At 45.8% G+C, this 144,179-nt stretch overlaps 1 long non-coding RNA gene across 1 annotated transcript; it reads left to right on the top strand.

Moving 5' to 3' along the window:
* Positions 1-75,080: 75,080 nt before the first annotated feature.
* Positions 75,081-76,307, top strand: LOC123150704 (uncharacterized). Its single transcript, XR_006475309.1, has 2 exons — positions 75,081-75,507; positions 75,841-76,307. It is a non-coding gene; the product is annotated as an uncharacterized lncRNA (long non-coding RNA).
* The last annotated feature ends 67,872 nt before the right edge of the window (positions 76,308-144,179 follow it).

Genomic DNA, 144,179 nt, shown 5'->3' with positions numbered 1-144,179 from the left:
AGCAAATCATCTTCACCACTACTGAAATCAACATACTCAGGATGTGATACCTTTGGGCCTTTAGCCATGAAGCATCTTCCAATTCCTTCATTTGGTGAGTCAAATATGTCATAGGAGTTGGTTGTCAGAAGTGCTAGACCGGAAACACCTTCATCTTGAGTATATTCGGAGTCGGAGTGATAACTACTCTCGGAGTGGTGGTCGGAGTCGAAGTCGAATACCCATTCACCAACATGAGCTTGATGTCTTCGTTTGTGTAGCTCCTTGATGACTTGTACTTCCTTTCCGTATCCTTGCTTCTGCGAGAGGTTTGTCGGTGTTCTGGGAATGGGGGTCCCCGGACTTGCCTGCCTGCGGCCCGAAGTGTGGCTCCACCAGCGGACCTGTACGGCCCATCTTCACCAGCAACCACTCAAGACCCTCACGAGGTGCCAAGCCTCGCAAGGAGGACGACGCAAGACCTCCTCAGGGGCGGCCTCACCAGGCTGGCTCACGAGGGGCGAAGAGATCAAGGAAAGAACACCTCGCGAGGTTTCTATGACGCAAGCCATGAAGACTGGAGCCAGGCGGGCGCCAGCGCGTGCAGTGTCCTCGTTTCCTCTTTAGTGCTAAAGGGGCAAGCGCAGTCGAGGAGTCCCGAGGCATCAGGCAAAGGTTTCCATATCAGTGCAACAAGACCAAGACCAGCAGAATGGCAGGACAGAGGTCACCGTGGAGCCCAAGACGGCGTCACCACCAGAGCCTTTGGCAGGCGAATACTACTTTTGTCAGGATAGCTTGTACTAGTTGTCTCCCTTCGAATTTGGCCATTGTGGGATCCTTTCCTGCTGAGTATTTGGGAAGAGGACCAGGGCCTCTATAAATAGGACTAGCCACCACCATTGAAAGGGGGGCGAATCAGAGAGAGAGAGAGAGAGAGGGAGATAGATAGATAGAGAGAGAGAGAACATCAACTCACCAAGCACAAGAACACCTCACCTCGCGAGGATGTTCTTCCCTTGTAATTGTTCATCCTCAGCCCAAGAGGCAATCCACCACACCACACTAGAGTAGGGTATTACACCACAATGGTAGTCCGAACCAGTATAAATCTTGTGTCTCATGTTCATTGGGTTCGTCGAGCTAGGCCGTGAGAGCATAGAGTGTGTGAGCTAGACAGGGGGAGAGATCTTTGTGCGCACCCCAATGTTCGAACCTCAAGGGTTTTGCCAAAACCCGAAATCCGACATTTGGCGCGTCAGGTAGGGGTGTGCTTAAGCTTTCCTCTTTGTCGATCCGCGCTTTGCTACTCCACCAAGTTCATGGCCGACGCTTGGAAGGACCGTGCTGAGCGTCGGGCCGCTCTCGCCACCCGTGTCGCTCAGACAGCCCCTATCTGCGGACCTCCCCATCGTTCTCCGTCACCCGCCGCCAACGCCGCCACGGGCCCGGCGGCAAATGAGTAGAAAGCCTCTTCACTGCACCCCTCTATGCGGCGAGACGGCCGCACCGCCACCCCGTCGCTGACTCCGGACGTCTCATTGTCTCACGCTCGCCGCGCCCCCATAGACGCGCACGCCGCGCTGCTCATGGCATGCGAGCTCCAGCGCTACGCCCGGTCGACGACCTCTACGAGGACTGGTCGGACCACATCGCCTAGCTCGTCAGCACCGCGGGGGCTCTCCTGCACCATCCCTCTCGCTGCTGCTACCTGTTGAGCACTGCGTTGGTTTTCCCATGACGAGGAAAGGGTGGTGCAGTAAAGCAGCATAAGTATTTCCCTCAGTTTTTGAGAACCAAGATATCAATCCAGAAGGAGACCACGCGCGAGTCACCTCGTACCTACACACACACAAATAAGAACCTCACAACCAATGTGATAAAGGGGTTGTCAATCCCTTCACGACCACTTGCAAGAGTGAGATCTGATAGAGATGATAATGATAAGATAAATATTTTTGGCCTTTTATGATATAGATTGAAAGTAAAGATTGCAAAATAAAATAGATTGGGAACTTATATGATGGAGAATAGACCCGGGGCCATAGGTTTCACTAGTGGCTTCTCTCAAGAAACCATAAGTATTATGGTGTGAACAAATTACTGTCGAGCAATTGATAGAAAAGCGAATAATTATGAGAATATGTAGGTATGATCATGTAAATAGGCATCACGCCCGCAACAAGTAGACCGACTCCTGCCTGCATCTACTACTATTACTCCACACATCGACCGCTATCCATCGTGCATCTAGAGTATTAAGTTCATAAGAACAGAGTAACGCCTTAAGCAAGATGACATGATGTAGAGGGATAAACTCATGCAATATGATGTAAACCCCATCTTTTTATCCTCGATGGAAACAATACAATACATGTTGTTTCCCTTTCTGTCACTGGGATCGAGCACCGCAAGATTGAACCCAAAGCTAAGCACTTCTCCCATTGCAAGAAAGATCAATCTAGTAGGCCAAACCAAACTGATAATTCGAAGAGACTTGCAAAGATAAACCAATCATACATAAAAGAATTCAGATTAGATTCAAATATTGTTCATAGATAAACTTGATCATAAACCCACAATTCATCGGATCTCGACAAACACACTGCAAAAAGAAGAGTTACATCGAATAGATATCCAAGAGAATCAAGGAGAACTTTGTATTGAGATCCAAAGAGAAAGAAGAAGACATCTAGCTAGTAGCTATGGACCCGAAGGTCTGAAGTAAACTACTCACACATCATCGGAGAGGCCATGGAGTTGATGTAGAGGCCCTCCGTGATCAATGCCCCCTCCGGCGGAGCTCCGAAAAAGGCCCCAAGATGGGATCTCTTGGGTACAGAAGGTTGCAGCAGTGGAAATAGGGTTTCATGGTGCTCGTGGATGTTTGCGGGGTATATGGATATATATAGGAGGAAGAAGTAGGTCGGTGGAGCAACGAGGGGCCCACGAGGGTGGAGGGCGCGCCCCCCTATCTCGTGGCCTCCTCGATTGTTTCTTGACGTCCAATCCAAGTCTCCTGGATCACGTTTGTTCCGAAAATAACGCTCCCGAAGGTTTCATTCCGTTTGGACTCCGTTTGATATTCCTTTTTGGCGAAACTATAAAATAGGCCAAAAAACAGCAATTTGGGCTGGGCCTGCGGTTAATAGGTTAGTCCCCAAAATAATATAAAAGTGTGAAAATAAGCCCATTAACATCCAAAATAGATAATATAATAGCATGGAGCAATCAAAAATTATAGATACGTTGGAGACGTATCACTGCCTCGCCCGCCCCCGGCTGCGGGCGATGTGGCTCACGGAGCGCCTCCACCACCTCAGCACCAAGATGGCGCCCTCGCGCCGAGGCGCACGGCTCATGGAGCGCCTCAGCCTCCCCCGTGTCAAGACGGCGTCCTCGCTCCAAGACGCGCGATCCAGCGGCGTGATCCACCGCACCATGTGCCCGCGCACGAAGAAAGAAGTTGCCAGGAGGTTCGCCGTCCGCAAGAAAACGCTCGACCGCTTCCAGCACCACCATGTCAGGATCGCTTGCTGCAGCAGGGCCATGTGCCACTTACTGTGGCGGCACAAGGACGCCAAGGTCAAGCTCCGCCTCCACGACCGGCCCCGGTGGCCATGGCAGGCTGCCACGCCATCACTCCTAAGCTGCGTAGCGTCGTCTGGCCGGGCAAGTTCAATCCGGATCTGCCTCCTCGCTATGACGGTGCCCTCGACCCTGCAGAGTTCTTGCAGCTCTACGAGCTGAGCATCGAGGCGGCCAACGGCGACGAAAAGGTCATGGCAAGCTGGTTTCCCATGGCTCTCAAGGACGGCCCCGCTCATGGCTCCTGAATGAGCCCCCAGGCTCGATTTCCTCCTGGGATGAGATGCGCAACAACTTCATCGCCAACTTCCAGGGCACGGACGACCGCGCCCCGGTCGCGGGTGACCTGCACCGCATCAAGCAACAACCGGGAGAAACCCTGCAGAAATACATCGAGCACTTCAACAGCGCACGTATCAAGATCCCCAAGGTGATGGACGAGGCCATCATCTCAGTGTTATCCAACGGCGTACGTGACATCAAGATGAAGGAGGAGCTCACCATCCAAGAGGAGTTGTGCACGACTTTGGAGCTGTTCAACATAGCAACCAAGTGTGCAAGAGCTGAGGAGGGGCATCTCTCCCTCCTCGAGCTCCCTGCTGCGGATCCACAGGAGAAGAAGGCCAAGGTCAAGGACGTGAAGCGCAAAGGAGTGGTCGTACTCACAGCAGAACCGGACACCAAGCGTGGCCGAGATCTTCCCGAGTCTTCCAAGGGCAGTCGAACATTCTGCGCCTTCCACAACGTGCGCACGCACAACACCAACGATTGTCAAGAGCTCATGTCCATTCAAGACGGACGCTTCGCTCGACGCCCCGAGCGCAACGACCAGGGCTACGGCCGAGGAGGTGGACGAGGTGGAGGATGTTGGGACGACCGCGGCCCTCGCCAGGAGTGGCGCGACCAGCCTCGCAAGGATCATTGGTAGGACCAGCCTCGTGAGGGAGCCTGGAGGGACCAGCCTCGTGAGGACCGTCCTTAGGGCAACCCTGGTGTCCCTCCATTGTCGCCGCCAAGGAGGAATGACGACCATCAACAGGATGAAGGGCCTGGGGGCTTCCAGGAGCCGCACGCCATCGTTTGCATCTTGGGTGGCGCTCAGGCCCCATCATCCCAGTGCATCTTCAAGTAGTTCTCTCGCGAAGTGAATGCAGCCCTCCCCAAGCTCGAGGCTACGCGCCTGCTCAGGTGGTCCAAGTACGACATCACCTTTATCTCGGCAGACCATCTCAAATGTGCGGCAACCGTTGGCGTCCTCCCAATGCTCTTTTCACCCGTCATCAGCAATGTCCAAGTCACCAAGACCCTCATCGACGGCGGCACAGGGCTCAGTGTCCTATCCGTCGAGACGTTCAACAGCCTTCAAGTGCCATACGATCAGCTCTAGCCCACCAAGCCTTTCTCAGGAGTGACAAACGGCCCCACCACCCCGATAAGGCAAGTTCGCCTCCCTGTCACCTTCGGTCAGCGCGACAACTACCACACCGAGCTCGTCGACTTCGATGTCGCCCACATCCGCCTGCTGTACAATGCCATCCTCGGGTACCCAGCACTGGCCAAATTCGTGGCACTCACCCACCATGGATACAACATCCTCAAGATGTCGGGAAGCGTCAGAATCATCACAGTACCTTGTGAAGAAAGAGACGTGATGTGCTCCCTCAAGCGCGCCTTTCAAGCTGCATCAATCGAAGACCCTGACAGGGCGGGTGCGCAGTACCCTCCTGAGGCCAACCCCAAGAAGAAGAAGCAGCTACTCAGCACTAGGCCTCAAGGGAGCACCACCTCCAATGGTGCCACTTCAGGATATGCACCAGCACCTGGTACGCCTCCCTCCCTTGCATTGGGAGGCGCGCCCGGCGCCCTCCTCGGGCAGGGCTTGGGGTCTCTCTTCTGGAGGGCCTCAGACCTGGCCAACATCACGAGGGAGGCGCTTAGTCAACATGTGGAGGCGTGCTTCACGGCACGTTTCCCTCAGGAGGACACCAGGCAAGGAGCGCCCAGCGCTCAGGAGTTCATCACCAAGGCACTTTAGGAGCTTCAGGAAGCAAGAGCAATATGCGGCAACCGTCGCTCACCTGGCGCTGCTCTCCACCCAGGCGAGGGTGGTGAGCTGCGCGTCTGCATTGACATCCCAGGGCTCAACAGGGCCACATCTCAGGAGCACTTCTGGCCTTCGCGTGCTGGACGGTGTGAGGATCCACCTCACAGCTACGTTCGCATGCCGTTCGGCCTGCCGAGTGTAGTAGCCCCCTTCCAGCGCAACCTGTGGAGCACCCTTGCGAGTCAGGAGGCCAGGCATCACATAGTCCTGGCGAAGATGGAGACGGTCCTCAGGAGGCCACCCGAGCCTCCAGAGCCTCCCGAGGCTCAGGGTCTCGATGGCTCATGAGGAGCGGCTTCTTCAGCGCGTGTCTTCCACTACCCCAACACTCCTTCGGCAACCAAACCAGGTGACATTTTTTCAAGTTCATTCAGCTGGGAGCGCCCCCTAGGTTGCATCATCCCTAGGCCGCGTGGGTCCGTCCCTACGGCATGTATCTGCTTGCATCTTTAGTTCACCCTGCTGGGGGCGCCCCTCGGGCTGCATTATCCCCAGGCCGCTCGGGTCCTACCGAGTGGCATGTATCATTCTTGCATTTACCTAAGCTAGTTGCTTTTTATGCGTAATCTATCTATGGATATCACTTGCTTGATCACCACCCACCATGGGAGCCGCACGCCGATTGTCTTTCTTCAGGATCCTTCGCATAAGAAGGCTAGGAACGACGTCTGTGCTTGGGCTCGTCCCTGCAGCGTCGATAAATCCAACCGCGGAGCTCTGTCTGGCGGTCCGGCCCCGTTCACGTCACCTCCTGGGATCGTTGGTGCTTGGCCTTCTCGTGCGATAGCCTCAGGAAATTCATTCGGCGCTCGCAGGAATGCCACAGCCATCAGGAACCAAGACCAGGCGCAACCCGCCTTGAGGTAGGGCCTCGTGAGACCCGCGCTGGTTCATGAGTGCCCAAACACACCTCGTCTAGCCCTGCCGTGCAAGCCACGTGTCAGGGCGGGGCTGTACACACCCCGGGGGCTCTCCGCAGTTGGGAGTTCCCTCCCATGTGCCAGTGACGGACTAGCAATCACCATGGCGATTTGTGCCCTTCCTCGCGCTAACCTGCATGAACTTCTTGGGGACTACAGCGGGTGGTACTGTGGACTCTCTCTCTTCTCCCATGCAATTCGCTTGCGCGTTAAAAGGGGTTCTCCTGAGCATTGCGACTCAGGAGCTCTTACTGGCTCTCCAGCCCTCACCCCCTAGCCTTGACCACGGCATCGCGACCTAGCATACCAGCTGTGGCTGAGTTCGCTCGAGGGCCGAGACCTGAGGACGCAGACTACACAGGAGAGCACGGAGAAGAGGAAGAGGCTCGCATGGGCCCAACCTAGCTACCCAATAGTGGACGACGCCAAAATTTGGCGCAACACGAGGAACCAGCTCCGGAACACCAAGATATGTCTTGCGCCTGGATCAACCCAGCACTACGGCATAACACCCTTGCCTCTCGCTGCCCTGCTGTGGCAATGTTGCCACCCTCACTCATCCTCAGGAAGACGCTTGCACGCTAAAGGGGGCCTCTTGAGCATCACGCCTTAGGAGCTCTTACTGGACCTCGGGCCGCTCACCTCCTAGCCTTGACCACGGCATCGCGACCTAGCATACCAGCGATGGCTGCAACATTCCTGGGACCGGGACCTGTCAGCATAGAGCACCAAGCTGTCGCGGGATTGGAAAGGGGGAAATCGAGCCTCAGCAGGACATGCGCTTGAAAATTATCATGAAAAGGATAATATCAACAAAAGACATTACAGATCCTTTACACACCCCACGAGGTCCATTCTAATTCCTTGCAGGAAAGAAAAGAAATGAGTTCCTAGGAGCTCTATCTACGCGCGCCGAACAGCACCGACACCATCATCAACAGTGGGCCTCTGGAGGCCGGCGCCAACCCCATCCAGATCATCGACGGCGGCGGCCGGACGCTGTGGCCTTTTCTCCGAGCGCAGCGAGAGCTCGGGGGCACGTAGCTGTCGTCACTTGTCTCCGGAGACTCGACGAGCTCGGGAGAGTCGCTGGACCACCAGGAGTCACCACTGTCACTGGAGGAGCTGCGGGCGAGACCAGCGGTAGGCTCGGCGCCCGCCGCTGCGCCGTCCTGGCGACCCCCTTCAGGGCAGCACTCCAAGCGGCGGCCTTCCTCGTCGAAGACCTTGAAGAATAGCGTGGAGGAGCCGTCGTACTTGAAGTGGATGGCGAGGGCACCTTCCGCGTGGCAGACTCGGGCGACCTCGCCCCAGCCGTGAGTCATGAAGTTCTTTCTAAAAGAGACGGCTTCAACCTCTGCTCCAGTTGCAAGGGCATCACAGTCGGCGTGCTACAGCCAAAGCTCAAGGGGACCTCTCGGCAGCATCTCGGCGGCGAAGAATTGCGGGAAGCGAATCCAAGTGCTTGGAGGCATCGCCACCACATCACGAACTCTCGCGAGGAGTCCGCGGCATGGACCCCTGGGGCCACGGCGAGCATCGCCGTGTCGCAGCGACCATGGCCCTAGCGCGGGCGGCGACGCTTGTCGCTCCTGCCTCCGGAGCCCTCAGCTTGAGCATACAAGGACAACAGGTACCCAGGAGGTGGCCGCTCGTACCACGGCCATGACGGTACCGGCCTCATGACCATCTCGCGATGATGGGACCGCCTCTTCTTCGGTGGGAGTAGCTCGGGCTTGTTGAGGGGAGTCTTGCCCTTCTCCGTGGCCGAGAACCTCCGTATCGGTGCCATGACCGTGCCAGCAAGCAGTGGAATGAGGAAGAAGAAGGAGCGGGAGGAGCAAAGGAAGAGATGGATTATGGGGCCTCCGCCCCCACTTCCCATTTATAGCCAAGGGGAGGCCAACCGTCGGCCTCCATGATCTAAGGTAATAATGATCTTTTTCTACATGCAGCTAGGACTTGTCAGACGGGCAGTTGTTGAGGCAGTGTGGGGAAGCAGAGACGCCCACGTCCTATCAGTCACCATGCGCCAACCATGGTTGCAGGCTGATGGGGCCCACGGCACTCCGCGGTTGCCCTTTGGCTTCGCCTCGAAGCCAAGCCCAAGTGTGCCTTGGGCCCGGGGGCTACTATCGGTGTTCTAGGAACGGGGGTCCCCAGACTTGCCTACCTGCGGCTCACAACATGTCTCCACCAGCGGCCCTGTACGGCCCATCTTCACCAGCAAACACTCAAGACCTTCGCGAGGGGCCAAGCTTCGCGAGGCGGATGACGCAAGACCTCCTCAGGGGCGGCCTCACCAGGCTGGCTCGCAAGGGGTGAAGAGATCAAGGCAAGGGACACCTTGCGAGGTTTTTGTGATGCAAGCCATAACGATTGGAGCTAGGCGGGCGCGAGCGCGCAGTGTACTCGTTTCCTCTTTGGTGCTAAAGGGGCAAGCGTAGGCGAGGAGTCCCGAGGCATCAGGCAAAGGTTTCCATATCGATGCAACAAGACCACGACCATCTGGACGGTAGGACGGAGGTCACCATGGAGCACAAGACGGCGTCACCACCAGAGCCTTTGGCAGGCGAAGACTACTTTTGTCAGGATAGCTTGTACTAGTTGTCTCTGAGGGAGTCCTGGATTAAGGGGTCCTCATGCATCCGGCCCAATAGCTATAGGCCGGACTGATGGGCTGTGAAGATACGAAGACCGAAGACTGCACCCGTATCCGGATGGGACTCTCCTTGGTGTGGAAGGCAAGCTTAGCAACCGGATATGTAGATTCCCTTCTTTGTAACCGACCTTGTGTAACCCTAGATCCTCCCGATGTGTATACAAACTGGAGGACTTAGTCCGGATAGGAGACCCATTAGCATAGCCATACAAGCTAGACCTCTTGGGTTTAGCCATTATGATCTCGAGGTTGATCAACTCTTGTAATACTCATATTCATCAATATCAATTATGCAAGACGTAGGGTATTACCTCCATAGAGAGGGCCCGAACCTGGGTAAACATCGTGCCCCTTGTCTCCTGTTAGCACCGACCTTAGACGCACAGTTCCAGACCCCCTACCCGAGATCCGCCGGTTTTGACCCCGACATTGGTGCTTTCATTGAGAGTTCCATTGTGCCGTCGATAACAAGATCGATGTCTCGCCTTGTTCTCAAGGATAATATCACCACCGGAGGAACACTAGCTCTAGGCCAAACCCTCTGGCTCGGCGGCTTTACCATGACCGCCCGTTCAGCCATTAAGCCGACGATGGCCTCTCGGGTCATCGAAAACCCCCTTCACATCGACTCCGAATAATCCAAGCAGATGGATCCAGCAGAGCTTTCATCTTTAAATGAGGTCCTAGATCGCATCGCCGCCCTGGGGGTCGCTACAGACTATGATCTGATTGGGCTTAAACCCGATCAAAGAGAAATCAAATCTCCGTCGATCACCCACCAGATAGCGGTAGTCGAGGAGTGGGTCGATAACTCTTCCCCCATATTGAGGATGGACTATGTCCGGATCTCAGGTCTCGAAGAGCCGGACACCTACCCGCGAGGTGAAGCATCCTACCCTCCGAACATAGAATCGGATGACGAGCCCGATCTGTTAAATTCGGAAGACTTTCAAACTCAGGATCCAAAACTAGGGAAGGGTTCAGATTTAAATCCACCCACCGACCTGAATACAAGCGCTCTCACGAGCATGAAACAACAGTCTCAGGAAACGGTCCACCACTTTTGGGCCAGATTCCTTCTTGTTAAAAACAACATTAAAGATTGTCGCGATGAGGAAGCGATCTCAATGTTCCGCGACAATTGCAGGGACGAAGGAATCCTCAACACCATCAATCGCCGTTGCATCCTACACTTCGCTGACTTGGCAACTATCGTACAGAAGTACAGTGGAATGGAAATCGCCTAGAAAACTCAAGCAACTCGTTCGGAATCATCGGCCCCCACTTAACCCTTCATTCAGGCGAAAAGGGTGCACCCTTGCAACACGCACGGTCAAATAGTCAAATTCCAAGTCCATCCAACGGAACCCAAAAAGAAGCATCCATCAGAGCACAATTAGATCCAATGGTTGACGCCTCGCTACAAGAGTTCCTGCGTGAAAATTGGGATATATTTGCCTGGCACCCTTCTGACATGCGAGGAATCCCACGCGAGCTGGACGAACACATCCTCAATATATTAAAAGGATATAAACCGGTCAAGAAAACACTGCCGTGCTTTTCCGAACCCAAACATCAAGCTATGGGGGGAGGAGCTAGCCAAGTTAATTGAGGCCGGATTCATCAGAGAAATAAAACTTCCGGACTGGCTGGCATACCTGGTGATGGTACCAAAGAAGGACAAATCCTGGCGGTTGTGTGTCGATTTTAAAGACCTCAATGAAGCCTGCCCTAAGTATCCCTTCCCCCTCCCCCAGATTGATCAAATCATTGATGCTACCGCAGGCCATGACTCACTGTGTTTCATGGATGCATATTCCGGATACCATCAAATCAAAATGAAGGAGTCCGATCAAGCTGCAACAGCATTCATTACCCCATATTGGCCATTCTACTTCAAACCATGCCCTTCGGGCTCAAGAACGTCGGCGCCACATATCAACGCATGATTCAAACATGCCTGGAGAAGAAGATCGGCAAGACAGTTGAAGCTTACGTGGACGACATCGTCATCAAAACCAGGCGCGTCGAAACATTAATAGACGATTTATGTCTCACATTTGATAACCTCCGCGCATATGACATCACGCTCAATCCTGAAAAATGTGTTTTCGGTGTCCCTGCCGGAAAACTGCTGGGCTTCATCGTTTCCAACAGAGGAATTAAAGCAAATCCATCCAAAATCCGAGCTCTGTCACAATTGACTACGCCGACAGACCTTAAACAAGTCCAAAAGCTCGCGGGTTGCGTGGCAGCTTTGAGTCGCTTTATCTCCAGATTGGGAGAAAAGGCATTGCCACTCTATCGTCTTCTACGGCGAACCGATCACTTCGAGTGGACGGACGCGGCAACAGCCGGACTAGAGGAAATAAAAACCCTCCTTGCGAGCAACCCAATCCTGGCCGCGCCAAATGTCGGTGAACCGATGTTGTTATACATATCGACAACGCATCAGGTGGTGAGCGCCGTGCTCGTCGTCGAACAAGAACAGGACGGACACAAATTCCCGCTTCAAAAGCCAGTATACTACATATCCACTCTCCTTACACCATGCAAATCCCGGTACCCCATTATCAAAAGATAGCATACGCGGTCTTCATGGCATCCTGAAAACTCCGTCGCTACTTCCAGGAGTGTTTGATCACAGTGGCTTCCGAAGTACCACTCGATGACATTATAAACAACCGCGATGCCACGGGCCGGATTACATAAAAACCACGTCTAGCTATTAAATCCCACGTACTGGCTGACTTCGTCGCCGAATGGACAGAGGCCGAACTCCCCAAAGAGTACGGCACATATTCCAATTGGGTTATGTATTTGGATGGCTCCAAAATGCTGGCAGGGCTAGGAGTGGGCGTCATTTTAATGTCCCCTACTGGAGACGCCGTTCAATACATACTCAAAATACTATACACAGACTCCAATAACGCAACCATATACGAGGCCTTATTGCATGGTCTCCGGATGGCTGTCTCTATGGGCATACAACGCCTAGAAGTGTGCGGGGACTCAAACCTCGCAATATCTCAAATAAATGGAGACTTCGACACCAAAGATCCGAAGATGGCTGCTTATCGTAACGTAGTCATAAAAATGTCGGCCCGGTTCGAGGGGCTCGAGTTCCATCATGTGGCTCGAGAAAGTAATCAAGCGGCGGACCTTCTTGCTCGTATCGGTGCTAAGAGCGACCCCGTCCCACCTAATATCTTTCTAGAAAGGATTTTTAAGCCATCCGTGGTGTGGCAGGGGGAAAACGGCAACACTAGCCCGGATCCGAACATAGCCCCAGATTTCGAAAACACCGACATCATCGTAAGGTCAGCCACCGAAATAACACCTTCGGCGCACCTCATCATGGCAGTCATTGCCCCATGGACCGAACCCTTCCTGGCCTACCTTAACATGAAGGAGCTTCCCGAGAGCCAGAATGAGGCCTACTGCATTGTCCAGCGTTTGAAGGCTTACAAGGTTCATGACGGAGAGCTCTATAAGAAGAGCACTACCGGAGTTCTTCAAAGATGTATCTCCGAGGAAGAGGGGCGGAAGCTCTTGGTCGAGATTCACGCCGGGCTCGACGGTCACCACGCCGCAGCTCGGGCCCTTGTTAGCAAGGCCTTCTATACAGGGTTTTATTGGCCGACGGTCCGAGAAGATGCACAGGACCATGTTCAATGTTGCGTCAGATGCCAACTCTTCGCCAACCAAAGCCATATGGCCCCCACTGCCTTACAAACAATCCTCATCACTTGGCCTTTTGTGGTTTGGGGACGTGATATGGTTGGAACCCTTAAAGGAGGAAGCCATAAGAGAAAGTACATGCTGGTCATGGTGGATAAATTCACTAAGTGGATAGAGGCCAAACCAGTCAAAACGGCCGAAGTGGGGCCGGTAATAGATTTCATATACGGCGTGGTACACCGTTATGGTGTCCCACACAACATAATAACTGATAATGACACTAATTTCACAGTCGATGAAGTGAAAACTTGGTGTGCTAATCTAGGTATTAAACTCAATTACGGCTCGGTCTATTGCCCGTAGACAAAACGGTCAGGTCGAACGGGCTAATGGTCTTATTATGAGTGGCATCAAACCTAGACTAGTGCGGTCTTTGAAAGAATCAGACAAGCACTGGGTGGAGGAACTTGACTCCGTACTCTGGGGGCTGCGGACCACGCCCAACCGCACTACCGGATATACACCTTTCTTCATGGTGTAGGGTGCAGAAGTAGTGTTACCCTGTGATGTCATTCATGACTCACCTCCAGTGCACATGTACGAAGAGAGAGAAGCCGAGCTTGATCGACAGGACAGCCTAGATGCCTTGGAGGAGGAGCGTGACGTCGCAAAAGCCCGTTCTGCATTTTATCAACAGCAGGCTCGCAGGTATCAAAGCAGAGAAGTGTGGGCCAAGACTTATAACGTTGGTGAACTCATTCTACGCCTACCGGAGAAGAAAAGGAAAAACTCAAGCCCAAGTGGGAGGGTCCCTTCATCATTGACGAAGTTCTCACCGGTGGAGCGTACCGCCTGCGTGATGCGTCAGACAATCACCTGGAGCCGAACCCCTGGAGTGTGGCCCGACTACGACGATTTTATGCCTAGCGCCGAAGTACTGTGTTCGTCTCCTCCCTCCTGTTATTAAGGTTATTTTTTATCTCTTTTTTTTATCCTTTTCTTTCGTTTTGCTCTTTAGCCTTACGGTTTCAGTATGGCTAGACCATCCTTACCTGATGTGTACACCTCTTCACATGTATGTTCATTATACCTGGGGGCTTCTCGTACAGAAGCTTGCTATTATTCCTTGAGCATCAAGCTCACCACATATGCGTTTTTCCATATGTACCTTTTCTTCACCACCATATGCATCGATATGACTTAAGATTTGGCCAAGCTGGGATGTCTGGCTCCTGTGGTTATGCCCTACGTTCCCGTTAGTTCGGCTAGGGCATAAAGGGAGCACATCTGCGATTATCACCGCCGGGTCATCCGGATGTGTACCTCAGACTGGGTGAAGCCGAAAGCTAGCGTTCTTAAGGGAATATTCGGTCAGCGAATTAAAGATGTTTTTGCATTCACCTCATTGTGAAACCCCAGAAGTTACTTACTCTGCGATTTTTTTCAGTCACAGTTTGGACATGCACATTAAATGCATGCACACCTAGGGAAAGGAACCCTTAACGAAACTATTCTCTCTGGAAGATGTTTCTTACATAATGTAATATAACATAACTAGTCGGATACTCATTGTCTGTTCAAGCAACTATGACTGAGGGAGTCCTGGATTAGGGGGTGTTCTGGTAGCCGGACTATACCTTCAGCCGAACTCCTGGACTATGAAGATACAAGATTGAAGACTTCGTCCCGTGTCCGGATGGGATTCCTTGGCGTGGAAGGCAAGCTTGGCGATGTGGATATTCAAGATCTCCTACCATTGTAACCGACTCTATGCAACCCTAACCCTATCCGGTGTCTATATAAACGGAGGGTTGTAGTCCGTAGGCAATCAACTCCATACACAACAATCATACCATAGGCTAGCTTCTAGGGTTTAGCCTCCTTGATCTCGTGGTAGATCTACTCTTGTACTACCCATATCATCAATATTAATCAAGCAGGGCGTAGGGTTTTACCTCCATCAAGAGGGCCCGAACCTGGGTAAAACATCGTGTACCCTTCCTCCTGTTACCATCCGGCCTAGACGCACAGTTCGGGACCCACTACCCGAGATCCGCCGATTTTGACACCGACATTGGTGCTTTAATTGAGAGTTCCTCTGTGTCGTCGCCTTTAGGCCCGATGGCTCCTTTGATCATCAACAATGATGCGGTCCAGGGTGAGACTTTTCTCCCCGGACAGATCTTCGTCTTCGGCGGCTTCGCTATGCGGGCCAATTCGCTCGGCCACCTGGAGCAGATCGAAAGCTACGCCCCTGGCCATCAAGTCAGGTTTGGAAGCTTAAACTACATGGCTGACATCCGCGGAGACTTGATCTTCGACGGGTTCGAGCCACGGCCAAGCGCGCCGTAGTACCTCGAGGGGCATGATCTAGCTTTGCCCCCGGACAGTGTCCTGGAGGCCGCACACGCATCGGTTCCGACCCCTAACTCGGAGCCTATTGCACCAATCAAGGATGAGCGGTTGGACGTCACCTCGGGGGCTGCGATCCCGAAAGCGATCGAGCCGGACGCTAGCCCCGCACTCTGCACGACCCGTGACTCCGAGGATCCGGACTCCTTCCCGGACTCCGAACCCCCCACGCCCCTGCCAATCAAATCCGATTGGGCGCCGATAATGGAGTTCACCGCCGCAGACATCTTTCAGCATTCGCCTTTTGGTGACATCCTGAATTCTCTTAAATATCTCTCTTTATCAGGAGAGCCCTGGACGGACTACGGTCAGCGAGGGTGGAATACGGACGATGAGGAAATTCAAAGCCCACCCACCACCCACTTTGTAGCCACTATCGACGATCTAACCGACATGCTTGACTTCGGCTCCAAAGACATCGACGACATGGACGACGATGTAGGAGACGAATAGGAACCAGCACCTGTAGGGCGCTGGAAGGCCACCTCGTCATATGACATATATATAGTGGATACTCCAAAAGATGGAGATGGCGATGGAACAGTGGGGGATGACGCCCCCAAGAAACAGCCAAAGCGCCGGCGTCAGCGGCGCCGCTCTAAATCCCGCCAAAGCAAAAACGGTGATTCCGACACGGGAGATAATACTACCCCGGATAGTGCCGAAGAACACCCACCTCAGCAAGATTCGGCACAGGAAGATGGAGAAGCCAGCCCTCATGAGAGAGCGGCAGACCGAGAGGTCGAGGATGATAACTATACGCCTCCCTCCGAAGACGAGGCAAGCCTCGATGACGACGAATTCGTCATACCATCAGACCCTGTTGAACAAGAGCGTTTTAAACGCAGGCTTTTAGCCACGGCAAGCAGCCTCAAGAAAAAGCAGCAACAGCTTAGAGCTGCCCAAGATTTGCTAGCTGACAGATGGACTGAAGTCCTTGCGGCCGAAGAGTATGAACTCGAACGCCCCTCCAAGAGTTACCCGAAGCGCAGGCCGCTACCCCGATCAGAGGAGGAAGCACCTACATCACCAGCGCATGACATGGCAGACCGGCCACCTCGCGGCCGCGACAGAGAGGCCTCTCGGCCCTCCACCCAAGCCATGCCCCGACGCCGCTCAACTAAGGCACGGGAAAATGCGCCCGACCTGCGAGACATACTGGAGGATAAGGCAAGACAAACAAGATCGATCTACGGATCGCGCAGGCGCCCTACGGCATGTGACAATGATCTTCACTCCGGATACAACAAATCCGGCCGGGCCGAACACAACAGACATAGCTCTTCCGAGCTGCGTCGTGATATAGCCCAGTACAGAGGCGCCGCACACCCGCTATGCTTCACGAATGAAGTAATGGATCATAAAATCCCAGAGGGTTTCAAACCCGTAAACATCGAATCATACGATGGCACAACAGATCCGGCGGTATGGATCGAGGATTATCTCCTTCACATCCACATGGCACGCGGCGATGATCTACACGCCATCAAATACCTCCCGCTCAAACTTAAAGGACCGGCCCGACATTGGCTTAACAGCTTGCCAGCAGACTCAATCGGTTCTTGGGAGGACCTGGAAGCCGCATTCCTCGACAACTTCCAGGGCACTTACGTGCGACCACCGGATGCCGACGACTTAAGCCACATAATTCAGCAGCCAGAGGAATCGGCCAGACAATTCTGGACACGGTTCCTAACAAAGAAAAACCAGATAGTCGACTGTCCGGACGCAGAGGCCCTAGCAGCCTTCAAGCATAACATCCGCGACGAGTGGCTTGCCCGGCACCTGGGACAGGAAAAGCCGAAATCCATGGCAGCCCTCACGACACTCATGACCCGCTTTTGCGCGGGAGAAGACAGCTGGCTAGCTCGCAGTAACAACTTATCAAAGAACCCTGGTAATTCGGATACCAAGGACAAAAGTGGCAGGACACGTCGGAATAAGCAAAAACGCCGCGTTAGCAGCGACAGCAATGAAGACACGGCAGTCAATGCCGGATTCAAAGGCTATAAATCCGGTCAGCGGAAAAAGCCATTCAAAAAGAATACTCAGGGCCCGTCCAGTTTGGACCGAATACTCGATCGCTTGTGCCAGATACATGGCACCCCCGAAAGGCCAGCCAATCACACTAACAGGGATTGTTGGGTGTTCAAGCAGGCAGGCAAGTTAAGGGCCGAAAACAGAGACAAGGGGCTGCACAGCGACGACGAGGAGCCCAAGCCGCCGAACAACAATGGACAGAAGGGCTTTCCCCCACAAGTGCGGACGGTGAACATGATATACGCAACCCACATTCCCAAGCGGGAGCGGAAGCGTGCGCTACGGGACGTATACGCGATGGAGCCAGTCGCCCCAAAGTTCAACCCATGGTCCTCCTGCCCGATCACTTTTGATCGAAGGGACCATCCCACTAGCATCCGTCATGGCGGCTTCGCCGCATTGGTTCTCGACCCAATCATCGACGGATTTCATCTCACAAGAGTCCTCATGGACGGCGGCAGTAGCCTGAACCTGCTTTATCAGGATACAGTGCGGAAAATGGGCATAGATCCCTCAAGGATTAAGCCCACAAGAACGACCTTTAAAGGCATTATACCAGGTGTAGAAGCCAACTGTACAGGCTCAGTAACACTTGACGTGGTCTTCGGATCCCCGGACAATTTCCGAAGCGAAGAGTTAATCTTCGATATAGTCCCGTTTCGCAGTGGCTATCACGCCCTGCTCGGACGAACCGCATTCGCAAAGTTCAATGCGGTGCCGCACTACGCATATCTCAAGCTCAAGATGCCAGGCCCTCGAGGAGTAATTACGGTCAACGGAAACACCGAACGCTCCCTCCGTACGGAGGAGCATACGGCGGCTCTCGCAGCGGAGGTACAAAGTAGCCTTCTCAGGCAATTCTCCAGTCCGGCCATTAAAAAGCCAGACACTGCCAAGCGCGCCCGGAGTAACCCACAGCAGGACCGCCTGGCACACTCTGAGCAAGCGTAGCAATGCGGCCCCAACCCCAGCTTTCGCGACATAGCGAAACCAGTACCTCGCGTACATAACTACGCCCTTGAAATACCATGGGCACAGGGGAAGGGGCACAATAACGGCACGCCCAAAATACGGCTTAAAACGTACTAGGGGCTGCCGGATTCTTTTTTTAATTTTTTCTTACTTTCAGGACTCCATACTTCGGACGACCTGTTCGGCAATTCGACTGCCGCACAAACGATGCAAGATCCAGGGAGGCAGACAAGCCATGCCGCATTATGGAACTCCCAGGTGGTCTCTGTTACGAGCGGTATACCTGTTTTAAATACAATTCCGCGGCCTGCCCCTGGTCAGGACATACTGAATAGTCCAATATCTTTTGCTTACCGCACTATTTGTATCGTTCGGCTTTGATAAATAGCCTCTCTATAAACAATGCTTAGCTTCTTGTCTATTTTTTGCATTATCTTCTTTTCACATTTATGTTTATTAAATGACATGATTGCACCCGTACACCATGGTACGGCAAACACGCCAGGGGCTTCAGTACCCCTCATAATGGTGTGAGAAGTCCGTACACTTTCACAAGTGCGGCACCCCGAACTTATAGCACTATATGCATCGGCTCCGAATCATGATTTGGGTCAATAGTTGGGTTTGCCCGGCTCCTATGTTTTGGTGCCTTACGTTCCGCTCTATCGGCTAAGGTAGCACTAGGAGAACCACTGCGATTGTGCCCCGGTTCAGCTGGGTTAAGCACCTCAGTGGAGAAAGCTAAAACTGACTGTCATGATGTGGCGAGAGACCGGTCGCTGTTCGAGAGGTTTTTCGAGTCCCTAAAGGCTTATGCCGCTTCGAGCGAGGAGCTGGCTTTGTCCGGCCAAGGCGTGGATAGCGCCCCGAACTCGGTCTTCCGAACTAGGGGCTTCGCCGAAATTTAAAATTATAGAGTTCTATGGCTAAGTGAGAGTGTTCAAGCATTATAGTCCGATTGCCTGGTTCGTTGTGCTGAGCGCCTCCCTCGAAGGACCCAACTATGGGAAAAAGAGCGCTCAGGTTTATCCCGAACACCCCAGCACTAGTGGCACGGGGGCAGAAGCCGACGACTGGCCATCTCTCAATTTTTGATAAACGGCCGCACAGAAAGTAATATTTTAAATTCAATAAGCATTGCTTAGCGCATATGAACAAGTTTTCAGCGCACAGGATAAACACGAGCGAGTTCATTCAAATATCACATCCTTGGTACATTCATCCGCCACAAGGCGGGCACCTGCAAGAACATCCTTGTAGTAGTTCTCGGGCTTGCGATGCTCCTTCCCCGGCGGCGGCCCGTCCTTCACAAGCTTCTCACCGTCCAGCTTACCCCAGTGCACCTTTGCACGGGCAAGGGCCCGACGGGCACCTTCGATGCAGACGGAGCGCTTGATGACCTCAAGCCTCGGACAGGCCTCCACCAGCCGCCGCACCAGCCCGAAATAGCTCCCAGGCAGGGCCTCTCCGGGCCACAGCCGAACTATGAAGCCCTTCATGGCCTGCTCGGCCGCCTTGTGGAGCTCGACCAGCTGTTTCAGCTGGTCGCTCAAGGGCACAGGGTGTCCGGCCTCAGAATACTGAGACCAGAACACCTTCTCCGTCGAGCTACCCTCTTCAGCTCGGTAGAATGCGGCGGCGTCGGATACGCTGCGGGGAAGATCTGCGAATGCCCCTGGAGAGCTCCGGATTCGGGTAAGTAACAGGTAGTTCACTTTTATATTTCTGCTTTGCATAAAGAATGCCTTACCCGCTGCTATCTTCCTCATCTCCTCCAACTCTTGGAGGGCCTTTTGGGCTTCGGCCTTGGCAGACTTGGCAGCCTCTAGGGCCGTTGCAAGCTCGGATGCTTGCGCCTTCGACTCCAGCTCCAAACTCTCATGTTTTTTCATGAGAGCCTGAAGCTCTTGCTGCACCTCGCCGACCTGAGCCCCAAGTCTGTCTCGCTCGGTGCGCTCCGCGGCCGTTTTCTTTTCGGCCTCAGACAGCGCCTGCTTAAGGGTCGCCACCTCAGTCGTGGCCCCTACAATAAGCAGTACAATCCTGTTACTCTTTTTGCAATCAAGCCTTTTTATAGGCACTTTTTCTGTAAGGTATTTCTTACCTTCTTCCTCCTCGAGCCGCCGCTTGGCAAGGCCGAGCTCTTGCTCGGTCCGCTCGAGGTCCTGCTTCAGGACACCCACCTCCGCAGTCAGTGCGGCGGTGGATAGCAGCGAAGCCTGCATACGCATATTGACTCTTTTTGTTAGACTCCTGCGATATTTAATAGATCCTCTATTCGGCTTTTCTTTCCGAACGCCAAACAGAGCATCAGGGGCTACTGTCTATGCGGTAATATTTTTACATATTTTTACTTACCTCGAAGCCTGTTAGAAGGCTAGCGCAAGCTTCAGTCAGTCCGCTCTTGGCGGACTGAACCTTCTGGATCACCGTACTCATAATAGTACGGTGCCCCTCGTCGATGGAGGCGTCGTCAAGCACCTCCAGCAGATTGTCCGGCACCTCCGGTTGGACGGAGGCCGCCGGCTCAGAAGGCTTGCTCCTCTTGGAAGGAGTTCGCCTACCGCGGTCCGGAACTGTGGAAGATTCCGGCGCGGTGTCCGGCACAAAGCCGGACTGAGAGCCCTGGGGAGCCTTATCCCCTTCACTCCTGGAGTCCGGGAGGTTGCCTTGCGGCTCCTCCGGGACCACCTCCTCCTGCCCCGGAGCTTGTCGCGACGCCACTTCGGCGTCGTCTGCAGTGCGGGGGGAGACAGCGGGCGGAACTGAGTTCACGTCCGATGAGTCCAGGGAGCCGCCCGACGATTCGTCGAATTCGGCCCGGGGCGGACTGCATAATTACATTCGACATTAGGGAAAGCTGTGCAACAAAGGAACATCATGAGTTACTCTGATATCCGAACTTACGATTTCGCCGGACGCTTGGCCCTGTTTGGCCACTCCTCTTTGCCCTCTTCGGCGTTGGGGGCGTAGTCCGGCGGAGGGGTCTTCCTTTTCCTAGACCCCTCGGCCTCCCCCGTTGGGGCGGCCTTCCTCTTCTCTCCTCCCTCCGCTGGGGGGGGAGAGTTTTCTTCTTCCTCCTCCTCGTTTTCGCGGGAGGAGGGCGTCTCGGACTCGTCAGATGACGAGTCCGACACCACCATGTTGCGGGCACTCTTTCGAGTCCCCGTGGTCTTCTTCTTCTTGGCCTTCTTCTCCGGCACCACATAAGGCGCCGGAACCAGCAGCTTCACTAGTAGAGCTGGGGCTGGGTCTTCGGGCAGCGGAGCCGGACAGTTAATCGGTCCGGATATCGCCCGCCAAGCCTGTCAAAGGTAAGGGAGTTTAGATCCCGCATAGAGTCAAACTATGAAAAAAGCTTAACATCCTGTAAAAGGTGTAGATGGCATACCTCGCTAGCGTGACGCTGTATCCGCGGTCCTCGGAAGCGGATGCGGGAGCCTCGGCGCCCTTGAATAGCATCTTCCAGGCGTCTTCGTACGTCGTGTCGAAGAGCCTGCTGAGGGTTTGATGCTGCGCCGGGTCGAACTCCCACAGATTAAAATCCCGTTGTTGGCACGGGAGGATCCGGCGGACGAGCATAACCTGGATTACATTAACAAGCCGGACTGGCTTGTTCACCAGGGACTGGATGCATGTTTGCAATCCGGTCACCTCTTTTTCGTCACCCCACGACAGGCCCGTCTCTTTCCAGGACATAAGCCGCGTGGGGGGTCCGGATCGGAACTCGGGGGCTGCGGTCCATTTCGGATCGCGCGGCTCGGTGATATAAAACCACCCGGATTGCCATCCCTTTAGGGTCTCCACGAAAGAGCCCTCGAACCATAGGACGTTGGCCATCTTGCCCGCCATGGCGCCTCCGCACTCCGCCTGGCTGCCGCGCACCACCTTGGGCTTGACGTTGAAGGTCTTGAGCCAGAGGCCGAAATGGGGGCGGACGCGGAGAAAAGCCTCGCACACGACGATAAACGCCGAGATGTTGAGGATGAAGTTCGGAGCCAGATCGTGGAAATCCAGGCCGTAGTAGAACATGAGCCCCCGGACAAATGGGTGGAGTGGAAAACCCAGTCCGCGGAGGAAGTGGGGGAGAAATACTACCCTCTCATGGGGCCTTGGGGTGGGGAGAAGCTGCCCCTCTTCGGGAAGCCGGTGCGCGATGTCCTTGGACAGGTATCCGGCCTTCCTTAGCTTCTTGACTTTGCCCTCCGTGACGGAGGAGACCATCCACTTGCCTCCCGCTCCGGACATTGCTGGAGAAGGTTGAGGTGGGAAGTGCGGGCTTGGGCGCTGGAGCTCGGGTGCGCAGGAGATGGATAGGCAAAGGAGGAAGAAGGCGTAGGTAAAAAGGTGGATCCTTGTCCCCTTATATGGGCGGATGCGGTTGTGCGTCCCCACCTGCCTAGTAAAACTCGCTTGCCTCCCAAGCGCCGTGATAAGTGGCGCGGTTGGGTTACCCACGTCCGTATTGATGAGAATCCCGTAAAAGGGGGGTACACGATCTCTGCTTTGACAAGACGTGCCAAGGAAACCGCCTCGCAAAACACGCTGAGGTGGAAAAGTGAAAACGATTCGAGTGAAGGACTTGGCTGTAGTGTGATGACGCACTGCGGAATACGTCAGCAGATTTGATTTGTGTTAATATTATTCTCTCTATGGCAATATGTGGAAGCTTATTTTGCAGAGCCGGACACTACTCTTGGTGTTTACAATCTTCTATGAAGGACTTGGAGGAGGAACCCGCCTTGCAATGCCGAAGACAATTTGCGCGCCGGACTCGTCGTCATTGAAGCCTGGTTCAGGGGCTACTGAGGGAGTCCTGGATTAGGGGGTGTTCGGGTAGCCGGACTATACCTTCAGCCGGACTCCTGGACTATGAAGATACAAGATTGAAGACTTCGTCCCGTGTCCGGATGGGACTTTCCTTGGCGTGGAAGGCAAGCTTGGCGATGCGGATATTCAAGATCTCCTACCATTATAACCGACTCTATGTAACCCTAACCCTATCCGGTGTCTATATAAACCGGAGGGTTGTAGTCCGTAGGCAATCAACTCCATACACAACAATAATACCAAAGGCTAGCTTCTAGGGTTTAGCCTCCTTGATCTCGTGGTAGATCTACTCTTGTACTACCCATATCATCAATATTAATCAAGCAGGATGTAGGGTTTTACCTCCATCAAGAGGGCCCGAACCTGGGTAAAACATCGTGTACCCTGCCTCCTGTTACCATCCGGCCTAGACGCACAGTTCGGGACCCACTACCCGAGATCCGCCGATTCTGACACCGACAATGACCCCTATGCCTGGTTCCCATGCATACCCCGATATATTCTGCCGTAAGGGTATACGGAAACACTTCGCACCTTCGGATCCAGAGGTTGAAGCAAAAAGGTTGGCCATGACAATTGTTTTTATTATCTAGTTAGAAGGAAAGTACATAGTCACCTAGGACTCAAAAACTTCCTCCTCTATACCATCCAACAGGCGGTCTAATTTACAATCCCGTTGGGAGTATCTAGCAGCCACCTCTACTTTGCCATATACTAAACTAACGTGAATTTCTTCCCCATTTGACCCTATCGGTCCGACCCGAGCCATGTGATTCAGATCCATCTTGGTATATCGTGTTTTTATCATGGCCCAGGCTTCTCGCGCACCCTCCTGGCAGGCCAATATCTTCCACAGTCGGATACGCCGCCGCGCTCCCTTGAACAGCTCTACAAGCTTCTCCATACTCCCTGGAGGGGAGTCGGATGGCCATAAGGCCTTGGCTACACTTCGCAATGCTAGTCGAGCTCGCTCGTGCAACTGCGACAGCTCTTGCAGAAGATCACCTGATGATCCGGACACCTCCTCTTCAGGACGGCCCGTCAATATACCTGCAATCAATGCAATATCAGCTACTTTTACTTCCTAACTGTTATAAGATAAATGCGGTCACATACTGAATATGCCGCCTCGCAGTTTTTTGTTGTCCTTCGCGGAGTTAGCTAGCTGAGCTCGCACGTCTTTCAGTTCTTCGCCCAGTTTGGTGTTCAAATCCTGGAGCTTCTTTTTCTCCTGAACAACTTTTGATAACACACGCTCGCCCGCTGCTAGCAGTTTTTTGGCTCCGTGTTCTTCGCCTCGAGCGGCGTCCAGCTGCTCCCGCAGTTGGTCTAACGATCCAATACAACGATAAGCAACCAAATTAGCATTGTTAGTATAAAATTAGGATTTCTCGATGGAGGGAAACATTACCGGGGGATGCCTTCTTGGATTACTCTAGTTCGGCATTGGCAGCAGACAGCTGGCGCTGACACTTTTCTAGTTCCTGACTTAACATGGTGTTCTTCTCCATAAGCACCTGGTTTTACATCGATCCTTAAATCACTTGTTTCAACTACTTTAAGTCTCGGGGGCTACTGGTATATGGTTATCATAGTCAGACAAAACAAACTTACCTGCACATCTTTTAAATGTTGTTTTGTGGCTCTGTTAAGTCCGTCTCGAGCAGCTCGAATATACGCATCAGCTGAGTTGAAGGCGTTAAATGACTATTCTGAAAAGCCAGGGTCTTGTAAAATGGCCCTACGGCGCCGATGATTCATGGCGCTCTCCACTTCCGAGTTGGTGACGGATACATCATCTGAATCCTCCGCTGGAGGACAGTTCGGCGTCACCCCCGTCTTCATGGCAGGATTTGAATCCTGGCTGCGAGAAGTATGACCGGCCAAACCCCCGGATATAGTCCGGCACATCTTTTTCCTGATAAAGGGTAAACAGAAACTTTATAGTTGGATATGACTGCCGAGGTGCATACCTGCAAATTCATACCTCTTTGATGAAGGCTCAGCCGTATCTTGCTTTGCCTTCCTCTTGGAAGGCTTGCCTGGTATGGGGGACGATGTTTTACCCAGGTTTGGGCCCTCTTGATGGAGGTAAAACCCTACGTCCTGCTTGATTTATTCTTGATGATATGAGTATTACAAGAGTTGATCTACCACGAGATCGGAGAGGCTAAACCCTAGATGCTAGCCTATGGTATGATTGTATGTTGTCCTACGGACTAAAACCCTCCAGTTTATATAGACACCGGAGGGGGCTAGGGTTACACAAGGTCGGTTACAAAGGAGGAGATATACATATCCGTATTGCCTAGCTTGCCTTCCATGCCAAGTAGAGTCCCATCCGGACATGAGACGAAGTCTTCAATCTTGTATCTTCATAGTCCAACAGTCCGGCCAAAGGATATAGTCCGGCTGTCTAGAGACCCCCTAATCCAGGACTCCCTCAGTAGCCCCTAAACCAGGCTTTAATGACAATGAGTCCAGCGCGCAGTATTGTCTTCGACATTGCAAGGTAGGTTCCCCCTCCGAATACACCATGGAAGAATTTGAATACAAGGATAGTGTCCGACCCTGCAAAATAAGTTCCACATACAGCCGTAGAGAGAATAATATTTCCACAAATCTAATCTGCTGACACGTTTTGGCAACATGACATCACGCCATGGCTCGGTGATTATTCGAACCGTTTTTCTTTAACTAGCCCCGCACATAACGCGAGGTAGTTTCTTGACACGTCTTGTCAGAGCAGAGATCGTGTCCCCCTTATTATGGGATTCTCATCAATCCGGTCGTGGGTAACCCAACCACGCCTAGGACTCCTAGATTTTAGGCAAGTCCCAAACGGCCACGAGGAGGACGCTTGATATTCACCATCTTTATAAAGGGTTAAGTCTTTTACTTTTTTCCTCCCACGCTCAATCGAATCCCTCCCCCGCCTCGAGTTCTAACACTCAAAGCCTAGGTCAGGTGCTTCAGTTCTTCAATCATGTCCGGATCCAGCCTCTAGGGCCGGTGGATGCCCTCCTCCGTCACGGAAGAGGATACCAAGAAGTTGAGGGAGGCAAGATACCTGACCGCCGAAGTCTCACATCGGCTGCCCGCCTGAGGGCAGGTCGTCCCTAGTCCTGAACCCAATGAAAATGTCGTGTTCATCTCCCACTTCCTCCAAGGACAAGGCCTCACTCTGGATCCCTTCCTAAGGGGTTTGATGTTCTATTATGGGCTTGATTTCCACGATCTAGCCCCGGATTCCTTTCTCCACATCTCGGCATTTATTGTCGTATGTGAGGCCTTCCTTCGCATTACCCCTCACTTCGGCCTGTGGCTCAAGACCTTTGATGTGAAGCCAAAGACGGTCGAGGGGCAGTATGCAGCGTGCGGGGGTGCATTAATAAGCAAGATTCCCGGTGCTCCGTGGCCAAAAGGTTTCTTTACAGAGGTGTCCGGATTATAGCAACAGGAGTGGTTCTACATCACCGCTCCCAGAAGTGCCAAGTGGGTAGCTTCCACCGCCTTTCGCTCGGGCCCTCCACCACAACTGATGTCATGGATCAGCAGGGGGCTGAGCTAGGGTCCAGCCAAGGATGTGCCCATACTGCAGATCCGCATCCGGGATCTCTTCGGGGGAGATTGTAGTTTGGTTATGGTAGTGCAAGTCATGCTGGTTCGTCAAGTCCAGCCTTGCAAACGCCGGCCCCTCCGCTTGTGGGAATTCAACCCAGAAGGACCGCGCGCTATTCAGAATTTCCTCGGCCCGATGCACGAGGAGATGTACAAGTCGTTCTTCGGACCCCAAATAGAGTGTCCGGACACCTCCGAGGATGTGGGCCTGAGCAGCAACCGCACCGCGGCCCAAGTAAGTAATCCTCTAGCCGAACACACGGTCTCTCATTTCTCATGACGTCATTCTGAAGAATCGCTTTTTGACCAGGACTGGATAACAAAGGCGAAGATGATCCGGTGTTCGGCCCCCCTTCCCGAAGGCTTGGACAATCCGGTGCTGGAAAAGATGCTCAAGCCAGCACCTTTCCTGGTGCCCTCAAAGGAAGATGAAGGGGGGAATAAAGAGGGCGAAAGCGGGCCCCCACCGCTACCTATTCCAATCGAGGGAATGGGCGCCTCTGTGAGGGAGGATAACCAAGGGAAGGAACCTGACATTCCCTTGCCCCGGGGGAGGAAGAGGACTACCTCTGATGACCCGGAAACCAAGGTTTCCAAACAGGAGAAGAAAACTCCACCAGAGGGTCCCACCTCGGAGGGTGCTCTTGCCACACAAAGTCCGTGCGGGGATCAGCCCTCTAACGAGATGTAAGTAATCAAAAAGTACTTAATAGTGAAGATATATTACCTTACTTCTGAGGAAGATAGCCGAAGCATCTATCTTGCAGTTCGGATCTGAGCCCTTCTCAGCAGAGCTCGTCCTCGGGGGATCTTCTTCCGGAGATGATGGAGAGCGAAACGCCTCCCCCGGATTCCCTAGCTCAAGAAGCAGGCGACCTTGAAGTGTCGTCACGGAGAGTTTCTCCAGATCCGGCAAGGCCAGAAGGTAATCCCATGGTCACCCGAAGCCCTCGGTATCCGGCTCTTGAAGAGAGCAATCAAAAGAGTCCGGCACCACTTGGTATGCGGTCGGACGTACTGAAGAGTCTGCTAGAGCGAGCGACTATCTCAGAAGAGCATCGTACATTAACGTGTATGGTGATTGAAAGGATTTCGTCCGTTGAAAACGGGTTGCATGAAGCCTTTATGAGTCTACTGACAGGCTTTCAGGCACGTGGAATGATATGCGTTTGTGGTAGTACCACACATTTTTAGGTGTGCCCTGTGTAGATAGTAGCCCCTGAGACTCTGGTTTTCGTCGAGAACGGCAGCGAATAGAGGATTGTAGTCCCAGGTAATATACAGACCGTCGTTATGTGCAGGTGTCTGAAGCTCTGGTGGCTAGCCGGACTGATGGGGTTGCCGAACTAAAACGGCGACTGGATGCGGCGGATGCCGACATCGAGCTTGTTAACAAGCGGCTTGACGAGGCACAGGGTAGGTGATATTTATAGTGAATGTCACATAGTAAGAGCAGCATGATGCCAGTATCTTTAATATGTTGTCACTTCAGATGGACCTGCCACCGTGGAGGCCTTGTGGGCGGAGCTTGCCCGAGCCAAGGAGCAAGCAAGGAGTAGTAATGCGGCCACTTTGAAGGCGGCCGAAGAGTTGAAAGCCGAGAAGGCCGCTCATAGCGAGAGCAAAGAGAAAATGGCCAAAATGGCTGTGAAGTTAAAAGACGCTGCCGACCGCTGCCAGTTTCTTGAAGAAGAAAACCGGGCGAAGGCTACGGACCTTGAAAAGGCCATAATGGCGACCAAAGACACCCGCTCTGTAATGAGAGCGAAGAAGGAGGAACTGCGTGAAGCTGGGGACATTATGGTTGGGAAGCCCTTTATGCCGCGGAGGAAGTTCGGCGATCCGTGGTATGCCCCTCTGGATCGGCTGTGGAGTTCGACCGAGGCATATCTGGACTTAGCGGCGAGCGTTGCCGATGCTGCCGAATACTTCCGAGATCAGACAGATCGTGAAGTGGACAAGTTGTTCTGGTCGCAATTTAACATTCCAGAGTGTCTGCTTCCATTGATTGATCATCTTGCCGAATGGGCCGAACTCAATAGATTGTCTGGACTCGCCATGAGGTCTGTCGTGGATCATCTGTGGCCGGAAAGGCTAAGGCCGAACAACTATTTTAGCTTGGTGCAACAGTTCCTTGGTGCGGTGCCGCGCATTAATGCGATGAAGAGGTCGGCGTGCATAGAAGGCTCGCGGATGGCCCTTGCCCATGTCAAAACATACTGGGCGAAGATGGATGCCACTACTGTTGCGGCGCAGGGTTCAGCCATAGGCCGAGTGGCTGTCGAGCACAATTTTGAAGAAGTTCTTGAGGGCCCTCGTACGATAGAGGCCCAGTGCTCGAAGAATGTTATGTTTGAGTGACATTTATTCCCATTGTAAACACAACGTTTTATTGAATTTATCAAGGCTGTATTTATACTTTTGCCCGAAAGTATTGTGATGCCTCCTGTGCGGCCGTTTATGTATACATGTATATAACCTGAAAGATTGCAGTCGTCGGCTTCAGCCCCAACGCATATAATGCGGGGGTGTTCGCAGAAGACACGTATTCACACATAATCCAACGTCTTGGTCCTAATAAGGAGGTGATCATGCAGCGAACTAGGCAACCGGACTATAATGCTTTAACACTTTCACTTAGCCATAGGAGTTTGACAGTGGGGCTACTATATAGCCCCTGGTGGCTCCGCACTCGTCCGGATTCGGGGTGCGTACAAGCATGGCCGTGAAACGTCCCTTCATTAATGTAGAGGAATCCCGAAGATTCCAATAGGTCATCGAGTGGTTAACCAGTCTCACGCTATATCATGACAGTCAATTTTGGCTTTCTCTACTGAGGTGCTCGTCCGGATGAACCAGGGCACAATCGTAGTAGTTCTCCTGGTGCTGCCTTAGCCGATAGAGCGGAACATAAGGCAGCAAAACACAGGAGCCGAGCAAACCCAACATTTGACCAAAGACATGATTCGGAGCTAATGCATATAAGGCCAAACTCGCGACGCCGAACACTCCCTAAGGTATTCGGTCTTTATGGTGTAAACCGGGTCTAAACAGTACCCTATGTGATAAGCCCCTGGTGGCCAGGTACGTGCATTATTCTGGCGTGGCCACATGCCAAGACGTCAGCATCCTTCTCGGTTGTACTGAGAATCCGAGGGATGTAAAACAACAAGATACAGTTAAAAAGGTTTACGCAGGGTCTTAATCTACAAGAATCCTTGGAACGGGTCCCTGCTGCACGTTTGCGCCTGTGTCTCCATTGTGCCGTATCCTGGATGGGTGTAGCATGATGGTCATTTTAAAAAGAGAGGAACTTAATTGAAAAGTTGCCATGCAAAACTTAAGTTATACTAAATAAAAAATATATAGTTGAAAATGAGTAAAGGTGAGCCTTATTGCCACTTTTGCGCGCGCGTTGAGCCCCTTGTATTGTAATAGGGGTGTAGCCATCAAACCTGTATTAATTACATATAGCTGAGCCAAACTCGTCTAGCCGTGTCCGTGGTCTTAACAACCTGTCAAATGCTTGAGTTGGTGAGGCCGTTTAGTGTGTGGTGGCCAAGGCGGCCACGCCGTCTTCGGCGCGCAAGGATCGCTCAATATTTCCATTTACTGTAATGATGCCGCGTGGACTGGGCATCTTGAGCTTGAGGGAAGCGTAATGCGGTATTGCGTTAAAGCGAGTGAAAGCTTCGCGTCCGAGTAGTGCTTGATAGCCTTTGGAACGGAGCGACATGGAAAGTTAAATTTAGTAGCAGGGAGCCCCTGCAGTGAGCCTCCGAGCCTGGCGTTACTCCTTTAAAGGTAGCATTGCTGTGGCAAATTTTTGTTGGGTCTATCCCCATTTTGCGGACTGTGTCCTGATATATCAGATTTAAACTGCTTCCGCCGTCCATCAGGACTCGGGTGAAGTGGTATCCGTCAATTATTGGATCTAATACCAAGGCAGCCCATCCTGCACGCCAGATACTTGCCGAGTAATCCCGATGGTCGAAGGTGATCGGTTGGGACGACCAGTGGAGGAGCTCCGCGGTGATAGGCCCTGGGGCATGTTCCTCTAAAGGTGCCTCTTTGTTTCTCCCTTTTATCACGTGTAATTCATTGACTGTTTTGACTTCTGGTGGGAATTTCTTCTGTTCCCCTGTGCTTTGCTTGCGAGGTTCGTCCTTCATCTTCACTTTGTGTATCCTGCCCCTTATGTTCGGCGTTGAGCTTGCCGGACTGTTTGAAGACCCAATATTCTCTATGGGTATGATTTAAAGGTTTATCAGGGGTGCTATGGATCTGACATATTTGGTCCAGAATTTTGTTTAGGCTGGAAAATTCGTCTCTGTTGCCTTTGGAGGGCGGCTTCTGCTGCCCTGGCCGAGAGCTTCTAAATCCGGCGTTTACCACTGTGCTCTTCGGGCTGTCTTCTTTATGTCGGCGCTTATTCTTGCTGCGTCGTGATTTTCCGTTTCCACCCCTCACTTCGGATGTACTTGGGTCGCTGGTGCTGCATCGGGCTAACCAGTTGTCCTCGCCTGCGGAAAAATGGGTCATGAGGCTTGTTAATGCTGCCATTGTTCTCGGCTTTTCTTGGCCGAGGTGTCTGGCAAGCCATTCGTCTCGAACGCTATGCTTGAAGGCTGCTAAGGCTTCGACGTCCGGACAGTCAACTATTTGGCTCTTTTTAGTGAGGAACCTGTTCCAAAGTTTTCGGGCTGACTCATCGGGCTGTTGAGTTATATGACTTAAATCGTCTGCATCCGGTGGTCGGACATATGTCCCTTGAAAATTTGCCCGAAAGGCGTCTTCGAGCTCTTCCCAGCTTCCGATGGAGTTTTCGAGGTGGCTTTTAAGCCAGTGCTGAGCTGGCCCTTTGAGCTTGAGGGGTAAGTACTTGATGGCGTGGAGATCATCTCCTCGAGCCATATGGATGTCAAGGATGTAGTCCTCAATCCAGACCCCGGGGTCTGTTGTTCCATCGTACGCCTCGATGTTTACGGGTTAGAATCCCTCTGGAAATTCATGGTCCAGCACCTCGTCGGTGAAACATAGAGGGTGTGCGGCACCCCTGTATTTGGGCGTACCGTGGTGTTCGGATGTTTGTTGTGTTGCATTGTATGTTGGAGCGCGCCTGCGTGGTCCATAGATGGATCTGGTTGCGCCATCCTTTTGATGCGAGCCCTTACGCGGATCGCGTACTGGTTTATGTGCGGCGTCGATTGCCGCTTTATGTTGGATATGAGGTCGTCTATCCGACCGGATGGCCGTTTTATTTTTTAATTGTGGAGGATCTAAGGCCTCCTCATCAAATTCAGGTAGCAACTTTCGCTTCCGATAGCTCTTGGTGTGACGATTACTATCGTACTTCGCTGCAGTGTTGAGTACTTCACTCCATTTGATTTTTAGTGTGTCTTGTGCAGACTTGAGACTTTGCTTCTGTTTTTTCAGACTCCTCGCCGTGGCGACAAGCCTTTGGTGGGCATTATGTTGTTCCTGGCGCCTGTCCGGTGTGATGTCGTCCGGACTGTTATCTTCGACGAGGTTGGGTTGTTCGGTTTGATTTTCCGTGTTGCCGTGGTCGGGCAATGGTTCACCCTGCTCTAACACTGGGTCTATGTGATCGTTATTTCTGCCGAGGTGGGATTTGGAGCGGCGTTTACGCCGCCGCTTTGACTGCTTCTCGAGGGAACAACCCTTCGCTGCGTCCTTCCGTTCCTCGTCGTTATTTTCTTTAGGTGTGTCCACCATGTATATGTCATGTGATGAAGTGGGTGTCCAGTGCCCTGTGGGCAGTGGTTCCTCTTCGCCTCCCGCATCGTCGTCCTTTGCGTCGATGTCTTCGGAGTCGAAGTCGAGCATGTCGGTTAAGTCATCGACAGTGGCTACTAAGTGGGTGGTGGGTGGGCAGCGATTTTCTTCGTCATCCGCATCCCAATCCTGCCGGATGTAGTTCGGCCAGGACTCTCCTGACAAGGAGAGAGACCTTAATGAGTTCAGTATGTCGCCAAAGGGCGAGTGCTGAAAAATATCCACAGAGGTAAACTCCATGATCGGCACCCAATCGGATTCGACAGGAACGGCGCAGGCGGTTCGGAGTCCGTGGCCGGAGAAGGATCCGGCAGTTTAGCAACACGGCTCTCGTGAAGGGTAAGGTCGATATTTGGCTCGATCGCCGCAGAGGATACAGCCTCCATGGTGGGGTCTATCCACCCGTTCTTGAGGGTCAGAGCGACTGCCGGTGCGATCTCCTGAACACTATCCGATGGTAGAGCTAAATTGTACCCATCGTGACCACGTGGCGCACAAGGCAGGGGCTCGAATCCGCCGAAGATCAAGTCTCCGCGGATATCGGTCGTGTAGTTTAAGCTTCCAAACCTGACCTAATGGCCAGGGGCGTAACTTTCGGTCTGCTCCAGATGGCCAAGCGAGTTGGCCCACAGTGTGAAGCCGCCGAACACAAAGATCTTTCCGGGGAAAAAAGTCTCACCCTGGACTGCATCGCTATTGATGATCGTAGGAGCCATCAAGCCTAATGGCAACGACACAGAGGAACTCTCAATGAAAGCACCAATGTCGGTGTCAAAACTGGCGAATCTCGGGTAGTGGGTCCCGAACTGTGTGTCTAAGGCGGATGGCAACAGGAGGCAGGGGACACGATGTTTTACCCAGGTTCAGGCCCTCTTGATGGATGTAAAACCCTACGTCCTGCTTGATTTATTCTTAATGATATGAGTATTACAAGGGTTGATCTACCACGAGATCGGAGAGGCTAAACCCTAGAAGCTAGCCTATGGTATGATTGTATGTTGTCCTACGGACTAAAACTCTCCGATTTATATAGACACCGGAGGGGGCTAGGGTTACACAAGGTCGGTTATAAAAGAGGAGATATACATATCCCTATTGCCTAGCTTGCCTTCCACACCAAGTAGAGTCCCATCCAGACACGAGACGAAGTCTTCAATCTTGTATCTTCATAGTCCAATAGTCCGGCCAAAGGATATAGTCCGGCTGTCCGGAGACCCCCTAATCCAGGATTCCCTCAGGGGACGCTCTCTTCGGAGACGCTCCCGGGGCAGCATGGCGCGCTGAACGCTTCCCCTTCTAAGCATAGGATAGTGCGGTGGGTAAGGAGGAATGAGAAAACTCTTTTGGATAAGGTGTCTTTGGATTACTTACGCATGAAGCGGGAAGGGGTCCGGGGTAATCGGCGATAATGGGTACATATGTACCGTCGTAGCTCATTTGATAAAATACTCCATCCTCAAGCTCCACAAATATGTCCGGATCTTCCTCATATCCGGGGTCAAGATCCCGGTTTCAATTCTCCGGCTGAGGGGCAGGGTCATGGATCCCCTCGACAGCCTTTCGCCATTCCTGTTATGAGCAAGATAAGACGTTGCCTGTCGAGAATGATTCAAAATAAAATAATGGAGCTGAACCTTACCCAGCTGGGAGGATTGTACATGGAAAACCCATCTCGGATTTGGAGACGGCTGAACTCCTCCTTCTCCCCTTTATACAGCTCGGCCAGTATTTTGGCTAGGGAAGCAGGAGTCTTTGGGCCCTTTCGGCCATAGCGTGAGGCATCGTCTTCTCTGTTGTACTGCCACATGGGCAGCCCTCTGTATTGAAGTGGTTGGACCCCCCGCGTTATCGAAATCGCCATCACCTCGGCTACTGACAATCCGGACTGGGCAAGCGTCTTAATCTTGCCGAGCAGCAGGCTGATCTCTGTGCTATCCTCTTCCTCGAGGCTCCGAGGGCGCCAGCTATGGCGTTTCTTCAGCGGAGCGTTTGAAAACTCAGGGAGGCCCATGCGGACAGGGTCGGGTAGAGCGACGTCGTCGATGTAGAACCATTTGGACGGCCACTCTTCGGGAGCTTTCTTCGGCGTGATGGACAGGTATCCGGTCCTGATGATGCGCCACACTTCGGCTCCTCCCACTTCAAAAATTGACCCACCTTGATTGTGAGGGATGAGGCAGAACAATCTTCTCCACAAATCTAAATGGGCCTCACAACCCAAGAATAGTTCGCATAAAGAGACATAGCCCGTGATGTGCAGAACGGAGGTCGGAGTAAAATTATGTAGCTAGAGGCCGTAGTACTCCAGAAGCCCTCGAAGGAATGGTTGAATTGGGAATCCCACGCCCCTCAGTAGATAGGGGACGAAGAACACTCGTTCTCCCACAGACGGATTGGGGAAATCCTCCGCCTGGGTTTTTCAGTTGAAGGAGGCCAATCCTGCTCGAACAGGGACCAGATCTGTAGGAGGAAGAAATCCTTGCATTTGCAGCTTTGCTAATTGGCTGTGGGGCATGGAGCACCTCTACCACTTGCCCCTCTCTAGGTTGGAACGGGAAGAGGAGCTGGGAATATTGGCCATGTTGGAATGGTTTTGCCTGGCGGTGCCTGAGGATTTTCTCCGCGTGATGCTGAAAGGATCTGAGATCCAATCTCTTTAAATAGACACTCTATCTTGCCGGTCTAGGGTGATATTTGCAAAAAATACCCTGACTATCCACATTCTCCCAACACATGGAAGATGAAGTCATAAATGCACAAAAGCCAATGGGTGCGGCATTGAATTGAAAGTCGAACACCCTACTTGGAGGACGTCGGAGGAGGAACCCGCCTTGCAATGCCGAAGACAATCTGCGCGCCGAACACCTCGTCATTGAAGCCTCGTTTGGGGGCTACTGAGGGAGTCCTGGATTAAGGGGTCCTCGGGCGTCCGACCTGTTAGCCATGGGCCGGACTGATGGGCTGTGAAGATACGAAGACCGAAGACCGCACCCGTGTCCGGATGGGACTCTCCTTGGCGTGGAAGACAAGCTTGGCAATCGGATATGTAGATTCCCTTCTTTGTAACCGACCTTGTGTAACCCTAGATCCTCCCGATGTCTATATAAACCGGAGGACTTAGTCCGGATAGGAGACTCATTATCATAGCCATACAAGCTAGACCTATAGGGTTTAGCCATTACGATCTCGACGTAGATCACCTCTTGTAATACTCATATTCATCAATACCAATTAAGCAGGACATAGGGTATTACCTCCATAGAGAGGGCCCGAACCTGGGTAAACATCGTGCCCCTTGTCTCCTATTACCATTGATCTTAGACGCACAGTTCAGGACCCCCTACCCGAGATCTGCCGGTTTTGACACCGACAGTCTCCCTTCGAATTTGGCATTGTGGGATCCCTTCCCGCTCAATATTTGGGAAGCGGCCCAGGGCCTCTATAAATATGACTAGCCACCACCATAGAAAGGGGGCGAATCAAAGAGAGAGAGAGAGAGAGGAAGGGAGAGAGAGAGAACATCAACTCAGCAAGCACAAGAACACCTCAACTCGCGAGGTTGTTCTTCCCTTGTAACTGTTCATCCTCAGCCCAAGAGGCAATCCACCACACCACACTAGAGTAGGGTATTACACCACAATGGTGGCCCGAACCAGTATAAATCTTGTGTCTTGTGTTCTTTGCGTTCGTCGAGCTAGGTCATGAGATCGTGGAGTGTGCGAGGTAGAGGGGGAGAGATCTTTGTGCGCGCCCCAGTGTTCGAACCTCAAGGGTTTTGCCGGAACCCGAAATCTGACAAGGTTCTTCATTCAAAACAATCATCTCTACTCCTCTCTCTCTTGGAGGTGATTCCTCTCTTCTACTTCTCCTTTTAGGTGAGTCTTCCTTTCGTAGGGAGCCATACACTCATTGGAGTAGTGTTAGGGTCTTCCACAATTGTAGCAATTACGCTCACGACTAGAAGATCTTTTGTAATTGTAGGACCTTGACTTGGAACTTCTTTCTTTGTTTCTACTCTTGTAGAACTTGTTGAAGCTCTTCACCATTAGGCTCAATTCCTCATTGAAGACTTGTTTCTCACCTGATGATGTAGGAGCATCACATGAGGCTTTTTAAGCACCACTAGACTTGTTGTGAAGCTCTTCTTTATCCTTGAGTGATATCTCATGAGAAACAATTCTACCAATGACTTCGGTTGGCTTGAGATCTTTGTAATTGGGCATCATTTGGATCAATGTGCACACGGTGTCATATTTTCCATCCAAGGCTCTTATGATCTTCTTGATGACGAATAGGTCGGTCATCTCTTCACTTCCTAAGCCGACAATCTCATTTGTATTGAGAGCAAGCCTAGAGTACATTTCAGTGACACCTTCACCGTCCTTCATTTTGAACTTGTCAAGTTGACTTCGAAGCACATCCAATTTGGATTCCTTGACAGAATCGGTACCTTAGTGCATATCAATGAAAGTATCCCAAATTTTCTTTGCATTCTCAAGACGGATGATTTTGTGGAATTCTTTGGGGCACAATCCGTTGAAGAGGATATCGCAAGCTTGAGAATTATATTGCAACATCTTCAATTCTTCCGTGGTTGCTTCAGGATTTGGTTCTCACCCATCGAAGAATTCACCTTGCAATCCAATACACATAATAGCCCAAACGACGGGGTTATGTCCAAGAATATGCATTTTCATCTTATGCTTCCAACTAGCAAAAATTAGTACCATCAAAGTAAGGACCTCTACGGTGGTAATTTCCCTCACTAGACGCCATACTCTCCTAGGTTGTGAAAACAAGGCTATGATCACCAAAGCTATGGAATCAAGGCAAATGGAGACCAAAGCTCTAATACCACTTGTAGGATCGAACGTATGTCTAGAGGGGGTGATTAGACGACTTGACCAAATAAAAATCTAGCCTTTTCCCAATTTTAAGTCTTGGTAGATTTCAGCAATTTGTCACAAGTCAAGCAATCAACGTACACATGCAATTCAAAGAGTATAGGAGCAGGATGTAAATGATTTCATATGAAGGTAAAGGGTAGGAGTTTAGAGGGAGCAAGCGCAATATAGACACCGGGATTTTTGGCATGGTTCCGATAGGTGGTGCTATCGTACGTCCGCGTTGATGGACACTTCTACCCATGAAGGGTAAGATTGCGCGAGTCCATGGAGGGCTCCACCCATGAAGGGTCCACGAAGAAGCAACCTTGTCTATCCCACCATGGCCATCGCCCTTGAAGGACTTGCCTCACTTGGGTAGATCTTCACGAAGTAGGTGATCTCCTTGCCATTAGAAACCTCTTGGATCAACTCCACAATCTTGACGGAGGCTCCCAGGTGACACCTAAACAATCTAGGAGACACCACTCTCCAAAAGGTAATAGATGGTGTGTTGATGATGAACTCCTTGCTCTTGTGCTTCAAATGATAGTCTCGCCAGCACTCAACTCTATCTCATAGATTTGGATAAGGTGGAAAGATGATTTGAGCAGAAAGCAACTTGGGGAAGGCTAGAGATCAAGATTCTTGTGGTTGGATTGGAATGTCTTAGTCTCAACACATGAGTAGGTGGTTCTCTCTCAGAAAATGAATGGTGGAAATGTAGGCACGTTCTGATTGCTCTCTCCACGAATGGAGGAAGGGTAGAGGGGTATGTATAGCCTCCACACAAAATCTAACCGTTACACACAATTTACCAAACTCAGTGGGACCGAATAGTGAAACTCGGTCCGACCGATCTAGTTCAAAATGTGAACGTTAGGCTTTTCAGTGGGACCGATATGATCAACTCTGTGGGACCAATTGTGTTAGGGTTAGGGCATAACGTAATCTCAGTGATACCGATCAAATGAACTCGGTGAGACCAATTTCAGTAATAGGAAAACAGAGAGTTGGTCAGGCAAACTTGGTGGGACCGATCACTCATTTTGGTGAGACCGAAACTTTACAAAGAGGAAACAGAGAGTTTGCATTGTGAACTCGGTTGGACCGATTGCTCATCTCGGTTAGACCGAAACGTTACGAAGCGAAACAGTGAGTTTTCAATCCCATCTTAGTGAGACCAAGATCCTTATCGGTGAGACCGAACTGATTAGGGTTTCTGGCTATGGCTATGTCAAATGAACTCGGTGGCGCCAGATAGATCAAATCGGTGGGGCCGAGTTTGACTTTTGGTTTCAGACATATGTGGATATGAGAAAGTGGTTGAGGGCTCTTGGAGCATACCACTAAGCATTTTGAGCAAGCAGGCCATTAAGCAACACCTCATCCCCTTTTAATAGTATTGGCTTTTCCTATGGACTCGATGTGATCTTGGATCACTAAAATGGAAAAGTAGAGTCTTGAGCTTGTGCCAATATGTGTCCTTAGCATTTTGAGGGATCCACATCACTAGTCCATGCCATGCCAATCATTGAACTTTCTGAAAAGATTATCTTGAATGGATATTAGTTCAATGAGCTATATGTTGTTAATAATTACCAAAACCACCCAGGGATTAGTTGCACTTCCACATGCAGACTTCATAAATTATTTCTTTTATCATTTACCTACTCCAGGAAGAGTAGGAATTAAGCTTGGGGATGCTGATTGATACGTCCATTTTGCATCATGCTTTTATATCGATATTTATTGCATTATGGGCTGTTATTACACATTATGTCACAATACTTATGCCTATTCTCTCTTATTTTACAAGGTTTACATGAAGAGGGAGAATGCCGACAGCTAGAATTCTGGGCTGGAAAAGGAGCAAATACTACAGACCTATTCTGCACAACTTCAAAAATCCTGAAACTCCAGAAAGTCAGTTTTTGAATATATAAAATGTATTGGGTGAAGAAAGCACCCAAGCGGGACCACCCACCATCCACGAGGGGGGGCGCCCTACCCCCCTGGGCGCGCCCCCTGCCTCGTGGGCCCCCTGGCAGGCCTCCGGTGCCCATATTTTGCTATATGGAGTCTTTTGCCCTGGAAAAATCATAAGAAAGCTTTCGGCACGAAGCACCGCCGCCACGAGGCGGAACCTTGGTGAAACCAATCTAGGGCTCCGGTGGAGCTGTTCTGCCAGGGAAACATCCCTCCAGGAGGGGGAAATCATCATCATCGTCATCACCATCTTTTCTCTCATCGGGAGGGGGTCAATTTCCATCAACATCTTCACCAGCACCATCTCCTCTCAAACCCTAGTTCATCTCTTGTATCCAATCTTTGTCTCAAAACCTCAGATTGGTACCTGTGGGTTGCTAGTAGTGTTGATTACTCCTTGTGGTTGATGCTTGTTGGTTTATTTGGTGGAAGATCATATGTTCAGATCCTTTATGCATATTAATACCCCTCTGATAGTGAACATGAATATGGTTTGTGAGTAGTTACGTTTGTTCCTGAGGAAATGGGAGAAGTCTTGCTATAAGTAGTCATGTGAATTTGGTATTCGTTCGATATTTTGATGAGATGTATGTTGTCTTTCCTCTAGTGGTGTCATGTGAACGTCGACTACATGACACTTCACCATTGTTTGGGCCTAGGGGAAGGCATTGGGAAGTAATAAGTAGATGATGGGTTGCTAGAGTGACAGAAGCTTAAACCCTAGTTTATGTGTTGCTTCGTAAGGGGCTCATTTGGATCCATATGTTTCATGCTATGGTTAGGTTTACCTTAATACTTATCTTGTAGTTGCGAATGCTTGCAAGAGGGGTTAATCATAAGTGGGATGCTTTTCCAAGGAAGGGCAGTACCCAAGAACCGGTCCACCCACACATCCAATTATCAAAGTAACGAACGTGAATCATATGAGCGTGATGAAAACTAGCTTGACGATAATTCCCATATGTCCTCGGGAGCGTTTTCCTTTATATAGGAGTTCGTCCAGGCTTGTCCTTTGCTACAAAAAGGATTGGGCCACCTTGCTGCACCTTGTTTACTTTTGTTACTTGTTACCCATTACAAATTACCTTATTCAAAACTATCTGTGACCAATAATTTCAGTGCTTGTAGAGAATACCTTACTGAAACCCGCTTGTCATTTCCTTCTGCTCCTCGTTGGGTTCGACACTCTTACTTATCGAAATAGATCCCCTATACTTGTGGGTCATCAAGACTCTTTTTCTGGCGTCGTTGCTGGGGAGTGAAGCGCCCTTGGTAGGTGGAATTTGGTCAGGAAATTTTTTATATAGTGTGCTGAAATTTATAGTCACTTGTTACTATGGAAAGTAATCCTTTGAGGGGATTGTTTGGAGTATCTTCACCCCGACCAGTAGAGCAAAGAGTTGCTTCTCAACCTACTGAACCAACTTAAAATGTTTATTTTGAAATTCCTTCGGGTATGATAGAGAAACTACTAGCTAATCCTTTTACAGGAGATGGAACATTGCATCCCGATTTGCACCTAATCTATGTGGATGAAGTTTGTGGATTATTTAAGCTTGCAGGTATGCCCGAGGATGTTATCAAGAAGAAGGCCTTCCCTTTATCTTTGAATGGAAAGGCATTGACATGGTTTAGGCTATGTGATGATATTGGATCATGGAACTACAACCGATTGAAATTGGAATTTCATCGGAAGTTTTATCCTATACATCTGGTTCATCGTGATTGTAATTATATATATAATTTTTGGCCTCGCAAAGGATAAAGCATCACTCAAGCTTGGGGGAGGCTTAAGTCAATGTTATATTCATGCCCCAATCATGATCTCTCAAAAGAAATTATTATTCGAAAAAATTATGCTCGGCTTTCTCTCAATAATCGCTCCATGCTCGATACTTCTTGTACTGGTTCTTTTATGTTGAAGACTATTGAACTCAGATGGGATTTATTGGAAAGAATTAAACGCATCTCTGAAGATTGGGAACTCAGCAAAGGTAAGGAGTCAGGTATAACAACTATGTTTGATTGTGTTAAATCTTTTATGGATACCGATGCTTTTCCTGAAGTTAGTACTAAATATGGACTTGACTCTGAGATAGTAGCTTCTTTTTGTGAACTCTTTCCTACTCATGTTGATCTCCCTAAGGATAAGTGGCTTAAATATCATCCTCCAATTGAAGTAAAAGTAGTTGAACCTATTAAAGTGGAATAAAAGACTATCACTTATAATGTTGATCCTATTGTTCTTACTGCTTATATTGAGAAACCACCTTTCACTGTTAGAATGAAGGATCATGCTAAAGCTTCAACTATGGTCAACAAAAGTAACATTAGAACACCCAACCCCTCTAAGCAAATTAAAGTTGAACCTAGTATTGCTATGGTTAAAGATATCTTGGTCGATAATATTGATGGGCATGTTATTTACTTCTATAATGAAACTGCTAGAATTGCTAGACCCGATACTAAAAATAAACATAGACCTATTGTAGGCATGCATGTTATTTCTATTAAAATAGGAGATCATTGCTATCAGGGCTTATGTGGTGCAATACCTCATTCTTTATACGAAGAAATTATGCATGATATTGCACCTGCTGAGTTAGAAGGTATTGATGTTACAATTAAGCTTTCCAATAGAGATACTATTTCACCAGTTGGGATCGTTAGAGATGTTGAAGTCTTGTGTGGGATAGTTAAATATCCTACTGATTTCCTTGTTCTCGCTTCCCCACAAGATAACTTGTGTCCCATTATATTTGGTAGACCCTTCTTGAATACTGTTAATGCTAAGATAGATTGCAAAAAGGATGTTGTTACTATTGGTTTAGGGGATATGTCTCATGATTTTAATTTTGCTAAATTTCGTAGACAACCCCATCATAAAGAATTGCCCAGTAAAGATGAAATTATTGGTCTTGCTTCCATTGTCGTGCCTCCTAATGATCCTTTAGAATAATATTTGCTGGACCATGAAAATGATATGTTTATGAATGAAAGATGCAAAATAGATGAAGTATTCTTTAAACAGGGACCTATTTTGAAACACAACTTGCCTGTCGAAATTCAAGGGGGTCATCCTCCTCCCAAGGGAGATCCCGCGTTTGAGCTTAAACCATTGCCTAATACTCTTAAATATGCTTATTTAGATGAAAAGAAGATATATCCTATTATTATTAGTGCTAACCTTTCAGAGCAGGAAGACGAGAAAGTATTGAAAACTCTGAAGAAGCACAGTGACGCTATTGGTTATACTCTTGATGATATTAAGGGCATTAGTCCCACTCTATGCCAGCACAAAATAAAATTGGAAAAATATGCTTAGCCGGTTGTTGATCACCAATGACGGCTAAATCCTAAGATGAAAGAAGTGGTAAAAAAGAAATACTAAAGCTTCTTCATGCAGGTAAAATTTATCTCGTTGCTGATAGTTGATGACCCACAAGTATAGGGATCTATCATAGTCCTTTCGATAAGTAAGAGTGTCGAACCCAACGAGGAGTGGAAGGAAATGATAAGCAGTTTTCAATAAGGTATTCTCTACAAGCACAGAAATTGTCGGTAACAGAGAGTTTTGTGATAAGGTAATTCATAACAGGTAATAAGTAATAAAAGTAAACAAGGTGTAGCAAGATGTCCCAATCCTTTTTGTATCAAAGGACAAGCCTGGACAAACTCTTATATAAAGGAAATCGCTCCTGAGGACACATGGGAATTATCGTCAAGCTAGTTTTCATCACGCTCATATGATTCACGTTCGTTACTTTGATAATTTGATATGTGGGTGGACCGGTGTTTGGGTATTGCCCTTCCTTGGACAAGCATCCCACTTATGATTAACCCCTCTTGCAAGCATCTGCAACTACAAAAGAAGTATTAAGGGCTTGTTTGGGACTCCTCCACTTCATCAAAATTAGTTTCACTCCACCAAATCCACTTTGGAGCAGTTTCATACAGAAATTATAGCACTATCAAAGAGAATGTTTGGCTTCCATGTAGCTCCAGCTTCAAGATTGGGAAATTTGGTGGAAGGATATATTTGATTGGATGAGGGAGGAGAAACAAAGGGTTATCCACTTACTGGTGGTAGTGGTGGGTAATTTCCCTCCAACTCCAGGTTCTAAAGTTTTTTGGAGCACCCCCCTCAAGAGCTTCATAAAAACTGGGAGTTGTACCCCAGATTCTAGTTTTTTGTGGAGCGGCATATCTTGGAGCTACCCCGTTTGGCTTGGGTTTTCTTGAGCGGATCTGAATTTTAAGGAGCGGAGCAGTCCCAAGTAGGCTTTAAGGTAAACCTAACCATTGCATGAAACATATGGATCCAAATCAGCCCCTTATGAAGCAACGCATAAACTAGGGTTTAAGCTTCTGTCACTCTAGCAACCCATCATCTACTTATTACTTCCCAATGCCTTCCCCTAGGCCCAAACAATGGTGAAGTGTCATGTAGTCGATGTTCACATGACACCACTAGAGGAAAGACAACATACATCTCATCAAAATATCGAACGAATACCAAATTCACATGACTACTTATAGCAAGACTTCTCCCATGTCCTCAGGAACAAATGTAACTACTCACAAATCATATTCATGTTCATAATCAGAGGGGTATTAATATGCATAAAGGATCTGAACATATGATCTTCCACCAAATAAACCAACTAGCATCAACTACAAGGAGTAATCAACACTACTAGCAACCCACAGGTACCAATATGAGGTTTTGGGAGAAAGATTGGATACAAGAGATGAACTAGGGTTTGAGATGAGATGGTGTTGGTGAAGATGTTGATGGAGATTGACCCCCTCCCGATGAGAGGATTGATGGTGATGACGATGGTGATGATTCCCCCCTCCCGGAGGGATGTTTCCCCGGCAGAACAGCTCCACCGGAGCCCTAGATTGGTTCCGCCAAGGTTTTGCCTTGTGGTTGTCGGCGTTGTTGGAACGGGGGTCCCCAGACTTGCCTGCCTAGGCCCGCAGTGTGGCTCCTCCAGCGGCCCCGTACGGCCCATCTTCACCACACCAGCAAACACCCAAGACCCTCGCGAGGGGCCAAGCCTCACGAGGCGGCCGACACAAGACCTCCTCAGGGGCGGCCTCACCAAGCTGGCTCGCGAGGGGGAAGAGATAAAGGCAAGGCGAACCTCACGAGGTTCCAATGACATAAGCCATGACGATCAAGACCAAGTGGGCGCCAGCGCGCATAGTGTCCCCGTTTCCTCTTTGGTGCTAAGGAGGCAAGCGCAGGCGAGGAGTTCCAAGGCATCAGGCAAAGGTTTCCATATTGGTGCAACAAGACCAAGACCAGCAGGACGGCAGGATGGAGGTCACCATGGAGCCCAAGACGGCATCACCACCAGAGCCTTTGGTAGGCGAAGACTACTTTTGTCATGATAACTTGTACTAGTTGTCTCCCTTTGAACTTGGTCGTTGTGGGATCCCTTCCCGCTGAATATTTGGGGAGAGGACCAGGGCCTCAATAAATAGGACTAGCCACCACCATAGCTAGGGGGATCGATCGGATCTTGGATGGGAGCCATTCCATCCTTAGCCTCACACAAGTTCACCAAGCACAAGAACATCTCTCCTCAGGAGGCTATTCTTCCCTTGTAACTGTTCATCCTCAACCGAAGAGGCAATCCACCACACCACATTAGAGTAGGGTATTACACCACAATGGTGGCCCAAACCAGTATAAATCTTGTGTCTCGTGTTCTTTGGGTTCATCAAGCTAGGCCGTGAGATCATTGAGCATGCGAGCTTGAGAGGGGGGAGATCTTCGTGCGCACCCCAGTGTTCGAACCTCAAGGGTTTTGCCAGAACCCGAAATCCGACACTTGGCACGCAGGTACGGGCGCGCCAAAGCTTCGCCCCTCGACAGCCTCGCCTATCCGACTGACTCTCATGAATGCCGCCTCTTCCCCGACTGGATCGACATGCGCCCTCCGCGGCGCCGGGGGGCTTCGGGCCTTCACCCCCACCTTGCGGCGGGTGCAGTGGCCGCACAAATTCAAGCCAGAGATGCCGCCCCATTACGATGGTGTGGCGGATCCAGCGGCCTTTCTATTGGCGTACGAGGAGGCTGTACTGGAGGCCGGGGCGACGAAAAGATCATGGCCAACTGGTTCCCGATGGCCCTTGCTGGTGTGCCGCACGCCTGGCTGCTCCATCTGCCAGAATCTTCTGTGGCCTCTTGGGAGGAGCTGCGCGACCTCTTCATCGCGCGCTTCGGGGGACTAGCACCCCCGGTCGTCACGGTTCTCCTTGGTGGCTCACAGGCGCCACCCTCGGACCGTCACCTCAAGCCGTTCATTCGCCAGATCAGCGCCGCCTCCACGTGGCAGGGGGATCCCCCGGGGTGGGCGGCGCCCAAGGCCGACCTGATCTTGGACTTAGGAGATCACCCAGTCAACACCGTCGGTTCGGGTGTGCTTCGGATGCTTTGCACGCCGACCATATGCAGTGTAGCCGTCACCAACACCCTCAGCGATGGCGGTGCCAGCCTCAACTTGCTCTATGTGGAGGCCTTTAGTCCCCTTCACGTACCGCTCGAGCAGCTCCGCCCAGCTGGTCCTTCTCCGGAGTCGTCGGCGGCTCCTCCAACCCCTAGGGTAAATGGGTCTCCTCGTGACTTTCAGCACACGCGACAACTACCGCACGGAGCTAATCGACTTCGACATCGCCCGCATCGGTTTGCCGTATAACGCCATCCTTTGATACCCGGCGCTGGCCCAGTTCATGGCGGCGACCCATCTTGCCTGCAACCTCATGAAGATGCCAGGAAGAAATGGCGTCCTTACCGTGGCTGGGGACACCAAGGAAGCTGTGGCGGCCCTCAAGCTAGGCTTCAGGGCCAGGCCGACAAGGCCATGCCCAAGGCCAAGGGGGCTGCGCCGACCAAGAAGAAGCAGTTTTTCACTTAAGGTCAAGCCAAGACGAAGCAGATACCAGTGGACGTGGACGGGGTCTTTGGCGCTACCTTTATCATAGGCGCCGACCTTGCCCCAGCTCAAGAGAAGGAGTTGGTGGAATTCCTGCGAGCGAACAAGGAAGTATTCGCGTGGGAGCCCAAGCAGCTAGTTGGGGTCCCGAGAGGAGTAATTGAACATCATCCGAGGGTGTGCGCCAATGTGCGCCCTGTGAAGCAGAAGGCGAGGCGACAATCCATGCAGAAGCAGTCTTTCATCGTTTAGGAAACCTGTAAGCTGGAGGCAGCAGGTGTCATTCGCAAGGTCCATTACCCGGAGTGGCTGGCAAATCCAGTCGTTGTGCCGAAGAAAGGAGGAAAGGAACGCATGTGTGTCGACTTCACCAGCCTCAACAAGGCTGATACGTCTCCAACGTATCTATAATTTTTGATTGCTCCAGGCTATATTATCTACTATTTTGGACATTATTGGGCTTTATTATCCACTTTTATATTGTTTTTGGGACTAACCTATTAACCGGAGGCCCAGCCCAGAATTGCTGTTTTTGCCTGTTTTAGGGTTTCGAAGAAAAGGAATATCAAACGGAGTCCAAACGGAATGAAACCTTCGGGAACGTGATTTTCTCAACGAATAAGACCAGAGAGACTTGGACCCTACGTTAAGAAATAAAATAGGAGGCCACGAGGTAGGGGGCGCGCACACCCCCACCAAGTGCGCCCTCCACCCTCGTGGCCCCCCTGTTGCTCCACCGACGTACTCCTTCCTCCTATATATATCCACGTACCCCCAAACAATCAGAACAAGAGCCAAAACCCTAATTCCACCGCCATAACTTTCTGTATCCACGAGATCCCATATTGGGGCCTGTTCTGAAGCTCCGTCGGAGGGTGTATTGATCACGGAGGGCTTCTACATCAACACCATAGCCTCTCCGATGAAGTGTGAGTAGTTTACCTTAGACCCACGGGTCCATAGTTAGTAGCTAGATGGCTTCTTCTCTCTTTTTGGATCTCAATACAATGTTCTCCCCCTCTCTTGTGGAGAACTATTCGATGTAATCTTATTTTTGCGGTGTGTTTGTTGAGACCGATGAATTGTGGGTTTATAATCAAGTCTATCTATGAATAATATTTGAATCTTCTCTGAATTCTTTTATGTATGATTGGTTATCTTTGCAAGTCTCTTTGAATTATCAGTTTGGTTTGGCCTACTAGATTGATCTTTCTTGCAATGGGAGAAATGCTTAGCTTTGGGTTCAATCTTGCGGTGTCCTTTCCCGGTGACAGTAAGGGCAGAAAGGCACGTATTGTATTGTTGCCATCGAGGATAACAAGATGAGGTTTTCTTCATATTGCATGAGTCTATCACTCTACATCATGTCATCTTGCTTAAGGCGTTACTCTGTTTTTAACTTAATACTCTAGATGCATTCTGGATAGCGGTCGATGAGTGGAGTAACAGTAGTAGATGCAGGCAGGAGTCAGTCTACTTGTCTCGGACGTGATGCCTATATACATGATCATACCTAGATATTCTCATAACTATGCTCAATTTTGTCAATTGCTCAACAGTAATTTGTTCAACCACCATAGAATACTTATGCTCTCGAGAGAAGCCACTAGTGAAACCTATGGCCCCTGGGTCTATCTTTATCATATTGATCACCTAGTACTTAGTTATTTCCTTTCCTATTTCCTTTGCCTTTATTTTACTTTGCATCTTTTATCATAAAAATACCAAAAATGTTATCTTATCATATCTACCAGATCTCACTCTTGTAAGTGGCCTTATAGGGATTGACAACCCCTATTTGCGTTGGTTGTGAGGATTTATTTGTTTTGTGCAGGTGTGAGGGACTCGCGCGTAGCCTCCTACTGGATTGATACCTTGTTTCTCAAAAACTGAGGGAAATACTTATGCTACTTTGCTGCATCATCCCTTCCTCTTCGGGGAAAACCAACGCAGTGCTCAAGAGGTAGCAAGAAGGATTTCTAGCGCCATTGACGGGGAGGTCTATGCAAAAGTCAACATACCAAGTACCCATCACATACCCTTATATCCCGCATTACATTATTTGCCATTTGCCTCTCGTTTTCCTCTCCCCCACTTCAGCCTTGCCGTTTTATTCGCCCTCTCTCTATCCTCCCTCTCTTTCTCTATTTGCCTCTTTTTGTCCGCGTGCTTTTTGTTTGCTTGTGTGTTTGTTTGCTTGCTTGTCACGATGGCTCAAGATAATACTAAATTGTGTGACTTCACCAATACCAACAACAATGATTTTATTAGCACTTCGATTGCTCCTCTTACCGATGATGAATCTTGTGAAATTAATACTGCTTTGCTGAATCTTGTCATGAAAGATCCGTTCTCCGGCCTTCCTAGTGAAGATGCCGCTACCCATCTAAATAGCTTCGTTGATTTGTGTGACATGCAAAAGAAGAAATATGTGGATAATGATATTGTTAAATTGAAGCTATTTCCTTTTTCGCTAGATCGTGCTAAAGCTTGGTTTTCGTCTTTGCCTAAAAATAGTATTGATTCATGGAATAAGTGCAAAGATGCTTTTATCTCTAAGTATTTTCCTCCCGCTAAGATCATCTCTCTTAGAAACGATATTATGAATTTTAAGCAACTTGATCATGACCATGTTGCACAAGCTTGGGAGAGAATGAAACTAATGATACGTAATTGCCCTACTCATGGTTTAAATTTGTGGATGATTATACAAAAAATTTATGCCGGATTGAATTTTGCTTCTAGAAATCTTTTAGATTCGGCCGCGGGAGGCACTTTTATGGAAATCACTTTAGGAGAAGCTACTAAACTCCTAGATAATATTATGGTTAATTATTCTCAATGGCATACTGAAAGATCTACTAATAAAAAGGTGCATGCGATAGAAGAAATTAATGTTTTGAGTGGAAAGATGGATGAACTTATGAAATTATTTGCTAATAAGAGTGTTTCTTCTGATCCTAATGATATGCCCTTGTCTACTTTGATTGAGAATAATAATGAATCTATGGATGTGAATTTTGTTGGTAGGAACAATTTTGGTAACAACGCGTATAGAGGAAATTTCAATCCTAGGCCTTATCCTAGTAATCCCTCTAATAATTATGGTAATTCCTACAACAATTCTTATGGAAATTATAATAAGATGCCCTCTGATTTTGAATCTAATATTAAAGAATTTATTACTTCGCAAAAGAATTTTAATGCTATGATTGAAGAAAAATTGCTTAAGATTGATGATTTGGCTAGGAACGTTGATAGAATTTCTCTTGATGTTGATTCTTTGAAACTTAGATCTATTCCACCTAAGCATGATATCAATGAGTCTCTCAAAGCCATGAGAATTTCCATTGATGAGTGCAAAGAAAGAACCGCTAGGATGCGTGCTAAGAAAGATGCCTTTATAAGAGCGTGTTCTTCTAGTTCCTATGAAAATAAAGATGAAGATCTAAAAGTTATTGATGTGTCCCCTATTAAATCTTTGTTTTGCAATATGAATCTTGATAATGATGGGACTGAATATGATCCACCTTTACCTAGAAGGCGTTCCAAGAATTCGGAATTTGTTGATCTTGATGCTAAATTTGATAAAAGTGGGATTGAAGAAATTAAAACCCTAGATGTTGCTAAACCCACTATTATGGATTTCAAGGAATTTAACTATGAAAATTGCTCTTTGATTGATTGTATTTCCTTGTTGCAATCCGTGCTAAATTCTCCTCATGCTTATAGTCAAAATAAAGCATTTACTAAACATATCGTTGATGCCTTGATGCAATCTTATGAAGAAAAACTTGAATTGGAAGTTTCTATCCCTAGAAAACTTTATGATGAGTGGGAACCAAATATTAAAATTAAAATTAAAGATCATGAATGCTATGCTTTACGTGATTTGGGTGCTAGTGTTTCCACGATTCCAAAGACTTTGTGTGATTTGTTTGGTTTCCGTGATTTTGATGATTCTCTTTAAACTTGCACCTTGCGGATTCCACTATTAAGAAACCTATGGGAAGAATTAATGATGTTCTTATTGTTGCAAATAGGAATTATGTGCCCGTAGATTTTATTGTTCTTGACATAGATTGCAATCCTTCATGTCCTATTATTCTTGGTAGACCTTTCCTTAAATGATTGGTGCAACTATTGATATGAAGGAAGGAAATATTAGATTCCAATTTCCATTAAGGAAAGGCATTGAACACTTTACTAGAAATAAGATTAAATTACCTTATGAATCTATTATGAGAGCCACTTATGGATTGCCTACCAAAGATGGCAATACCTAGATCTATTCTTGCTTGTTATGCCTAGCTAGGGGCGTTAAACGATAGCGCTTGTTGGGAGGCAACCCAATTTTATTTTTATTCCTTGCTTTTTGTTCCTGTTTAGTAATAAATAATTTATCTATCTTCTGTTTTGGTTGTGTTTTTTGTGTTTAATTAGTGTTTGTGCCAAGTAGAACCGTTGGGAAGACTTGGGGAAGGTCTTGTTTAACTTGCTGTAAAAACAGAAACTTTAGCGCTCACGAGAACTGCTGTAATTTTTATTTGGAGAGTGATATTTAGTTAATTCTTTTCGAAGATGATTAATAGATAAATTACTCACGTCCAGGAATTTATTTTAGAATTTTGGGGGTTCCAGATCTTACGCTAGCTACAGATTACTACAGACTGTTCTGTTTTTGACAGATTCTGTTTTTCGCGTGTTGTTTGCTTATTTTGATGAATCTATGGCTAGTAAAATAGTTTATATACCATAGAGAAGTTGTAATACAGTAGGTATAACACCAATATAAATAAAGAATGAGTTAATTACAGTACCTTGAAGTGATCTTTTGTATTCTTTCGCTAACGGAGCTCACGGGATTTTCTACTTTAAGTTTTGTGTTGTGAAGTTTTCAAGTTTTGGGTAAAGATTTGATGGATTATGGAACAAGGAGTGGAAAAAGCCTAAGCTTGGGGATGCCCATGGCACCCCCAAGATAATCTAAGGACACCTAAAAGCCAAAGCTTGGGGATGCCCCGGAAGGCATCCCCTCTTTCGTCTACTTCTATCGGTAACTTTACTTGGAGCTATATTTTTATTTACCACATGATATGTGTTTTGCTTGGAGCGTCTTGTATGATTTGAGTCTTTATTTCTTAGTTTACCACAATCATCCTTGCTGTACACACCTTTTGAGAGAGCCATATATGATTTGGAATACTCTATATGCTTCGCTTATATCTTTTGAGTTATATAATTTGGCTCTAGTACTTCACTTTTTTCCTTTTAGAGCACGATGGTGGATTTGTTTTATAGAAACTATTGGTCTCTCATGCTTCACTTAGATTATTTTGAGAATATTAAATAGAATGGTAATTTGCTTAAAATCCTAATATGCTTGGTATACAAGATTAATAATAAAACTTTCTTATGAGTGTGCTGAATACTATGATAAGTTTGATAGTTGATAATTGTTTTGAGATATGGAGATGGTGATATTAAAGTCATGCTAGTTGAGTAGTTGTGAATTTGAGAAATACTTGTGTTGAAGCTTGTGATTCCCGTAGCATGCACGTATGGTGAACCATTATGTGATGAAGTCGGAGCATGATTTATTTTTTTGATTGCCTTCCTTATGAGTGGCGGTCGGGGACGAGCGATGGTCTTTTCCTACCAATCTATCCCCCTAGGAGCATGCGCGTAATACTTTGCTTTGATAACTTGTAGATTTTTGCAATAAGTATATGAGTTCTTTATGACTAATGTTGAGTCCATGGATTATACGCACTCTCACCCTTCCACCTTTGCTAGCCTCTCTAATACCGCACACCTTTCGCCGGTATCATACACCCACCATATACCTTCCTCAAAACGGCCACCATACCTACCTATTATGGCATTTCCATAGCCATTTCGAGATATATTGCCATGCAACTTTCCACCGTTCTGTTTATTATGACACACTCCATCATTGTCATATTGCTTTGCATGATCATGTATTTGACATCGTATTTGTGGCAAAGCCACCATTCATAATTCTTTCATACATGTCACTCATGAGTCATTGCATATCCCGGTACACCGCCGGAGGCATTCATATAGAGTCATATTTTGTTCTAAGTATCGAGTTGTAATTGTTGAGTTGTAAGAAAAATAAAAGTGTGATGATCATCATTATTAAAGCATTGTCCCAGTGGGGAAACGATTATGGAGACTATGATTCCCCCACAAGTCGGGATGAGACTCCGGACGAAAAAAAAGAAAAAGAAAAAGAAAAGAGGGCAAAAAAGAGAAAATGCCCAAATAAAAAAAATGAGAGAAAAAGAGAGAAGGGACAATGTTACTATCCTTTTACCACACTTGTGCTTCAAAGTAGCACCATGATCTTCATAGTAGAGAGTCTCTCATGTTACCACTTTCATATACTAGTGGGAATTTTTCATTATAGAACTTGGCTTGTATATTCCAATGATGGGCTTCCTCAAAATTGCCCTAGGTCTTCATGTGCAAGCAAGTTGGATGCACACCCACTTGGTTTCTTTTTGAGCTTTCATATACTTACATCTTTGGTGCATCCATTGCATGGCAATCCTTACTCACTCACATTGATATCTATTGATGGGCATCTCCATAGCCCGTTGATACGCCTAGTTGATGTGAGACTATCTTCTCCCTTTTTGCCTTCTCCACAACCACCACTCTATTCCACCTATAGTGCCATGTCCATGGCTCACGCTCATGTATTGCGTGAAGATTGAAAAAGTTTTGAGAATGTCAAAAAGTATGAAACAATTGCTTGGCTTGTCATCGGGATTGTGCATGATTTAAATATTTTGTGTGGTGAAGATAGAGCATAGCCAGACTATATGTTTTTGCAGGGATAACTTTCTTTAGCCATGTTATTTTGAGAAGACATAATTGCTTAGTTAGTATGCTTGAAGTATTATTATTTTTATGTCAATATGAACTTTTGTCTTGAATCTTTCGGATCTGAATATTCATACCACAATTAAGAAGAATTACATTAAAAATATGCCAAGTAGCACTCCGCATCAAAAATTATGTTTTTATCATTTACCTACTCGAGGACGAGCAGGAATTAAGCTTGGGGATGCTTGATACATCTCCAACGTATCTATAATTTTTGATTGCTCCATGCTATATTATCTACTGTTTTGGACATTATTGGGCTTTATTATCCACTTTTATATTATTTTTGGGACTAACCTATTAACCGGAGGCCCAACCCAAAATTGTTGTTTTTTGCCTGTTTTAGGGTTTCGAAGAAAGGGAATATCAAACAGAGTCCAAACGGAATGAAACCTTCGAGAACGTGATTTTCTCAACGAATAAGACCAGAGAGACTAGGACCCTATGTTAAGAAATAAAACAGGAGGCCACGAGGTAGGGGGGCGCCCACCCCCACTAGGCGCGCCCTCCACCCTCGTGGGCCCCCTGTTGCTCCACCGATGTACTCCTTCCTCCTATATATATCCACGTACCCCCAAATGATCAGAACAGGAGCCAAAACCCTAATTCCACTGCCGTAACTTTCTGTATCCACGAGATCCCAGCTTGGGGCCTGTTTCGGAGCTCCGTCGGAGGGGGCATCGATCACGGAGGGCTTCTACATCAACACCATAGCCTCTCCGATGAAGTGTGAGTAGTTTACCTTAGACCTACGGGTCCATAGTTAGTAGCTAGATGGCTTATTCTCTCTTTTTGGATCTCAATACAATGTTCTCCCCCTCTCTTGTGGAGAACTATTCGATGTAATCTTCTCTTTGCGGTGTGTTTGTTGAGACCGATGAATTATGGCTTTATGATCAAGTCTATCTATGAATAATATTTGAATCTTCTCTGAATTCTTTTATGTATGATTGGTTATCTTTGCAAGTCCCTTCGAATTATCAGTTTGGTTTGGCCAACTAGATTGATCTTTCTTGCAATGGGAGAAGTGCTTAGCTTTGGGTTCAATCTTGCGGTGTCCTTTCCCAGTGACAGTAAGGGCGGCAAGGCACGTATTGTATTTTTGCCATCGAGGATAACAAGATGGGGTTTTCTTCATATTGCATGAGTCTATCCCTCTACATCATGTCATCTTGCTTAAGGCGTCACTCTGCTTTTAACTTAATACTCTAGATGCATGTTGGATAGCGGTCGATGAGTGGAGTAATAGTAGTAGATGCAGGCAGGAGTCGGTCTACTTGTCTCGGACATGATGCCTATATACATGACCATACCTAGATATTCTCATAACTATGCTCAATTCTGTGAATTGCTCAATAGTAATTTGTTCACCCACCGTAGAATACTGATGCTCTCGAGAGAAGCCACTAGTGAAACCTATGGCCCTCGGGTCTATCTTTATCATATTGATCTCCTACTACTTAGTTATTTCCTTTGCTATTTACTTTGCCTTTATTTTACTTTGCATCTTTTATCATAAAAATACCAAAAATATTATCTTATCATATCTATCAGATCTCACTCTCGTAAGTGGCCTTATAGGGATTGACAACCCCTATTTGCGTTGTTTGCGAGGATTTATTTGTTTTGTGCAGGTGCGAGGGACTCACGCGTAGCCTCCTACTAGATTGATGCCTTGGTTCTCAAAAATTGAGGGAAATACTTACGCTACTTTGCTGCATCATCCCTTCCTCTTCGGTGAAAACCAACGCAGTGCTCAAGAGGTAGCAAAGGCCTACCCTCAGGACCCGTTTCCGCTGCCGCCCATCGACCAGATTGTTGACTCCACCGCGGAGTGTGACCTGTTGTGCTTCCGGGATGTGTTCTCAGGATACCACCAGATCAAGATGGCAGTGGAAGATGTGGAAAAGACATCTTTCTTAACCCCATGCGGGGTATACTGCTACACTTGCATGCCATTTGGACTGCGCAACGCAGGAGCAACCTTCCAGCGGCTGATGCACATCGTCTTGGGGTGGATGCTCGGGAGGAACACTGAGGCCTACATCGACGACATTGTGGTAAAGTCTCGGGAGGCAAGTACTTTGATTCAGGACCTGGAGGAGACCTTCGCGAGCCTGCTCCAGGTGGAACTGCAGCTCAATCCGGAGAAGTGCGTGTTTCGTGTCCCTTCCGGCAAGCTACTGGGCTTCCTCTATCCCACAAAGGGATCGAGGCCAACCCGGAGAAGGTCAAGGCAATCGAAGACATGAGTCCACCACAAAACCTTAGGGAGATACAGAAGCTTGCAGGCCGCGTGACTTAGCTAGGGCGCTTCATCTCCAAGTTGGGGGAGCGCACCCTGCTGTTCTTCAAGCTGATGAAGAAGAAGGGTCCATTCGAGTGGACCCCCGAGGCCGACCTAGCATTTCAAGACCTCAAGAGATACTTGACCAGCCCGCCGGTGATGGTGGCGCCTCATCCTCGCGAGCCCTTGGTACTCTACCTTTCTCCCACAATCCATTCCGCTAGCGTGGTGCTGGTGGCCCTTAGAGAGGAGCCCCATGTCAAGGGCTCGCCAAATGAAGCTGCCAAGCTGGATAAGGCTGCACAACGCCTAGACGATGTTCCTGAGGCAGCGGCTAGACCGGCTAGTTGTCAAGCCATAGGAGCTGGGGATCCACAGGAAACACCACAGTCCCCGAGAGCCTAAAACTCTGTCAGCTCTCCCACCCTTGTCGAGCATCTAGTATACTTCAACAGCACAGTGCTGCGAGATGCGAGAGCACGATACCCCATGCCTTAGAAGATCTTGCTCGTGCTCCTGGTGGCCTCGTGTAAGTTGCGCCACTACTTCTAGGGTCACCCCATGAAGGTCGTCTCAGCCTACCCGTTGGAGAGAGTGCTTAGGAGTACCAATGCTGCGGGGAGAGTCGCCGAGTGGAACATCGAGCTGCAAGCGTTTGACTTGGAGTTCAACACAACCAGGGTCATCAAGGGGGCTCGCTCGCCGATTTTGTGGCAGAATGGACCGATACATCGAAGCTCGAAGCAGGCGAAAACAGATCCCTCTCACCAGGGAATGAAGCGCCAGACGACTGGGTCATGTACTTCGATGGCGCGTTCACGCGCCAGGGCGCGGGGGCTGGAGCCATACTCATCTTGCCCACTCAGAACAAACTTTACTAGGCCGTGCAGCTCCGCTTCTAGTGGGGCGAGAAGGTCTCCAAGAACATCGCAGAGTATGAGGGCCTCATCGCCGGCCTCAAGGAGGCGGCGGCCCTGGGAGTGAAGCGCCTCACCGTCAAGGGAGACTCGCAGCTCCTTGTCAACTTCTCCAACAAGGTGTACGAGCCAAAGGACAAGAACATGGAGGCATATCTTGCGGAGGTACGCAAAATGGAGAAGCAATTCTTGGGCCTGGAGCTGCAGCATGTGCCATGTGGCACCAACCAAGAGGTCGATGACATCGCCAGAAGAGCACCCAAGTGGCTGCCCCAAGAGCCTGGAGTCTTCAAGGAATGGCTCTTCAAGCCTTCAGCAGCACCTCACCCTTCGGAGCCAGCACGACCTCAGGAGGAGCTCCCTCAACCACCAGTCTCAGGAGCCCCCGCCTGCGGCCCGACCTCGGGAGCGCGCCTCCTCTTAGCACTCGAGCCTCAGGAGGGGAGCTAGATCGAAGAGTTCAAGGCATACATGACACAAGGCACACTGCCAGAGAAGGAGGAAGACATGGAACGTGTGGCCCGACAGGCTACAACGTACTGCATTCAGGACGGTGAGCTATACAGGAAGCGGCCAAATGATGTTTCTCTATGATGCATTTCCAGGGAACAAGGGAAGGAGTTGCTAGCTGACATACATGGCGGAGACTGCGGGCACCACTCGTCATCGTGCACCTTGGTCGGCAAGGCTTTCCGCAGCGGGTTCTACTAGCCCAGAGCGCTCAACGACACGGCCGAGCTGGTGAAGTCCTGCGAGGCTTGCCAATTCCACCACCCGTCTCAGGGCCTCTAGACTATCCTGCTCTCATGGCCGTTCGCGGTCTGGGGGCTGGATGTCCTGGGTCCATTCCCTCAAGCGCCTGGAGGTTACCGCTACCTCTACGTCGCCATCGACAAGTTCACCAAGTGGGTGAAAGTGGAAGTCGTCCGCACCAACCCGGCCGGGTCAGCAGTCAAGTTCATCAAGGGCATTGTGAGCCGATTTGGGGTCCCTAATCGGGTCATCACCGACAACGGTTCGCAATTCACTAGCAATCTCTTCAAAACATATTGTGCTAACCTTGGGACGCAGATCTGCTACGCCTCCGTGGCACACCCCAGGAGCAACGGCCAAGCCAAACGCTCCAACGCGGAAGTCCTGAGGGGTCTCAAGACCAAGACCTTCAAGAAGAAGCTTGAGGCCTACGACAGGGGCTGGCACGACGAGCTCTAGTCCATGTTGTGGTCCATCCGCACCACCACCACTAGGCCGACAGGCGAAACCTCGTTCTTTCTCGTCTTCGGAGCAGAAGTGGTTCTCCCACACGAGGTCAAGCATCGCTCCGCGCGGGTCCTGTCGTTTGATGAAACGCAGTAGGACTCCATGCAGGGGATAGATCTCATGCTGGGGGAGGAACGCCGCCGCGAAGCCTAGCTCTGAGCTACGAGGTACCAGCAGGCGCTGCGGTGGTACCACTGCCGCAGCGTCCGCTCCAGGATGCTCGAGGTAGGTGACCTTGTCCTGAGGCGGGTGCTCTCCAGGGAAGGGCTGCACAAGCTCTTGCCCATGTGGGAGGGCCCGTTTCGGGTCGCCCACGTCTCTAGGCCTGGCACCGCGCGCCTGGAGACGCAGGACGGGGTCCCCATCCAGAACGCCTGGAACATCCAGCACCTCAGGAAGTTCTACCCATGAAGCAAGGCCTGGTACCTGTGAAGGAAGGCCCGGTGCCTATGAAGAATCTCCGCTCGTGACACTCTCACGTAATAATGAGTGGGGCTGTACACTCCCCAGAGTCTCAGGAGTGCCACCCTCGGGCCTCGGGGGCTCCCTCCCACGACTAGTGGAAGCACTTAGCTCCACGCTTATGAGAAGACAAGAAGACTAGACTAGGTGCCGGACGCGGCTTTTCATTTGCTTTCTGCAGTTGGCTTGCCCCTCTTTAATCGAAATTCTCTTTCCGGTGGCGCTTGCTGATCTTATTCCTTCGTTTCTGCCCCTGTTTCTTCCTTCGGTTCTTTGTTTGGCATGTAGCCTCTCTCGCGTCCCTCGCGAGGGGGCTGGACAGGTGGCCCTCGGGTCCTCGTGAGCATTTTGTCTATTTTTCGCGAGGCACCCTCATTCGAGTTGCAAGCTGGCGCACCCCCCTCGATCCATGCCCCTCGGGTACCGCGACACGAGGCGCTAGGACGTGGCCATGCGCAGGTGATGTGCACTAGCCAGCAGGCTACAGTGACGTGGACCAGGTACGGATCTCCTAGCAAATTTTCGCAGTTCTTCCTCGTCAGGTACGAAGAAACGCGTGTCTCGCGAAGCGGGGTCTACTTCAGGTGCATCGAGCTAAGTCATTCTACGTGCTTGCATAAATCATGACGTTGCAACACAGCACAGGAATGATAAACATAGCGTAACAGTTCGGAAATCATAGTTTGTTGCACGCCCCCACGGGGCCCCATACTTGTCTTTATCTAATGCAGGAAGGAAAGGAAGAACAAAACAAAAGCAGGACGTGCTCCTACGGCAGGTCGTGAGGACGGGCTCGCGGCGCTATCCTAAGCTCAATTAGACCCCTCCCCGTGCTTCACCAGAGCGCGGCGACGAGCCAACCCGCTGCCACCTTCGAAGCGCGCGCGGCGGCGTGGCGGCTGGTCGTAGCCGCCGCTGCTGGAGCTGCCACCAGAGGAAGAGTCGTCGTAGCTGGACAACACATGGCAGGGCCCGCCTCCGTCCTGTTCACTACCATTGCCAAGGGCGAGCACCTTGTCGCTGTCATTGTCCTCGGGGCAGCACCCGGCATGGCGACCATCTTCCCCGAACACCCTCACGAAGAGGGTCGCATCGCCGTTGTACTTGAAGTGGAGGGCACACCGCCTGTCCAGCCCGTGCGCGCGGGCGAATGTCTGCCAGCCGCGGGCCAGGACCGCGTTGCCTGCGGCAGAGATCTCCACCGAGACCCATGAAGCCCTACTACAGCAACCGTCCGCCTGCAGCCAGAGACCGCCCGAACCTACGGACGACATTTCGCCGATGAAGAACCATGGGAGCTGAAGCTAGGTGCCAGCCGGGTTCTCCAACCACACGATGAACTCCGGAATCACCTTCGCCGAGTGGAAGCACGGCCGGGTAGGCCGCGCAACCACGGCACACCTCACCTCCTCAACAGGGCTACCACGACCTAGGCGGCTGCCACCACACGAAGAGGCGCCACCACGGCTGTGGGGGTTGCAGTGTGCTTGCAGGGGCGACCGCGCCCCCTCTTGGGCGGCGATGAGCCAGGCCCCTCCTGGTGAGCTTTCCCCTTCTTTGTGGCTGAGAGCCTCTTCACAGGCACCATGGGCGTCGCTGACGGCGGTGGAGCAAGGAAGAAGAAGCGGAAGACGCAAAGAAGAGACGGGTGATGGCGGCTCCGTCCCCCACTTCCCATTCATAGCCAAGAGGAGGCCAACCGTCGGCCTCCACAATCTAAGGTAATAATGATCTTTTTCCTACATGCAGCGAGGACCCGTCAAGTCGGGCAGTTGCCGAGGCTGCATGGGAAAGCGGAGGCGCCCACGTCCAATCAGTCGCCATGCGTCGACCAAGGCCGCAGGCTGTTGGGGCCCGTGGCACTCCGCACTTTCCCTTTCGATTTGCCTCGAAGCCAAGCCCAAGCGCGCCTTGGGCCCGGGGCCTACTGTCGGCGTTCTGGGAACGGGGGTCCCCAGAGTTGCCTGCCTGCGACCCGCAGCGTGGCTCCTCCAGTAGCCCCGTACGGCCCATCTTCACCAGCATACACCCAAGACCCTCGCGAGGGGCCAAGCCTCACAAGGCGGACGACGCAAGACCTGCTCAGGGGCGGCCTCACCAGGCTGGCTCGTGAGGGGCGGAGAGATCAAGGCAAGGCGAACCTCGTGAGGTTCCAATGATGTAAGCCATGACAATCAAGACTAGGCGGCCGTCAGCGCACATAGTGTCCTTGTTTCCTCTTTGGTGCTAAGGAGGCAAGCGCAGGTGAGGAGTTCCAAGGCATCAGGCAAAGGTTTCCATATCGGTGCAACAAGACCAAGACCAGCAGAACGGCAGGACACAGGTCACCGTGGAGCCCAAGACGGCATCACCACTAGAGCCTTTGGCAGGTGCAGACAACTTTTGTCAGGATAACTTGTACTAGTTGTCTCCCTTCGAATTTAGCCGTTGTGGGATCCCTTCCCGCTCAATATTTGGGGAGAGAACCAGGGCCTCAATAAATAGGACTAGCCACCACCATAGCTAGGGGGATCGATCGGATCATGGATGGGAGCCATTCCATCCTTAGCCTCACACAAGTTCACCAAGCACAAGAACACCTCTCCTCAGGAGGCTGTTCTTCCCTTGTAACTTTTCATCCTCAGCCGAAGAGGCAATCCACCACACCACACTGGAGTAGGGTATTACACCACAACGGTGGCCCGAACCTATATAAATCTTGTGTCTCGTGTTCTTTGGGTTCGTCAAGCTAGGCCGTGAGATCGTTGAGTGTGCGAGCTTGAGAGGGGGGAGATCTTCGTATGCACCCCAGTGTTCGAACCTCAAGGGTTTTGCCGGAACCCGAAATCCGACACTGGTGGTGGAGTTTCGTCCTGAGAGCTTGCTTCTAATTTTTCCAGGGTAAAATACTTCATATAGCCAAAGATGGGCATCGGAGGCCTGCCAGGGGGACCACGAGGCAGGGGGTGGCCCCCCTCTGGTGCTTCCTTCACCTAATATTTTTTATATATTCTAAAACTGACTTCTGTGGAGTTTCAGGACTTTTGGAGTTGTGCAGAATAGGTCTCTAATATTTGCTCCTTTTCTAGCCCAAAATTCCAGCTGCCGAAATTCTCCCTCTTCATGTAAACCTTGTAAAATAAGAGAGAATAGGCCTAAGTATTGTGACATAATCTGTAATAACAGCCCATAATGCAACAAATATCAATATAAAAGCATGATGCAAAATGGACGTATAAACTCCCCCAAGCTTAGACCTCGCTTGTCCTCAAGCGGAGGCCAATATCGAAAAATATGTCCACATGTTTAGAGATAGAGGTGTCGTTAAATAAAATACGGACATGAGGGCATCATGATCATACTTATAACAGCAACATATATATATATATATTGTCATATGATTTCTTATGCTAAAGTAACAATTCATTCACAATTTCAAGTATGAATCAGAAACTTCATTGAAAACCAACAAACTATAATCTCAGTCATTGAAGCAATTGCAATTTATCATAACATCGAAAAGAGTCAATATAAGAGCTTTTCAGCAAGTCCACATACTCAACTATCATTTAATCTTTCACAATTGCTAACACTCACGCAATATTTATGGGTATGAAGTTTTAATCGGACATAGAGAAAGATAGGGGCTTATAGTTTTGCCTCCCAACCTTTTACCTCAAGGGTAATGTCAACGATAATAGTTCATGAAAACTCACATCCAATTAGCTATATATATCAGGATCTTTCCAACACACAGTGCTTGCCAAAGGATAAAATGTAAAAAGGAAAGGTGAAGATCACCATGACTCTTGTATAAAGTACAAGACAAGAATAAAAGATAGGCCCTTCGTAGAGGGAAGCAGAGGTTGTCATGTGCTTTTATGGATGGATGCACAAAATCTTAATGCAAAAGAACGTCACTTTATATTGCCACTTGTGATATGGACCTTTATTATGCAGTCCATCGCTTTTATTTCTTCCACATCACAAGATCGTATAAAGCTCATTTTCTCCACACTAATAAATCATACATATTTAGAGAGCAATTTTTATTGCTTGCAACAATGACAACTTACTTGAAGGATCTTACTCAATCCATAGGTAGATATGGTGGACTCTCATGGCAAAACTGGGTTTGAGGATATTTGGAAGCACAAGTAGTATCTCTACTTGGTTCAAAGAATTTGGCTAGCATGTGGGGGAAAGGCAAGCTCAACATGTTGGATGATCCATGACAATATAAATTATTTCGGATGTAAGAAAGCATAACCCATTACATTGTCTTCCTTGTCCAACATCAACTTTTTAGCATGTCATATTTTAATGAGTGCTCACAATCATAAAAGATGTCCAAGATAGTATATTTATATGTGAAGCCCTATCTTTCCTTATTACTTCCTATTAATTGCAACGATGACCAAAACTATGATTGTCAACTCTCAACAACTTTTATTCATCATACTCTTTATATGTGAAGTCATTACTCTCCATAAGATAAATATGATATTTGTGTTTCTTTTTATTCTTTCTCTTTTATTCCCTCAAGATCATAGCAAGATAACCAAGCCCTTAACTCAAAACTAATCTTTATTATATATATAGCTCACGAACTCGATTACATAGAAGGATCATAAAGCAAAACTCAAAACTAGATCATACTAAAATTTTATTCTACTAGATCAAGATATTACCAAAAGGATAAAACTAAGAAAAACTATAAAGATAAAAGTGTGATGGTGATACGATACCGGGGCACTCCCCCAAGCTTGGCAGTTGCCAAGGGGAGTGCCCATACCCGAAACTCAATTCTCCTTTGGTGGTATTGATGATGGAGTAGTTGATGATGTAGGCTTGTCATCCATCTTCCAAGGCATAGGCTCACCATCATAGAAGGATGATCGAGTCTTCGGGATCCACGAATCTGCAGCCAAACTCATCCTCTTGAATCTATATTCATACTCACAGTTATGGTTTTGTAGGTCATAGATCTGGGCTTGGAGGTGCTCGATTTTCTCGTGAAGCTTGAAGATGGTCTCCCCAATGTCCTTGGCATCCAGCTTGTGATTGTTGGTGAACTCCGCAATCATCATGTGGTTCGTGTCGAGTCCGCATTCCACCATCCCCTGGCACTTGAAAACTTGTTGCTCCATTGCATCGAGTCTTGTCTCCACGCTTCCGGTCCTACTTGGTCCTTCAACATCGCGGATGTGCTGCACCCCCTCACGCAACTCAATGATTTGAGGGTGTTGCAGCACCTCCGCGAGGTAGGGGTTGATGACCCTCTCAAAAAACCTCTCCTTGGGGGCGCTTGATGACGTCATGGTGATCTAGATCTGTCGGAAAAACAGCTCGAAACAAAGACATGAGATATTTACGTGGTACGGTGGTCAAAACCTTCGGGAGATTATATAATGAATTTTTACCGACCAAAAAAAGTATTGTGCAAGAAAATGGAGTCCGGAGGGCACACGAGGTGCCCACGAGGTAGGGGGCGCACCCAGGGGGTAGGGCGCGCCCTCCAGCCTCGTGGATGCCTTGTGTCCTTTCCGGACTGCTTCTTATTTTCCTATTTTCTTAAATATTCCAAAACGGAGAAAAATTTCAATTAGAACTATTTTGGAGTAGGTTTACTTAACGTACCACATACCTCTTCCTTTTCGGAAGCTGAAACATTCTGGAGGGTGTCCCTTATATACTCCTCCGGGGTTACGGTTTCAATAACATTAGTTTCAACATTTATAGGATTACCTGAGATATAATGTTTGATTCTTTGACCGTTCACCACCCTCGGATCTGTGCCTTCGAAGTTGTTGATTTTTATGGCACCGAAACGATAGACCTCCTAGACCACCGAGAGGAGTTTTCCTGCAGAAAATCTTAAACGAGAGTTGTATAACAATACATAATCACCTACATTAAACTCATGTTTTTGTATCCTTTTGTCAGGCCATCTTTTAACCTTTTCTTTAAATAGCTTGGCATTCTCATAGGCCTGGGTTCTCCATTCATCAAGTGAGCTAATGTCAAAAAGTATCTTCTCACCGGCAAGTTTGAAGTCATAGTTGAGCTCTTTAATGGCCCAATATGCCTTATGTTCTAGTTCGACAGGTAAGTGACATGCTTTTCCATAAACCATTTTATATGGAGACACACCCATAGGATTTTTATATGCCGTTCTATAGGCCCATAATGCATCATCAAGTTTCTTGGACCAATTCTTTCTAGATCTATTAACAGTCTTTTGCAAAATTAATTTAAGCTCTCTATTGCTCAGTTCTACTTGACCACTAGACTATGGGTGATATGGGGATGCAATTCTATGATTAACATCATACTTAGCAAGCATTTTACGAAAAGCACCAGGAATAAAATGTGAACCACCATTAGTCATTAAGTATCTAGGGACTCCAAACCTCGGAAAAAATAACTTCTTTAAGCATCTTTATAGAGGTGTTATGATCATCACTACTAGTTGGAATAGCTTCTACCCACTTAGTAACGTAATCAACGGTAACTAAAATATGTGTATACCCATTAGAGGAAGGAAATGGTCCCATATAATCAAAGCCCCAAACATCAAATGGTTCAATAACAAGTGAATAATTCATAGGCATTTCTTAACGCCTACTAATATTACCAATTCTTTGACATTCATCACAAGACAAGACAAACTTACGGGCATCCTTGCAGAGAGCAGGCCAATAAAAACCGGATTGCAATACCTTACGTGCAGTTCAATCTCCAGCATGGTGTCCTCCTTAAGTCTCGGAGTGACACTTGTGTAGGATCTGTTCTTGTTCATGCTTAGGTACACAACGCCTAATAACACCATCTACTCCTTTATAAAGGCGTGGGTCATCCCAGAAGTAATGTCTTAAATCATAGAAAAAACTTTTTCTTTTGCTGGTATGTGAAACTAGGTGGTATAAATTTATCAACAATGTAATTGGCATAATCAACATACCATGGAGCAGTATGAGAAGCATTTATGACAACTAATTGTTCATTAGGAAAGCTATCATCTATAGCTAGTGGGTCATCAAGAACATTCTCTAACCTAGACAAGTTGTCTGTAACGGGGTTCTCAGCTCCCTTTTTATCAATAATATGCAAATCAAATTCTTGTAGCAAGAGAACCCATCTAATAAGTCTAGGTTTAGCATATTTCTTTTCCAAAAGATATTTAATAGCAGCATGATCAGTGTGAACAGTTACTTTAGAATCAACAATATAAGGTCTGAACTTATCACAAGCAAATACAGCTGCTAAAAATTATTTTTTAGTAGTAGCATAATTTCTTTGGGCACTGTCTAGAGTTTTACTAGCATATTGGATAACATTTAATTTCTTATCAACTCTTTTTCCTAGAGCAGCACCTACAACATAATCACTAGCATCACACATAATTTCAAAGGGTAAATTCCAATCAGGTGGGTGAACAATGGGTGTAGATATCAAAGCTTTCTTAAGTATTTCAAATGCTTCTACAAAATCATCATCAAAGACAAAAGGAACATCTTCCTGTAAGAGATTAGTCAGAGGCCTAGAAATTTTTGAGAAGTCTTTAATGAACCTCCTATAGAAACCGACATGACCAAGGAAACTTCTTCTACCTTTAATGTCCTTAGGACACGACATCTTTTCAATATCATCAACTTTAGCTTTATCAACTTCAATACCTCTTTCAGAAATTTTATGCACCAAGACAATACCTTCATTAACCATAAAGTGGCACTTCTCCCGATTCAAGACAAGATTAGTTTCTTCACATCTCTGCAAAACTTGATCAAGGTTCCTTAAGAAATCATCAAAAGAAGTTCCATATACAGAAAAATCATCCATGAAAACCTCAACAATCTTTTCACAGAAGTCAGAGAATATAGCAGTCATGCATCTTTGAAAGTTAGCAGGTGCATTACATAAACCAAAAGGCATACATCTATAAGCAAAGGTACCAAAAGGGCAAGTAAAAGTGGTCTTTTCTTGATCCTATTTTGACATAGGTATTTGAGAGAAGCCAGAATAACCATCTAGAAAGCAAAAGTGTGTATGTTTGGGTAATCTTTCTAGCATTTGATCAATGAAAGGTAGAGGGTAATGATCCTTTTTAGTAGCTTTATTTAATTTGCGGAAATCAATTACCATTCTATAACCTATAACAATTCTTTGTGGGATAAATTCATATTTATCATTAGGAACAACAGTAATACCTCCCTTCTTAGGGACACAATGGACAGGGCTTACCCACTGACTATCAGCAACAGGATAAATTATACCTGCCTCCAGAAGCTTTAGTATTTCTTTTCTTACCACTTATTTTATCTTAGGATTTAACCGTTGTTGGTGATCAACAACCGGTTTAGCGTCTTTCTCTCATTTTATTTTCTGCTGGCATAGAGTGGGACTAATGCCCTTAAGATCATCAAGAGTATATCCAATAGCAGCACGGGGCTTCTTCAGAGTTTTCAATAATTTCTCTACTTCCTGCTCTGAAAGGTTAGCACTAATAATAACAAGATATATCTTCTTTTGATCGAGATAAGCATAGTTAAGAGTATCAGGCAATGGTTTAAGCTCAAACATGGGACCACCCTTGGGTGGAGGAGGATCACCTAGAATTTCAACAGGCAAGTTGTGTTTCAAAATAGGTCCCTGTTTAAATAATACTTCATCTATTTCCCTTCTTTCATTCATAAACATATCATTTTCATGGTCTAGCAAATATTGTTCTAAAGGATCATTAGGAGGCACGGCAATAGAAGGAAGACCAATAATTTCATCTTTACTAGGTAATTCTTTATCATGGGATTTTCTACGAAATTTAGCAAAATTAAAATCATGAGACATATCCCCTAAACCAACAGAAACAATATCCTTTTTGCGGTCTATCTTAGCATTAACAGTATTCAAGAAGGGTCTACCAAATATAATGGGACAAAAGTCATCTTGTGGGGAACCAAGAACAAGAAAATTAGCAGGATATTTAACTTTCCCACACATGACTTCAACATCTTTAACAATCCCAATCGGTGAAATAGTATCTCTATTGGCAAGCTTAATTGTAACATCAATACCTTCTATCTCAGCAGGTGCAATATCATGCATAATTTCTTCATAATAAGAATGAGGTATTGCACTCACACTAGCACCCATATCACATAAGCCATGATAGCAATGATCTCCTATTTTAACAGAAATAATAGGCATGCCTACAACAGGTCTATGTTTACTTTTAGTATTGGGTCTAGCAATTCTAGCTGCTTCATCATAGAGGTAAATAACATGCCCATCAATATTATCGACCAAGAGATCCTTCACCACAACAATACTACGTTCAAGTTTAATTTGCTCAGAGGGTGTAGCTGTTCTAGTATTAATCTTACGAACCACAGTTGAAGCTTTAGCATGATCCTTTATTCTAGTAGGGAAAGGTGGTTTCTCAATATAAGTGGTACGAACAATAGGACAACATTATAAGTGATAGTCTTTTCTTCAACTTTAATAGGTTCAACTACTTTTACTTCAATGGGAGGATGATATTTAAGCCACTTCTTCTTAGGGAGATCAACATGAGTAGCAAATGATTCATAGAAAGAAGCTACTATCTCAGAGTCAAGTCCATATTTAGTGCTAAATTCACGAAAAGCATCGGTATCCATAAAAGATTTAACACAATCAAACTTTGGTGTTATACCTGACTCCTTACCATCGTCGAGTTCCCAATATTCAGAGTTGCATTTAATTCTTTCCAATAAATCCCATTTGAATTCAATAGTCTTCATCATAAAAGAACCAGTACAAGAAGTATCGAGCATGGAGCGATTATTGAGAGAAAGCCGAGCATAAAATTTTTGAATAATAATTTCTTTTGAGAGCTCATGATTGGGGCATGAATATAACATTGACTTAAGCCTCCCCCAAGCTTGAGCGATGATTTCTCCTTCGCGAGGCCAAAAATTATATATATAATTATGATCACAATGAACCAGATGCATAGGATAAAACTTCTGATGAAATTCCAATTTCAATCGGTTGTAGCTCCATGATCCAATATCATCACATAGCCTAAACCATGTCAATGCCTTTCCCTTCAAAGATAAAGGGAAGACCTTCTTCTTGATAACATCCTCGGGCATACCTGCAAGCTTAAATAATCCACAAACTTCATCCACATTGATTAGGTGCAAATCAGGATGCAATGTTCCATCTCCTGTAAAAGGATTAGCTAGCAGTTTCTCTATCATACCCGAAGGAATTTCAAAGTAAAAAAAATTCAGTAGGTTCAGTGGGTCGAGGAGCAACTCTTTGCTCTACTGGTCGGGGTGAAGATACCCCGAAGAAGGCCCTCAAGGGATTACTTTCCATAGTAACAAGTGACTATAAATTTCAGCACACTATATAAAATTTTCCTTATCAAATTCCACCTACCAAAGGCGCTTCACTCCCCGGCAACGGTGCTAGAAAAGAGTCTTGATGACCCACAGGTATAGGGGATCTATCGCAGTCCTTTCGATAAGTAAGAGTGTCAGACCCAACGAGGAGCAGAAGGAAATTATAAGCAGTTTTCAGTAAGGTATTCTCTGCAAGCTCTCAAATTATCGGTAACAGATAGTTTTCTGATAAGGTAATTCGTAACGGGTAACAAGTAATAAAAGTAAACAAGGTGCTGCAAGATGGCCCAATCCTTTTTGTATCAAAGGACAAGCCTGGGCAAACTCTTATATAAAGGAAAGCGCTCCCTAGGACACATGGGAATTATCGTCAAGCTAGTTTTCATCACGCTCATATGATTCACGTTCGTTACTTTGATAATTTCATATGTAGGTGGACTGGTGTTTGGGTACTGCCCTTCCTTGGAGAAGCATCCCACTTATGATTAACCCCTCTTGCAAGCATCGCAACTACAAAAGAAGTATTAAGGTAAACCTAACCATAGCATGAAACATATGGATCCACATCAGCCCCTAAGCCCAAACAATGGTGAAGTGTCATGTAGTCGACGTTCACATGACACCACTAGAGGAAAGACAACATACATCTCATCAAAATATCGAACGAATACCAAATTCACATGACTACTTATAGCAAGACTTCTCCCATGTACTCAGGAACAAACGTACCTACTCACAAATCATATTCATGTTCATAATCAGATGGGTATTAATATGCATAAAGGATCTAAACATATGATCTTCCACCAAATAAACCAACTAGCATCAACTACAAGGAGTAATCAACACTACTAGCAACCCACAGGTACCAATCTAAGGTTTTGGGACAAAGATTGGATACAAGAGATGAACTAGGGTTTGAGATGAGATGGTGCTAGTGAAGATGTTGATGGAGATTGACCCCCTCCCGATGAGAGGATCGATGGTGATGACAATGGTGATGATTTCACCCTCCCGGAGGGATGTTTCCCCGGCAGAATAGCTCCGTCGGAGCCCTAGATCTGTTCCACCAAGTTTCCGCCTCGTGGTGGCGGAGTTTCGTCCCGAGAGCTTGCTTCTGATTTTTTTCTAGGGCGAAAGACTTCATATAGCAAAATATGTGCACCGGAGGCCTACCAGGGGGCCCACGAGGCAGGGGCGCGCCCAGGGGGTAGGGTGTGCCCCCACCCTCGTGGATGGTGGGTGGCCCCCATCTGGTGCTTCCTTCACCCAATATTTTTTATATAAGCTAAAAATGACTTCCGTGGAGTTTCAAGACTTTTGGAGTTGTGAAGAATAGGTCTCTAATATTTGCTCCTTTTCCAGCCTAGAATTCCAGCTGCCGGCATTCTCCCTCTTCATGTAAACCTTGTAAAATAAGAGAGAATAGGCATAAGTATTGTGACATAATGTGTAATAACAGCCCATAATGCAATAAATATCGATATAAAAGCATGATGCAAAATGGACGTATCAATAGTCAGTGTGTAAGTCCTGTCCATTGTGTCCCTAAGAAAGGAGGTATTACTATTGTTCCTAATGATAAAGATGAATTGATCCCACAAATAATTGTTACCGGTTATAGAATGGTAATTGACTTCCACAAATTAAATAAAGTTAATAAAAAGGATCATTAACCTTTACGTTTTATTGGTCAAATGCTAGAAAGATTATCTAAACATACACATTTCTGCTTTCTAGATGGTTATTCTGGTTTCTCTCAAATACCCGTGTCAAAAGAGGATCAGCAAAAGACCACTTTTACTTGCCCTTTTGGTACCTTTGCTTATATACGTATGCCTTTTGGTTTATGTAATGCACCTGCTACCTTTCAAAGATGTATGGCTGCTATATTCTCTGACTTTTGTGAAAAGATTGTTGATGTTTTCATGGATGATTTCTTCGTTTATGGAACTTCTTTTGATGATTGCTTAAGCAAGCTTGACCGAGTTTTTTAGAGATGTGAAGAAACTAATCTTGTCTTGAATTGGGAGAAGTGCCACTTTATGGTTAATAAAGGTATTGTCTTGGGGCATAAAATTTCTGAAAGAGGTATTGAAGTTGATAAAGCTAAAGTTGATGCTATTGAAAAGATGTCATTTCCTAAGGACATTAAAGGTATAAGAAGTTTCCTTGGTCATGCCGGTTTTTATAGGAGGTTCATTAAAGACTTCTCTAAAATTTCTAGGCCTCTGACTAATCTCTTACAAAAAGATGTTCATTTTGTCTTTGATGAGGATTGTGTAGAAGCATTTGAAATACTTAAGAAAGCCTTGATTTCTGCATCTATTGTTCAGCCTCCTGATTGGAATTTACCCTTTGAAATTATGTGTGATGCTAGTGATTATGATGTAGGTGCTATTCTAGGACAAAGAGTTGATAAGAAATTAAATGTTATCCAATATGCCAGTAAAACTCTAGACAATGCCCAGAGAAATTATGCTACTACTGAAAAGGAATTTTTAGCAGTTGTATTTGCTTATAAGTTCAGGCCTTATATTGTTGATTATAAAGTAACTATTCACACTGATCATGTTGCTATTAAACATCTCATGGAAATGAAAGATGCTAAACCTAGACTTATTAGATGGGTTCTCTTATTACAAGAATTTGATTTGCATATTATTGATAGAAAGGGAGCTGAGAACCCCGTTGCAGACAACTTGTCTAGGTTAGAGAATGTTCTTGATGACCCACTACCTATTGATGATAGCTTTCTTGATTAACAATTAGCCATCATAAATGCTTCTCATACTGCTCCATGGTATGATGATTATGTAATTACATTGTTGCTAAATTTATACCACCTAGTTTCACATACCAACAAAAGAAAAAGTTTTTCCATGATTTAAGACATTACTTCTAGGATGACCCACACCTTTATAAAGAAGGAGTAGATGGTGATATTAGACGTTGTGTACCTGAGCATGAACAGGAACATATCCTACCCAAGTGTCACTCCGAGGCTTATGGAGGACACCATGCTGGAGATAGTACTGCACATAAGGTATTGTAACCCAGTTTTTATTGGTCTACTCTCTTCAAAGATGCTCATAAGCTTGTCTTGCCTTGTGATGAATGTCAAAGAATTGGTAATATTAGTAGACGTCAAGAAATGCCTATGAACTATTCACTTGTTATTGAACCATTTGATGTTTGGGGCTTTGATTATATGGGACCGTTTCCTTCCTCTAATGGGTATACACATATTTTAGTTGTTGTTGATTACGTTACTAAGTGGAAGCTATTCCAACTAATAGTGCTGATCATAACACCTATATTAAGATGCTTAAAGAAGTCAATTTTCTAAGGTTTGGAGTCCCTAGATATTTCACGACTGATGGTGGTTCACATTTTATTCATGGTGTTTTTCGTAAGATGCTTGCTAAGTATGATGTTAATCATAGAATTGCATCTCCATACCACCCACAGTCTCATGGTCAAGTGGACTTGAGTAATAGAGAGATTAAATTAATTTTACAAAAGACTGTTAATAGATTTAGAAAGAATTGGTCCAAGAAACTTGATGTTGCATTATGGGCCTTTAGAACTGCATATAAAAATCCTATGGGTATGTCTCCGTATAAAATGGTTTATGGAAAAGCATCTCACTTACCTCTCGAACTATAACATAAGGCATATTGGGCCATTAAAGAGCTCAATTGTGATTTCAAACTTGCTGGTGAGAAGAGACTATTTGACATTAGCTCACTTGATGAGTGGAGAACCCAGGCCTATGAGAATGCCAAACTGTTTAAAGAAAAAGTTAAAAGATGGCATGACAAAAGAATACAAAAGTGTGAGTTTAATGTAGGTGATTATGTTTTGCTGTACAACTCTCGTTTAAGATTTTTTGCAGGAAAACTCCCCTCTAAATGGGAAGGTCCTTACGTTATCGAGGAGGTCTATCGTTCCGGTGCCATAAAAATTAACAATTTCGAGGGCACGAATCTGAAGGTGGTGAATGGTCAAAGAATCAAACATTATATCTCACGTAGTCCCATAAATGTTGAAACTAATGTTATTGAAACCGTAACCCCGGAGGAATACATAAGGGACACTTTTCAGAACGTTTCAGACTCTGAAAAGGAATAGGTATGTGGTACGGTAAGTAAACTGACTCCAAAACAGTTCTAATAGCAATTTTTCTCCGTTTTGGAATATTTAAGAAAATAGGAAAATAAGAAGTAGTCCGAAGAGGACACGAGGCATTCACGAGGGTGGAGGGCGCGCCCCCCTGCCTTGTGGGCACCTCGTGTGCTCTCCAGACTCCGTTTTCTTGCATGATACTTCTTTTGGTCGGTAAAAATTCACTATATAATCTTTTGAAGGTTTTGACCACCGTACCACGCAAATATCCTCTGTTTTTGTTTTGAGCTGTTTTTTGCCAGAGTTGTCAAGGCCAGGCATCATGTCGCCCCCTCCCCCAACAATGAAGGCGGTGATGCTTGGCTAATGAAGATAGAGCTGAAGAGAGAAGAACCCCGGGAGATCAACAAGGATGATAGGATCAAGAAGGCCACGGAGGATCAAGCTCCCGCAGCATAAGAAGAAGTCATCCTTCAACCTCATTATAATATTCTTACCCCAACTGAGATTGAAGCTTTCAAGATGATTGAGTTAGCTCGCATACAAAACAAGTATCTCACACGTGAAAATATTTTGTTGAAGGAGCATATCACCACACTCAAGGGCATTATTCGCAAATTGGAGGATCTCTTACACTCGATGTGCGACACCACATCATCAACAACTCCATCATCACCACCTCCGAAGAAAGAGTCATAAACACATGGGTATGGGCACTCCCCTTGGCAACTGCCAAGCTTGGGGGAGGTGCCCCGATATCGTATCACCATCATACTCCTATCTTTACCGTTTTTCTTAGTTAGATCCTTTTGGTAATATTTTGATCTAGTAGAATAAAGTTCTTAGTATGATCTAGTTTTGAGTTTTGTTTTATGATCTTTCTATGTAATCGAGTTCGTGAGTTATATACAATAAAGATTAGTTTTAAGTCAAGGGCTTGATTATCTTGCTATGATCTTGAGGGAATAAAAATAAAAGAGAAGAGGAAGAATAAAAAGAATTAAAGAGATCGTAAGGATCTTATGGAGAGTAATGACTTTATATATAAAGAGTATGATGAATAAAAGTTGTTAAGAGTTGACAAACATAGTTTTGGTCATCGTTGCAATTAATAGGAAGTAATAAAGAAAGATAGGTTCTCACATATAAATATACTATCTTGCACATATTTTATGATTTTGAGCACTCATTAAAATATGACATGCTAAAAAGTTGATGTTGGACAAGGAAGACAACGTAATGGGTTATGCCTTCTTACATCCGAAATAATTTATCTTGTCATGGATCATCCAACATGTTGAGCTTGCCTTTCCCCCACATGCTAGCCAAATTCTTTGAACCAAGTAGAGATACTACTTGTGCTTCCAAATATCCTCAAACCCAGCATTGCCATGAGAGTCCACCATATCTACCTATGGATTGAGTAAGATCCTTCAAGTAAGTTGTCATTGTTGCAAGCAATAAAAATTGCTCTCTAAATATGTATGATTTATTAGTGTGGAGAAAATGACCTTTATACGATCTTGTGATGTGGAAGAAATAAAAGCGACGGACTGCATAATAAAGGTCCATATCACAAGTGGCAATATAAAGTGACGTTCTTTTGCATTAAGATTTTATGCATCCATCTATAAAAGCACATGACAACCTCTGCTTCCCTCTACGAAGGGCCTATCTTTTATTCTTGTCTTGTACTTTATACAAGAGTCATGGTGATCTTCACCTTTCCTTTTTACATTTTATCCTTTGGCAAGCACTGTGTGTTGGAAAGATCCTGATATATATAGCTAATTGGATGTGAGTTTTCATGAACTATTATCGTTGACATTACCCTTGAGGTAAAAGGTTGAGAGGAAAAACTATAAGCCCCTATCTTTCTCTGTGTCCGATTAAAACTTTATACCCATAAATATTGTGTGAGTGTTAGAAATTCTGAAAGATTAAATGATAGTTGAGTATGTGGACTTGCTGAAAAGCTCTTATATTGACTCTTTCCGATGTTATGATAAATTGCAATTGCTTCAATGACTGAGATTATAGTTTGTTGGTTTTCAATGAAATTTCCGATTCATACTTGAAATTCTGAATGAATTGTTACTTTAGCATAAGAAATCATATGACAACATATATATCTATATAGGAAAAAGCAAACTTATGAAACTTCACTCGAACGGCTGCAATCAGAGACGCACATTGTCCGTTGGGATCTGGTCCCTCCTCTTTCCTCTTTTTCATTTTGTGTATATTAGGTGATTGCCACTTATTTCCTTATATAGATGACACTGGACCACGCACCGCTGTGCATAGCCCAGTAGGGACAGCCATAGGTTGCCAAAGTGGCAGCTTGCTAGTCCTCTGCCCATGCACCTTTGGTACCGAGCCTGACGAAAGGTGCGTGGTCAGATGTTCCGCCAAGCCCGAGCCTCCTTTGTCTCCACGGCCCTTGTCTCCAATGCCTTTCTCCCCCATCTAGCACACCACTCATCCCTTTCTTCTCTCTCTGATCCATCCACCTTCTCTCCCTGCTCCATTGATCTTCTTCTCTCTCCCATAGTTCCACTTGGTGCAGGCTTCTAGCCCGCCCTCAACCCTTTTCCTCTCGTTCCTCCACCGTCGTTCGACGTAGCCTTACCCGATGGTGACCAGATCCGTGGTCTCCTATACACCATCGCCAGTCCAGGAGAGATGCATCTTCCAGGGAGTCCCCCTCCCCCCCTCCCCCCTCGTGCGGCTCGGCCGTTCAGGTACTAGGCTCCGCATGGCTCTGCTGGATTCATTCAAGTTCTTTTTTGCTCATGTTGTTGGATTTGTGATTGGGCCAATCATTGCATGTTGCCACTGCATCGATGAATTTCACAACATGGTGTAGTGTTACATCTGGTCATTTAGTTTCACTTTCCTTTTCCAATCTTGTGTGAACTGTGTAGCTGTTTCTCAAGAACTTTTAAGTTTTAACTTCTGCTGTTGAGAACTTTAGGGAGATGTAAATCTGTAAGTGAAACGCATGTTGAATTTGGACCTCTTTTATCATTTAGTTGCTTCCCCTTTTCCAATATTCCATGAATTTTGTTGTCTAGGTCTAACAGATGGGCTGTGAGTTTGGACTTGGCATGGCCGCCGCGCAGTCCGCCGTTGCGCTGTGTGCCCAAACTACCGACTGCGTCGAGTCGGCCTCCGCTGTCTCCCGCTCTGCGTCGGCAACTTGGCATCCCGTCTCTCGTCTCCCGCAGGACCATGGACTTCGCAGTGCGCCAGCGCCGGCGTCATCGACCACAACAATGCTGATGCTGCCAGGGACGTGTACTGGAGTGGAGGCTCTAGATTATCCAAGATGATTCCCACTTTCACATCAATGTTCCCAAGTACTTACTAGTATGGTTTAGGCTGTTGCTGCTGTAATCAACTATGAACTGCCACTTTGAGTTGTGATATTTCCGGTGTGATCTCCATCCAGGACCAGGATTGTACATTTGAATTTCTGATCTGAGGTGGATCACGAAATAAGAGTTGATAGCGAAATATATGAACATCCATGCATCCTCAATCTTTCTCAAGCCTTTTATCTCTAAGTATTCTATATGGGATAACAATGGCCTACTTGCATTCGAGAGACATAGTGGTCCTGGCTATAGCTGCTCGTGAGTGGGATCACGGATCACATCCATCTTCTCTATAGAGCATTCTTGAAAGAAGCATTGACAGAATAAGTGAGGCAATCAGGAAGTAGGCCACTGTCGTCTGTCTCGGCGGTTGAGCATTGACTTATTTGTTTATCTCGACAGCCAGTTTTAGTGAGTATTTACCATGACCTTGTGGTAAATATTCTTCCATTTTTTTAGTTTTGATTATATGGCAACACATGAAACTTAGTTTGGGTTGAAAACTGGTCGCCAAAAAAGACATGATCAATACTCCCTGTAAAATAAACGTCGATGCTGCTCTAGGCCGGGTGAAGCCCAGTCATAGCCGGTGGCGGCGGGGATCTATAGTCGGTGGCGGCGTTGGAGTTTAGGTGCGAGCTGAGGTGACCCGGCCTCGCTGCGGCGCTAGGCTGCGCAACGGAGCAAGTCGTTGACGATAATGTAGCGACGGTAATAACGGGCGACCTGGAGTGGTGCACGCGCTTGGGGCAAGAGATGATGGATGCGGCGATGCGACCAAATTCAGTCCTCAAGCGGTGCGGGTCGTGGGTGGCGAGTCCTGCGGGGCATCCGCCCCTTCCATGTCGGTCGACTAGTGGAGATGGTGGCATGACAATGGTGGTTGGACTCTCCCTGTTCTGCTCGTGCGGCTTGCACCCGCGACTGGTGGCGGACCTTGTTAGACGATGATCTCCACTAGCTTGTGTCCATGGTTAGTCAATGGCGGCAGAGGCTACCCGGGGAGAGAGGCAGAGGGGCCTCCCGACCTTGCCATCGCCAAGATTTGGAGGAACTAGATTGGTCGTGATAGTGGCCCTAGTTCCCGATGGTGCGGTGGGGCGGTCTCAGAGGTGCTCTTTCCTTTACCAGTCTGCGGCATCCCTGTGCCATGGTGGGAGTTGAGAGTTCGTTCCGAAGGCTGGGTCGGCGGGCTAGGTGGTGTGAGCCACGATGAACCTGGGCAGAGCACATGGCTCAGGTGCGGATTGGTCGCCACGGTTGTGTGGGCGGTGTGGGGGAGCTCTGTCTGACGGCCCATCGCCACTATTGAAAATCTACATACTCTGCCCTTGCTCTATGTCTCTATCGCATGCACACGTGTGTTGGTCTAATGGATAGGGATTTACTCTAGGTGCCTACAAGAGATATGGTGAATCTCACTTAAAATATATGTCTATTGAGTTGGCATAAGAGGAAAAAATAATTATGGACTGACACGAGAACCTTTATTTTACATTGCCCGAACCTTGCACAGTCGTATGTGTGCATCTTTTAAATTGGACATGCACTTTCTATATCATGCATGTTGCACCCTTAGCCCACTAGCCTGGCCGCCCTCGGCCATCCATATGAAAGTGTTGATTCGTTAGCACCACCTACATAACACAATTATTGGGAAAGCGCCACGTGACCACATTGAAGGTGCCGGGCATATTTGAAAAGAGTTCATGATGCACAAAAATAAAGTTCTTCGTGCTCAATACCAGATCCATAAGGTGCGCACAAAGGAGACAAAGAGGAGGGGGTGATTGAGATCAATTATGTTCATGTGCGTGTGAGAGAGAGAGGTGACTGAGGCCGATAGAGCGCGTGTGTGAGATGGGAGAGGGTGAGAGGTTTGTTATAGCCCTTGAGATGCCATATGAACTTATGAAAAGCGCACTCATATTCGTACTAAGATCTGGTCAGCTAAAACTAAAAGCTGAGAGAGAGAGAGAGAGAGAAAGAGAGGAGGCAATTTATTAGAGTTCCCGAGGCCACGCCCAAGAACTCCGGTCCATGCTGCCACCTTGCATCGGGACTGGCGGCTCCGTTCAAACTGTGGCCGCCGCCCCGGAGCCCGATGCCCTCCATGCTCGAGGCGAAGTAGCAGAGGCCTACCCCCACCTTCCTCTACAATGCCTCGGGATTACCCGGCGGCCGTCTGAGGCAACAACGAGGGAGGAGCTAAGAAGGGAGGGCGGCGGCGGCGCTAGGGCTGTCGCCCGCGCAGGGCGACGCGAGATTACTGATTCGCTCGGTCGTCTAAGACTTCTTTGAGTTTATTCCCTTTGTATAACTTGACACTGCTCATTGTACATGTGAAAGATAGTGAAAGTGAAACAAAAAATATTATTTCATCTCTATCTTTCTCATTCTATTGCTCTTAACTTTTTTTTGCGTGACACAGAGATTAAAAAAACTTTTGCTGGGCATCCAATTTTAGTGTAGTACTAGGTTAAGAGAAAAATAGGAAAAGGAGCACACGTGACCCTGAGCTCCAGCTGATGTCGTGGTTTTTTTTACCAGCTCATGTCGTGGTTAACTGAACTAGCTAGGAATCTCTCCATGTAGTAGAAAACAAAAACGTTTGGACAGTGTACATGACCAGCAGCACGCCATCTGAGTAATTCTGAACACACTTGAATCCAACAAATATCACATGTTAGCACACGTCTTTTCCGGCAGACCATCTTTAATCTGGCGCCTACAGTCTGTACCATGCCGCCCTCTGCGCCTCCTCTCTCTCTCATATCCAAGCATCCATACTGTTTCACCGAGCACCACATGTGAACATGGCCTCGTGCCATCAGTTTTTTCTCCAACCCATTCTCTGCCATAGTGACATGCGAGCCGCCCGAGATCTGGAGGGAGAGCACCGTCCCCTCTTCTCCTTCACCATCAACGGAGCTCTCCGGCCTCTTTCATCTTCCTCTCAAATCTAGCAATCTCCCCTTCCTCCTCCCTAGTGCAACTGTCTCCCCTTCCTCCTCCCTAGTGCAACCGTCTCCCCTTCCCGGCCAGCCAGCCTCCCCTTCCTCCTCCCTAGTGCAACCGTCTCCCTTTGTGCCGACCACTCATCTACTAGCAAGCTGGCCACCCCTCCCTCCCAACCCCATCGAAGGGGATGCTTGCCAATCCCAGCACGACGTGGGTGGCTAGGTGCCCGTCTCCATCGTCCTTGTCTGATGCGGGAGGTCGTCGTCTCCCCCGACCAGCGCGACATGCACTATCCCCGCTACGGTAGCAGGGTGTCGACCCGACGAGGTCGTTGGCTTCGGGATGGATTCTCCGCTAGTCTATGGTGTGGGTCGTCCTCGAGCTGCAGGAGGAGGAGTTCCTGGACCCCTTTCTTCTCCATGGCGGTCATGCTCACCCAATATCCTAATCCGCTCGCTGTTGCCTCTCCCCCATGGCCCGAAGCCCGATGGTGGTGTGACTTTTTCTTACATACTATCTCATACTCTTTGTTAAACCTACTTGCAACAACCCAGAACTTTCTTTGCAATTGTTTGAACTTTGTATGCTCTTTTGTATCCAGAAAAGTTTGGTCTGGCGTGACAGTGGAACCACATTTATACTCTGTACACACTTTTGGCTGCATTCTACGAGGCTTTTTGGCTGCAAAAACGAGTTCATCACGTCGTAGTTCATTTACTAGTCCAAGCGGTGTTGAACCGTGTTCATTTAGCTAAACAAAAATGGAAATATTTAAATGCCCGCACGCCGCAGCTCAGAATTTTTAGTACTCCCTGAAGTAGTTCCCTGGCATAAGTTTGCCTGACGTAGCTCCCTCGCAACCACTGCCGTTTCGGGATACGCCTGCATAAAGGTTCAGCTGTGCTTTCCTCTTGCGTCATGGAGAAATTCAACAATTCAAAAATTCGGAACCTTATCCACTCAAAGGTGCGGATCTCAAAGAGTATCAACAGTTTCGATAACATCCACCCTAGCTAGTGTGGATAGAAAATCCATGCTATATATATACATATATATATCTTCTTGTTATAAGTATGATCATGATGCCCTCATATCCGTATTTTATTTTATCGACACCTCTATCTCTAAACATGTGGACATATTTTTCGATATTGGCCTCCGCTCGAGGACAAGCGAGGACTAAGCTTGGGGGAGTTTATACGTCCATTTTGCGTCATGGTTTTATATCGATATTTATTGCATTATGGGCTGTTATTAGAGATTATGTCACAATACTTATGCCTATTTTCTCTTATTTTACAAGGTTTACATGAAGAGGGAGAATTTCGGCAGCTGGAATTCTGGGCTAGAAAAAGAGCAAATATTAGAGACCTATTCTGCACAACTCCAAAAGTCCTGAAACTCCACGGAAGTCAGTTTTAGAATATATAAAAAATATTGGGCGAAGGAAGCACCAGAGGGGGCCACCCCCCTGCCTCATGGGCCCCCTGGCAGGCCTCCGGTGCCCATCTTTGGCTATATGAAGTCTTTTGCCCTGGAAAAATCAGAAGCAAGCTCTCAGGATGAAACTCCACCACCAGTGTCAGATTTCGGGTTCCGGCAAAACCCTTGAGGTTCGAACACTGGGGTGCACACGAAGATCTCCCCCCTCTCAAGCTCGCACACTCAACGATCTCACGGCCTAGCTTGACGAACCCAAAGAACACGAGACACAAGATTTATATAGGTTCGGGCCACCGTTGTGGTGTAATACCCTACTCCAGTGTGGTGTGGTGGATTGCCTCTTCGGCTGAGGATGAACAGTTACAAGGGAAGAACAGCCTCCTGAGGAGAGGTGTTCTTGTGCTTGGTGAACTTGTGTGAGGCTAAGGATGGAATGGCTCCCATCCTTGATCCGATCGATCCCCTAGCTATGGTGGTGGCTAGTCCTATTTATTGAGGCCCTGGTTCTCTCCCCAAATATTGAGCGGGAAGGGATCCCACAATGGCCAAATTCGAAGTGAGACAACTAGTACAAGTTATCCTGACAAAAGTAGTCTTCACCTGCCAAAGGCTCTGGTGGTGACGCCGTCTTGGGCTCCACGGTGACCTGTGTCCTGCCGTTCTGCTGGTCTTGGTCTTGTTGCACCGATATGGAAACCTTTGCCTGATGCCTTGGAACTCCTCACCTGCGCTTGCCTCCTTAGTACCAATGAGGAAACGAGGACACTATGCGTGCTGGCGCCCGCCTGGTCTTGATCATCATGGCTTACATCATTGGAACCTCACGAGGTTCGCCTTGCCTTGATCTCTTCGCCCCTCACGAGCCAGCCTGGAGGTAAAAGGTTGGGAGGAAACATTGTTGTCATGAACTATTATCCATAAGTATTGCGTGAGTGTTAGCAATTGTGAAAGACGAAATGATAGTTGAGTATGTGGACTTGCTGAAAAGCTCTTATATTGACTATTTCTGATGTTATGATAAATTGCAATTGCTTCAGTGATTGAGATTATAGTTTGTTAGTTTTCAGTGAAGTTTCTGATTCATACTTTACATTATGAATAGATTGTTACTTTAGGATAAGAAATTATATGACAATATATATATATATATATATATATATATATGTTGCTGTTATAAAAATGATCATGATGCCCTCATGTCCATATTTTATTTTATCAACACTTCTATCTCTAAACATGTGGACATATTTTTCGTTATTGGCTTCCGCTTGAGGACAAGCGAGGTCTAAGCTTGGGAGAGTTGATACATCCATTTTGCATCATGCTTTTATATCGATATTTATTGCATTATGGGCTGTTCTTACACCATATGTCACAATACTTATGCCTATTCTCTCTTATTTTACATGGTTTACATGAAGAGGGAGAATGCCGGCAGCTGGAATTCTGGGCTGAAGAGCAGCAAATATTAGAGACCTATTCTGCACAACTCCAAAATTCCTGAAACTCCATGAAAGTCAGTTGTGGAATATATGAGAAATAATGGGCGAAGAAAGCACCAGAGGAGGGCCATTGTTGACACCAGATTTTGACACAACCAACAACTTAATTAAGATGGCCTCAAATGGAGAAGTGCTCAAAGTGAGAAAGTTCCGTATCGTCAAAAGAAGAAACTTTCATATTTGGGCCATAGCCATCCGGTCTCATCTCTTAGGCCGAAGTTGTGTTTGAAGTACTCAGATTTTGTATTCAGAACACTATTCGGCTGATTACGCCCCCCAAGATGGCCACATATGAGAAATGTTTCTACATGGATTGTCTTCGTCTCGTCGAGACGATCGATTTCGATATAAAAACGTCTAAATCGTAGTTCGTATGCAAAAGTTAGAGCCAAAACAGTGTGCTACATAAGTTTGCCCAGGAAGTTCCGGGGAGGTTCCGGGCTAAACCGAAAGTTTGCACGCGGTGCTCCCCGAAAACTGGAATTTTAACTTTTTTGCAGATTTGCGGGGCCGATTTCGACATCAAGATTACCTCAGATGAAAAAGTGATCAACTGAAGAGTTTTTCTCCATTCCAAGATTTACACTTTGCTTTTGGGACAATCGTCATCCGAAGTAGTATGTGACCTGCAGATTCAGTGCAAGAGGGCTACTTGATATAATTTCAGCCCGGAAGTTCCGGGCCAGACCGGAAGTTCCAGCCCTCGTATGAAAAAGGGGTTGTTTCCTGATTATGCTGCTATAAAGGCTAGATTTTTGCAAGAAGATGAAACTACATGCATTGATAGAATTGGCGAAAGAGCATATGGTTATACAGCAGTGCATACACCTCCACCTAGTACCGCAGCTTATTATATACCCCATACACAATTGCAAAATTTCGGCAACACTAACACTTCATTGCCGAAAGATTCTAAAAGCATTGGGGGCCAAACTAATCTAGAGCGGGCTGAGATTGAGAGGTGAGTTAAAGCTTTGCGCGATAGGGTGCTAGTACTTCGTCAAGAGAGAATTGATAAGGAATTGGCTCAAAGGAAAGAAGCCTTGCCAATTGATATAACCGGTGAAAAGAAATATGATGCAGAAAATAAAAGTGCTTCGGTTGAAAAAGCCGAATCAAGTAGTATATATTCTGAATCGATCAAATCCAAAGAGGAAAACATTGTTGAGAAAGGGCATGGAAAGTATAGCAAGATAGCCATACTTGATTTTTCTGAAGTTAATGGAACCTACTTCCTGCCCTATGAGTTTCGTGTCGTCGAACTTGACGAGCTTTAAGAACAAGAACAAGTAGCCGAAGAAAGTTTGGTGGACAAGGATCTTCAAACTAATGATGCACGAAATCAAGAAAAATATGATTACAAGGCGTTGGGGAACTATCCGAAGGCGGAGCAAGATATTCTTCAAGTCACACCACCATCATGCTCTCCCAACATATTTGAAGAGGTATGTCTAGCAATTAATTTACCTGTTTTCAAATTTGGTCATGACTTAGTTGTTCATGCATATATTAGAAAAATCTTCGTAAGAAATATTGAGAGACCAATGAAGATGGGTAATTTATTTGTTAGCAATCAGATTGTCACAAAGCATACCGGTCAACACATTGCACCATTCAGAAAAACCGATAGCAAAAAATTATTGCAGGCAAGGCCTTCCCCATTGCTTTATCTAAAACTCATATCTAATTGGGTAGCTTTGCTTATTTCTTACTTGGCTTACACTTGGTCTCAATTGAGACATGTATCTTCTAACTATTCTCGTTTCATAAATTTGAAGCCAAGGTTAAAATCCTCTGAGCAAACTGATGCCAGTATAGTTTCTTATCCAAAGACATCGGAGATAGAGTGCAAAACACAATGCATAGCCGAAGGGGGTGATGCAAAATCTGAACCATTCGTTTGCTTAACTCCAAAGTCGTTCTCACAACAAGATCGGCTAGAGAATAAAAAGTTTACCTTCAATTCAAGCATGTGTGATCAAATATTTAATTTGTTGTTGAGAAATAATTACGTTGGAATTCTTGATCACCATGTCAAGCCATCTATCCAAGGACGAATGTATTGTAAGTTGCATGATTTGTTCAAGCATAGTTTTGAGGATTGCAATATGTTTCGTCAAATAGTTAAATCGGCCATTGATAAAGGACGATTAAAATTTGTTGAGACACCAATAGATGACGAGTCTATTCCAATTGGTCCTGGTGGCAAAAGGTTTTTGCATCGGCTGCTTCAAGACGGTCCATTTAAAGAGAAGGTAAAAACTGCAGGTGATAGGATCGAGCTTTCAAGTAATCAAGTTGTCGAAGAGCACATTGAACATAATCTTGAGGGCAAGAATTCCATTGAATCTACAATCAAGACGCCAAGGACTGGGGGCGGCAAGAAAATCCAATGATCGTTCGAAGCAAACCAAAAGAAAACAAAGGCCGAAATAAGCGCAAGTGTAAGAGATCAAAAATCACCTTCGCTGAGCTCTTGGATAAATATCAAAAGAAGAGTGAAGAGAAGAATGCTTATCGGCCAAATCATGCAAATAAACCAAGATCACCCCAAGGCGCAAATATCAGGATCAGTATTGGCAAAGTGATAATTTTAATGCAACATATTCATATCCTTATTTTGGGACGCCAATGCCAATGTCGTGGATGCCTCCCTATGCTCATGTAGATTCATATCCTTCATGGGACATGTATGATACAAGGTCACATTCCCCATCTTATTTTAAACCATCTCACCAATATTATGCACCTCCGAGAAGATCAACATTTGGACAATCACCTGTTAAAGACCGTTTCAATCATAAGGAATCGGTCCAGAGCTCAAGGAAGAAGAAAGAGGTGGTAAAGAAAGTTTACCGCATGAAAAGAGATGGTCGTAAGTGTGCTACTTCAGCTTTGATCTCAAATAATAAAGAGCCAATTAAAGTGTTGACATTGGCTACTAAAGGCAATGAGACGAAGCAACCAATTATTGAGAGTCAAAGTGCCAAATCTGAAGAAAAGAAGTTGAAAGTGCACAAGGCCAAAAAGGAATTTCCATTGGTCAAAACAGAATCACAGCCGAGATGCCCACTCGGTTTATCGTGTTGGCAAAAGAGAGAATTATGAAATCTTAGTGCACAAGAGCTGACACAGAAGAACATGGCATGGGTTCCCAAGAAGAACAATCATAACAAAAAGGATGTACATGGTTCTATTTCAATAAGACAATTAAAGTGAAGAAAGAGAAGAATGGAAGCAACAAACAATTAAGCCGAAGGTGTGCATCACAACATCAAAATCTTCGGTTAGCACATCTTCCATTTTCTTCAACAATGCCATTGATGACTTTGCCATGGAATTCATCCATAGGCATGATCAACTACCCTCCATGGATTTATTTTGATCCATGGATGCGACATAATTTTCTATATCATAATAGGGTATTACCAAATCACTATACATTTGGTTAGTTACAATTTGTTGCTAATACAAAGGGGCCGAAATATTTTATTTCTATTTCATTTGTTTATTTCGTCTATACATACTTTGGTGGGTGAATTCTACATGTACCTCATGGTAATGGCCGATACTTATCTATCTCCCTTAGAATATATCTAAGAATGGCCGGTGTACTATTCTAACATCGTCCTTAGTTTGAGTATAGATTGAGATAAGTGCTTGCATAGAAATTTGTCAAATTGATGCCATTGAAGATATTATGCATAGACCAATTCACCAAAACTGCGAAGTGAACTTATATGTTGATTGGGTATGATTTGGCTTATTAGTTTTCAGAATTTACGTAAGGCCAAATCATCGTTGATTTTATTATTGAGCATCATATTGAAATCATGCATAATATTGATTTTAGCTTGATCTCTCTAGTACCATGGAGATTATATATTGATGGTTAAATTTGTAGCAATGGCCAAGGTGTTGGTGTTGTTTATATATCTCCTTATGGTGCTATTTTGTGAAGCCTCATGCCGCTTGAAATATTTATGCAGAAATGATCAAAGACGAATATGCATTGTTATTCGGATAACAGATTTTCCTTGCTATAGGTGCTATACATATTGAGGCTTTCGGTGATTCGTTATTGGTAGTGCAACAAATGTCCAATGGTTATCAATGTTTTGACGAATCACTTTTAATTTATCTTGAGGTATGTCTAGACATAAAATTTACCTTGGGTTGTTTTGATATTCTTCATATAGCTATACATGACAATTGGAGAGAGTTGGCATAGCAAGCATTCGGATACCATGTTGGTCATGGTGTATTGCACATCTATCAATAGCTGATGCTTATTATTGCCAACACAGGTAAGGCCAAATTGGAGCTCACCATCTCAGCCACTAATGAAAATATTATGGAGATGAAGTAAGGATTGAAGGAAGTTCATTCTTGATTATCTGCAAAATCCTAGCAAAAGGGAGAACAATGTGCTTCAGAGGATGGTTTTGGTCTATGGAACCTTATCACTGGATTGTTATAGAAACTGAGAAGTTTTCACCCAAGTTAGCATCAAGAGGTTCAAGCAAGCAATGGCCGATATATACTTTTCGTCCTAAGAACATGAAAAATGGCCGATGGAGTGTTGAGATAGTCCTTAGAAAAAGCATGGTGCAAGTTATTTTTCGGCACACAAGTTTGCCGAAACACAGGGGGGCATGTGTTGACACCAGATTTTGACACGGCCAAGTACTTAATTAAGATGGCCTCAAATGGAGAAGTGCTCAAAGTGAGAAAGTTCTGTATCGTCAAAAGGAGAAACTTTCGTATTTGGGCCATAGCCATCCGGTCTCATCTCTAAGGCCGAAGTTGTGTCTGAAGTACTCGAATTTTGTATTCAGAACACTATTCGGCTGATTACGCCCCCCCCCCTAGATGGCCTTATATGAGAAATGTTTCTACACGGATTGTCTTCGTCTCGTCGAGACGATCGATATCGATATAAAAACGTCCAAATCGGAGTTCGTATGCAATAGTTAGAGCCAAAACAATGTGCTGCATAAGTTTGCCCTGGAAGTTCCGGGGAGGTTCCGGGCTAAACCGAAAGTTTGCACGCGGTGCACCCCAGAAACTGGATTTTTAACATTGTTTGCAGATTTGCGGGGCCGATTTCGACATCAAGATTACCTCGGATGAAAAAGTGATCAACTGAAGAGTTTTTCTCCATTGCAAGATCTACACTTTGCTTTTGGGACCATCGTCATCCAAAGTAGTATGCGGCCTGCAGATTCAGTGCAAGAGGGCTACATGATATAATTTCAGCCCGGAAGTTCTAGCCCTCGTAGTCCGAGTTAGGGTAACTTTTGATGATTTGGACGTGATATGAGTCCTTTTCTTATACGGGAAGTCCAGCCTCCTCATATATATGTAAAGGGTGATGGCCGATTGAACACACACAATCGAACATATCAATTTATCATCTTTTACCTTTACATTCATCTCTCTCCTTTGTTCTTTTCTTCCTCGTTCTTCGCTTGTTCTTCTTCATTGCAGGGCAGCGATCCACGAGGCCCTAGGGGCGATCAGGTCGACCTAGGGCAGCCCATAGCCGTTGCGCGCCTTGGCGGGGTCCCTCCCAGGCGTGTGGGGTTTCGGGTGTACAAAAGCGCCCGTCGGATTGCCTTGTGTACCGCGCTTCCGGTGGGTCTCCTTCGACGTGAGCTACGGTGCATCACCCCCGGCAACGAGGGTTCACGGTGACATGTTCGTGTGCGAACACACTTTTTGGCGACTCCGCTAGGGACGAAGCTTCGAACGGTCTCCAGCCCGTTCTTGCTACGAAGAGATCGTCATCTAGGGTTTGCAATTTACGAAGGTAATATGAACACTCAACTCCCCTTTGTAGATGCAAATAATTCATATGTTGTTGCTAGATCGCCTAATGAGCATAATGTATCGGCTAGCCCTAGTTTTATCAATCATGCATCTAATTATGCGCAAGGGCCGATGCAAAATAATCTTTGTGCTTCAAACTCTTATGATTTTAGCAACATGCAACATATGTATCCCCACCCTCATGCATTGGCAACCCCACAAATCCATATGTCGATGAACAACATGATGGGTTCGATTAATCAGTTTGAAACACCTCATGTTAAAATTTCGAATAGCGTACAAGAAAGCGTTTCACCTTTTTATTCATCAGCAACTAATTTGCAGTATGTGAATCCAAACTTGCCGATGGATGGAAGAATTGGCCATGCTACTGCTAGCTATTCGGCTAGTTACTCTCAACCATCATATGCTACACCCCATGTTAGTAATTTCTCAGCACCGTATGCAACTGTAGATGTTCATAATTCGGCTTCGCATCTTCATGGTCATTGCCGAATAAGTGAAAAATTTACAGCAACACATGTGCAATACTGTAGCATATAATGCATACTCTACGCAATTCGATAATTTCGGCAACACTCACGAATCATTGCCGATAGAATCTGAAAGTATTGCGGAGCAATCCCTTCCAGAAGCAGTTGTGGCTGCGTTAAAAAAGAGCTTGGCACAAAACAAGAGAATAAGTGCTCTTTGCCTTAAACAATATGAAAAGGGGTTGTTTCCTAATTATGCTGCTATAAAGGCTAGATTTTTGCAAGAAGATGAAACTACATGCATTGATAGAATTGGCGAAAGAGCATATGGTTATACAGCAGTGCATACACCTCCACCTAGTACCGCAGCTTATTATATACCCCATACACAATTGCAAAATTTCGGCAACACTAACACTTCATTGCTGAAAGATTCTAAAAGCATTGGGGGCCAAACTAATCTAGAGCGGGCTGAGATTGAGAGGGGAGTTAAAGCTTTGTGCGATAGGGTGCAAGTACTTCGTCAAGAGAGAATTGATAAGGAATTGGCTCAAAGAAAATAAGCCTTGCCAATTGATATAACCGATGAAAAGAAAGATGATTCGGAGACTAAAAGTGTTTCAGGTGAAAAAGCCGAATCAAGTAGTATATATTCTGAATCCATCAAATCCAAAGAGGAAAACATTGTTGAGAAAGGGCATGGAAAGTATAGCAAGAGAGCCATACTTGATTTTTCTGAAGTTAATGGAAGCTACTTCCTGCCCTATGAGTTTCGTGCCATCGAACTTGACGAGCTTCAAGAACAAGAACAAGTAGCCGAAGAAAGTTTGGTGGACAAGGATCTTCAAACTAATGATGCACGAAATCAAGAAAAAGATGATGACAAGGCGTTGGGGAACTATCCGAAGGCGGAGCAAGATATTCTTCAAGTCACACCACCATCATGCTCTCCCAACATATTTGAAGAGGTATGTCTAGCAATTAATTTACCTGTTTTCAAATTTGGTCATGACTTAGTTGTTCATGCATATATTAGAAAAATCTTCATAAGAAATATTGAGAGACCAATGAAGATGGGTAATTTATTTGTTAGCAATCAGATTGTCACAAAGCATACCGATCAACAAATTGCACCATTCAGAAAAACCGATAGCAAAAAATTATTGCAGGCAAGGCCTTCCCCATTGCTTTATCTAAAACTTATATCTAATTGGGTAGCTTTGCTTATTTCTTACTTGGCTTACACTTGGTCTCAATTGAGACATGTATGTTCTAACTATTCTCGTTTCATAAATTTGAAGCCAAGGTTAAAATCCTCTGAGCAAACTGATGCCAGTATAGTTTCTTATCCAAAGACATCGGAGATAGAGTGCAAAACACAATGCATAGCCGAAGGGGGTGATGCAAAATATGAACCATTCGTTTGCTTAACTCCAAAGTCGTTCTCACAACAAGATCGGCTAGAGAATAAAAAGTTTACCTTCAATTCAAGCATGTGTGATCAAATATTTAATTTGTTGTTGAGAAATAATTACGTTGGAATTCTTGATCACCATGTCAAGCCATCTATCCAAGGACGAATGTATTGTAAGTTGCATGATTTGTTCAAGCATAGTTTTGAGGATTGCAATATGTTTCGTCAAATAGTTAAATCGGCCATTGATAAAGGACGATTAAAATTTGTTGAGACACCAATAGATGACGAGTCTATTCCAATTGGTCCTGGTGGCAAAAGGTTTTTGCATCGGCTGCTTCAAGACGGTCCATTTAAAGAGAAGGTAAAAACTGCAGGTGATAGGATCGAGCTTTCAAGTAATCAAGTTGTCGAAGAGCACATTGAACATAATCTTGAGGGCGAGAATTCCATTGAATCTACAATCAAGACGCCAAGGACTGGGGGCGGCAAGAAAATCCAATGATCGTTCGAAGCAAACCAAAAGAAAACAAAGGCCGAAATAAGCGCAAGTGTAAGAGATCAAAAATCACCTTCGCTGAGCTCTTGGATAAATATCAAAAGAAGAGTGAAGAGAAGAATGCTTATCGGCCAAATCATGCAAATAAACCAAGATCACCCCAAGGCGCAAATATCAGGATCAGTATTGGCAAAGTGATAATTTTAATGCAACATATTCATATCCTTATTTTGGGACGCCAATGCCAATGTCGTGGATGCCTCCCTATGCTCATGTAGATTCATATCCTTCATGGGACATGTATGATACAAGGGCACATTCCCCATCTTATTTTAAACCATCTCACCAATATTATGCACCTCCGAGAAGATCAACATTTGGACAATCACCTGTTAAAGACCGTTTCAATCATAAGGAATCGGTCCAGAGCTCAAGGAAGAAGAAAGAGGTGGTAAAGAAAGTTTACCGCATGAAAAGAGATGGTCGTAAGTGTGCTACTTCAGCTTTGATCTCAAATAATAAAGAGCCAATTAAAGTGTTGACATTGGCTACTAAAGGCAATGAGACGAAGCAACCAATTATTGAGAGTCAAAGTGCCAAATCTGAAGAAAAGAAGTTGAAAGTGCACAAGGCCAAAAAGGAATTTCCATTGGTCAAAACAGAATCACAGCCGAGATGCCCACTCGGTTTATCGTGTTGGCAAAAGAGAGAATTATGAAATCTTAGTGCACAAGAGCTGACACAGAAGAACATGGCATGGGTTCCCAAGAAGAACAATCATAACAAAAAGGATGTGCATGCTTCTATTTCAATAAGTACAATTAAAGTGAAGAAAGAGAAGAATGGAAGCAACAAACAATTAAGCCGAAGGTGTGCATCACAACATCAAAATCTTCGGTTAGCACATCTTCCATTTTCTTCAACAATGCCATTGATGACTTTGCCATGGAATTGTCACAGCCCTAGAGTACCTGATTGAAATAGTTGCATCTGCACTCATGCATCATGTCTAAATTCTGAAAGTTGAATTGAGGTTAGTTGAAACGCTCATAAATCACTTCAAAAATAATCAACATTAAAATCTTTTCAAAGAAGTCCAAGAAAATGTTCCTCTTAGTCTCTGAAAATATTGGCAAGAGGTAAAACTTAAAACAATATTTTTGGAATCTCAGAGATATTTATTTTGGGCCTTTGAATTAAATCAATAACTATTTGCATTGGATATATATTTATTAATTAATTAATATATGTCCAATAATTCTGATCTTTGGTGAAGGGCTTTGGAATAACCCAACTAGTCCCTAGAAGAATTATCAGAAGCAACAAAAATGATTTAGTGTCTAAAACTAAATCAAAACAAATTACAGAAAAATAGAAAACAGAATTTAATTAAAAGAGAGAGAGAGAAGGACTAACCTGGCACTTACCTCAGCCCACCTACCTGTGCGGCCTGCTGTTGAAGCCGGCCCAGCCCAGCCACCCCCCTGCCAGTTGTCTTCCTCCTCTCGCCAGAAGGCAGAGGAGAAGCTAGCCACGGCGCCGTGGCGTGCCACGCCGGCAGCTGCCTGCCTGGCTGCCCCCTCGTCGCCCTGGACTCCCTCTGCGACGCCACGCTACCCCCCTGGACCCCCTCGACCCCACCCCTCTCTCCCTGCCTCGCTCTCTCTCCCAAAGCCGAGCAGAGCCATCGCCGCCGCTTGTCGTTGCCGTGTCCACCGCCTCCCCCTCGCTTCCCCGACCAGTCCAGGCGCTCCGCCACATCGTCCTCGACCTCTCCGCCAAGTCAAGCAAGCCGGGACGCACCGCAGCACCGCCATCGTCGTCTTCTTCAACCTCGGTCCGCCGAGATCGCCGGCGACCGTGCGCCCGCTCCGTTGCTTCCCCGAGCTCCCCAAGACCACCGCTGCACTCCCCGTGAGCTTCTCCTTCGATCCCCACTTCCCCCTTGCTCATTTGCGCTGTGTAGTCGCCGCCCTCTTCGAGCCCGAGAGCATCTCGCCGGCGGCCATGGCATAGCCGTGGCCACAACCACGCAAGCTCGCAACCGAGCACTTCACCGCACTCGCTGTGTCCCCAGGAGCCCGCAGCACCCCTTCACACCTCCTGTTGTGCCTCCTAGCGACGACCCCGAGCTCGCCCGAGCTCCGGCAGCCGCCAACGTCGTCGCCGGCGTCTTTTCCGACCACTCCAAGCCCAAACACCACCACCACTCGATGCGGCAACCCCCAGCTTCATGTAGATGCTCCCCGTGCGCCAAATAGGGCCCTGCAGCGAAATCCCGACTCCCTCCGCCGCGGATTTGGTCACTGGCGGCTAAACGCCGGTAGCTGATGTGGCCGTCATTAGCGGTTAAACATCCCACTAACCAACCCCTCTAGAGCCACTGCCATGTGGGCCCTAGTGCCCAATTAGTTAGTTAACTACTCTGTTAGATTAGCACCGATCTCAGGAGGGCCCCACCTGTCATTTTGACTTTGCCACATCACATGTTGACCGACCCTAAACGTCAGTGTTGACCCGACTGACGTGGCAGTTGACTAGGCCCACCTGTCATCCACCAAACCAGCCTGTGTCACTGACGTGTGGATCCCACACATCAGGTTTGACCTAGACCCGCCTGTTGACCTGCTGAGGTCAGCATGACCTAATGCTGACGCAATAACTCATTTCCTGGATTTATTATAATTCAGAAAATTCCAGAAATTAGTATAAACTTCTAAAATTCATAGAAATTCAACTGTAACTCCAAATGAAATAAATTATATATGAAAAATGATCAGAAAAATATAATCTATCCATCTGTACCACTTTCATGCATGTTTGAACAACTTAAAGTTGCTGTATAAGACAATTTGAATAAATGGCATTTGAAATGCCTTATATGGAGTTTGAATTTGAACCTAGGGTTCAAACCAACTTCATTTAATATGGTTGCTAGTTGCATTAGCTCAATCAACAGCATATTGCAATGACATTATCATGCATCATATTTGTTGCATTGCATTGATTGTGTCCCTCTTTGTTTGCCGGTAATTGTCCCCCTTCAGTAGATGTTGTACCGGTGATGAGATCGATGACACCAATGAAGAACTATATTATCTTCAGAAGTGCCAGGCAAGCAAAAAACCCCTTGTTCATTTCGATACAATCCCACTCTCGCTCCTGCTCTCTTTTACTGCATTAGGACAACAACGATTGAATTGTTACATGTTGCGGTAGTTGAACCCCTTTCCTCTGCATGACCTGTCATTGCCACAGTAAATAGATGTAACCCACTAGCATGAGTAGGAGTTGTTTGAGCCCTGATGTGCCTACTCGTTCATGCTTGTTTGTCATGCCTGCTATTGCATAGAGTTGTGTCAGGTCTGATTCATCGGGAATGAATCGGAGTTGTGTGAACATGTCCTACTTTGTGTGAGCTAAGTGTGTGAACACATTTTGGTAAACGTAGCGGTGAGAGGCCATGTAGGAGTACATGGTGGGTTGTCTCATTGAAACCGTCCTCAGGAACTGAGTTCTGTGTCTGTGATGCATGAACAACTACTACCACTCATTGGGATCCTTAATTGACTCTCTCGGCTTCTTAATCACCCTAGTACTCTGTCCAGGAGTTGCAACTAGTTTCTGGTGTTTGTAGGTTATGTGTTGGCGGCCGTGCGTAGCGCTGACCCTAGGGGTGGGCTATGTTGCGGTAGATACACCGTGGCACAGTGTACCGGGCGCCCGTTTGGTGACTCGGGAACCCTGTTCACATCGTTCGCGGCCGTATGTGGAAACCTTGGCCGGACTCCCTGCGGATGGAACCTGGATAGGCGATAAACCTGGACTAGAGACTTAAGTGTTTAGGTAGGCCATGGACGACACCCTCGCCAGGCTTCCGCTTGAAGGTTGCCGAGATACATGACGTGTATATGGTGGTAAGTGGTGGGAGCGTGTGTGAAGAAGTACACCCCTGCAGGGTTATCATTATCTATTCGAATAGCCGGATTCCTCGGATATGGAAACTTGGACCCCTTGCATAGTTCATAGACAAGTGAAAGTGGATACTCTAAAACTCGCAAGATAAGTGTGAGTTCTATGGATGGCCTTCTCGTAGGGAGACGAGAGCGGATCCATAGTGGTGTATTGAATGGTGAATATGTGGACTCGTGTGCGCCACCTCAAAAGAGTTGCTTGCAGTCGTAGTTCAGGTTAGCCACTGAGTCAAAGCTGGCTTGCTGCAGTTAAACTCCACCACCCCCCCTTGTTGATACCGATGCATATGTAGCTAGTTCTGATGTAAGTCTTGCTGAGTACCTTTGTACTCACGTTTGCTTAATTTATGTTTTGCAGAGAGACTTCAGTTTCGCTAGTAGTTCCGTGTGGACTTCGACATTTAGCTTGATACCTCAGCTACGATCTTGTGCCCTCGACAGGATCTGGTAGATAGTCAGGCTTCTTAGCCTTTTTCATTTGTAGATGTCTATACTCAGACATGTTAAGCTTCCGCATGTGCTTTGAATTGTATGCTATGATTGTTGGGTCATGAGACCCATGTTTGTAATTTCTCGCTCCTCGGAGCCTGGTGAATAAATACTTAAGTCGTAGAGTTATGTTGTGATGCCATGTTGTATTTACACATATCAAGCATATTGTGTGTATGATTGAAATGCTTGGTATGTGTGGGATCCGACAATCTAGTTGTTTATCCTTGGCAGCCTCTCTTATGGGGAAATGTAGTATAGTGCTTCCATGAGCCATAGTAGTCCGCTATAGCCCGGTTCACCGGAGTCCTGTTTGCCCAGCACTACTGCTCAGGACACTTGACTGGCCGGCATGTGTTTCACTTTGTTCTTGTGTCTGTCCCTTCGGGGAAATGTCACGCGGTGACATCCGGAGTCCTGCCTAGCCTGCTACAGCCCGGGTTCCCGGAGTCCTGTTAGCCCAGTGCTATAGCCCGGATTCACACGCTGCTGACCGACATGCTCGATGTGATTCATGTATGCCTGTTCCCATATGTTAGTGCCGCTTTGGGTTAACGACTAGCCATGTCGGCCCGGGTTCTCTGTCATATGGAAGCTAGCGACACTATCATATACGTGAGCCAAAAGGCGCAAATGGTCCCGAGCCATGGTAAGGCGACACCCGTGGAATACCATGCGTGAGGCCACAAAGTGATATGAGGTGTTACCGGCTAGATCGATGTGACTTGGAATCGGGGTCCTAACAGCGTTGGTATCAGAGCCTGACTGCCTGTAGGATTAGCAAGCCAAACTGGTCGAAGTCGAGTCTAGAAATGCTTTAGTTATGTAAGGGAATTGATTGTGGAAGGGAACGTAAGGCTCTTTTTAGTCCTTATACCTCATGCCCTCTGATCTGAGTCATCCTCTTCTTTCCTACGGGAATTAAGAACCAGGCCTTCTCATCTATCTATCAGGATGACGTGTTACTAATCCGTAGACTTATAGGATTGTTGGATTCAAGTCTCAATTTAGTTCCTTTTACCTCCGTATGCTCATAGCTGGCCTCAGAACCTTGATATTGTAATGTTGAGTGGTCATGCCACTATTTTGCAGGATGTCTCAAATATTTCGAGCATTCACAGCCGTTATGTTGTCCGAGTCATCCCAGGTTTCTAAATAGTCTGATGCATTTGCAAATCCCTTCCTCATGTTCCTGATGTGCATTTGGGCCAGATTAATCACACTAATCGGTGAGTTGAGGTACTTTGTTGCCTCGACATATATGTTGGAGCTATTACTATAACCCTAGGTGTTTTAGGGAGTCACCTAGTGATCTAGCCATGTTTTGTATCCCAAGTGTGTGATTCTGGCCATTATTCTCAAAAGCATCCCGTGATGCCATGTAGTGGTAGGTATTCTATTCATGGGTTCTTGAACCCGAGATTCACCCTACTTACCTCATGTTGATAGTGTTGCTAGTTCGTTTAGGATATTAGTAACCTTTGCGATAGTCCTCGAGGTCTGTGGTATTTCCTTCTTCCAAATACTATGAACCACTTATGGCAGAAGTTTGTTGTATCAAAAGATCACAACCAGAGTGCTCTTAATGAGTTCTCCATTCTGCATTGTGAATCTACCAGTCCTACCTATTTGCATGGGTTATCCGGAAGAAATGTTGAGCTTTGCTCGACATACTGATCTATGCATCCACAACTCAGAAAATTATATGTTCCTCGAGTTGTTCCTCTTCAGTTGTATTCCGACCATCTTCTATCAGATGATAGCCAAGAGTATGTGTGCATTTGTGTTCATCGATGCCTATTATTCTTGTGGTCCGTCAAGCCATTCTATTCCAGAATGACTAGGAGAAACAAACTCCAGTACCTCATCCATATCTAGGATTGGGTCAAAGTAGTTGTATCCCGCAAATCAAAATGCCAATCCAGCTTTTGCTCTGTTCTACCTTGGAGTTCTACCCTATTCATGCCAAGAATATCATAGGAATTGCACCATCTCTTATGAATTTTTGATACAGTTATACTTCTTGCCATCATTATTCATTCCTCGGTTCCGTTTTTAGTGTAACCGGAATGCCGACAAGTGAAATGTGATGTGTGAAATCAATACTCCGAGCAACTCGTTGCTTTGTAGTAAATGGACAATATTCTCATTCTTAGCGTGTTGGTTATTGAATCACCATCCTAGTACTGATCGTGCTACCTAGTCCTTATCTCTAGTGCACTCCTCGATCAATGAGTGAGGATTATTCCATTCCTCGCTTATCTGATCATATTGTCTTGCTCTGAAAAGCAAGATTGTTCTCAAGCTTAGTAACATATCGGTGGTTCGTGATTTTCCGGATATCTTCCCGGAAGTGTTACCAGGTTGTCACCTGACCGCTATGTTGAGTTCGTGATCAAGTTGGTTCTTGTAAACCACCCCTTCTCCAAGAATCTGTGTTGGATACCCCTGAGCTAGTTGGTTAAGCTAAACAACAACTTGGAGAGTTGGAAGATAAAAGACTTTGCCGAATTGGTTCTTTCTGAAGGGTTATCTTTGTGTTTGTGTGTATACTGAAGAAAGATGATATCTTCACCAATTGGTCCTCGTGATCAGTTGTTGGATCTATTGCCTTGTCAAAATTTTGACTTGAGTATGGGTTATCGTCAAGTCAAATCATAACCAATGATGTTCGTAGTGTTGTCTTACTCGTGGTTGATTCCTCGAGAATACACCATTACATCTTTTGGTCTGACCAATGCTATCACCGTGTTCACATGATGGTGGAAGTCCAGTGATATGGAAATTCGGATGAGTTGTTGTTGAGCCCATCAGCAGCATCTTATTTTCTCCATGGCTCATGCCGAACATCAAGCTAGTGTTGGAAACTTGTGCAAGCATATCTTCATGCTCTGTTCATGAAGTATCTGTCTGGATGAAAGAAGTGACTTCCTCTGGTTCACGTGCAATTGATGCAAGTTGCCGCCGTGAACTCGAGAAAGATTGTTTTTGTTTCCTCTGGAATCTTCCCAAGTTAGTCACGCATAGGTGCGAAGTACTCTATGGTTTGATAGGTTCGTCGCCTCCATTCTATATGTGTTTCCTAGAACACCAAGCCACTGACTGATTTGTTCAAGGAGAAGAAGTTCCTTCTTAAGAATCATCACTTATGTCAGGACTTCGTTATCCTCGATGACGGTTCCCCAACCTGAACTTGGTAGTATTTTATTATAAGACTACCACGTGGTCATGCTTGTCTCGGATAGCGTGTTCACAGGTTTGTAGCAGAACCAGCTCATGTTTTGGAGCTTGCTATCGCAGTTCATCTCCCGAGAATCTCGCAACGCCATCTCGTTGGGTTGTGTTGCAAACTTTCTTTCCGGACATGTTGTCTGAAATATCCCGTTACCAACCAGATCTGAATCTCAGGCAGATATAATGGTTGGAGCTATTCCAAGATTTATGATGTAGGCCCGACAAGGTTGTTGTTCTGGCCGACACACCTAGCCGAAAGATCTATCGTTGTAGAATCTTGATCAAAATATTTGCCCATCTTCTCCATGAGGATTTAGTGCAACTTATTCTAGAAGTTGTTCCTCAAGGGTCGTTGTGCTCTCGGTTCCCTCGATTATGCTAGAACCATTCAAAAAGTGGAATCACTCTCTACTGTTGAGTGTATCCCCAGTTACTAGAATCATTCCCACATTTGCATCTTGTTCCCAGCTTGCACCGCCATTGTGCCATTCTATCTTGGACTACCTTCTCGGTAATTCCTGGTCAGGATCATCTTCAACAGTGGTATTACCATAGGTTCCATCCATTTCCGATGATAAGCAAAAATCATCCATTGCGCTGCCTTCAACAAGGTAGTTCACATCATCCATTCTAGTCCGGGTATGCCATCCCTTCGTACTCCTCTAAGCGATTGTTGTGATTTGCCTTAGACTGGTATAAAAAGTTTCAATGATCTCTGAATCAAAAGTAATTCTTTTTGCCACTTAAGGGAATATTTCTGCGAGTCACCTTCCTTAAGATGTCTCGCTATGGTATCATGGCAACCCAACCCCTCGCTACGTTGACACCGTTCACCACCCTCCTAGGTGTGGGAATTTCGTTACTTACTTAAACCTTGTCATGTGCTCATTTCCATCATTCTTGATGTGTGTATCATGTCTCATCTCGACAGATGTCGCTATGTCTCGTTCTGTGAGTTGATCGTCGGTTGCTCGATCTTCAAGAAGATCGATTCTTCGAGAGTTTCTTTTCCTCTCGTCATCGCATGGATGAAGATCTGAAAAGCAAGGATGTCAGAGTCAACGTATGCAACGAATCAACAACCCTAAGAGGTGCAACCAGGATCGTGAAGATTGTGTTGGTCTTGTGCCCCTCTGTCTTCTTACCTCACGTCTTGAATCTCGGGACGAGATTCTTGTTTAGTGGGGGTGAGTTGTCACAGCCCTAGAGTACCTGAGTGAAATAGTTGCATCTGCACTCATGCATCATGTCTAAATTCTGAAAGTTGAATTGAGGTTAGTTGAAACCCTCATAAATCACTTCAAAAATAATCAACATTAAAATCTTTTCAAAGAAGTCCAAGAAAATGTTCCTCTTAGTCTCTGAAAATATTGGCAAGAGGTAAAACTTAAAACAATATTTTTGGAATCTCAGAGATATTTATTTTGGGCCTTTGAATTAAATCAATAACTATTTGCATTGGATATATATTTATTAATTAATTAATATATGTCCAATAATTCTGATCTTTGGTGAAGGGCTTTGGAATAACCCAACTAGTCCCTAGAAGAATTATCAGAAGCAACAAAAATGATTTAGTGTCTAAAACTAAATCAAAACAAATTACAGAAAATAGAAAACATAATTTAATTAAAAGAGAGAGAGAAGGACTAACCTGGCACTTACCTCGGCCCACCTACCTGTGCGGCCTGCTGTTGAAGCCGGTCCAGCCCAGCCACCCCCCTGCCGGTTGTCTTCCTTCTCTCGCCAGAAGGCAGAGGAGAAGCTAGCCACGGCGCCACGACGTGCCACGCCGGTAGCTGCCTGCCTGGCTGCCCCCTCGTCGCCCTGGACTCCCTCTGCGATGCCACGCTACCCCCCTGGACCCCCTCGACCGCTCCCCTCTCTCCCTGCCTCGCTCTCTCTCCCAAAGCCGAGCGGAGCCATCGCCGCCGCTCGTCGTTGCCGTGTCCACCGCCTCCCCCTCGCTTCCCCGACCAGTCCAGGCGCTCCGCCACATTGTCCCCGACCTCTCTGCCAAGTCAAGCAAGCCGGGACGCACCGCAGCACCGCCATCGCCGTCTTCTTCAACCTCGGTCTGCCGAGATCGCCGGCGACCGTGCGCCCGCTCCCTTTCTTCCCCGAGCTCCCCAAGACCACCGCTGCACTCCCCGTGAGCTTCTCCTTCGATCCCCACTTCCCCCTTGCTCGTTTGCGCTGTGTAGTCGCCACCCTCTTTGAGCCCGAGAGCATCTCGCCGGCGGCCATGGCGTAGCCGTGGCCACAGCCGCGCAAGCTCGCAACCGAGCACTTCACCGCACTCGCTGTGTCCCCAAGAGCCTGCAACACCCCTTCGCACCTCCTGCTATGCCTCCTAGCGACGACCCCGAGCTCGTCCGAGCTCCGGCAGCCGCCAACGTCGTTGCCGGCGTCTTTTCCGACCACCCCGAGCCCAAACACCACCACCACTCGACGCGGCACCCCCCCAGCTTCATGTAGATGCTCCCCGTGCGCCAAATAGGGCCCTGCAGCGAAATCCCGACTCCCTCCGCCGCGGATTTGGTCACCGGCGGCTAAACGCCGGTAGCTGACGTGGCCATCATTAGTGGTTAAACATCCCACTAACCAACCCCTCTAGAGCCACTGCCATGTGGGCCCTAGTGCCCAATTAGTTAGTTAACTACTCTGTTAGATTAGCACCGATCTCAAGAGGGCCCCACCTGTCATTTTGACTTTGCCACGTCACACGTTGACCGACCCCACACGTCAGTGTTGACCCGGCTGACGTGGCAGTTGACTAGGCCCACCTGTCATCCACCAAACCAGCTTGTGTCACTGACGTGTGGATCCCACATGTCAGGTTTGACCTGGACCCGCCTGTTGACCTGCTGAGGTCAGCATGACCTAATGCTGACGCAATAACTCATTTCCTGGATTTATTATAATTCAGAAAATTCCAGAAATTAGTATAAACTTCTAAAATTCATAGAAATTCAACCGTAACTCCAAATGAAATAAATTATATATGAAAAATGATCAGAAAAATCTAATCTATCCATCTGTACCACTTTCATGCATGTTTGAACAACTTAAAGTTGCTGTATAAGACAATTTGAATAAATGGCATTTGAAATGCCTTATATGGAGTTTGAATTTGAACCTAGGGTTCAAACCAACTTCATTTAATATGGTTGCTAGTTGCATTAGCTCAATCAATAGCATATTGCCATGACATTATCATGCATCATATTTGTTGCATTGCATTGATTGTGTCCCTCTTTGTTTGCCGGTAATTGTCCCCCTTTAGTAGATGTTGTACCGGTGATGAGATCGATGACACTGATGAAGACCCAATGATATCTTCAGAAGTGTCAGGCAAGCAAAACCCCCTTGTTCATTCCGATACAATCCCACTCTCGCTCCTGCTCTCTTTTACTGCATTAGGACAACAACGATTCATCTGTTACTTGTTGCGGTAGTTGAACCCCTTTCCTCTGCATGACCTGTCATTGCCACAGTAAATAGATGAAACCCACTAGCATGAGTAGGAGTTGTTTGAGCCCTGATGTGCCTACTCATTCATGCTTGTTTGTCATGCCTGCTATTGCATAGAGTTGTGTCAGGTCTGATTCATCGGGAATGAATTGGAGTGTGTGAACATGTCCTACTGTGTGTGAGCTAAGTGTGTGAACACGTTTTGGTAAAGGTAGCGGTGAGAGGCCATGTAGGAGTACATGGTGGGTTGTCTCATTGAAACCGTCCTCAGGAACTGAGTTCTGTGTCTGTGATCCATGAACAGCTACTACCACTCATTGGGATCCTTAATTGACCCTCTCGGCTTCTTAATCACCCTAGTACTCTGTCCAGGAGTTGCAACTAGTTTCTGGTGTTTGTAGGTTATGTGTTGGCGGCCGTGCGTAGCGCTGACCCTAGGGGTGGGCTATGTTGCGGTAGATACACCGTGGCACGGTGTACCGGGCGCCCGTTTGGTGACTCGGGAACCCTGTTCACATCGTTCGGGGCCGTATGTGGAAACCTCGGCCGGACTCCCTGCGGATGGAACCTGGATAGGCGATAAACCTGGACTAGAGACTTAAGTGTTTAGGTAGGCCGTGGCCGACACCCTCGCCAGGCTTCCGCTTGAAGGTTGCCGAGATACATGACGTGTATATGGTGGTAAGTGGTGGGAGCGTGTGTGAAGAAGTACACCCCTGCAGGGTTATCATTATCTATTCGAATAGCCGGATTCCTCGGATATGGAAACTTGGACCCCTTGCATAGTTCATAGACAAGTGAAAGTGGATACTCTAAAACTCGCAAGATAAGTGTGAGTGCTATGGATGGCCTTCTCGTAGGGAGACGAGAGCGGATCCATAGTGGTGTATTGAATGGTGAATATGTGGACTCGTGTGCGCCACCTCAAAAGAGTTGCTTGCAGTCGTAGTTCAGGTTAGCCACTGAGTCAAAGCTGGCTTGCTGCAGTTAAACTCCACCCCCCCCCCTTGTTGATACCGATGCATATGTAGCTAGTTCTGATGTAAGTCTTGCTGAGTACCTTTGTACTCACGTTTGCTTAATTTATGTTTTGCAGAGATACTTCAGTTTCGCTAGTAGTTCCGTGTGGACTTCGACGTTTAGCTTGATACCTCAGCTACGATCTTGTGCCCTCGGCAGGATCTGGTAGATAGTCAGGCTTCTTAGCCTTTTTCATTTGTAGATGTCTGTACTCAGACATGTTAAGCTTCTGCATGTGCTTTGAATTGTATGCTATGATTGTTGGGTCATGAGACCCATGTTTGTAATTTCTCGCTCCTCGGAGCCTGGTGAATAAATACTTAAGTCGTAGAGTTATGTTGTGATGCCATGTTGTATTTACACATATCGAGCATATTGTGTGTATGATTGAAATGCTTGGTATGTGTGGGATCCGACAATCTAGTTGTTTATCCTTGGCAGCCTCTCTTATGGGGAAATGTAGTCTAGTGCTTCCATGAGCCATAGTAGTCCGCTACAGCCCGGTTCACCGGAGTCCTGTTAGCCCAGCACTACTGCTCAGGACACTTGACTGGCCGGCATGTGTTTCACTTTGTTCCTGTGTCTGTCCCTTCAGGGAAATGTCACGCGGTGACATCCGGAGTCCTGCCTAGCCTGCTACAGCCCGGGTTCCCGGAGTCCTGTTAGCCCAGTGCTACAGCCCGGATTCACATGCTGCTGACCGACATGCTCGATGTGATTCATGTATGCCTGTTCCCATAGGTTGGTGCCGCTTTGGGTTATCGACTAGCCATGTCGGCCTGGGTTCTCTGTCATATGGAAGCTAGCGACACTATCATATACGTGAGCCAAAAGGCGCAAACGGTCCCGGGCCATGGTAAGGCGACACCCGTGGAATACCGTGCGTGAGGCCACAAAGTGATATGAGGTGTTACCGGCTAGATCGATGTGACTTGGAATCAAGGTCCTGACAGGAATTCATCCGTAGGTATGATCAATTACCCTCCATGGATTTATTTTGATCCATGGATGCGACATAATTTTCTATATCATAACAGGGTATTACCAAATCACTATACATTTGGTTAGTTACAATTTATTGCTAATACAAAGGGGCCAAAATATTTTATTTCTATTTCATTTGTTTATTTCGGCTATACATACTTTGGTGGGTGAATTCTACATGTACATCATGGTAATGGCCGATACTTATCTATCTCCCTTAGAATATATCTAAGAATGGCCGGTGTAGTATTCTAATATCGTCCTTAGTTTGAGTATAGATTGAGATAAGTGCTTGCATAGAAATTTGTCAAATTGATGCCATTGAAGATATTATGCATAGACCAATTCACCAAAACTACGAAGTGAACTTATATGTTGATTGGGTATGATTTGGCTTATTAGTTTTCAGAATTTACGTAAGGCCAAGTCATCGTTGATTTTATTATTGAGCATCATATTGAAATCATGCATAATATTGATTTTAGCTTGATCTCTCTAGTACCATGGAGATTATATATTGATGGTTAAATTTGTAGCAATGGCCAAGGTGTTGGTGTTGTTTATATATCTCCTTATGGTGCTATTTTGTGAAGCCTCATGCCGCTTGAAATATTTATGCACAAATGATCAAAGCCGAATATGCACTGTTATTCGGATAACAGATTTTCCTTGCTATAGGTGCTATACATATTGAGGCTTTCGATGATTCATTATTGGTAGTGCAACAAATGTCCAATGGTTATCAATGTTTTGACGAATCACTTTTAGTTTATCTTGAGGTATGTCTAGACATAAAATTTACCTTGGGTTGTTTTGATATTCTTCATATAGCTATACATGACAATTGGAGAGAGTTGGCATAGCAAGCATTCGGCTACCATGTTGGTCATGGAGTATTGCACATCTATCAATAGCCGATGCTTATTATTGCCAACACAGGTAAGGCCAAATTGGAGCTCACCATCTCAGCCACTAATGAAAATATTATGCAGATGAAGTAAGGATTGAAGGAAGTTCATTCTTGATTATCTGCAAAATCCTAGCAAAAGGGAGAACAATGTGCTTCGGAGGATGGTTTTGGTCTATGGAACCTTATCACTAGATTGTTATAGAAACTGAGAAGTTTTCACCCAAGTTAGCATCAAGAGGTTCAAGCAAGCAATGGCCGATATATACTTTTCGTCCTAAGAACATGCAAAATCACCGATGGAGTGTTGACATAGTCCTTAGAAAAAGCATGGTGCAAGTTATTTTTCGGCACACAAGTTTGCCGAAACACAGGGGGGCATGTGTTGACACCAGATTTTGACACGGCCAAGAACTTAATTAAGATGGCCTCAAATGGAGAAGTGCTCAAAGTGAGAAAGTTCTATATCGTCAAAAGGAGAAACTTTCGTATTTGGGCCATAGCCATTCGGTCTCATCTCTAAGGCCGAAGTTGTGTCTGAAGTACTCGAATTTTGTATTCAGAACACTATTCGGCTGATTACGCCCCCCCGAGATGGCATATGAGAAATGTTTCTACATGGATTGTCTTCGTCTCGTCGAGACGATCGATATCGATATAAAAATGTCCAAATCGGAGTTCGTATGCAATAGTTAGAGCCAAAACAGTGTGCTGCATAAGTTTGCCCTGGAAGTTCCGGGGAGGTTCCGGGCTAAACCAAAAGTTTGCCCGCGGTGCACCCCGGAAACTGGAATTTTAACATTGTTTGCAGATTTGCGGGGCTGATTTCGACATCAAGATTACCTGAATGAAAAAGTGATCAACTGAAGAGTTCTTATCCATTGCAAGATCTACACTTTGCTTTTGGGACCATCGTCATCCGAAGTAGTATGCGACCTGAAGATTCAGTGCAAGAGGGCTACTTGATATAATTTCAGCCCGGAAGTTCCAGCCCTCGTAGTCCGAGTTCGGGTAACTTTTGATGATTTGGACGTGATATGAGTCCTTTTCTTATACGGGAAGTCCAGCCTCCTCATATATATGTAAAGGGTGATGGCCGATTGAACACACACAATTGAACATATCAATTTATCATCTTTTACCTTTACATTCATCTCTCTCCTTTGTTCTTTTCTTCCTCGTTCTTCTCTTGTTCTTCTTCATTGCAGGGCGGCGATCCACGAGGCCCTAGGGGCGATCAGGTCGACCTAGGGCAGCCCATAGCCGTCGCGCGCCTTGGCGGGGTCCCTCCCAGGCGTGTGGGGTTTCGGGTGTACAAAAGCGCCCGTCGGATTGCCTTGTGTACCGCGCTTCCGGTGGGTCTCCTTCGACGTGAGCTACGGTGCATCACCCCCGGCAACGAGGGTACACGGTGACATGTTCGTGTTTGAACACACTTTTTGGCGACTCCGCTAGGGACGAAGCTTCGAACGGTCTCCAGCCCGTTCTTGCTACGAAGAGATCGTCATCTAGGGTTTGCAATTTACGAAGGTAATATGAACACCCAACTCCCCTTTGTAGATGCAAATAATTCATATGTTGTTGCTAGATCGCCTAATGAGCATAATGTATCGGCTAGCCCTAGTTTTATCAATCATGCATCTAATTATGCGCAAGGGCCGATGCAAAATAATCTTTGTGCTTCAAATTCTTATGATTTTAGCAACATGCAACATATGTATCCCCACCCTCATGCATTGGCAACCCCACAAATCCATATGTCGATGAACAACATGATGGGTTCGGTTAATCAGTTTGAAACACCTCATGTTAAAATTTCGAATAGCGTAGAAGAAAGTGTTTCACCTTTTTATTCATCAGCAACTAATTTGCAGTATGTGAATCCAACCTTGCCGATGGATGGGAGAATTGGCCATGCTACTGCTAGCTATTCGGCCAGTTACTCTCAACCATCATATGCTACACCTCATGTTAGTAATTTTTCAGCACCGTATGCAACTGTAGATGTTCATAATTCGGCTTCGCATCTTCATGGTCATTGCCGAATAAGTGAAAAATTTACAGGAACACATGTGCAATACTGTAGCATATAATGCATACTCTACGCAATTCGATAATTTCGGCAACACTCACGAATCATTGTCGATAGAATCTGAAAGTATTGCGGAGCAATCCCTTCCAGAAGCAGTTGTGGCTGCGTTAAAAAAGAGCTTGGAACAAAAGAAGAGAATAAGTGCTCTTTGCCTTAAACAATATGAAAAGGGGTTGTTTCCTGATTATGCTGCAATAAAGGCTAGATTTTTTCAAGAAGATGAAACTACATGCATTGATAGAATTGGCGAAAGAGCATATGGTTATACAGTAGTGCATACACCTCCACCTAGTACCGCATCTTATTATACACCCCATACACAATTGCAAAATTTCGGCAACACTAACACTTCATTGCCAAAAGATTCTAAAAGCATTGGGGGGCAAACTAATCTAGAGCGGGCTGAGATTGAGAGGGGAGTTAAAGCTTTGCGCGATAGGGTGCAAGTACTTCGTCAAGAGAGAATTGATAAGGAATTGGCTCAAAGAAAATAAGCCTTGCCAATTGATATAACCGGTGAAAAGAAAGATGATTCGGAAACTAAAAGTGTTTCAGTTGAAAAAGCCGAATCAAGTAGTATATATTCTGAATCCATCAAATCAAAAGAGGAAAACATTGTTGAGAAAGGGCATGGAAAGTATAGAAAGAGAGCCATACTTGATTTTTCTGAAGTTAATGGAAGCTACTTCCTGCCCTATGAGTTTCATGCCGTCGAACTTGACGAGCTTCAAGAACAAGAACAAGTAGCCGAAGAAAGTTTGGTGGACAAGGATCTTCAAACTAATGATGCACGAAATCAAGAAAAATATGATGACAAGGCGTTGGGGAACTATCCGAAGGCGGAGCAAGATATTCTTCAAGTCACACCACCATCATGCTCTCCCAACATATTTGAAGAGGTATGTCTAGCAATTAATTTACCTATTTTCAAATTTGGTCATGACTTAGTTGTTCATGCATATATTAGAAAAATCTTCATAAGAAATATTAGGAGACCAATGAAGAAGGATAATTTATTTGTTAGCAATCAGATTGTCACAAAGCATATCGGTCAACACATTGCACCATTCAGAAAAACTGATAGCGAAAAATTATTGCAGGCAAGGCCTTCCCCATTGCTTTATCTAAAACTCATATCTAATTGGGTAGCTTTGCTTATTTCTTACTTGGCTTACACTTGGTCTCAATTGAGACATGTATGTTCTAACTATTCTCGTTTCATAAAGTTTCCTTGCTATAGGTGCTATACATATTGAGGCTTTCGGTGATTCGTTATTGGTAGTGCAACAAATATCCTATGGTTATCAATGTTTTGACAAATCACTTTTAGTTTATCTTCAGGTATGTCTAGACATAAAATTTACCTTGGGTTGCTTTGATATTCTTCATATAGCTATACATGACAATTGGAGAGAGTTGGCATAGCAAGCATTCGGCTACCATGTTGGTCATGGTGTATTGCACATCTATCAATAGCCGATGCTTATTATTGCCAACATAGGTAAGGCCGAATTGGAGCTCACCATCTCGGCCACTAATGAAAATTTTATGCAGATGAAGTAAGGATTGAAGGAAGTTCATTCTTGATTATCTGTAAAATCCTAGCAAAAGGGGGAACAATATGGTTTGGAGGATGGTTTTGGTCTATGGAACCTTATCACCGGATTGTTATAGAAGCTGGGAAGTTTTCACCCAAGTTTGCATCAAGAGGTTCTAGCAAGCAATGGCCGATATATACTTATCGTCCTAAGAACATGCAAAACGGTCGATGGAGTGTTGACATAGTCCTTAGAAAAAGCATCGTGCAAGTTATTTTTCGGCACACAAGTTTGCCGAAAAACAGGGGGCATGTGTTGACACCAGATTTTGACACGGCCAAGAACTTAATTAAGATAGCCTCAAATGGAGAAGTGCTCAAAGTGAGAAAGTTCTGTATTGTCAAAAGGAGAAAATTTCATATTCATGAGGTTGAACCTTGGTGGAACCAATCTAGGGCTCCGGCGGAGCTGTTTTGCCGGGGAAACATCCCTCCAGGAGGGGGAAATCATCATCATCGTCATCACCATCGATCCTCTCATCGGGAGGGGGTCAATCTCCATCAACATCATCACCAGCACCATCTCCTATCAAACCCTACTTCATCTCTTGTATCCAATCTTTGTGTCAAAACCTCAGATTGGTACCTGTGGGTTGCTAGTAGTCTTGATTACTCCTTGTAGTTGATGCTAGTTGGTTTATTTGGTGGAAGATCATATGTTCAGATCCTTTATGCATATTAATACCCCTCTGATTATGAATATGAATATGGTTTGTGAGTAGTTACGTTTGTTCTTGAGGACATGGGAGAAGTATTGCTATAAGTAGTCATGTGAATTTGGTATTCGTTCGATATTTTGATGAGATGTATGGTGTCTTTCCTCTAGTATTGTCATGTGAACGTCGACTACATGACACTTCACCATTGTTTGGCCCTAGGGGAAGGCATTGGGAAGTAATAAGTAGATGATGGGCTGCTAGAGTGACAGAAGCCAAAACCCTAGTTTATGCGTTGCTTCGTAAGGGCTGATTTCGATCCATATGTTTTATGCTATGGTGCAGTGAAACTGATTTTGATGAAGTGGAGCAGTCCCAAACAAGCCCTTAATACTTCTTGTGTAGTTGCGGATGCTTGCAAGAGGAGTTAATCATAAGTGGGATGCTAGTCCAAGGAAGGGAAGTACCCAAGCACTAGTCCACCCACATATCAAATTATCAAAGTAACGAACGTGAATCATATGAGCATGATGAAAACTAGCTTGACGATAATTCCCATATGTCCTCGGGAGCGTTTTCCTTTATATAAGAGTTTGTCCAGGCTTGTCCTTTGCTACAAAAAGGATTGGGCCACCTTGCTGCACCTTGTTTACTTTTGTTACTTGTCACCCGTTACAGATTACCTTATTACAATACTATATGTTACCAATAATTTCAGTGCTTGCACCGAATACCTTACTGAAATCTGCTTGTCATTTCCTTCTGCTCCTCGTTGGGTTCGACACTCTTACTTATCGGAAGGACTACAATAGATCCCCTATACTTGTGGGTCATCACTGATTCATCTCCAACGTATCTATAATTTATGAAGTATTCATGCCATGTTTACAACAATTTTATTTGGTTTTTGTATGATTTGCATGGAACTAACCCGGACTGACACTATTTTCAGGAGAACTACCGGGGTGTTGATTTTTGTGCAGAAATGAAAGTTCTCCAAATGAGCTGGAATTTTTTGACGATTTTTTGGAACAAAAGAGACCCCCGAAGCTTCATGGAAGGACCAGAAGGTGAAGGAGTAGGGCACAAGACACCGGGCGCGCCTGGTGGGCCCGGCTTGCCCCGATGGGTTGTGCTCACGTCGAGGCCCATCTTAGCGTGAAACCAACACCAAAAAAATCCTATAAATAGATAAACCATCAGGGGTAACCCTAGATCAAAAGTTCTGCCGCCGCAAGCCTTTGTAGCCATGAAAAACCGATCTAGAACCCGTTCCGGCACTCTGCCGGAGGGGGAAATCATCACCGGCGGCCACCATGATGAGGAGGGAGTAGTCCACCCTCAGTGTTGAGGGTTTGTACCAGTAGCTATGTGTTTAATCTCTCTATCTCGTGTTCTTGAGATGTCATGGTCTTGATGTATCACGGGCTTTGTTAATATAGTCGGATCGTATGGTGCTTTCCCCTCTCTATCTTGCTGTGAAATGAGTTTTCCCTTTGAGATTTCGTTTTATCGGATTGAATACTTATATGGATTTGAGAGCACTTGATGTATGTCTTGCTATGAATACCCGTGGTGACAATGGGGTATCATATTGATTACCTTGATATGTGTTTTGGCACTCAACTTGCAGATTCCCGAGGTGACATTGGGGTAATCTATGCATAGGGGTTGATGCACGTTCTCGTATTTTGTTTCTCCGGTAGAAATCTTGGGGCACTCTTTGAGGTTCTTTGTGTTGGATTGAGTATTATGAATCTGAATTTGCTTTGGTGCTATTTTAGAACAAACTCTTAATACATTGATCGAAAAGAATAACTTAGTGTTATTTCAGTACGAACTCTTGATAGATCGATGAGAAAGAATAACTTGGTGTTATTTTAGTACGAACTCTTGGATAGGTCTATCAGAAATAATAGCAACAAACAATTTATTCTTATGTTCTCTGCTAAATAGGAACTTTGGAGTGATTCTTCATCGCACGTTGAGGGATGGTTTTACGATCCAATTATATTAGCAGTGTTGAGAGATTGCACTAGCAAAATTATGGACCCTAGGCCTCATTTTCAAGCATTGCAATACCGTTTGTGCTCCGTTTTATCAATTGCTACCTTGCTGTTTTTTATAGTTCCTATTACAAGAATCAATATCTACTATCATTACTACACTTTTATCACCATCTCTTCGCCTAACTAGTGCACCTATACAAATTACCATTTTATTTGGTGTGTTGGGAACACAAGAGACTTTTTATTGTCGGGTTACATGGTTGTCTGAAAGAGACCATCTTCATCCTACGCCTCCCAAGGATTGATAAACCTTAGGTCATCCAATTGAGGGAAAATTGCTACTGTCCTACAAAACTCTGTGCTTGGAGGCCCAACACGTGTCTACAAGAATAAAGTTGCGTAGTAGACATTAGATGCCAACAGAACACGTCCCGTATCCTGGCACAGGGCCTGGATGCGGCAACTAGATGAAGCTCACCTCAGGTTTGTTGCCAAGAGCATGTACACATGCTACAAGATGCACAGGCGGATCGTTGACATGAGGAAGTGCCTTGTTACGGATCGAGGATGCCGGATCGAGCCACAACCAGAACAAGCATAACAAGAAGTAGATGATGATCAGATGATCATTTATCCTACTTAATCATGCATGTAATATATAGTTTACTTTGGTGTGTGGAAATGTCATGTGTGTTACCTATGTAATTATGCATGTAATAGTTTACTTTGGTGTGTGCAAATGACATGGTTGTAGTAGCCACCTATGTAAGTGGATGTTTAATTTGGTTATGCAACCATGACCTTATAAGTGTGTGTGTGTGTGTGTGTGTGTGTGTGTGCGTGTGTGTGTGTGTCTATATATATATGTTGTTTTTCTGTATGCAATCCCATCGCACGACATGCACGTCTTATTAGCAGCAATCGTCTGTGTTATTATCGGTCTTTGCACACATTTCTGATTACAGACTTGTTTGCCGTGTATCACACACATCTTTTTATATTGAACCGTTGTTGTTCTCTTGTCTCAACGCAAACAGTTCATCCGAGTGAACCGCATGTCATATATCGCACACACCTTAATCTGGCTAACTGTTTCTTTTGTGTTTCCTAATCACAAACAGTTCATCCGAGTGAACCGTATGTTGTATATCACACACACCTTCATTTGCCTACCCATTTCTTTTGTTCCTCCTCATCGCAAATAGTTAATTGAACTGAACCATATGCCCTGCATCGCACACGCAAATAAAATCTGAACCATGTTTGATGCATCCATCATCGCAAATGTTTGCACCTTTTTTGACGGGTTTTTTACACCACCGTTTGTGATTATTGCATCGCACACAGTTTCGTCGAAGGGCCTCTGATCGTAGTGTCGCGTTAGCAGCATCCTGCGGTAGTGATATCTAGTATCTAGGTGGCTTCATCTCTCTCTTTGATTCTCAATACCATGCTCTCCTCAATGTTCTTGGAGATATATCCGATGTGATCTTGTTTTGCGGTGTGTTTGTCGAGATCCGATGAATTGTGGATTTATGATCAGCTTATCTATGAATATTATTCGAATCTTCTCTGAATTCTGAAAGTGCGTTATATCGACTAGAGGGGGGTGAATAGGCGATTTTTATGAAATTCTTCACTGAGGAATTTGCCGCTGAGGAAATTCCTTAGCGAAGAACTACTAGCAGCGGAATGAGTACTCAAAAGTAAACATAACAGAATACAAGCATAGTCATCATAATGAAATGAAGACATGCACAAAGTACAGAAGCGTAAGCACAGGATAACACAGGATGAGGACAAACAGACTGAAGAAATTGAACTGAGGAAATTGAGAAAGTCTTCAGTCAAAGTCTTCAAACACAAATATGAACAAGCACACAACACAGTTATGAGGAAATGGAAGAGTTGAAGAAATAGAACCAGTAAGCTTGGTGAAGACAATGATTTGGTAGACCAGTTCCAACTGCTGTCTCAGTTGTACGTCTGGTTGGAGTGGCTGAGTATTTAAACTCGAGGACACACAGTCCCGGACACCCAGTCCTGAACACACAGCTCAGGACACCCAGTCCTCACCGTATTCTCCTTGAACTAAGGTCACATAGACCTCGTCCAATCACTCGTGGTAAGTCTTCAGGTGACTTCCAAACCTTCACAAACTCGGTCACTCGGTGATCCACAATTCCTCTTGGATGATCTAGACCATGACGCCTAACCGTCTGGAAGAAGCACAGTCTTCAAAGGTAACAAGCGTCGGATCCACGCAGGATCAATCTCTTCAGTGATGCTCAATCACTTGGGGTTTGTAGGTGTTTGGGTTTTGGGTTTTTCCTCACTTGATGATTTTCGCTCAAAGTCCTCAGAGGATGGGTTGCTCTCAAATGACAAGTGTCAGTTTCTCTTGGAGCAGCCAACCAACTAGTGGTTGTAGGGGGCAGCTATTTATAGCCTAGGGAGCAGCCCGACATGATAAGACATAAATGCCCTTCAATGATATGACCGTTCGGTGGATAGATATTTTGGGACAGCTGGCGCATAGCACAGCAACGGTCGGAATTTTGAGTAGAAAAATCCTCAGGGCTACCATGTTCCTCACTGTGTAGGCAATCCGCACTGGCGAATTCCTAACTCCTCAGTCGGGACAAATTGGTCAGAGACCAGAAGAACTTCGTCTCTGTCACTGAAGAAATTGAATGAACTGTATGAGATTTCCAATGGCTTCACTCGAAGGGATTGGTAGGTGTAGGATTTTGAGTTGAGCATCACGTGGAAATTTTCCTTAGTATTTCCTCGACCCCCTTTAACAGTACGGTGTTTGCTATGACTCAAGAAAGAGAAAATGAAACTACGAAAACAAAAGTCTTCATGCTTCATGTTCCTCGAACGAATACCAAGTCTTCAAGGTCACACCAATTTATTCACTTTCAAAGTCTTCAAAAAGTCTTCAGTGATCCAAAGTCTTCAGTCGAAGAACTTTATTTTTAGGGGTTGACTTTCTCTGTAAATATCAAGCTCCTCATAGACTTATAGACCTATGTACACTCACAAACGCATTAGTCCCTTAACCTATAAGTCTTCAATACACCAAAATCACTAAGGGGCACTAGATGCACTTACAATCTCCCCCTTTTTGGTGATTGATGACAATATAGGTTAAGTTTTCAATGGGGATAAACATATGAAGTGTAACTACTGATATTGAGGAATTTGATTGCAAGATATAGAAGAACTCCCCCTAAAGATTTGCATAGTGAGGAATTTTCTTTTGAAGTAATGCACACTTGAAGAGTTGAATCATGGAGATCTCCCCCTATATCTTGTAATTCATACACGCATTTGACATATAACAGAGAAGAATTTGAAATGCATGATGTAATATGGTGACTGATGTAATTCAGCATGCGTGCATTAGCATATATGAGGAATAAGCATGCAGAAAAATGTCTCAAAAGTATTAGAGCACCATCGGGTTTAAGATTACAACTCGATCCAATAAAGACTCAGAAGAACGAGAGTTGTAACTTAACCAAAAAAACGCCCATATAGAAAGACCCGCTTGAAGACTAACTCAAAATTCTCCCCCTTCGTCATCAAATGACCAAAAGGATCGAATATGAGGACTAATGCCCCTGAATAATATCAAGTTGATGAAGGAGCGCCAGCGTTGTTGGGGTCGTTTGTTGTAGTAGGGCCTGCCGCAGTGTCGTCCAAGTCTTCACTTTCATCAGTGTCGCGCGATGAAGAATATGAGCAAGCCACTAGAGAAGGAACCTTGACCTTCTTGAATTTGTTCGGTGGAGGTGCAGACTAGTCAAAATCTTCATTGAGACCCATTTTCTTCAGATCTTCTTCACCATAGAGATGTGACAGGATTGCCCAAGTGCGACCGAAGACTTGATGGAGGTAGTAGTGGTTTTTCTTCACTGCATTGTGTGTGGCAGTCATGTTGTGAAGAAGTGAACCAAACTAACGTTTAACCCATTTGTGATTTCGATCCACCTTCTGGTGAAGACTAAGCAGAAGTTCATGGCCAGTCATCACGCGTGGAGCAGTGGCTTGAGGAGTGGACTTGGGTGCATTGGCAGAGTCATGTGTGGCAGAGTCATCATTGGTGGAATAAGATGCAGCTTTTGCGAAACTGACCATCCAATGGACGAATGCCTTCATCTATTACAGCTGGTGCCTTGCCCTTTCCATCAACTGAGGAATATGTCTGCTTGAGGACTGCAATTGGGGGCAAGTAGCTGAGGTGATTCTGGAAATCAGCTTTGTAGTTGAGCGAAGACCTTGTCCTAAGGAATCTCATAATCCAAGGTGCATAAGGCTTCAGCTCAAACGGAGACAGTGCAACATTTGCCATAGTCCTCATGAAGAAATCGTGATAATTGACAGGAATGCCATGAACGATGTTGAATACCAGATTCTTCATGATGCCAACAATTTCCTCATCAGATGAGTCGTGGCCTTTGATAGGACTGATTGTCCTCGTAAGAATACGATAAACAATTCTGGGCACGTACAGCAATTCCTTCACGAGGAATTTGGTTCTTGGTGCTTGACCTGGCTTCAAAGGTTTCATTAGCACCTGCATGTAATGATGTGTGAGCTCAGGTTCACTGTAGATGCAGCGAGCTTCCTCAAGGGGAGGACTGAGTGGTAGAGCACGAAGCAATTCAGAGGCTGGTGCAGTGTAGTGAGTGTTTTCAGACATCCAGTCCAGCACACATGAATTCACATCTTCAGTATCTCCGGTGATGTGCAGCGTTGCATAGAATTGAAGAATCAGTTCTTCATTCCAATCGCAGATGTCAGAGCAAAAGTTTAGCAGTCCAGCGTTGTGAAGAACACTAAGGACTGGTGCGAAGCATGACAGAGATTCCATATCCACGTGAGGAATATGCTCATGGTAGAAGATTTTCTCCTTGTTGAACAGCACTGAGGAATAGAAATTGGCTTGACTAGCAGTCCAGAAACGCCTCTTCCTAATGCGAGCAGAGTTATATGGGTTGTAATCTTCGAAGAATACGTGCTCGCCGAAGAAATCATCAGCCTTGAACTTTTGCTTGCGTAAGAATGGATCCTTTGGCTTCGGCAGAGGAGTGTCAGTGAGTTGCATCACGACCTCAGGAATCTCAATCGCAGGTTCTTCAGGCTGAGGAATTTCTGGTTCCTCCTTAGTGGCAGTCTACGTCGTTGGTTGTTCAGCAGTAGCAGTTTCTTCAGCGCTAGTGGCTAGAATTTCCTCATGGACAGATGCAGTGGGATGAGTTTCTTCAGAGCCCATTTGAACAGTTGGTGCTGGCGACTGAGGTATTTGCTGCAGCGGTGTGAACATTGGAGAGTTTGGATGCTGACTTTCCCAGAATTCATCATTGATTACGGGTGTGGAGCAGCCAACGTCCACATCTTCATCTTCCATTTCTTCAAAGCCAGCCTCTTCAGCTGTGAACTGAGGCATAGGCGAGGAGATGATAGGTGTTGAAGGGATCACATCCACTTCAATTTATTCATCCAACGGTTCAGACGAAGTAGCAGAAGGAGTCTCTTCATCATATCCGCTAGGGATCACATATTCTTCATCAAAAGGAACAAGGTCCTTTGATGGCCTGGTTGAGATGGGAACAGCATCAATCGGATTTTTAAATGAACTTGTCATAGGCTTCATTTTCTTCGGAGCTGAAGAATCTGATGCAACTGATGCTTTCCTTTTCTTCACTGTAGCATGCTCTGCAGCCTTGGTCTTCTTCACATCTGATGTAGATGGAAGGATTGGAGTTGAAGTTGGTGCTGGAGAAGCTGAGGAATTTGGTTGATTTTCTTCAGGCACAACTGATGCAGTTGCCCTGAGTTCTTCATTTTCTTCAGGCGCACCACTAGTGGGTGCCCTGGCAATTTCTTCAGTGGCTGGAATGCAGTCATCAGCCCTGGAACTCACATTTTCTTCAGCAGCCTGATTATCATCAGCGGTGCTAGCATTTTCTTCAGTAGGCTGAGCAGATGCTTCAGCCTGAGGAATTTCCTATTGCGTTGGGGCTGCAACATTGGAAGTGAAGTTATCCGCAAGTTTCACAAAACGAACCTTGGCTCCAAGCCAATCAGCGCGATATGTGTCAAAGTCATCACTGAGTTGCTTGATCTCAGTCTGGATATTGACAAGTTCTTTAGTTGTCATTTAGACAACGTTTTTCTTCAGATAGCGCTCTTTCTTATACTGCGCTTTCTTGATATGCCTGGCCTTCTCAAATTTCCACTTTTCTTCTTGAATGAAGTGGGTCAGCATGTGACTTTGGCCAGGAGTCAGCTTGAAGTCAGGCATGGGAGCGTTGGGGTCCTTGTGCCAAACATCAATGTAGTCGAGGATCCACTTGGGATCCAAAAGTAGTGGCACCTCTGATCCTTTTGCTCTAGCGGCCCTGACTTGCCTGTCTCTGATGATTTCTGCAAGTTCATCATCATCAGCTTCGTCTTCTTCAGATGGTACTTGGAAAGAGACTTGTTTCTTTTGAGGACTTGGGCGAGGACCTCGTCCAGCAGTGGCCTTTGTCTTCAACAGTGAGGGGCCAGCTGAGGAACTTGGTGCAGCTGAGGAACTAGCTGAGACACCTAAGGCAATGGAGAAGCCTGCAGTCCTTTGGCACGAGGCGAGATGCACAGGTGCTGAGGGTTTAGTCGGAACAGCTGAGGGCTTAGGCGGAGGAGCTGAGGACTTTGGAGGAACAGGAGCAGCATGGGGAATTGGCCGTGAGGGCTTTGAGGATTCTGGCCGTGAGGGCATTGCTGAGGAACTTGGCCTTGAGGGCATTGTTGGTAAAGCACTTGGCTTGCGTGTAGGCTTCTTTGACATAGCCTTCTTTGGCTTGACAGCAAAGGCCTCAGCAGAGGCAGCAGCAGCAGCAGAGTCTTCATTGAATTCCCTCACTGCTTCTTTGGCTTGCTTAGCCAACTTGGCTTGGCGCTTGGCCCATTCATCAGGATAGTCCTCACCGCGCTTGAGGCTGGTGGGATCAGCGATTTGGCCAGGTGCCAATGGAGCTCTTGGGCATGGAGGATTGAGTGCGAATTTCTTCATATACTTAGGAGTGACATATCTGTACTCCCTCCATTCTCTTGCCCATCTCCTCTCTATCTTCTGAATGCTTTGCGCTCATTCTTGGTTTCCTCAGTAAGTGTGCAGTACCCAGCATATATTTCATCAGGGATCTCAAACCTTGTATTTACCTCAGGCCTCTTTCCTCCCTTCTGTGGCTTCTTACTGTCAGCCATTTTCTTCAGTTGAGGAATTTGAACAATTGAATTCTCTAAAGAAGTATGCAACTTTTCTTCGAGGAACGCTGCAAATGAGTTAAGTTGATGAGAACCTAGTGATTCAGCAGCTGACATGTGTACCTGTGAACAGAGTATAGTTTCGAGGAATTTGGAGAGGTCATATGCGTTGTCAGAGGGTTTTTCAAAAGAACAAGTTTGAGGAATTTGACCAGATTAGTCTTGAAGAATTTCACTAAGCATTCTTTGTCTTAGGTTCTAGAGTTGTATAGATCGAAGATCCACACAATTGAGGAATCTTGAAGAAAAATGATGCTTAGAGAAACGAATCAAGAACAGATGACTTGTGAGGTGTTTAGTGTGTGAAACTATGAAGAAAAACACCTTTGAAGATTTTGAAGATAATCATTCAAATCAATGAGGGTAGTAAAAGTAACTTTTAGTTACCCTGGATGAAGAACACGACGAACTGGAGTAAGGAGATGTGAAGTTCATCTGTGCAGATCTTCCACGCCCTAACTTGGTGGAGGAAGACGCCTACGGCGGCGGCGGAGTGAAGATTTCCGCGGTCGGCGCGAGTACGTCGGCGACGAGGTCGAGGCACTGAAGCTCTTCCTCACCGGCGGCGATGAAGTAGCGGCGGAGCTAGGGTTTGAGAAGCTCGAGCTGGAGAGAGAGGTCGAGCGGAGTAAAAGAAGTGAGGAAGGGGTGGAGGGGTATTTATAGCCATGATGAAAAACTACTCGCCCGAAGAAATTGGACGAACGTGCCCCTGACCCTTCTCATTCGCTTGACATGTGTCACCCACGTACTGAGAGGTGGAGATCGTGTGCGATCATGGGTGAGTGGGTAAGTATAATGTTGGATGCGGAACGGTTTGAGCAGCAAAGCCGAAAATTTTGATAAGATAGGTTTTAAAGTTCCGTTCACAATTTCTTCAGCTGACAAGGACACATTGAAGATTTTGAACGAGTTTCAAATAGAACGCACATGAAGAATTTGTGAATAGATTGGGTTGAGTATAGCATAGAGGGGGGAGGGTCCGATCACATTCACTTAGCAGAAAAACCAACTTAAAGAATTAGCAATAAGTGAATGCTGTAGAGGACATAAACTTATATATATAGGAGTAGGATTTTCTACAAGTGCTTGCCACAGAACTAGTTAAGGGTTTCAATGGTGCAAAAGTTCTCAAAAATTCTGAAGCAGTGAAGAAAAACGACGGAAGCAGTGAAGACAATGCAAAGTTGAAGAATATGAATAATTGAGGAATTTCAACTTTTGGTGGTGGCGTGACCCATCGTATAAGAATGATGATTTCAGACACCGCGTACAATTATCGTAGGGTTCTGAGAATCAAATTCTTCATTAATTTCTTCACACTAAGAGTGTTGTTCTTCATTGAATTGAAGAAAAATGTTTCTTCATGTGTTGCACATCTAAGTCATTAATTTTTGCATAAGTGTTAGGATGAGTGTCATTTTGAAAGAACATTCGAAGATTCTAGGATATTTAGCTCACACCGCAACTTGCTAAATCTCTTCACATCCAAAGGCTTTGTGAAGATATCGGCTAGCTATTCTTCAGTCTTCACGTGCTCAATAGAAATGTTGCCCTTCAACACATGATCATGAAGAAAATGATGATGAATCTGAATGTGCTTTGTCTTCGAGTGCTGAACTGGGTTGTGAGCAATCTTGATGGCACTCTCATTGTCACAGAAGAGAGGCACATTCTTCATGTTGACGTAGTAGTCCTTGAGAGTTTGCTTCATCCATAGCAGTTGAGCACAGCAAGAACCAGCGGCAATGTACTCAGCTTCAGCAGTAGATAGTGATACGCAGTTCTGTTTCTTCGAGGACCAACAGACCAAAGATCGTCCGAGGAAATGACATGTACCATATGTTGAATTGCGGTCCACACGATCATCAGCATAGTTAGAGTCAGAATATCCAATGAGATCAAAAGCCGAGCCCTTGGGGTACCATAATCCAAATGTTGGTGTGTGAGCTAGATATCGAAGAATATGCTTCACAGCCTTATGGTGTGATTCCTTCGGTGTAGCTTGAAATCGGGCACACATTCAAACACTAAGCATTATATCTAGCCTAGATGCACATAAGTACAATAAAGAACCAATCATGGAGCGGTATACTTTATGATCGAAGTCAATACCATTTTCATCGGTGCACAGATGGCCATTTGTGGGCATAGGAATTTTGACGCCTTTGCAATCTTGCATGCCGAATTTCCTCAGTACATCCTTGAGGTATTTCTCCTGAGATATGAATATGCCATTGCGTTGTTGATGAATTTGAAGACCTAAGAAGAATTTCAACTCTCCCATCATAGACATTTTGTATTCACGCCTGTGGGGCCTGCTTGAGGCCATAGAGGGCCTTATTGAGTCTGAAGACTTTGTCAGGATTCTTTGGATCTTCAAAACCCGTGTGTAGCCTTGAGCTACAAGATGTGCCTTATTCCTCACCACAAGGCCGTTTTCATCTTGCTTGTTGCGGTAGATCCACTTTGTGCCAATGATATTGTGCTTGCGAGGATCTGGACGTTTGACCAGTTCCCAGACATTATTGAGCTCGAACTGATGTAATTCTTCTTGCATGGCCTGAATCCACTCAGGCTCCAGAAATGCTTCATCTACATTAGTGGGCTCTGTGATAGAGACAAAAGCATAGTGCCCACAAAAGTTAGATAAATGTGAAGCTTTTGAGTGTGTGAGAGGACCTGGCGCTTTGATGTCATTGATGATCTTTTCAACTTGCACTTCTTTTGCAATGCGAGGATGAGCTGGTTGTCATTGAAGAATTTGATCAGCGTTTTCTTCAGCACCATTTTCTTCAGCATTTTCTACAGGTGCATTAGCTCGACGTTCTTCATGTTCTGGAATGAATTCTTCAGCAGATTCTTCAGTGGGAATGACATCCTCAGTAGCCTTGAACTTGATAGTTTCCTCAGGTGCTGGTTCATCTATCACAGTAGGTAGGTGCTCTCTTTGCGAGGCATTAGTTTCATCAAACCGCACATCTACAGTTTCAACAACCTTGTGAAGAACGTGGTTGAAGACTCTGTAGGTGTGCGAGTCCTTTCCGTAACCAAGCATAAAACCTTCATGTGCTTTCGGTGCAAATTTTGACTTGTGATGAGGATCTCTAATCCAACATTTAGCACCGAAGACTTTGAAATAACTTACATTGGCTTTCTTATCAGTGAGGAGTTCATAGGCAGTCTTCTTGAAGAATTTGTGAAGATATACTCTGTTGATGATGTGGCACGCAGTATCAATTGCCTCAGTCCAGAATCGACGAGGCGTTTTGTATTCATCAAGCATAGTGTGAGCCATCTCAGCAAGAGTCATGTTCTTGATCTTCACACCAAATTTGGTTGAAGCCCTCGAGGAAAATCGTCTGAAGACTTCCTGCACTTCATGTTTGTAAGTAACAAGGTGTACCCATGTGTAACGATAATAATCATCAACAATAACAAAGCCATATTGAGATGCTTTATTTGAAATAGCATAATAATGATTAGGACCAAAGCGATCCATGTGAAGCAATTCAAATGGGCGAGTGGTGGTCATGATAGTCTTCGCTGGATGCTTGGCCTTCGTCATCTTCCCAACTTCATAGGCTCCGCATAGGTTATCCTTGAGGAATTTGACATTCTCGATGCCAATGACATGCTTCTTCTTTGCAAGCGTGTGCAAATTCCTCATGCCTGCATGACCAAGTCGTCGATGCTAGAGCCAGCCTTCTGAAGCTTTTGCAAGTAAGCACACGGCTGGTTGTGGTCCTGTAGAGAAATCAACAATATACAGGTCTCCTCTCCTAAAGCCTTCGAAGACTTTGGAATTGTCAGCTTCCATAACCACAACACAACGGTACTTGCCAAAGACAACAACCATATCAAGATCAGAAAGCATTGAGACAGACATAAGGTTGTGTCCTAAGGACTCAACAAGCATGACTTTGTCCATGTGTCGATCCTTTGTGATCACAACCTTACCTAGACCCAATACCTGACTTTTGCCTTTGTCAGCAAAGATGATATGCTTCAGATGAGACGGAGATAATGGAGCATCCATCAATTGATTCTTGTCACCGGTCATGTGGTTTGTACATCCACTATCGAGGACCCACTTAGTGGCTTTGTGTTGATCATCCTGCAGATGAATAAGTGCAGCTTACAAACTCATATACTTCATCAGTGAAGAATATAACATGAATTCATCAGGTCAATTTCATCAAGTAAAAGAACAGATAAAGCAATATGAGGACCTGAGAAATGAAAGTTCATTTCTTCATGATTAGCATGTGTCCTATCAGGCATACTCAGGTCTCCAGCAAATTCTTCAGACGATTACGTACGTCTGGAGATCTGACCCTGCAGAAGAGATTAGTTCTTTTTCTTCACCACCCACATCTGAAGGGGTGGCAAAGAGTTCATCATTCTGCGAGCTCCATACGAGAAGGATGGCATAGAAGCCAGTCCATTTCATTTCACATAAGAGGGGTTAGAGTAAGCATAAGAGTAAGCAGAGAAATTCTTCAAGGACTTGTGGACATAATGATTTGAAGAATAATGCACATATCCATAATCCTTAGATATTCCCTGCGAAATAGACGGGTTAGCACGATGATGTTCATATGAGGACTTTGATCCTTTTGATGAATATGATCCATGTGAGGAGTTTTGTCTGTATGAGGACTTGGATCCATATGAAGAATTTGGTCCATATGAAGCATTTGATCTGGGGTTCCTATTCTTCACAGGTGGCGTCATGATGACATTCACCTGAAGATTTTCAAGGCATCTTTTGGGAACCCAGATTTTCTTCATAGGGGGACCATTCCTGCAGTTAGTGCCAACATATCTAGCAAATACTTCACCATTCTGATTTTTGAATAGTTTATAGTTGGAGTCAAATGACTCATCATCAGAACAAGGAGATTCACATGCAAATCCAGATAAGTTAGATGGATCAACTGGAGGTCCCTTTGCAGCAACCCATGTAGTTTTGGGGTACTGCTCAGACTTCCAATATGTACCATCAGCATTGAGTTTCCTCTCAAAGGCAATACCCTCTTTCCTAGGGTTCCTGTTGAGGATCTGCTTTTTAAGCACATCACAAAGAGTCTCATGCCCTTTGAGGCTTTTGTACATGCCTGTCATGTACAATTCCTTCAGCCCTACATCGTCAGTGATACTAGCAATGTCCTTAGATGAGGAATTAGTAATAGCAGAGGCATGTGAAGAATTTGAAACATTAGCAGCATTTGAACATTCAGGTGAAGAATTAGCAGATTCACGTTCAATGCATTTCAAGCATGGAGGAACAAATTCTTCCTGAGAAGCGCTAATTTGTTGAGCAAGTAATGGATCGCGCTCCTTCTGAAGATCTTCATAACTCACTCTTAGCGTCTCAAGATCTTGCTTTCTTTGAAGAAATTCATAAGAAAGCTTCTCATGATCCGATAAGAGAGTGTTATGATGACTTTGAAGTTTGTCAAGCTTGGACTGAAGTCTCTGAAGATTTTCAGTCAAAGTTTCAGTGCGATCCATTTCTTCACCCAACATATCATCACTTTTGTCTAGCATATTTTGAACGTTTTCTAAAGCCCTTTGTTGTTTTATAGCAATCTTAGCAAGTTTAGAATAGCTGGGCTTAAGGTTTCCATCAGATTCATTCTCACATGATTCAGATGAGGTATATTTGAGTACCTTGGCACCCTTTGCCATGAAGCAATAGGTGGGAGCGTAGTCATCATTCCCTTCATCAGCCTTGTTGGTGAGGTCATTTTCTTCAGTGTTGAAGATAGACTTGCTGACGAATGCAGTAGCGAGAGCAAGGCTCGCCAGTCCGGATTCGGACTCCTCAGATGACTCCTCTTCCTCATTTTCTTCAGATTCAGCCTCAGAGTCCATTTCCTTGCCAATGAATGCCCTGGCCTTCTTGGAGCTGCTCTTCTTGTGATATGAAGGCTTTGAGGATTTTGATGATGAGGATTTTGTGGATTTCTTCTTTTTCTTCGCATCATCAGAACTGTAATCCTTGTATTTCTTCTTCTTTGATTCCTTTTCCCACTAAGGACAATCTTGAATGAAATGTCCAGGTTTCTTGCACTTGTGACAGAGCCTCTTCTTGTAGTCACTGGGTGAGGAATCATTGCTCCTTGAGGGTCTTCCAAGGCGACCAGGCCTTGAGAACTTTTGGAACTTCTTCACGAGCAGAGCTAGATCATGGCTCAATTCTTCAGGATCACCAAGGCTACTACCAGAGTCTTCATCTTCGGACTCAGATACTGCCTTTGGCGTTCAGTGCACGTGATCTGCCATAGCTCGAACCATAGAGATCTCTCTTTTCAGCAAGTTGGAACTCATGAGTATTTAGCCTCTTGAGAATATCAGTGGGGTCAAGTGACTTGTAATCAGCATGTTCTTGTACCATCAATGCCAGAGTGTCAAATGAGGAATCAAGCAATCTCAGCAATTTCTTCACCACCTCATGGTCGGTGATGTCAGTGGCACCAAGTGCTTGAAGCTCATTTGAGATGTCAGTGAGGCGATCGAAGGTTTGTTGAACATTTTCATTGTCACGTCTTTTGAAGCGGTTGAAGAGGTTGCGAAGAACATCAACTCAAGAGTCACGCTGAGTTGAGACTCCTTCATGCACTTTGGACAACCTGTACCAGATAAGCTTCGCTGTCTCCAAAGCACTCACTCGGCCATATTGTCCTTTGCTTAGATGGCCACATATGATATTCTTCGCTTGACATTCGAGTTGCTTGAATCTCTTCACATCAGCAGCATTCAGAGAAGGTGTGACTAAGGGAACATCATTTTCCACAACATATCGGAGATCATTATCAATTGCCTCAAGATGCATTCGCATGTTATTCTTCCAGTAGGGGTAGTCCGTCCCATAGAAGGTAGGACACCCAGCAGAGACCTTGATCATACCTGCGGTCGACATAACTAAAACTCCAGGCGGTTAAACCAAAATCACACAGAACAAGGGAGTACCTTGCTCTGATACCAATTGAAAGTGCGTTATATCGACTAGAGGGGGGTGAATAGGCGATTTTTATGAAATTCTTCACTGAGGAATTTGCCAGTGAGGAAATTTCTTAGCGAAGAACTACTAGCAGCGGAATGAGTACTCAAAAGTAAACATAACAGAATACAAGCATAGTCATCATGATGAAATGAAGACAGGCACAGAGTACAGAAGCGTAAGCACAGGATAACACAGGATGAAGACAAACAGACTGGAGAAATTGAACTGAGGACATTGAGAAAGTCTTCAGTCAAAGTCTTCAAACACAGATATGAACAAGCACACAACACAGTTATGAGGAAATGGAAGATTTGAAGAAATAGAACCAGTAAGCTTGGTGAAGACAATGATTTGGTAGACCAGTTCCAACTGATGTCTCAGTTGTACATCTGGTTGGAGCGGCTGAGTATTTAAACTCGAGGACACACAGTTCCGGACACCCAGTCCTGAACACGCAGCTCAGGACACCCAGTCCTCACCATATTCTCCTTGAACTAAGGTCACACAGACCTCGTCCAATCACTCATGGTAAGTCTTCAGGCGACTTCCAAACCTTCACAAACTCGGTCACTCGGCGATCCACAATTCCTCTTGGATGCTCTAGACCATGACGCCTAACCGTCTGGAAGAAGCACAGTCTTCAAAGGTAACAAGCGTCGAATCCATGCGGGATCAATCTCTTCAGTGATGCTCAATCACTTGGGGTTTGTAGGTGTTTGGGTTTTGGGTTTTTCCTCACTTGATGATTTTCACTCAAAGTCCTCAGAGGATGGGTTGCTCTCAAATGACAAGTGTCGGTTTCTCTCGGAACAGCCAACCAACTAGTGGTTGTAGGGGGCGGCTATTTATAGCCTAGGGAGCAGCCCGACATGATAAGACATAAATGCCCTTCAATGATATGACCGTTAGGTGGATAGATATTTTGGGACAGCTGGCGCATAGCACAGCAACGGTCGGAATTTTGAGTAGAAAAATCCTCAGGGCTATCATGTTCCTCACTGTGTGGGCAATCCGCACTGGCAAATTCCTAACTCCTCAGTCAGGACAAATTCCTCAGAGACCAGAAGAACTTCGTCTCTGTCACTGAAGAAATTGACTGAACTGTATGAGATTTCCAATGGCTTCACTCAAAGGGATTGGTAGGTGTAGGATTTTGAGTTGAGCATCACGTGGAAATTTTCCTTAGTATTTCCTCGACCCCCTTTAATAGTACGGTGTTTCCTGTGACTCAAGAAAGAGAAAATGAAACTACGAAAACAAAAGTCTTCACGCTTCATGTTCCTCGAACGAATACCAAGTCTTCAAGGTCACACTAATTTCTTCACTTTCAAAGTCTTCAGAAAGTCTTCAGTGATCCAAAGTCTTCAGTCGAAGAACTTCATTTTTAGGGGTCGACTTTCTCTGTAAATATCAAGCTCCTCATAGACTTATAGACATGTGTACACTCACAAATGCATTAGTCCCTTAACCTATAAGTCTTCAATACACCAAAATCACTAAGGGGCACTAGATGCACTTAAAAATTCTTTTATGCATGATTTGGTATCTTTGTAATTCTCTTCAAACTATCGGTTTGGTTTGGCCAACTAGATTGGTTTTTCTTGCAATGGGAGAAGTGCTTAGCTTTGGGTTCAATCTTGCGGTGTCCTTTCCCAGTGACAGTAGGGGAAGCAAGGCACATATCGTATTGAGGATAAACATATGGGCTTTACATCATATTGCTTGAGTTTATTCCTCTACATCATGTCATCTTACTTAATGTGCTACTCTGTTCTTCATGAACTTAATACCCTAGATGAAGGCAGGAGTCGGTCGATGTGTGGAGTAATAGTAGTAGATGAAGAATCCTTTTGGTCTACTTGACATGGACGTGATGCCTGTATTTCATAATCATTGCCTTAGATATCGTCATAACTTTGCGCTTTTCTATCAATTGCTCAATAATAATTTGTTCACCCATCGTATTATTTGCTATCTAGAGAGAAGCCTCTAGTGAAATCTATGGCCCCAATGACTATTTTCCATAATATTAGTTTCTGATCTACTATTTTCCATCATATTAGTTTCCAGTCTACTATTTTGCAATCTTTTACTTTCCGATCAATAAACCAAAAAAACCCAAAAATATTTACTTTATCTTTTGTTTAGTTTCATCTATCTCTATTAGATCTCACTTTTGCAAGTGACCGTGAAGGGATTGACAACCCTTTGTCACGTTGGGTGCAAGTTGTTTGATTGTTTGTGCAGGTATTGGTGATTTGTGTGTTGTCTCCTACTAGTCTCTAACCGAGGGAAATACTTATCTCTACTTTGCTGCTTCACCCTTTCCTCTTCAAGGGAAAAACCAACACAAGCTCAAGAAGTAGTAGAGACGTGTGGAGAAAATGCATGCATGGGGAGGAGAGAGTGTGTGTTTGTGACAGAGAGATCCCCTGGAGATCGTGATGGAACTACATGGGTGGGAGATCGAGTGATAAGGTGTGTGTGTGTGTGTGTGTGTGTCTGATAGAAGATACCCCAAGTGATATCAAGATAGACATATGGATGGAAGGAGACAATACGTGTGTTCCTGATGGATAGTGAGAGATAGTCATACTTAGGGGGGAGTGCATGTGCCTTTGATGGAGTGAGGGATTATGGTACTTAGGGGGTGCGTGTCACATAGAGAGAGAACAAGGGCAGAGAGTGTTAGATGGGTCTATGTAGCACGAGCGAGATATGTTTATGTGTGAACCAGGGAGATATAAAGTTTGACAGAGATAGAGGAGCCCTGATATGGCTAAGTGGTGCGTTAGATAGCTGAGGGGGGAGAGATACTACATCTGTTCGATAATGCAGTGCATACAAATTTTTTGGAAGTCAAAATTTGGAAACTTTGACCAGGTTTATGCAAATATTATATATATCTACAATACCAAAGATACATCATACGAAACTACATCTCATGATGAATCTAATGATATATGTTTGTCGTTCTAGATGTAAATGTTTTTCTCCACGTACCTGGTCAAACTCTGTGAAGTTTGACTTTTCAATAAATATATATGCTATGGACCAAAGAGAGTACCTAAGTCGAGAGATATCAAGTGTGTGTGAAGGAGAATGAGTGAGTGTGCAAAAATAGTGTGTGTGTGTGTGTGTGTGTGAAATAAAAAGGGACAACAAACGATAAAATAGAGAGAGTGTGTGTTCATTTCTTATGCAAACATATCATGCATGCATCTTCGAGATAGAAAAGCGAGGTGAGGAGATACACGAAGATAGCTAGTGCATGATTGTTTGCAACAGAGAGATACACCCTTATAGCACAGTCCAATAGAGGTCTGGCCAACAAGGGGAAGAGGTCGGGAGGGACGCAAGGAGAAGATGGACGCATGGGGAGGGAGAGAGGGTGTGTCTGTGATAGAGAGATCCCCTCGACATCATGAGGGGACTATATGGGTGGGAGTGAAGGAAATATGCCCTAGAGGCAATAATAAAGTTGTTATTTATATTTCCTTATATCATGATAAATGTTTATTATTCATGCTAGAATTGTATTAACTGAAAACTTAGTACATGTGTGAATACATAGACAAACAGAGTGTCACTAGTATGCCTCTACTTGACTAGCTCGTTGATCAAAGATGGTTAAGTTTCCTAGCCATAGACAAAGAGTTGTCATTTGATAAACGGAATCACATCATTAGAGAATGATGTGATTGACTTGACCCATCCGTTAGCTTAGCACGATGATCGTTTAGTTTACCGTTATTGCTTTGTTCATAACTTATACATGTTCCTATGACTATGAGATTATGCAACTCCCGAACACCTAAGGAACACTTAGTGTGCTATCAAACGTCACAACATAACTGGGTGACTATAAAGATGCTCAGGTGTCTCCGATGGTGTTTGTCAAGTTGGCATAGATCAAGATTAGGATTTGTCACTCTGAGTATCGGAGAGGTATCTCTAGGCCCTCTCGATAATGTACATCACTATAAGCCTTGCAAGCAATGTAACTAATGAGTTAGTTATGGGATGTAGCATTATGGAACAAGTAAAGAGACTTGCCGGTAACGAGATTGAACTAGGTATGATGATACCGACGATCGAATCTCGGGCAAGTAACATACCGATGACAAAGGGAACAACGTATGTTGTTATGTGGTTTGACCGATAAAGATCTTCGTAGAATATGTAGGAACCAATATGAGCATGCAGGTTCCGCTATTGGTGTAGCGATCCGACCTCAGACGGTCAAATCTCTGTGCATAACTGTCATCCCTGGATCGGTAATGCTGACACACACAGTACTTTAAGGATATATAACAGAGTGCAATCACACACTTATTACAGCGAATGTCTCAGAAGAGAACTTATTACAATAAATATGGCTTAAGTCCATCTAATTAAGATAACAGCGGAAGACTTGGAAGATAAAGTGAGTCCATCAACTCCAATTGCATAGCTGAGTGCATGACAACGACCTAGCGCACCTTAATCTTCATCTGAAAAGTCTGCAACATGATATGTTGCAGCCCAAAATGGGTTAGCACATGGAATATGCTGGCAAGATAACACAATGGAGCAATGAACAAGTAAATGATATCACTACATGCATATATGGCTGGTGGAGGCTCTATGGTTATAATGTTTTTTCCAAAAGCCAATTTTTCCCTACTACAAAGGAATATATTTTATTTAACTATCATGGTAGTTGATAAACATTGACAATGGTACCCCCATCTCAATCCCAATTAAAAAGTAATTAATATCCTAACAAATTAATTTAGAGTGATGAGATCAACATAGTAATTCAAGCACCAAATACTCAAGATGTCCATAAGTGGGGACACGGCTAACCATGATTAGTTTGTACACTCTGCATAGGTTTGTGCACTTTTTCTCACAAGACTCGATCTCCTCCGTTGAATTTCTCGCACTACATGGTGTTTGAGAAACGGATGACCGAGACACAGTCTTTCAGAAACATTAACACTTTACTCAGGGTAGACAGTACCAATCTACATCCCCTACATCTGCTATTCTACCACTGAAAGAGGTCATGCAACATACTCAAGTATGCTAGAGCCCATAATAGCTTGTGGCTGCATACGGAAGTTTCTAGCATGAATAATCTTATGATCCCTTTGAGCCTGGGTGGCGAACCAAAGGACAACGCTGGTATATCCCCAGGTGCCCGCAACCAATCCACCCAGATGTGTATTTAAGTAGCCACCTTAAGTTAACCATTAATTAATAATCTCACATCTGTCATGGATCACTCAAACCAAACCACGTCTACGAGCATAGAATAGCAACCTAAGCATAACGTAGAAGTAACTCCCAAGGGTTTGATAATAGAAGGGCAATAGGTTCTACCTCATCATCTACTTCCAACTACCCACACGTTAATCACATCCTAATCATGCAGTGTTTGAGGATTATAACTAATGCATAAAACTGGGTAATAAAGGGGTATGATCAAAGTGTTACTTGCCTTGCTGACGATCCATAAAACCTAGAGACTCGTAGCAGCATGCTTCGCACTCCGGGAATTCTATCGCAAACAAACAATAGCATACATAAGCACTCAAGCATAGATGCAAGGGTAAAACTCAAATAAGAAGATCCAAATCTGAAAGTCCAACTGAAGAGCTTCGATTTGCAAAAAGAGACAATTAAAACGAAGCTACAGAACTGAAACTACGGCCAAAAGAACTTTGAATTCAAATCTGCTTGAAACCAAATTTTAATATTGTCAAAACCATGTTCAGGTTGATTAACCAGAAAGAGGGATTCGAGACGAAGATTTTGGCGTTGGTTTCACTAGATTTGGACGAACGGTTGAAAAATTGTGAGGTTTGAAGATCAGGGGCTAATCTGCGATCAAAATAATCGCAGATAGGTCCCTAGCCGAAAATAAAATAAAAATAAAAAGACTACGGCGCGAACGTCCGCTAATAGAGGCAAACAGATGAATTCGTTCGTTAACACAAACTAACGAACGAACATTCGTAAATTAGAACTAACCGAAGAAAACCGAACCGATCTAATAAAAAACCCGATCTAGGTTTTTTTTAAACGACAGTTTTACCTAAAACCGAAAAAGACCGGCAGCGAGGTCAAATGGTGGTGGCGGGATTCCGGCGGGCGGCGGCTCGGCGAGACAGCGAGGCGACAGCGCTGCGCGGGGCGGCGGCTACGTGGCGGCGGCGGCAGCAGCGACGCGGGGCGTCGGGCGCAGGCTGCGACGGTGGGCGTCTCGGGTGGTGGTGTGGACAGTGTGGGGAGGCGGCGGTGGGGCGGGGTCATAAACGGGAGGGGGCGAGGCCGACTTGCGGGAGGGGCGACGCGGGGTGACTCGGAGCCGGACTCCGGCGGAGTCCGCCGCGAGCACAGCGGGGAAGGCGGCGGCGCAACGGGCCGTCTGGGCCTTCGGCCCAGTGCGGTCCGGGAATTTTTTAAAAAAACATTCCGCTGAAAAGGAAAAATCCTAAATAAATGTAAAATTTTTAAAAATGCCCAAAACAATTTTCACTGTCTAAATAAAATACTTAGAACATAGTGGACATTTTCTTGGCCTAAGAAATGCAATTTTGAAACATGCATATTTTCTAATTCGAATAAAATAGCAATAAAATTCAAATAAAATATTTATTTGATTTTAAATTTTTTTCCTACAATATTTCTTTATTTTGGACAAGTCATATTATCTCCTCTCTTTTATTTTTTATTCGAAATATTTTCGGAGAGAAACAATAATTAAAACCAAAATGATCCTCTTTTCAACATTTGAGAAGAATTCAAATATGAAAATGAATGAAATCCCCAACTCTCTCCGTGGGTCCTTGAGTTGGTTAGCATTTCTAGGATCAAAACCAAAATGTAAATAAAATATGATATGCATATGATGACCTATGTATCACATTCCAAATTGAAAATTTGGGTTGTTACAATTGGTTATTGATCGGTCATGTCTACATAGTTCTCGAACCCGTAGGGTCCGCACACTTAACGTTCGGTGACGATTGGTATTATGGGTTTATTTGTTTTGATGTACAAAAGGTAGTTTGGAGTCCCGGATATGATCACCGACATGACGAGGAGTCTCGAAATGGTCGAGACATAAAGATCGATATATTGGATGACTATGTTTGGACATCGGAATTGTTTCGGGTGAGTTCGGGCATTTACCGGAGTACCCGAAGGTTACCGAAACCCCTCGGGGAGTGTATGGGCCTTATTGGGCCTTAGTGGGAGAGAGGAGGAGGCGGCCTAGGAGGGGGCGCTCCCCCCCCCACCAAGCCCAATCCGAAGTGGGAAGGGAGGCCGGCCCACCTTTCCTTCCTCCATCTCTCCTCCTTCCTTCCTCTCCTACTCCTACTTGGAAGGAGGGGAATCCTACTCCCGGTGGGAGTAGGACTCCCCTAGGGCGCGCCATAGAGGGCTGGCCCTCCCCCTCCTCCACTCCTTTATGTACGGGGGAGGGGGCACCCCATAGACACACAAGTTGATCATTGTCTTAGCTATGTGCGGTGCCCCCCTCCACCATAATATACTTCGGTCATATCATAGCGGTGCTTAGGCGAAGCCCTGTTCTGGTAGCTTCATCATCACCATCAGCACGCCATCATGCTGGATCTAGAGTTAGTGGGACATCACCGAGCTGAATGTGTGCAGATCATGGAGATGCCATACCTTCGGTGCTAGGATTGGTCGGATCATGAAGACGTTCGACTACATCAACCACGTTGTCATAATGCTTCCTCTTATGGTATACGAGCGTATGTGGACAACACTCTTCCCCTCTCGTTGCTATGCATCACCGTGATAGATCTTGCGTGTGCGTAGGAATTTTTTTGAAATTACTACGTTCCCCAAACAGTGGCATCCGAGACAGGTCTATGCATAGATGTTATATGCACGAGTAGAACACAAAGGAGTTGTGGGCATGGGTATATACATATTGCTTGCCATCACTAGTTGATTCTTGATTCAGCAGTATTGTTGGATGAAGCGGCCCAGACCGACATTACGAGTACGCTTACGCGAGACTGGTTTTACCGATGTGCTTCTCACACAGGTGGCTAGTGGGTGTCTGTTTCTCCAGCTTTAGTTGAATCAGATTCAATGAACAGGGTTCTTTTTGAAGATCAAAAAGCAATCACTATACCGCATTGTGATTTTTGATGCATAGGTAAGAACGGTTCTTGCTCAGCCCGTAGCGGCCATGTAAAACATGCAACAACAAAGTAGAGGACGTCTAACTTATTTTTCCAGGGCATATTGTGATGTGATATGGTCAAGACATGATGCTAAATTTTATTGTATGAGATGATCATGTTTTGTAATAGAGTTATCGGCAACTGGCAGGAGCCATATGGTTGTCGCTTTATTGTATGAAATGCAATCGCCATTTAATTGCTTTACTTTATCACTAAGCGTAGCGATAGTCGTAGAAGCAATAGTTGGCGAGACGACAATGATGCTTCGATGGAGATCAAGGTGTTAAGCCAGTGATGATGGTGATCATGACGGTGCTATGGACATGGAGATCAAAGGCACAAGATGATGATGGCCATATCATATCACTTATATTGATTGCATGTGATGTTTATCCTTTATGCATCTTATTTTCTTAGTTCGGCGGTAGCATTATAAGATGATCTCTCACTAAATTTCAAGGTATAAGTGTTCTCCCTGAGTATGCACCGTTGCTATAGTTCGTCGTGCCGAGACACTACATGATGATCGGGTGTGATAAGCTCTACGTTCACATACAACGGGTGCAAGCCAGTTTTGCACACGCAGAATACTCGGGTTAAACTTGACGAGCCTAGCATATGCATATATGGCCTCGGAACACTAAGACCAAAAGGTCGAGCGTGAATCATATAGTAGATATGATCAACATAGTGATGTTCACCATTGAAAGCTACTCCATCTCACGTGATGATCGGACATGGTTTAGTTGATATGGATCACGTGATCACTCTGATGATTAGAGGGATGTCTATCTAAGTGGGAGTTCTTAAGTAATTTTATTAATTGAACTTCAATTTATCATGATCTTAGTACCTGATAGTATTTTGCATGTCTATGTTGTTGTAGATAGATGGCCCGTGTTGTTGTTCCATTGAATTTTATTGCGTTCCTAGAGAAAGCTAAGTTGAAAGATGATGGTAGCAATTACACAGACTGGGTCCATAACTTGAGGATTATCCTCATTTCTGTACAGAAGAATTACGTCCTGGAAGCACCGCTAGGTGACAAACCCGCTGCAGGAGCTCCGCCAGATGTTGTGAACACCTAGCAGAGAAAAGTTGATGACTACTCGATAGTTCAGTGTCCCATGCTTTACAGCTTAGAACCGGGACTTCAACGATGTTTTGAATGTCATGGAGCATATGAGATGTTCCACGAGTTGAAGTTAATATTTCAAGAAAATGCCCGGATGGAGAGATATGAAGTCTCCAATAAGTTCTACAGCTGCAAAATGGAGGAGAATAGTTATGTTAGTGAACATATACTCAGATTCTCTGGGTACCACAACCACTTGACTTAGTTGGGAGTTAATCTTCCTGATGATAGTGTCATTGACAGAGTTCTTCAATCACTGCCACCAAGCTACAAGAGCTTCGTGATGAACTATAATATGCAAGTGATGGATAAGACGATTCCCGAGCTCTTTGCAATGCTAAAGGATGCGGAGGCAGAAATCAAGAAGGAGCATCAAGTGTTGATGGTCAACAAGACCACCAGTTTCAAGAAAAAGGGTAAAGGGAAGAAGGGGAACTTCAAGAAGAACAGCAAGCCAGTTGCTACTCAAGTGAAGAAACCCAAGTCTGGACCTAAGCCTGAGACCGAGAGCTTCTACTTGAAAGGGTCTGATCAGTGGAAGCAGAACTGCCCCAAGTATTTGGCGAAGAAGAAGGATGGCAAAGTGATAGGTATATTTGATATACATGTTATCGATGTGTACCTTACTAATGCTCGCAGTAGAGCCTGGGTATTTGATACTGGTTATGTTGCTAATATCTGCAACTCGAAACAGGGGCTACGGATTAAGCAAAGATTGGCTAAGGACGAGGTGACGATGCGTGTGGGAAATGGTTCGAAAGTCGATGTGATCGTCGTCGGCACGCTGCCTCTACATCTACCTTCGGGATTAGTATTAGACCTAAATAATTGTTATTTAGTGCCAGCGTTGAGCATGAACATTATATCTGGATCTTGTTTGATGCGAGATGGTTATTCATTTAAATCAGAGAATAATGGTTGTTCTATTTAAATGAATAATATATTTTATGGTCATGCACCCTTGATGAGTGTCCTGTTTTTACTAAATCTTGATAGTAGTGATACACATGTTCATAGTATTGAAACCAAAAGATATAAGTTTAATAATGATAGTATAACTTATTTGTGGCACTGCCATTTGGGTCATATTGGTGTAAAGCGCATGAAGAAACTCCATGCTGATGGGCTTTTGGAATCACTTGATTATGAATCACTTGATGCTTGCGAACCATGCCTCATGGGCAAGATGACTAAAACTCCGTTCTCCAGAACAATGGAGCGAGCAATAGACTTATTGGAAATAATACATATTGATGTATGCGGTTCGATGAGTGTTCATGCTCGCGACGGGTATCGTTATTTTCTTACCTTCACAGATGATTTGAGCAGATATGGGTATATCAACTTAATGAAACATAAGTCTAAAACATTTGAAAAGTACAAAGAATTTCAGAGTGAAGTGGAAAATCATCGTAACAAGAAAAATAAGTTTCTACGATCTGATTGTGGAGGTGAATATTTGAGTTATGAGTTTGGTCTTCATATGAAACAATGTGGAATAGTTTCGCAACTCACGCCACCTCGAACACCACAACGTAATGGTGTGTCCGAACATCGTAACCGCACTTTATTAGATATGGTGCGATCTATGATGTCTCTCACTAATTTACCACTATCGTTTTTGGGGTTATGCTTTACAGACGACTGCATTCACGTTAAATAGGGCACCATCAAAATCCGTTGAGACGACACCTTATGAACTGTGGTTTGGCAAGAAACCCAAGTTGTCATTTCTTAAAGTTTGGGGCTGTGATGCCTATGTGAAAAAGCATCAACCTGATAAGCTCGAACCCAAATCGAAGAAATGTGTCTTCATAGGATACCCAAAGGAGATTGTTGGGTACACCTTCTATCACAGATCCAAAGGAAAGATATTCGTAGCTAACAATGGATCCTTTCTAGAGAAGGAGCTTCTCTCGAAAGAAGTGAGTGGGAGGAAAGTGGAACTTGATGAGGTAACAGTACCTGCTCCCTTATTGGAAAGTAAATTTATCACTGAAATCAGTTCTAGTGATTCCTACACCAGTAAGTGAGGAAGCTAATGATGATGATCATGAAACTTCTGATCAAGTTACTACCGAACCTTGTAGGTCAACCAGAGTAAGATCCGCACCAAAGTGGTACGGTAATCATGTTCTGGAAGTCCTATTACTTGACCATGACAACCCTACAAACTATGATGAAGCGGTGATGAGCCCAGATTCCGCAAAATAGCTTGAGGCCAAGAAATCTGGGATGGGATCCATGTATGAGAACAAAGTATGGACTTTGGTTGACTTGCCCGATGATCGGCAAGCCATAGAGAATAAATGGATCTTCAAGAAGAAGACCGCATAGACGGTAATGTTACTATCTACAAATCTCGACATGTTGCAAAAGGTTTTTGACAAGTTCAAGGAGTTAACTACGATGAGACTTTCTCACCCGTAGCGATGCTTAAGTCTGCCCGAATCATGTTAGCAATTTCCGCATTTTATGATTATGAAATTTGGCAAATGGATGTCAAAACTGCATTCCTTAATGGATATCTTAAAGAAGACTTGTATATGATGCAACCAGAAGGTTTTGTCGATCCAAAAGGTGCTAACAAAGCGTGCAAGCTCCAGCGATCCATTTATGGACCGGTGCAAGCTTCTCGGAGTTGGAATATACGCTTTGATTGTGTGATCAAAGCATATGGTTTTTTTACAGACTTTTGGAGAAGCATGTATTTACAAGAAAGTGAGTGGGAGCTCTGTTGTAACGCCCTTGATGCGGCTATATCTCCCACGTGTCGAAGCACGACTTATCGGCATAACCGCATTGAAAGCAATGACGCAAGTGAGGTAATCTTCACACAACCCATGTAATACATAAGGGAAAGAGATACATAGTTGGCTTACAATCGCCACTTCACACAATTACATGAATAAAGCATTACATCATCTAGATACAATCAAGGTCCAACTACGGAACCAAAGTAAAAGAAGACTACCCCAAAAGCTACATAGATCCCCGATCGTCCCAACTGGGCTCCACTACTGATCAACTGGAAACGGCACAACATAACGAACACGGTCTTCATAGAGCTCCTCCTTGAGCTTGGTTGCATCACCTGTCCGGTAATGTCGGCACCTGCAAACTGGTTTTGGAAGTATCTGTGAGTCACAGGGACTCAGCAATCTCACAATCTCGCGATCAAGACTATTTAAGCTTATAGGTAGGGTAAAAGGTATGAGGTGGGGCTGCAGCAAGCGACTAGCATATATGGTGGCTAACATACGCAAATGAGAGCGAGAAGAGAAGGCAAAAGCACGTTTGAGAAACTATGATCAAGAAGTGATCCTAGAACAACCTACGTCAAGCATTACTCCAACACCGTGTTCACTTCCCGGATTCCGTCGAGAAGAGACCATCACGGTTACACACGCGGTTGATGTATTTTAATTAAGGTCAACTTCAGGTTTTCTACAACCGGACATTAACAAATTCCCATCTACCCATAACCGCGGGCACGGCTTTCGAAAGTTCAATACCCTGCAGGGGTGTCCCAACTTAGCCCATCACAAGCTCTCACGGTCAACAAAGGATATTCCTTCTCCCAAGACAATCCGATCAGACTCGGCATCCCGGTTACAAGACATCCTCGACAATGGTAAAACAAGACCAGCAAAGCCACCCAGATGTGCCGACAAATCCCGATAGGAGCTGCACATATCTCGTTCTCAGGACACACCGGATGAGCCAGACATCAGGTGGGCCAGCCCAGAGTTGCCCGTGGTAGCTCTGGACATCGCTCAGTTGGACCAACACTTAGACAAGCACTGGCCCGGGGGGGTTAAAATAAAGATGACCCTCGGGATGTGCGACTCCCAAGGGAAAAAAGGCTAGGTGGCGAATGGTAAAACCAATGTTGGGCCTTGCTGGAGGAGTTTTATTCAAGGCGAACTATCAAGGGGTTCCCATTATAACCCAACCGTGTAAGGAACGCAAAATCTGGGAACATAACAACGATATGACGGAAACTAGGGCGGCAAGAGTGGAAGAAAACACCAGGCATAAGGCCGAGCCTTCCACCCTTTATCAAGTATATAGATTCATTAATTAAATAAGAGATATTGTGATATCCCAACAAAAAATATCCATGTCCCAACAAGGAACAAACTCCAATCTTCACCTGCAACTAACAACGCTATAAGAGTGGTTGAGCAAAGCGGTAACATGGCCAAACAACGGTTTGCTAGGACAAGGTGGGTTAGAGGCTTGGCTTAACAATATGGGAGGCATGATAAGCAAGTGGTAGGTATCGCGGCATAGGCATATCAAAAGAGGGAGCAACTAGCAAGCAAAGATAGAAGTGATTTCGAGGGTATGGTCATCTTGCCTGAAATCCCGCAAGGAAGAAGAACGAGTCCATAAAGAAGACAAACGGATGTAGACGAACGGGTCCTCACAAACGCGACGTTATCGGAACCAACCCGAAGAAGCAATACCGGAAAGAAGCACACAACATAGTAAACAACGAACACATGAACATGGTATGATATGCGGGATGCGGTATGCGGTGCATATGCATGATTTGGAAAGAAATGATTGAACCTGGACTCAACTTGGAAATCCAAGAGTGCCACTGGAAATGTGAGGTGATTTCGGTTGAAATCGATATAAAGATCACCGGAATCGGATGCACGGTTTGGAAATGACAAGCAAAACAAATGTGGCACCAGTCTGCGATAAACAACAAGCAGCCTACTAAATGCATCAAGATAAATAAACTAATACCCTCAAACATGGCAACAAAATACATGGCCGGCATCCACTCATGAAGCTTGACAAAAGATGAACACTGAGCTACGGATAATTCATCCATTAACAGGTTCAAACAAGCATGGCCAAACTGCAAATGATAACAGGTTTCAGACTTAGTGGAATTAACAGCATGTCAGGAATTTATCATCAGGAAGCAACGTTTAGAGCATGATAACTACATGCTAGAGGAACATAACATGGCAAAGCAAGGCATGGCATGAAGCTACTCTAAGCACTTAACAAAAGTCCCTTAGTGACCTTGAGCCAAAAGGGATCAGAAAATACAATTGCAAGCATGTGAACATAGCAAAAACATAAACAGATTCAGACTTAGCGAAAAACTGAAGCATGGCAAAACAGTTAACAAGTAGGCATGTTTACGAGCTCGATGCACTCACTAAAGAGCATGGCATGACAAACTAAGCATACACCCATCAAGAAGACATGGCATAGAAGCTAGACATGGCAAGAACAACATCATATCATGCACGGATCAATAGCAACATCCTCGCCAAAATCGCTAAACATGTCAACAGTCTGCCAGGATCATTTTATAGCAAAAGTAGAGCTCAGTTGACTCATGCTAGGGTGCTCCATAAATGCAAACAAAGACATGGATGGATAGAACACCACAATATTAACAAAACATCCTTACTGATCATCCTCAAAAGAGGCACGGATCACTAGGGAACAACATGAACATATGGCATAAAAACAATAACAGAACAAGGACTTAGTGAAATTCTAAGTCCATGAAATCAGCATCATTGAGTAAGCTACTTTACATTCTTGTGCTAGTCACCGCAAATATCACAAAAATACATGGCATACACCCCTGTAAAGATGGCATGGCATATAACAAAACACATGTAGAGCTCAGGGTCATAGCATGCACACATTAATCATGGCAAAAATGACAAAAGGCCATTTGCTGAAACAGATCTGACTTAATCATCACATATCCGTCTTGCAACAGCATTTCGGGCATCAAGATGAGCTCAAATGAAAATGATGCAATGAGATGAAATGATGTACTCGTCGAGACGAACATTTTGATATGCTACACGCACGAATCGGAGCCACGATGAGTAAGTTATGATGCGATGAAAAATGCATAAAATTACTGGAAACTAGGACTAAGACGAAAATATACCCTCGGGGAGAAGTTGGACGGGGAGGACCCTGGACGGAGCGGGGCAGAACGGGGGGCGCGTTTGGTTCCGGGACGGGTGGATCTCATCCCACCCGTCCGGATCCGGCAATGGGGCGGCCGACGACGGGGGAGCGCACCGGCGCGGCGGCAGCGAAGCACGCCGGCGTGGCCAAGGGAGGAGAGGCGCAGCGAGGCGCGGCCGGCGAGCTCCGACGAGCCTTGCGGGGCCAGCGGCGAGGAGAGGCAGGCGAGGCGCGAGCGCCATGGCGGCGGCGGCGACCGGCATCATGAAGGCGCGGGCGCTCCGGCGAGCTTGCGCGGCGGCGGCGGTTGCCGGTCGGCGAGGCGGCGAGGTTGGAGGCAGCGGGGACGACCCGGCGCGGGGCGGTGAATGGATGGGCCGGGCGGGCCCGCGATGGGCTCCGGCGGGCCCGCGGCGAAGTGCGGCGGCGGGGCGCTGAGGTGGCGGGTGCTGGTTGGATGCGGCGGCGGGGCATGTGCCGTGGCAGTGCGCCATTGGTCGGAGTGACGCGTTCGGCGGACATGTCCGGTGCGGGATGGACGTGTCCGGCGGTGCGAGGAGGGAGATGGCTAGGGTTTGGACTGCGCGAAAATTCAGGGAGAGCCACATATATATATAGGTAGAGGGTGCTAGGAGAGTCCAAATGAGGTGCGGTTTTCGGCCACGCGATCGTGATCGAACGACCAAGAGGATGGAGGAGGTTTAGGTGGGTTTTGGGCCACTTTGGAGGGGTGTTGGGCTGCAACACACACGAGGCCTTCGGTCCCTCGGTTAACCATTGGAGTATCAAACGGAGTCCAAATGGCACGAAACTTGATAGGCGGTCTACCGATAGAAACCAAGGCCGCATGGCAAGTCTAGGTCCAATCCGAAAACGTTTAAACCCCACACACGAAAAGAGGTAGAAAAGGATACCGGGTGACATAGGAGCGCCGGAATGCAAAATGGACAACGGGGAAATGCTCGGATGCATGAGACGAACACGTATGCAAATGAAATGCACATGATGACATGATATGCAATGCATGACACGCAAGCAATGACAAGGCAACAACAGCGAATAACTGGAGGACACCTGGCACATCGGTCTCGGGGCGTTACAACACTCCACCACTACGAGAGGATCTCGTCCCGAGATCTAGACTGGCACCAGAGGGAAAACGGAAGAGAAAGAGAAGAGGTAAAACTAAGTTGCTTCTTTGACAAACGAGTGAGACCAAAGAACCTTGAAAAGGTTGAGCAAAATGAAAGAAAGAAAGAAAGAAACGGAGAAGAACAAAGTTGGAAACACTCCATTAGTAAAGAGGAACAAGGAAGAACAACTTTGGGAAAGACTCCGATTGAAAAGAAAAGGAATTGAATAAGAACTTGGTAAGATGAGAAGATACTTGATGAAATCACAACACACTGCCTCCGGAGCTATTGAATGAATGGAACAAAGGGTAAGAAGGATCTCAGACAGCACTCCGGTTGAAAAGAAATGCAAGGCTTGATAAGGCGAAAAGAACTTGAGCAAAAAGGCACAACACTCCGGTTAAATGGATAGCCATGAAATAACATGATCTTTGACAAAACGGGATGATGGGAGAGAAAGCAACATCACAAAGCCTCCGGAAGAATATAATAGAAGATAGATCATTGAAATAAAAGAATGGAGAAGAAAATGCCAACTTCTGTCACAAAAGAGTTTGAGAAGGCATCCTTAGGAGAAGGGTCGAACGGAGTTGTTGGAAAACCAAACAACGAAAAAGGATAAGCTTGATATGGACTTATGGAATACATCTCAAATTATGAGGTGACAACCTGCCACTCAAGGGAAGAAGAATTGGATTGATATGAAACAAGGAGACGAGAAAACTTATTTCACCGGAAGGATAAAATAAGACCTTGGGTCATTTATAAACACCATAAATAGCAACATTCCTTAGGGAAAGCTTTAGGTGAAATATAACCCAAGATAATTTCAACGAAGAGGTTGATGGATTTAAAATATCTCATTCTTAACAACATGTGAATCATGAAACATGAACTCAAATTATCAAGAATGACATAATACCACCTCCAATGATACGGAAGGGAGAATTGCACTTTGGAATGCGAGACGAAGAAAACTTGGGCTCCTTTGACAAGAATCTCAAAGAACACTTCGAGAAAGAATTAACTCCTTGATGAACCACCATGTAGAACCTTCATGAAGAACTCCGGTAAACAAAAGGATAATGAAAAGAAAAAGAAATTGAATACACAAGGTGAAACCTTGTAATGATTTAAATGGATCTCCGTGGTGAAATAATTGAAAAAGGTTGGAACTCCGGGAAAAAGAGAAGATGAACAATTGAAATCGGGAATTCGATGAGCCACCGAAATAAAGAATAGAATATACTCGATTAAACAAGAATAAGAATTACATTATGCTTATCCTTCACCAATTTGGATTGATGACAAGCAACGGATTTGGCATACCACTTATTCTCGTTGAAAAGGATTAAGAGGGATATGGCGCAAACTAGAAGAGGCCTTCGATGATCCACTGGTAGGATTGGAACAACGAGTGAATTGATATGATAAACAAAGGAAAAGAATCTTGAATGAACCACCGTAAGAATTAAAATGGCTAAAGAAAAAATAAGGAACACCGGGAAGAATTATGAAATGAACGAAGATACTTGAGAGAATTTAGATACAAGAGGACTAATGGATCACGAATTGACTAGAGAGTACTTGAGCGATGCACCGGTAAGATTTGGAGGATGAGAGCTAAAGCTAGAATGAATAATCCCGAAATGATGGCCTCCGAAGAATCAGACTGAAAAGACTCCTGAATTGCTCTGGAAGGATGAAAAGAATTCTGACAATCTAATACAATTATGAGAGGATGGCAACAAGCTGGAATCACGAATCTTGAAGAGAATGGAGCAAGATTGAGAGAAATATCTTCTTCGGTCTTCAAATGTAGAGAATGACGATGAGAAACACCGCCATGAATCATTTAGGCACTCCGGAAGAATCAAAAGCGAAGAGGTTGAGCCAACGATGAATAGACTTTTGGAAGATCTAGGAGGAGGCATTTGACTGATGATCAATCATTCTTACGTCAAACTTCGAAAAGAAATTTAAAGATAGCTCCGGCAAAATAAGAAGAGTCAGGTAAGATCCTGGGAAAAGACCTGTGGGTTAGGGCCCACTCAAAAGAAACACCGTTGAGCGATTTAAAAGAAAGATTGCATCGGTTGAATTAATAGGCTTGAATGAGAGAACATCCTTGAAAGATCTTGAACGAATGCAAAGTGGAAACACGAATCTTCGAGATATCTTGAGCACTCGTAACAAATGAATAGCGAGAAGTGAATTATTATGAGGTGCACCGTTATGAGAAGGCATTGAAACAAGGAAAAGGATATGATAAACAAAGCTTGAATTGAATCCACCGGAAAAGAAAAGAATGAAGAATGACGAACTTGAAGCTCCATTAGAATCTTCATGAGAAAAGCCGGATAAGAACATTGACGGAAAAAGAATGGAGAGGCTTCTCATCAATGAGATGATACTCGATTAAGAAATCTGAGTCCTTGACGAAATAAGGGTGGGAGGGCGGCAAAACAAAGGCAACTTAGAACGGATGAAGCAAACACCGTTGAGAAGAACTGATAATTGATCTTGTGAATGTTGAAGTGATCGGATCCACTTGGAGAGAGATGCACCGGTTGAAAAGGATTGACATGACAATCTCGATTATCAAGAAGGATTGGTATTCACATAGGAGTATGAGAACACCGCTTAGGAAAGGTATGGAATCAACATTTGACTTCGAAGCAACTCAAATACCACAA

Source organism: Triticum aestivum, chromosome 7A, assembly GCF_018294505.1.
Source record: "Triticum aestivum cultivar Chinese Spring chromosome 7A, IWGSC CS RefSeq v2.1, whole genome shotgun sequence".
NCBI classification, from domain to species: domain Eukaryota; kingdom Viridiplantae; phylum Streptophyta; class Magnoliopsida; order Poales; family Poaceae; genus Triticum; species Triticum aestivum.
The sequence above is the reverse complement of the archived record's forward strand: the minus strand, read 5'-3'. Positions and strand labels throughout refer to the sequence as shown.